Source organism: Aotus nancymaae, unplaced genomic scaffold (assembly GCF_030222135.1).
Source record: "Aotus nancymaae isolate 86718 unplaced genomic scaffold, 86718_ANA_hifiasm-v0.15.2.pri h1tg000011l, whole genome shotgun sequence".
Classification (NCBI taxonomy): domain Eukaryota; kingdom Metazoa; phylum Chordata; class Mammalia; order Primates; family Aotidae; genus Aotus; species Aotus nancymaae.
In genome coordinates, this window is record NW_026988422.1 from 7,777,670 (window position 1) to 7,921,848 (window position 144,179).

At 37.0% G+C, this 144,179-nt stretch overlaps 1 long non-coding RNA gene across 1 annotated transcript; it reads right to left on the reverse strand.

Moving 5' to 3' along the window:
• Positions 1–28,251: 28,251 nt before the first annotated feature.
• LOC135274157 (uncharacterized) lies at positions 28,252–117,420 on the reverse strand. The gene is made up of 4 exons (XR_010341937.1): positions 117,326–117,420; positions 112,606–112,705; positions 72,855–72,924; positions 28,252–28,582 (listed from the first exon to the last, which is right to left on the reverse strand). It is a non-coding gene; the product is annotated as an uncharacterized LOC135274157 (long non-coding RNA).
• Between the last annotated feature and the right edge of the window lie 26,759 nt (positions 117,421–144,179).

Below are 144,179 nucleotides of genomic sequence, written 5' to 3' on the forward strand. Positions count from 1 at the left end.
CCAGAGTCCTCAATAAAGCATTTCTCAAAGGGCCCCTTAAGAATCTGTGCAAGAAGGAACCGTCTATCAGGGAGCTCCAGGCGGGATGTAGCCTGTGAGGCGGGATTATTGAGCCTGAGTAATGCAAGCTGACAAGGCCTGATCAATGGGACTCTCTGGGGGTATGGTCTGACAAATGTAGGCTCCATGACAAGCATAGTTTTCTAAACAATGTGAGGCTTTATTTACTGGTTCATTGGTTATGAAAAAGACTTAGTCGAGAAGGAGAATTAGGATTTAATGAAGAAATTGTCCCCAGTAGTTGGAAGCAGTGTGAGTTGATGGTATTATCAATGATGGGCTCATTGGTATTCATTCTTTCCATCCTATGGCATCAGTAAGATCTCTGGCTAAAAAGTGTTACTAAGGAATTGCCTAGTGGCAAGTTTGGGTGAGAAAAGTCTTATCTCTGGACTCGGCGTCTTCATATTTGCCAAGATATGTCAAAGGTGAAAACCGACACCATCCAATGGCTTTGATGCTTTGGCTTCTAAAATACGCTCCATTGTAATAGTCTTGACTGTGAAGTTTTGTATCTTCAGTTTAGAGCACTCTTTCAGTCGTTTCATAATGTTCCATGTCTAATGAAAATAACTTCAAAAGAAAATTTGGATAGAAGTACTCTTTACTCGGTTTTTACGACTAGGAAACTACAACTTTGAAACTAGTTACACTGTTTTTCCTAAACCAGGTTAGGTTTAGTAACAGAAAGAGGAGGTTTTTAAAGTAAGATCTTTCAGAGATCACCAATTTTGTTGAGGAAGATTGAGAAGCACCGAGATGGCATGAATTTAATCTCAGTCTTCAGTTCCTCTGGTCTAAACAACTAACAATAACCCATGACAAGTATATGTAAGTAAACAGTTCTTTCAGAATATTGCCTTGTCCCGTATCATTTATATTTGGATGGCAACTTCTTAACTTTTAGGTCCCTGTTATTAAGCTTTTAGTAAGATTGAAGTTTTTCAAACCATAGGTTTTGTTATCATCTAATATGCTTTGCAAATTGTTGGTCATGTTTCTATAATGTTACAGCTCTCTATTAACCTTTGTGATTCATCCACGTCTGCTAGTGGCACTATTATATTGTGTTATTATTGTTGTTTTTTTATTGTTTTTATTGGTAGAATGAGAGAGGAAGAGTCATTTTCAAAATCTCTATCTCCTTGGAGAATGAGAAGGAAAGAGATACCCAATTATCAAGAGATCAGGAAGCCATGGTATTTTCTATGCAACACTGCTAAGTATAATCAATCACCTTTCTTACCCACCTCACCCTGAATTCCCTATAGTCAAAAGAAGTATGGGCACCACTTCAGTTAATATTTAAATTTAATACACTATCTTCAAGTCAATTCCACACTTGGAATAATGTATTTTTCTGATAGATGCATTGCTTTTGTCCAAAACAACTCCTTAATTCGCTTTAAAATCAGTAAGTACTTTGTCTCCGTTTTCAAATTCTTTTTTGAAAATAACTTTAAAAGAAAATTTGAAAGGAGACTCTTTCTAAAGGCCCTATTAGTATCTGGAAGAACTTCTTAAAATTTGAAGATGACTATAATCATAACATTTCTTTATTAAGTTCAAATTCCTCAGATTCATTCAATAATATCACTGAATTCACTTCTTATAATAGCTAAAAGGAGAGGGTTCTTAGTCTATAAATATAGAGAGGTAAGATGTAGAAAATGAGTGATTTTACAAAGAAAATTCAGATAGATTAGATTAAGTACACTGATTAATCTACGAATCCACACGAAGTTCTCTCAGGCCTGAATTTAAGCCTTTTGACTTCCAAACAAGTATTTCGCTAGGTAGTTTATCCTAAATTCTCCCTAATGACAATAAAATCCTTGAGTCTTGAAAAAAGCCCAAAATTAGAATTCAGTGTTTGCATTACCATTTGAGCCTTTCTCTTCACTTCTGTCTGATAGTGTAGAAGGTTTGGCAACTTCTCCGGGCTTGTCTAATGACTGCTTCTCTTGGCATTTAGCCCAGTTAGTCTCATTTTATTTACTTCTGCAGAATAGCCTAGATAAAGGAAGATTATTTGAGAACTTTACAATAAATAAATGAATTTGTAAGTGGCTAAAACCATTTCTAAATCAAAGCTTCCTTTATATGTCACTGATAAAAGAAATACATCAGGCCAATTTAAAAGAGGAAAAGTAATATCAATACAGAAATTTTATTCACATGTTTCTGTATGTGTGAGGGACCAGATAAGGAAATGATAACTCTAGATGAAATATTTCTGCAGTCATATCATTTGCTTTTCTTTCTGATAGTAGTTCTCACAAATTTAAATAGTTTTCTTTTTCTTTCTGATGGACTAAAGATATCTCAGGGGTTCATATGAAGGGCAAAATCAAAACCTGTATATCTCAAACTGCTCCAAAGGAAACCGCTGTGTGACTTTATGTTAACCTCCCTGAGTTTTATTATATGTTGCCATGATGTTCAAATAAAACCTTTCGAGCTGAAGACTTGAAGTACAGAAATATAATGTGAAGATGGAAATATAATCACCAAATTTATGACAGTATCTACCTTATCTGGAATTAAACACACACTCACACACACCCCACATATCCACTGATAATTGTTCTTTTCAGATTTTAAAACATTTCCCTTCTACCCAAATTATTTTTACTAACTGCACAAATGGTTTTATGAGTTGTAAATATGTAAAATGTTTGGAGACAGAAAATTTGTTTGAAAACGCGGAAAATTTTTAGATTTTGCCACGACTAAACTCTTTATAAAAAAATGTATTTACTCTCTCTCTGGACTTGCACGAAGAAGCAAAACTTAGTAAATGCAGGGGCACGTGAACTTTTTATATAAACATCAGATCCTAGAATGTAGTGGTTTCTTACTTATTTCTAAAATGTGTAGCTGAGAGACATCCTGATTAACCGAAATAATCTACACTTGAGACGTGTAGATTTTTTTGTTGACTTGTTAGTCCTGATGAAAAACTGATAGATAACTGAATATACACACATGCATACACATATAGATTAATTTCGTTATGTTATTTGTTTACTAATTTTTGGATCAAATGATTCCAAAAGGTCTCAGTCTTAATATTTTTGGCATCTGAGATTACTATTTGTATATTTATAATTATTTATTATTAATTATTTTACAGTCAGAGCTATTACAAGGTTGTGAAACTGCACAAACTATCATAAAAGTGTGCATGCTGTATACATAACTATGCCACATATTCCTTAGTATTTCAGTATAAAACACAAAATCAATTTTAATCATGCGATATCTATTTTGCTGGTGTGAACTTGTGCAAATAGGAAGCGGGGCAGTAAGTAATGACTGAAACCGCAGTAACGGCTAAGAGATTGTGACAGTGCAAAATAATGTGCACAGTGAAATATAATTTCTAGACCATTTCAGCAATTTCTACTTTAAAAATCATCGTTTCGGCAGGGAGGAATGATACGGTATTTTAGAAGCTTTTCTCTTCTTTCACTTTAATTTCTTCTAGGCACAGATTCTGCTCCTTTGACAGCGGCACAGTGCTCCTTATGTACCGCAAGTCATCAAGCGGAGGTTAGGAGAGTGGAAGCCTATTCCCTGAAGCAATTTGTTTCAGGAATGCTGCTAGAGCATAGTTCACAATTATCTTTAATATGAATGAGAAGCTGGAGCCTCTTGAATAGGCAGATGGAGTTCTGTTTTTTCCCCCAAGACCATAAACTTGTCTACCTCTTTTTTCAAAGTACATTCATCATCTTGGTTGCTATTTTGTTTAACCTTGTTCTGCCATTCTTTCCAATTACTCTGTTTAGTTTATCCATTCTGGGTTAGCTAATTGGCTTTGCTTAGCCCGCCTTTTCACACATTTCCATTCCATTCCAGATGTAATTCAAGTCCCATTAGCTCCTACTTCATTTAAATCAACATAGGACTCATGGGACTGGTAGGGCTGTTAGAGACAGGTGCAACCGGCCAGATGGCTGACTTGCCAGGAGGGTGGAGCAGACCAAGTGGGTCCCCTGCCAAATTCAGACTGTCAGGGTGAGACAACTAAAAGGGTTAGCTGAGGGCTGCACTTCGATTTAATTTTTATAGTTCTTCTGTTATTTGCTCCCCTTTAGCATCCAAATGCATATGATTTTCAGGCTTAAAGCCAACTTAAGAAACAATCAAGTTGCTTATAAAACATTAGATATCCACCATTCTAATGTGTGCTAGCCAAGACATTGTTTGGTTCTATTTTGAAAAAGGAAGTTGAGACCAGTTAGAGAAATTATTTGGGTGCTAACCTTCCTCTGCGAGCAGCTATTTCTATGCCGTATTTGCTATTCCTCTAAGACTCTCTAACTATTTTGAACTCAGAGGGCACCATTCTGAACCTTGGATTGGCTCTCTTTTATCAGCCAGTGCATTAGTCCATTTTCATGCTGTTGATAAAGATATACCCAAGAGTGGGTAATTTATACAGGGAAAAGCATTTAATGGACTTACAATTCCACGTGGCTGGAGAGGCCTCACAATCATGGCAGAAGGCAAGGAAGAGCAAGTCACATCTTACATGAATGGCCTGCTGTCACTCAGAGAGAGCCTGTGTAGGGGAAACTCCTCATTTTAAAACTATCAGATCTTGTGAGTCTTATTCACTACCACGAGAACAGCATGGGAAAGACTTGCCCCCATTATTCAGTTACCTCCCACTGGGTCCCTCCCACAACATGTGTGAATTCAAGATGAGATTTGGGTGAGGACACAGACAAACCGTATCAGCCAAGCATGCAAAATGGAGAATCATCTGGCTGTTGACCACTGCCAATTCATGACATCCAATCAAGTACACACTGGCCTAATTATTGTTCCAATTATTTTTTGCCAGAATATTATACAAGATGTCTTAGGAATCACCATCAAGTCTGGATTCTACCCACTTTGCTTTTGCAAAGATGACTGGAAATTCATTGCCTTGTTGTACATTGGCACATATGTTACTCTATATTGACTTCCTTTCACATGCCTCTAACAATATTATGTATTTAAGGGACATAATTAACTTGTAATTTCTAACTCACATTATTTGTTTTTACTTCAATTCCCATTTTTATTCAACTTGGAGCAATGAACAGTATTAAACCCCTTAATGTGGAGATCTTATTTTTCTACTTCATTTTTGAAACAGCAAATTTTTGGTTTGTATTGCACTTTCTGGCTTCATCTTCTTTTTCTTTTTCTTAGTGTATTCTCTACACCGTGTGTTGCTCAAGTATCTCTTCTACCCGCTGAAGTTATCTCTATTTGTTTTCCCACAATAAACTGGCCCTTTTGCATCCCACAGTGACTTTTTATGGTGACTCCCTATCTTTGGCTCAAGTCCCAGATACTATCCCAGTCACAAGTTTTCATTATATTAATATGTGATTTTAGGATTGGCAGATTTCATAGCTAGCATTGCAGTCTTCTCAGTTCTATGAGATCAGAGGCTATTATTTTTTATTTCATTTATTCCACATAAATCTTGTTAATCTCCCCACCTCTTTTTTTTTTTTTTTTACAAAGATTTTATTTTATTTCTCTACTTTCTTAGTTCCACTGCTAAGTATTCTGGTCTAAGTGTTCATTAACACGTATTTGAAATATTGCAATGGATTCTACCTAAAATAATTGATACAGATGACAACAGAAACAAAATATCATTTACTATTTACTATGTGGTAGATTTTTTTTTAGTTGATTTATGCGTTTTGCCATTTGGTTGCCACAATATTCTTATGAAACAACCCTTTTATAGATAAGAACATTGAGACACAGAGAGGTTATGCAGTGTGCCTAGTATTATAGAACTAATGTAAGATGTAACTTGAGCCCAGGGTTTCTGAGAAGAGCAACTATGTTATAATGCCCCTATTTTCCTTCTTTCTCTCCTCTAATTATGATAATGTGGTTTTAGACCAATACAGCACATTCCTGGGCTTAACAGCTTCCAAAAACAATTGTTAAATACTATTCACACAAGTGAATTTGCACCTGTCTTCTCACCTGGCTCCTGGGTTTTTCTTCCTACCCTGTTCATCCCTTCGTTGAAATTTTGATATCAGTTATACCTCCTCCACTCTGGGTCTTAAAGGAGAGAAACAGATCAGTATTTAAAGGGAACACAATTATGAGGGATATATTTTCCCCAAGTAAAGGATCTTTGTATGAAAGCTTATGACTAAAGAAGTTATATTTTTTATCTTGACTTCCTCAGTTATGGCATTAGCCTGCCCCATTGCCATGCTTCCAATTTATTTTTACTCTATATTAATCTTCCTATATCACCAATTTTTTATGCCGTTCTGTTTTGTTTTGTTTTCTAAAGGTGCCTCTTTCCCTGCTTCCTGAAGGGTAAAATTCAGTGCTGGCCTATCATTGAAAATCATTGGCAAACTCTATGTAACTTTACTTTTATGATTCTTGCTGTATGTACTTTTCACTTCAACCAGAGTATTGTCATTTCCCTGTTAATGTTCCTTTGTTCTTCCAGTCCCTGTGCCTGGTAAGATCTTACCTCTCTATTTCGAAATTCTACCCATTTTCCAAAAGCCAGATCATGGCGTTTATGCTCCTCAGCTCATAACCAAAAATTAGGTCTTTCATTTCTCTACTCTAATTGTACCCACACTTCTCTTACTGCATTTATCATATGCTGATTTGAATTTTTGTTTACTCTTTATATACTTTTCTGATGTTCCTGGTGGATGGTAAAATATTAATATAAGGGGTCAGCAACACATTTTTTTTTCCCCATAGTTTTGTATTTTCCCATAGTTAGCAGTGGACTCCTTATAGTATATGCTCAATTGAGATTTATTTTTAATACTGTAATAATAAAGGATGTCATTCTCACCTCAGCTTATAAGATGCTTTAATGAAAATTCCAAACCCACCATCAGCATGATGGTAAGCTATCAATTAAGCCATCAATTAAGAAAAGTCAGGGACAATATTGGCATTCTGTATAGTCTTTAACTTCACTCTTTAAAGTACCTGACGTTGTAGGTATCATGGCTTTTATTTTATAGTTGAGAAAACTGAGGTTCAAGGCATCTTGTTCAGAATCCGGATAGTAAACGTTGGAGTTACCTGTAAAATTGAACTGTGCCTGACAAGACCCCAAAACCAAATTCTTCCAGTCTTCTTTTATATATTCCTATATAACCCTTTTTAATAAAACTCACTGAAATGTCTCTTAGGCTGCTTCATTGTTTTGTGTTCCCACTACAGAGAGAAAAAATGGGGGCATGCTCATTAATACATATGTTGATTTTAAGACTATGTTCTTAAGTGATTTGCTTCCACTCCGAATTTCGCTCACTATGCATTATTTCCTATTCATGGTGGCCTGACTAATTTACCTTAAAATGTTCGCCTGTCATCACATTTTTCCCAGTCAGCTAGTTATAACATGTTTGAATACTTTTTTTGAGTATTAATTTTGTCATCTCTAAAATGGGAATAATGACATAATCTATCTCATAAAGTTGTAAGTATCAAATAGATGCTTACAAAGCAGGGCTCTGCTCACAGAGGAAGCATTTAGTACATTTTGGTTGTTTTTTATTTAAAACATATTTTAAACTAGAATAGCCATGTATAACCTCATTTTATAGAGAAAGAAAATGAGATACAGACAAGAGATTTGTCTCAAATCGACCAGCGGTTACAATCGGGTCTAAGAATATACTCTGACCCATTACTCCCAATACTGATACCTTTTGTACTATGCAAAATTGTTTGACTTACCTTGTATCCACTTCTTTCCCACTGTCTGTCATCATGTATCTTTTGTTTGCCCAAAGTCTGTTTTCTCACCATCCATTCTGAGCAATGTGCTCGTTAGTACAATTTAATTTTTGCTGTTTCAGTTTTGAAAAGTCCCCTTAAACTCTTGCTAGTTATTAATGTTATCCAACCAACAGGTCCTGCTCAAATAATACTCACTCATATGTTTTCCACAAAAGCCTCGGGTCACACCTACTTGTTCCTCCCTGACTTTGTCTTGTTTACTTTGTCTATAATATGCGTTTATCATACTATTACATTTATTATACCTTTCTTGTCCTATAAACATCTCATAGTGTGTGGTACTGATTTGTATTTTACAGAAGGAACTATTAACATCCATAACTGGTTAAAGCTGAAGGATCTGTAACTTCACTGCTTGCTGAGACTTTGTCACTATTATTATGGAAAGACTTGGTTTGGTTTGCTATCATGTGTTATTTTGGACTATTGTGGAACAGGCATATTTGTGCTTCTAAGCTTTAATAATGCTTTTTGCAACTGTTCAAAAGTCAGACTTGAAGTTCAGACTTGTCATCAACTCTACTGCTAAAACTCAGTTTATTATCTTTACTAATTTTCTACTTCTCTAGAGATTTGTGTAATGCCGAAACATGAAAATATTTGTTCTACAAAGCATATTTTCCAAAGCGCTTAAGATAGTGGACAGCGATCTTCTAGAATTTTCCTTTCCTGCTTCATCGTACTGCCCCAATTTCTCTCTCTTAATTTTATCTTTTCCTGACACAATAGGAGAGTTTTATAGACTCCTCTGGAGTTTGGGGCAACTTACAGCTAAAGTAGTGAAAAGAATACCCCAACTCTCTGATAACTTTAATCAATCTCTTTGACAATATTCAGGGAAGGTTTGTTGCTTAACTGTTTTATACTGTCCGTGGGTCAACTCAAGACTACGTTGTCCATAGACGTCTAAGGAGTGTGTAACAGGAAGTCAACATTGTTACTCCTGTGGGGATACGGTTTGACTCTGGGTCTCCACCCAAATCTCATCTTGAATTATAATAATCCCCAAGTGTCAAGGGTGGGACCAGAAGAAGATAATTGAATTACGGGGGCATTTTCCCCCATGCTGTTCTTGTGAGAGTGAGTGAGTTCTCATGAGAGTTGATGGTTTTATAATAGGCTTCTCCTTTAGCCTGGCATTCATTCTCTCTCCTGCTGCCCTGTGAAGAGATGTCTTCTGCCATAATTGTAAGTTTGCTGAGGCCTCCCCAGCCATGTGGAACTGTGAATCAATGAAATGTCTTTTCTTTATAAATTATACAGTCTTAGATATTTCTTCATAGGAACATGATAACGAGTAACATATAAAGTGAAATATATTCCATCTTCCATTTGTAGATTCATTGTTTTAATATGTAAACTCTTGTGAGAAAATGTTCATTTATTTTCATTTTCTGCCAATATTTTCTCTGGGAATAAGCAAGCAATTCTTAAAAGTTTTGGATAACAGCTTGAAATATCAGCATTGTCTTTGGGTGGTAGTATCATGATTAGTTTTTTAATATATCATATAGTGTTTTAAAATATTAATATGAAGTACTTCTATAATCAGAACAAAACTATTTTAATTTCTACTAAAATAGACTTTTCAAAGTTATCTATTTAAAGTAATATTTCAACTTATACATTTTAAATGTATCACAATTGGTTCTCTGTTTCAAATCTTTTAAAGGTATCTTCCATTGCAATGTTCAATATATTGATCCTTGACAAAGTTACTCATCTTTCTCACTTTTAGTCATAGCAGGATAAGAATTGGAACATTTAAATACAGATACTTTCATATATACATTTTTAAACTTTAAAAAAAAATTTTTGTAGGTACATAGTGGGTATATATTTATGGTTACAAAAGCTAATTTAATACAGGCATGTAATGTGTAATAATCACATGAGGGTTAATAAAGTATCAAATATTTATCACCTCAAGTATTTATCCTTTGTGTTAGAAACAGTCCAATTGTTCTCTTTCAGTTATTTTCAAATGTACAATTAAATTATTTTTGACTATAGTCACCCTGTTATACGAGCAAAGGTTAAGTCTTATTCAGTCTTTCTAACTCTACTTCTGTATCCATTAACTATCACCACTTTCCCACCATTGCACCCCTCCACTACCCTTTCCAGCCTCTGGTCACCATCCTTCTACTTTCTATCTCCATAAGCTCAATTGCTTTAATTTTCAGCTCTCACAAATAAGTGAGAACATGTGAAGTTTGTCTTTCTGTGCCTAGCTTATTTTACTTGATAGAATGACCTCCAGTTCCATCCATGTTGTTACAAACTACAGGATCTCATTCTTTTTTATGGCTGAATAGTACTTGACTGTTTATCTGTACTGTATTTTCTTTATCCATTTATCTGTTGATAGACACTTAGGTTGCTTCCAAATCATGGCTTTCGTGAATAATGTTGCAATCAACATGGGAGTGCCGATATCTCTTTGATATACTGACTTCTGTTCTTTTGGGTGTATGCCTAGGAGTTGGATTGCTGGATCACATACTTTTTGAGGAACCTCAAAGCTGTTCTTTTTTTTTTTTTTTTTTTTTGAGACGGAGTTTCGCTCTTGTTACCCAGGCTGAAGTGCAATGGCACGATCTCGGCTCACCGCAACCTCCGCCTCCTGGGTTCAGGCAATTCTCCTGCCTCAGCCTCCTGAGTAGCTGGGATTACAGGCATGCGCCACCATGCCCAGCTAATTTTTTGTATTAGTAGAGACAGGGAAAGATGTTCTTAATAGTGGCTGTACTGCTTTGTATATTTTCACCAACAGTGTATGAGGCTTCTCTTTTTCTCCACATCCTCACCAGCATTTGCTATTGCCAAGCTTTTGAATAAAAGTCATTTTAACTAGAGTGAGATGATATCTCTGTAGTTTTCATTTGCATTTCTCTAATAATCAATGATGTTGAGCACTTTTTCCTATACCTGTTTGCCATTCGTATGTCTCTTTTAAGAAATGTCTATTCAGATAGTTAACCCATTTTAGAATTAGATTAGTACATAATTTTTCTACAGAGTGGTTTGAGTTTTTATATATTCCGGTTATTAATTCTTTGTCAGATGAACAGTTTGCAAATGTTTTCTTCCATTCTGTGGGTTGGCTCTTTGTTCATTGTTTCCTTTTCTATGCAAGAAGCTTCTTAACTTGATGTGATCCCATTTGCCCATTTTTTGCTTTGGTTGTCTATGCTTATGGGGTATTAATCAAGAAATCTTTGCCAAGATCAGTGACCTGGAGAGTTTCCCCAATGTTTTCTTTTAGTATTTCATAGTTGAAGGTATTGTATTTAAGCCTCTAATCCATCTTGAGTTAACTTTTGTGTATGGTGAGAGGTAGCAGTCCAGTTTTATTCTTCTGCATATGAATATTCAGATATTCTAGCACCATTTATTGAAGAGACTACTCTTTTCCCAATGTATGTTCTTGGCACCATTGTCAAAAAGTTCACTGTAGATGTGTGGATTTATTTCTGGGCTGTGTATTCTGTTCTCTTGGTCTTTGTATCTGTTTTTATGCCAGTACCATACTATTTTCATTTCGATAGTTCTGGAGTATAATTTGAAATCAATTGACGTGATTGCTCCAGTATAATAGTTTTTTACATGTCTGTGAAGAAGGACATTGATTTTTTGATAGAGATTGCATTAAATTTGTAGATTGCTTTGGGTAGTATTGGCATTTTAACGACATTGAGACTTCCAATTCATAAACATGGACTATCTTCCTGCTTTTTACTTCTTCTTCAATTTCTTGTATCAGTGTTTTTTACAGCTTTAATTGTAGAGATCTTTTACTTCCTTGGTTATGATAATTCTTAGGTATTTTATTTTATTTGTAGCTATTGTAAATGGCATTTCTTGATTTCCTCCTCATACTGTTCATTATTGGGTACTGAATTTTGTAGGCTGATTTTATATCCTGCAGCTTTTCCTGATTTTTTTCTATCAGTTCTAATAGTTTTTGGTGGAATCTTTAGGCTTTTCCAAATATGAGATTATATTATGTCCAAATAAGGATATTTTGACTTCTTTCTTTCCAATTTGAATGCCCTTTATTTTCTTCTCTTGCCAGATTGCTCTAGCTTTAACTTACAGTGCTATGTTGAAAAACAGTGATGAAAGTGAGCAGGATAGTAGACTCTACTCTGGCCCAGGGCAGGCCAACAAATCCTGTATAAGAACCAAGGAATCCATAACTCCAAGAACTTCCTTGGTGTTTTACCCACACCCCTCCCTCACTCCCCTCCCTCCTGCATCTGAGCTGGTATTGAAAGTGCAAGACAAAGTCTTTACTCTTTCTTCTCAAGCTGAATGAGGAGTTTCTCACTCTAGCTCCCATAGCAGGGAATGTGCTGGGTCTCACCTGAAGCCAGCACGTCTCAGAGTCTCACCCAAGTCCCATGTCGTACTACCTGGCTGTCATTGCTCTTTATTCAAGGCTCAAGGGCACTTTTGTCAGCAGGTAGTAAATCCTGCCATGACTGGGTCCTTCCCTTCAAGGCAGCAGGCTTCTTTCTGTTCCAGAGAGTATCTAGAAATGTCATCCAGAGCTAGGTCTTGGAATGGGGCCTCATGTTTCTACCCTGTGCCCTATCCTACGGTGGCTGAGCTGGTGTCCAAGAGGCAAGACAGTTCTCTTTACACTTCCCTTTCCTCTCCTCTCCTCATAGGAAAGGAAGGGATCTCTTTGGAACTGCTAGCTGTGCTACTTGTGTTTGTGGGAAGGGGGTCACAAGCACCCCCTTAGCCACCCAGCTAGTGTCTCAGTAGGTCACATGCTCCCCAAGTCCACTGGCTCTGAGTCCAGCTCAGCAGGAGGATTTCCTTGGGAGTTGTAGTCCTTGTGGCCTAGACTGCCTTGCAGGTTTTATTGCCCCACAGCCATTTACCCTGCAGTGGAAAGGCTTGCCAGAACTCAAATGCCTACTGCTGTGGTGGGCACTTTCCTTCTGGATAGGGCTGGTCTTAATGCCCCTTCTGTGGGCAGACATCAGCTGAGTTCAGCCCAGTTTTGCTTTCTGTTGTGACAGGGCAGCATTGAGTTCAATGCAAAGTCACAATGGCTATTCTCTCCCCTTCTTAACCACACAGAATTTCTCCCTGTGCCACACGGCTGCTGCCAGGGAAGAGGGGAACAGTGGCATCAGCAATTCAAGACCATCTTTCCTATCTGCTTTTAATGATAGTAAGTTAAAACCAGGTACTATGAACGTTCACCGATTTTTGTGTAAATAGTTGTTAAATTTAGTGTTTCTGCAGGGGGCATGATCAGTGGAGCCTTCTATTTGGCCATTTTGCTCTGCCCTTCTCTTGACACATTTTTGATGGTCCTAAGACATCCCATTAATTGTTCCAGTGTCATCCATCACCTCCTGGGGAAAGCAGTTTAATACCCAGAAGGAAAAATATTCCATTGGGTTGCCATATAAATATTTCTAATTCATGGCAGAGAAACATATCTTAAAATTAAGACTTTCAGTTGTTTCAATCATGCACTGAAATTGAGTTTAGCATCATGGGAGGCTAGCAATAACTTAACTCTTCATGGAAGAGACTGAACCACATGTATGTATCTCATTAAACCCCAGCTAAATGTATAAATCTGTATACAATGCAATTTCCACTTAACTGAATTCTCACATAGTTGAATTCTCTGACAAGAGGAGAGATGTGCTGTAATGAAAGTCAGAGTGGAAGGGGGCAGTTTTCTAAATCACATGTGGCTAAATATCTTACTTTTGCAACTTTTTTAAAAAAGCATATGAGCATTGCTAAAGCTGCTCTTAGAGTCTTGGAAGGGGCCTGAGCAAGTGAGAGGCTATGAAATTTCAGCTTCATTAGATTTACTCTAATCCTGTCTCAGGGGTCACAACATTACACGAAGTAGGTGAATGGAGCTATGTTTTATTTCTCTGGAGCTGACATTTCCATAGTTACAACATCAATCTTACCAACTTAGGTAAGTCTTGTCATATCAAGTTTATCACTTAATATTACTTGGGCAACTATTCCATTAAGTTGGCATTTTCCTAGGAAAAGCACTCTGGAAGTATCTTGCCATCACAGGAATGAGAATTCTCTGATCCTGTCATCAGAGGAATATGGATTCAGAATCGTCTTATACTCACACTAGCCTCTTCTGAGGGTAACATCCCACTTGGTTCCCATCATCAGATGTTTGCACCCTTTGTTGCTGTCCTAGGTGTCCAAGGTTGCACTCCATCCACTATCCGAACCCGTGTTGGACCTGGTGGCTCACTCCAGTCATTTCCAAGGCTCCCTCAAATGCTATAGAAACATTTCAGATGTTCCACGTCACCCCAATGTGTGATGATGTCTGTGTGTCCACCCACCAAGCATATCTCTTGGCATTTGCAATTTTGTGAGATTTTTCTAATTCTAAATAATCATCCAATTATAGATCCAACTTTGCATTTATGATTTGGTATCCTTTTTTCGTTAGTCACCTCCCCAATTACATATGCTTTAAGCCCTTGAAACCTAACTGACTAGAAATATTATCATACCTTTTACAGATGCTTAAATGCAAGCTGCATGAGAGGAAATTTTTTTCTTTTCTTTTTATCACTGCTATACATCAAAAGCCTATAGAGGTTCTGAAATATACAAGGCATTCACCCAGTATGGATGAAAACAATGAAAGTCATTGTTTAAACTTTGTATTTCCAAACCAAAGAAACCTAATGTTTTATTTGTTCTTACTCAATAGACTTACTCCACCCAGTTTCCTGTATTAGATTTTCTCCACAAACTGCATGATGTTTACACAGAAAGAAATGTAAAATATTTTATGGAAAAACTGGTAATTTTAAAAGAAGTTCTTTTCCATTGTACTAAAGAATTCAGAGTAGAACACATGCAAACACATGACATCCATAAGAGAATAAGGTGAGGGGGGGGAAGCTAAAGAAAAAACAGGTGAGACATAAGAGAAAGATGAGAAAGGACAAGGGTTGAGTGGAAAAACTGCTTAACTCAATTTTCCTTTTCATCTTAAGAGAAACTCAAAGAGAATACAAAAATTTGGCTGTCACCTTTATCCAAATAGCCAACCTACGCGATTTCTATAGATAGATGTTTGAAAATCTTCAACCTCGTCTTTAGATACTATTTACTGAGTGACAAAAGCACTCTGAGGGATAAACAGTTAAAGTGACAGGCTAGCTCCTTTTATATAGAGGTGAAAAGAAGCACAAACCCCGTGCATCGGACTTGGAGTGCTAAGTGAAGCTGTAAAGTACAAGCAACGGAGCCAGAGATGTTACTGTTGTGTCTAAGCTCAACAGACTAGACTAAGTAAATAATGAAAATGTAAAATTGGGGGCCACTGCTATTAAAATTTCATGACTTAGGAGAGTTTTAAGCTTTAGAAAAGTAGCTCTCATTCATTCAACTCTAACCTCAGATCATGCCTTATTTTTTTTTTTCTAATAGTAATAATAGAAACTCATACAAATAAAACTAAAGATTTAAAATTTCAAAAAAGTGGTCTTTTAAAAAATACTAGAGTAATTGTTTAATCCGCTTCTGTCCCCAGCATCCTTGATTTCCCCTGTACCTTACCATAATACCTCTTTCTTAGTGCTCTACAAGTTTTGCACATATTGCTTATCTAAACTATCATCTTTTTTCATGCTTGTAGGGACATTCACAGAAAGAGGATGCTCTTTCTTCCCAAGTCCCTTTTTTTTCAAAACTCATATTTCTATGTATAAATGCGTGTATATCTATTTTGATGCATGTGTGTTTAATCTGTGCCTCCATGAAGATCAGGTTTTCTGTAAAATAATTTTTCTAAATGTATAATACCTTTCTAATGATTTATTTTATTCCTTTGGATAGTTTATTTAACCATTTATACAACAATTTCTTAAATGACTGCTTATACATTGATGCAAATCAACCTTAATTACACAGAAAAACCTAAACAGAGAAGCATTCTAATAAGGATATAGTGGGAATCGATGGGTTAGCTGGTTTACGTGTTAGTAAAATGCAGCTGAATAAAATGGAGATAACACCATCTAATGCTCCAAGGTCTCAAGTATAAATTATGTAATATCAATGAAAACAATGTATTTGAAGCTCCTTTAAAAAAAGGAGATATCATTATTGTTGATTAAGCTACATGTAAGTGCTAACCTTTACTGTATCTACTATATGCTCAAGACACAGTGTGCTAAATTCTTTATAGGCATTCTTGTATTTAATTCTCAGAACTCTAAAATATAGGCACTATTTTTGGCCCTGTTTTACTGATAAATAATTGAGGTATGGATAGTTTATAAATAATTTGTCCAAGAAATATACTGCAAGTAAATTTTATTTTCAGTAATTAAAACTCAATTGATTTAATTTTGGAGGATAATTTCTTAAGTCCTAAACAAGTGTTTCTGTACTTGGAATGAATTTAACTATTTTAGCAGTTATTTTATTCTCTTAGTGTATATCCAAAAATATAGCATATTTAACCCATGATTTTATAGATATAATTTTTAAGACTGAGATTATAACAGATATTTAATTTTTAAAAGTGAAGTAATACAAATATAAATGTCAAACAATAGTAAAGGTCATACTCAGATACAGTAATGTCAGGAAACTGGTATGTGATTGAATTGGGGGAAATTAGCCAATGACCTATTATGCATCTCTGGACAGCAGCATAGGCAAGTGGGTTCTATTCAGTACTGGTACTAGGGGAGATCCGTGAGTTGATTTTCAGTACCTTTAACAATTCAGGAATTCCCCATTAACTCTGTGTCCTGATGATACTCTTTAGCTATTAAGGTACCATTATCTGTGTGTCTGGTATTCATCTTCTCTCTCCAAATTTATTTGACCTGTGTTCATTCCTTAAATGTCATGCTTACTGGGAAATCATCTAACAGGTTTCTTCTATAAGGTAAATCTTTGTAACAGCAACATTTAGTACCTAAACTATAGGAGTGAATAATTACAGTTATTTTAAGCATTGTGTCACAGCCAGGATGTTATTTCCAGGCAGAAGGACTGGATTCTCTTGATGCTCCTTAAATTACACCAGTCCATTATGACGTCAAAGTGGTTGTGAAAGTGTCTCTCCTTTTATTACCAATAGGAGTAATGTTATTTTGAAGTACAGCTGACCCTTGAACAAGATGGGTTTGGACTGCATAGGCTCAATATATGATGATTTTGTTCAATAAATATATGGAAAATAATTTTGAAGATTTGTGACAATTTGAAGGAATTCTAGATGAATTAACCTAGAAATAGCAGAAAAACTAAGAAAAAAGTATGTCATAAATGCATAAAACATAAACAGATACTATTCTATTTTATAATTTACTATCATAAAATATGTACAAATATCTTGTAAAAAGTTAAAATTTCTCAAAACTTATGCACACAAACACAGACTGGACATGGTGCCATTCAAAGTTGGGAAAGATGTAAACAAACATGAAGATGCAGATTAGATCATAACTGCATAAAATTAACTGTACTCCACAGTGTACTACTGTAATAACGTTCTGGTCACCTCTTGTTATTGCAGTGAGTTCAAGTGTTTGAGTAGCCACTGAAAACACGTGACACTAATCATCACGTGACACTAATCATCTCCACCTGAGCACTTCGTCTCTCCCATAACTTGTGTATTGCAGTAAAATATGATCCTCCTCTGTTCTGTCCTATTTTTCATCGTGTTTATTGCAATACCATAAACCTCGATTAACACCATGGGACCGGTATGAAATGCCACTGGTGGTGCTGAAAGTGCTCCCAAGAAGCAGAGAAAAGTCATGATATTACAAGAAAAAGTTGAATTGCTTGGTATGTACTCTATATGGAGCTCTGCAGCTGTGGTTGCCCACCATTTTAAACTGACAATTTGTCTTGTATATAGATGGTGTAAAATTACACCATGGATAAATATGGTACAATATAGTAAATGTATTTTCTCTTATGATTTTCTTAACATTTTCTTTTGTCTAGCTTGCTTTGTTGTTACAATACAGTATATAATAGATATAATATACAAAATACGTGTTAACTGTTTATGTTATTGGTAAAACTTCAGGTCAATAGTAGGCTATTACTAGTTAAGTTTGGGGGCAGTTTAAAGTTATATGCAAATTTTTGAATGCACAGGGGGTCAGCGCTCCAATCTCTGCATTGTTTAAGGATCAACTGTATATGTTTGTTTGATCTCACAAGAGAGAAAATGTTTCCACTTAAATAGGGAATTAAGTTTCATGGCAACTTCATTTGATTATTTAATTTCAAGCCTCGTCTGCAACTGTGAATATGTGCTGAGAGTTTGTTGTGTACCAGCCACTATTTTAGGCACTGAGGATACAAAGAATAGAGGCATAGTCCCTACACTCAGATATTTTATATATAGAGAGAGAGTGTGTGTGTGTGTGTGTGTGTCTGTCTGCTAGAATGAGATGGAGTAGGAGTAGCAACCAGGGCTAGGGGAGACACAAATGAGTAAGTGTGCTGTAGCACAGTAAGTTCTAGGGTAGCATGCTTAGGCAGGGAGTGTTTAGAGGAGGAACATTATGTCACCCAGTAGGTGGTTCCTTCTTCCTCACTTCTCACATATGCAGGTATATTTTAACCAAGTGGCAATCACAGAGGGTGATCTATTAGAGGAAAACTTGTTTGGACATTTGTAAGACATCTTGCATAAGAATGAAGGGGAGTTTCTCTGAGAGTAGTGGCAAGGATGCCTAAGGAAGGGTTCCTGGAGGAAGCTTACTCTGGGCTGAGTCTTCAGGAAAAAGTGAGAGTCGGCCAAACAAAAATAAAAAGAACATTTAGGCCAGAAGAAATAGAATGAGCAAAGACATGGAAGAGAGCTTGCCACTCTTGGGGAAGAGCAAATAGGTCAGCGTGGTAAAGATTATCTGAAGCTGGAATTTAAATCCACACTTTTCCTCTATGCTATGTGATGCTGTATGCTCCTTATAGGCTACAAGCCACCCCTTGACAAGAAAGCTAATGATCATTAATAACTGACAAAATTAACTATCGCATTTAGTTAATGGCCCACTATTTAAAATCTCCAAATTCCTAAAAAGATACTAATTTAAAATGTAATTAATGTAGTATCAGGTAAAATCAGTGTGAATTTGTTTATTTGTTCATTTGATCGACAAATACTTACTAAAGACCTACTATGTGTTAGGAATTACACTGTTGCAGATGCACTGATGAGCAAGCTATGCCCTGTGAATCTGAACACATGACAATTTTATAACAAAAATGGTCTTCCTTGAGCCTGGAACACAGACAAAAAGCAAATATTGTTCCATATAATCCTGGCTTTATTTATCAGCGTGGGCTGCCTGGAGGTATCCTGCTCTGCTCAGCAGCTTATCCCTGTCTTTAAGGTGGGCATGTACTCTGGATAAGAGTATTTCAGAAAATCATCCAGTATCTTTATTTTGGCTTTTTGTTCATTAAAATACTTTCTGACAGTAATTTTGATTTGCCATCTATAAATAAGATGTATTGAAAAAATGAGCAAAAAACAGATGTAGCCTACTTGCTTATCCTAATCCTTATTTTTAGTTAATAATACATTATGTCTGATCAACCAGGCACTTGTGCATTAGTCTTACGACTATTCTCTGAGATGTGAGACGTCATCACTGCAGTAGGAACTGACAGAGGCACATTTGAGAATCAAACATTCAGTCCGAGGGAGCCAGGAAAAGAGGGAGTTAGTCTCTGTGGTTTATCTTCTCAGCGGCTGCCTTTCCCTTTATCTCATATTAATTGCTCTGGGCAGTTTATTATGGACATTCACACAAAGAAAATAGAATAGCATAATAAACTACCATGTACCCAGAGTCCATGACAAAAAAATATCTTGGTATGTACCTCTAAACAATATTTCTTAAAAAATATCAAAACATAACCTAAATGGCAGTGATTATTTAAAAATGTACAATAGCTCCTTAACATCATTGAATATTTACTTAATGCTAAAATTTCCAATTATCTCATATATTTTATTTTTTTTACTGCTTATTTGAATCAAGATCAAATAAGGTTACATTGCAATTGGTTAATATGATGTTTAAGTCTTATTTTGTAGGGATCCCCTTTCAATTTGCTTTCTCACTTGCAATTTAAACGTTGGGGGAGAAAAAAAAAACCTAGCTGCTGATTGTATCCCTGTAGTGTCATTTGACCTGTTCATCGGTCATCTTATTTACATAAAATTAGCATTTGGATATAAAGACTTCCTCAAAATCAAATTTCTCTTTTATTTTATTTACATTTGACAAGATTACTTCAGAGACAGAATACTTTTTCAAGAGACACATAAAGTCTAATCATCTCTCTTTTGTATCATGTTAGTAGCTATAGGTTCTTGATGCTAGACTCTAAATAACTTTTAGATAAATCAACTTATATTTTTAACCATCTTTCAAGGAAATCTTATATCCTCCATACCCTTATTAACTAAATATAGAAACAAATCATTTTATATAATTTTTTTTCCAAGAAAGAGATATAAATAGAAGGAAGAGAGGAATTGAAGGAGTGAGGAAGAAAGAGGAATAGGAAAAGAGAAGTGGGGGAGAGAGAAATATCACTGAAAAAAAGAAACATTCTTAGAAATCTTATAATTTACAGTAACATCTGGCAAGTTATTTCGGTGATTCAATAGAAATTCTAATGAATATAAGCCATTATCTTGATACAAATGCTAAAATACACAAGTATTTATATAATTTCAAGTCACATAAGACCTCAGAACTATGAAGATTATTTCTCTAGCTTGGAAGTTGTTCTATTTATATTTGCTGACCCTGAGATTGAATACAGTGAACCACGAAAATGTCTTGTTATTAAGGTCATGCAGGAAGTCAATAGTAGAAATGAGAACGTAGCTAACTTACATATTTTGACAATTAACAGAATTTGTTAAAATCTTTCTTAAACTAAGAAGAACAAATGGTGATACATTTAAGGAAGAGTTCAAGTTGGGTCAAATGGTTTTAAAAAAGGCTTCAAAAGATAGGCAGTATTTTGTATCAGCCTTGATGGATGACTCGAATGTTGAAAGGGAGATTAGAAGGCATTGAAAAATGGAAGGCAGTGGAGTGGAAATGGATAGTGGCCTAGTTTGGATAGAACGTGGTAGATAGACTAAAGCTGGATGAAAAGCTTGGGAAGGTGGATGAAGACCATATTTTCATTAGTAGTTGAATATACCAGCTTTGGAAAGAAATAGTCTACAGTACAAATTTTAGTTCAGCCTTTTAAGTGGTGGTGTGACTGTGTTAGTCTGAGTCCTCTGAGAAGCACATAAGAAGACGTAGTTGGAAGTGCAAGAGATTGATTGGGGAAAATGCCTATGAGAAAAAGTGGGAGGGAGCCAGAGAAGGTTGAGAAAGTTGTCAGACTGTAATGGAAGCCTAACCCCTGTGAAGGAGGATGAGACGGAGGGAAAAAAGGTCTTAGACTGCCGTGTAGCCCTAGTAAGTTTCAACAAACTTGACAGGGTACCCTTGAGCCAGTCATTCATCAGAGGAGTCTTATATTTCCCAGGATGATCCTGCATTAGTATCCCAGCTCTACTCTGTCACTGGCAAAGAGCAGCCATGGAAATTGTGACCTTGGTGCACACATGGTGATGGAATTTAGAGTCTAGTAGCTGGAGACATCATGCATTACACTCCTCACTGTGAAAGCTGCATTTTTTTGGCTGTGAGGGTGGCCTTGAGCAACTAACTTTGAGTTGCCATTCCATCATTTACCAATGGGAAATAAAATCCTTATATTTCATAGAATTGTTGACAATTAAATGAGTATATATCTATAAAGTGGGTAAAATATAGTATAGAAGTTGTGGTTTCTGACATGATATTGGTGACTTTGATGATAATGGTAAATACATGTAGGGTTAAGAATTTGTGTTTGTTGGGATTAGAGATCATGTAATGCATAAAGTTTTCTTTGCAGAAGAAGAAGTCACCATTTCCCATGGGATTTAGAGGTTAAGCAGTGGTAAGGAAGTAGAGGTTATTACTAGTCTTGTATAAAAGATATAAAATGAAGAAATCCCCTTAGAAAATTATCATATGAAGTAAGGAAACATAGCAGGAGATAATTTTAGCTGTAAGAAGGGAAGAAGAAAAAGATAAACACTATGGAAAATTATTCATTTATGGACATGACATCTGAGTATATGTGTAAGGCTGGAGGAATTTAAAGAACTTACTTGGTAAATCAAAGCCATAGAGAATATAGAACAATAAAGAGGATTAGAGCATAGGCAGAAGGACTGACCTTGGTCAAAATAGTATTTCTTGTCCAGAGTAGATAATGCCATAGATAAAGTAGATTAGTGGCTGCCAAGGGCTGGGAGAGGGAGGAACGGAGAGTGACTGCTACAAGGGTACACAGTGTTTTGTGAGGAGGAGAAAATGTTCTAAAACTGACTGTGGTGGTGGTTGCACAATTTTGTGAATATACGAAAAGACATGAAATAATGCACTTTAAATGAGTGAATTACAGTTGACCTTAAATGACCCTGGTTTGAACTGTGCAGGTCCACTTATACACTATTTTTTTTCAGTAAATAATACAATTCTTCCATTAAGAAGTGTATTTCTTTTTTTTTTGAAACGGCATTCCGCTTTTGCTGCCCAGACTGGATGGAGTGCAGTGGTGCAATCTCAGCTCACCACAACCTCTGCCTCCTGGGTTCAAGTGATTCTCCTGACTCAGCCTCCCAAGAAGCTGGGATTACAAGCATGCGCCACCACGACCAGCTAATTTTGTATTTTTAGTGGAGACTGGGTTTCTTCATGTTGGCTAGGCTGGTCTGGAACTCTCGACCTCATGTGATCTGCCAGCCTTGGCCTCCCAAAGTCCTGGGATTACAGGCCTGAACCACCGCGCCTGGCCAAAAAAGAATATTTCTTTCTGAGAAATAGTAAAATGAAAAGAGAGATAAAAGCTGTGGAGCCTTTTTGGAAATAAAAAAGATGGAAGATGAGTATTTTTATTTGTAAAGCCTTAAATTTCTCAGTAAACTAGGGAGCAATATGACCACTCCTCAACTAAGCAGTAAGATAGTTTCCTTAACTTGTTAAATTCTAGTCAGCCATTCTGTATTGATCATATCTCCTCTGCTGATGCTCTTTAAAATTTCTGAAAGATTTTTTACTAATTCTTGGTGGCATTCATAAAATTATTCCATTAAGGCACAATTTAGGATAATATTTTATTGAATTAATTTATTTAGATTGAGTCTGATACTTAGATATCATGATAATCACTTTGGAAACATCTGAATAAAATAACCCAATTAATTTAATAAATCATTTATTTACTCTTGCATTCCAGATGTAATGAAAAAATCAGTTTAAACCACAAATATGAATTTACCAACCTGCCTTGTCAAATGAAGATATAATAAAAAATGAAAATGTCACCCGTAAAACCTTTCTTTACAAAAATTAGTCTGGAAATGTGATCAAGTAATTCACATTCAAACTATAGATTAAGGCTCCATAGTGATGGCATTACTGTTATTTTATCTTTATAATAATCTTACTCTGAAATGAAATTCTGATTTTTAAACAATTTAGAAATAGCTAATTTTTATCCTACTTATGCATTTAATGTTATTATGCTTTAAATTATTTTCTTGAAGAGCTGTATTAAGAACAGCTGTCAATAAACTGGTACATTGATTATGGTCTCCTACTATATTCTCCCAGAAAAACTCAAGAGCAGCTGTGTGGTAGAGACATAATGGGACGAAGTTATTTATATAGACTTTAGTATAACTGTGACCTTTTCAAACCAGAATCATCCATGCCAGTCTTCATTAGAGTTGAACCTCAACCAAGATAAAGTTCAAGTAACAGAAGGAACACATCAGCTTGACCAGACTGCCTTCAATATATTTGTAGTCATAATTTGCAAAATGATATGACATATTTACCCCTACCTATTTGCCAAATTGGTGCCTTTTTTGTATTTTATTTCAAAAGCCACACGTGTGGCTGCAAAGTGTCTCTGCTTTCGGGTAATTGTATTACACACACTTAAGCCTGAATGACATGTGGAATGGAGCACAGCATTTTTGAAAAATAAAAGACTTGATGAGAGAAATGATACCTGGTAATTCCTGTGCAAGGAATCAGACAGAGAATCTAGAGGGAGAATTAGATGCACCGCCCGGGGAGGTCAATACTGGGGGCATCCTTTGATATTAGACTAATCTTGACACCACCATTGTCTTTGGCAGCTCTTACCAGCACTCCTGCAAATAAATCTCTGCCACTACTCTCAGAAAAACTCCCTACATTCTTACGCAAGATGTCTTAAAAATGTCCAAACAAGTATTCCTCTAATTAGAATGGGCATGAGATTGATAAGAAAGTTGGATTCTGCATCATCCCTCTGCTGTATCCTAAAGCTTTTCGGTAGAGCGAGAGAGCGGTTCATCTCGATTCTTTTTGTTTCCTTGCAGTGTTCTCAGAAACTCCTACAAGACAATGAAAATGAGTAAACACAAGCACCCTGTGGTTGACAGTGTCTTGTTGAAGATAACAGTTATTCTTTATATTAATTTCTAAAAGATATTAGGAGCATATTCCTTTAGAAGAGGACATTAAGAGCAGCCAGGCATATATTCTCCTCTTGTCTGCTACTGACACCTTGTTTCAAGCTCTCAATCTCTGCTCAGACCTTCCCTTTATGGAGCAAATAACCTAAAAGGCTCAGGAATATCAAAAATTCAGAAGCCAAAATGCACTCTTATATTTGGGATATCTATATTTCTTCTTCTTAAAATGAAAATATATCTGCAATAGTTCAGAATTTATCTTAAAAGAGATGCAGATGGCAGGCTTAAAGGGTAGTTGTTTGGAATACATCTGGACTGACAGCATTTTACACACACATATACACATGTGTGTTTTATATACACACACACCTCTCTCTCTCCCTCTCTCTCTCTTTCTCTCTCTCTCTATATATATATGTATATGTATATATGTTACCAAACATCTGAGTTTAGCTTACCTTATGTAATTAACTTTATTTGATATTTCAGATTTAGTAACAAGAAAGATTCAGAACAAGTTGCTGCAGTATTTCTGTACTCTATGGTGCTCTGGGGGAAGTGAATTTATAAAATTGCTGTTAAGTTATTTTCATTCTTGTTGGTATACTGAAAAAGAAAACAGACAGAAAAACCACCCTGAACTACATACCTTCCTACTTCCTGGTCCAAATAGTTTGTTGCTAAGAGACCGTAAGACTTCCTTGGGTTATTTTTAATTTCTTTTGTTTGTGGTTATGTTTTTGGCTTTCATATGTTTTTATTAAGTGCAATATTGTCTGCTTTAACTGGCTCTTCAAAGCACAAGCTCGACCGTAACAAAGTGAGTGTTGAGAAATACGGTTAACAAGATCAAGATATATACACAAATACGTGCTGCCATCAGCCTTTCTCACAACAGGAAAGTATTTAGGAAACAGAGGCGGCATGCTTTGTTCAAAGCAACTACAAATGCGTGGACACAAATGCCATCGTTTTGTTATTTTCATCTCTACCTTGCATTTCACATTCGTTGACTCTCCTATGATGCTTTCTCTTGTTCTAACTTTATCTAAATTCTCTTCTCTCCTGGCTGCATGCTTCTGTTTGTTCGTGTTTCCTCCCACTTCTGCTCCTCAATTTCATTCTTCCTCATTTTCTTTAGACTACCTTTTTTTTTAAAATTATCTTACTCTTCCTCCTCATCCTGTCCTTCCAGGTATTTCTTTGTATTTTGATTTTTCTGTAGGGGAGGAAATTAAGAGATGTGTATTCAGCAAGATAGAAAGGAGAGGACAGGTCACCAGAAGAGAGAGGACAAGGGGAAGAAAGTGGGAGCAGGCAGGAAAAGACACATATGAACCTTTTGAGTTACTGAGGTTCCAAATTATGAGACCTGAGCTAATTTGACTCTCTTGCCTGAAAGATGGAATGTCTTCATTGTCAGCTCAGCTCTCGTGTGTTGGAAGCTCCTGATGTATGCACATTTTACCCAGTTATTCAATTCTAGATACTACTATGAATGGATTTTGCACTTCAAATTATGGTCCCAATTCAATTGACTTTTAAGATAAGGAGATTATCCAATGAGCCTGATCTAATCATATGAGCTTTTAGATCTGAGTCAAGAGGTCAGCGACATAAAATGTCAGAGATTCAAATTCAGAAAGAGAGGCTGCTGCAGTCCCGGAAGTAAACAAACACAACTTGTAGCTCAATGTGACCTCTAGGAGCCAAGAATGGTCTCTGGTCAGCATCTGGTAAAAAAATGAGGACTGTCCCACAACTCCAAGATACTGAATTCTGCCAGTAGCATTAATGAGCTTGGAAGAAGACACAGCCCCAGAGCAGAATGACAGTGTGACTGACACTTGGCTACAGTCTTGATTGCAACCCTGTGAAACCATACCACGCTCAGATGGAAAAACTGTAAGACAATAAGTTAACATTGTTTTAAGCCACCAATTTTGTAGTAATTTATGGTGCATTAATAGAAACTGAATACATTTTTTCATATATGGATTGCAACAGAGCAAGAGCTTATTATATCTACGGTTGGTTTGTCAGGCCTTCATCTGCTAAAATTATTTTTAACAAAGAAATTTTTTATGGTCTTGGAAAGAAATTTAAAAGTCTCCAAAGACCTGTTTTATTGCTTATAATATATCTATAGGTATAGTTAATATAATTTTAAATCTCTTAAATTAGAAATTTAGAATACAGGAAAGTGTATTGAGAAAATTATTGGTACAACAGCACAAGTATTGAGTGATCTCAACTTCTGGATGCTCAACAAAGCCAATAGAATCACTTATGTTTTAAAATTACTATTTCTAAATCTCTTAATGGAGAGCTTCAAAATACCATGAAAAGGACAAAAGATGGAATTACCAGAATTTCTTCCTTCTTTCCCATTTTTCTCTTTAATGGGGAAAGCACATGTCCATGATTTGATGGCAGGCAATAGCATAATGAAACTTGGAGGAAGATTTCAGTTTTTGAACATTTTTTTCCATCATACAATTTGCTGTTAAAAATTGCCTCTCCATTTACGATACAGATGACACCTAACACCCATTTTCCTCTTTCTTCCTCCTAAGAGAGGCTCGTTAATCCAGAGATTCACAGTATATGTAGCCTCGATTGGAATTTTGGTTAATTTTAAGCCATTCAGCTAATGGCATCCCCTAGTCTGGAGGTGGACATGTGAATTAAGTTTTTCCAATCAGATTAAAGATAAGAAATATTTTATATGCATGAAGGAGAAATATCCCCTTTATTTTTCTGCAAATAGCAAATAAGAATAATGCTGCTGTGATGGTCACTGACGGCCATCCTGAAATCACTGGACAACCGGCTTAGGACGTAGCTAAGTTTGAGGAAAGCAGAGGAGAAAGATTCAAAGGACTTAAGTCCTTCATTGCATTGAGCCTCTCACTACGACACATCAGGAGTCCACTCTGCCTCTGGACTTCCAGTTATGTTGGATAATAAATTTCTTTATTAGTTAGGCCACTTTGAGTGGGGGTTTTTCTGTTATCTGAAGCTCAAATATCTTAACAGACAATTTGTGGGATCAACATTCACTGTCAGTGTGCTGTTCAAACTTCAGCTGAGCTTCATTCTCAAATGTAAAGCATTTCGAAGACCTGTAGAATTTCATCTCTAGTTTCCCAGGCAACTATTACATGTCACTCATTATGTTTTGAAGCACACAGGTAATATTCCATCTCATCACCTCAATGTTAAATTCGGAGAAAGACAAATGAAATGGATGCCAATAAATCTTCAAGCCTGCAGAGATAAAAGAAAAGAATGAAAATCCAGGAGGCAGCAATCTATTCTGCTATCTAATCTCCCTTTTTCCACTTTTTGTTTTCATTTTTTTAACGCTGCTGTGAGAGATCCAAAATTAGACATAAATTTTCTTGAAGGTTAAATCTTCTTTTTGCATTTTTTTTCCTGGATATACTTGACCCGCACATACAAGAAACACTGCTTCCTGCAGAGAAAAGATTCAACAATTCCAAGTCCATCATCTAAGATCCTTTGTTCTCTTTTCCCTACATCATAAGAATAAAATTCAGTCATGGACCTAAGTAGGTATAACAGACATTATATCATTTAAATGCTAATACTCTCCCTCTATAAACATCCATTCAATAGGACTAAAACATGAAAATAAAATTGACAAATTGCTTTTTGTCATTCTGGTAATGCTGTTCTTCATCATAGGCAATAAGTTGGTGATAACGTCAAGCCGGAGATGGTACCTTTGCTCGTAGTTACTTTGGATGGTAATGAAATGAGACTCATTTATGTCACAGATGGAAGCTTCTAATCAAAACATCAAAAGAAATGAAGATTTCTACACACCCAAGAACTACTCAGCTAGCCAATGAGTGAGTCACCATTAATTATGTCACAGATGGAAGCTCTAAGTCAAAACATTTGAAAGAAATGTAGATTTCTACATACCCAAGATCTACTCAGCTAGCCAGTGAGTGAGTCATCATCCCTCACTTAGCCTGTTCTTTGGCTCCATACTTGCTTCTTGGCTTCTGTTCCTTGCCTGCTACAGTTTTTGTTCACATAGTAGCCAGAATGATTCTATTGAAATAAAACAGAATATGTCATTTACTCCCAAATACCTCTAACAAATTTTCATCTCATTCAAAATATTATGATCATGAGGAACCCATATTATATGACCTCTGGCTAACCTGTTTGACTTTATACCTCACCATTCTTTCCTTCTCAGAGTTCACTCCAGCAGCCCTAACTCCTTGGTAGTGAAAATGCCAGCTATGCTTCCACTCACTGTCTCTGCACCTGCATAGCTTCTGCTTGTGAAGCTCTACCTGGAGACATTTACGTGGCTCACACTCTTCAATCAAGTCTTTGTTAGACTGGCCCTTATTTGAGGGTTGCTCCTGCCCAATATTTATAAAATGGCACCCGTGGCATCACTCTCCAACCCTTAACCATTTTCTTCTAGCTTTTTTCCCCACAGCGTTTGTCATCATTGGAAATATTGCGTAACCGTTTATTGTCTAACATTGCCCATTACAATGTGAGCTCCATGACATCAGGAACTTCCCTTTGCTTGTTGCTATATCCCAAAACCTAGAGCAGTGTCTGACACTTGGTAGGAATTAAATAACTCTTCAATCTTGATCATGCACAGAGAAGCACATATGTCTCAGATCATCTCAGCTAAGAGCAGACTAAGGTCTCCTCATATTAGAACCATTACTGACTTTCGTACTTTTCCAGGAATTAGTATTTAGCAAAACAAACAAACAATCAAAAAGCAAAACCAAAACTAATAAAAGAAAAATGTCACTGAACTTTCTCTAGCATTTCATTCAAATACCATAATAACTGGAGCAAAACAGTATTTTCCCTCCAAGGTGCTTCTATGTTAGAGTCAATTAAAATGTCACTTTTTAAGAAAGCTCAAGACCCTACTCTCTTCCTTCAAAATGTTATCTATGAATCACTTGCAATTTGTTATATTAACAAATAAATTAAAATTTATATTATGCCACTTCTGGGCACTGTGGACACAGCTTTCAGTTTTGATGTAATTGACGATGTGATCACCTGTATGTTTCTTTAAAAATTAATTATTATTTTTTTAGTTTTTAGAGGCAGAGTCTCATGCTATCTCCTAGGCTAGAGTACTATGGCATGATCATAGCTCACTGCAGCCTCAAACTCCAGGGCTCAAGTGATCTTTCTGTTGGAATTTTAGGCATGTGGCACCATGCCTGGCAAATTGAAAAAAACAGTTTTTTCAGAGGGAGGGTCTTGCTACATTGTCCAGGCTGGTCTTGAATTCCTGGCCTCAGGGATCTCCCTGCCTTAGCCTCCTGAGTAAAGAATGTTTCTTTAAGCTCATAGTACAAATATCTAGCATTTTAATAATGTCAATACTCTAGCTAAGTTTTGACCCTTGACTTCATCTATCTAATTAAGAAAATTTAATCTTCAAAATGAACTAGCTTCTGTTCAGTGGTCCAGAAAAATGAATTCACATGATATATTATCAAGTTACGTAATGTTGTTATGCTTTCAGAGGTTTGTTTCATTTGAATTTTTAGAGATTTCTTATAATAAGTGTTTTCAAGTGACATAGTCTCAAAGTCACCGAGTTTTGTCACTGTTGACATCTTCATTATAGTGTCTGTATAGGTGTGTGTGTATGTGTATATATGTACAGATAGAAAGATAGGTATAAATATAGATATATAGACACATTTATATACTCCCTATAGAGTCCTTGATGGGGCTCCCTAAATAGTATTAATAAAAATTGAAAAGATAAGACATGCAAGAGTCAGTGGCTCAGGAAAGAATATCCCCATACTGAGGATAGTGTGCTTAAACTGAATCAATCTGAGTCGAAATTTGGACTATTCGGAATGTCCTTTGACTTTTATCAATTCAGAGACTTTTATTTGTTTTCCAAAATGTAATTGCAACCTCCATTTTACCAGCTGTTATTCTTCTTATAGAACAGGCAATCTCAGAAATTCACAGAGCATAGATTCTTTTGATCGATAGAGCTCATCCCCAAAGGGAAAATTTGACCCTAGTCAATGGGGAAGATATGCCAATAAAGCAGCTGTCAACAGGAGTTGTGGTCTCAGGAGAGAAGCGTAGGCTTTATTTACCTCCAGGAAATACACACCTTGAAATAAATCTATACTACATTTTTAAAAATCATTGTCCAGGCTGGGGCTCATGCCCGTAATCCCAGCACTTTGAGAAGCCGAGGTGGGTGGATCACAAGGTCAAGAGGTCAAGACATCTTGGCCAACATTGTGAAACTCTGTTTCTACTAAAAATACAAAAATTAGCTGGACGTGATGGCAGGCGCCTGTAGTCCCAGGTACGCAGGAGGCTGAGGCAGGAGAATCACTTAAACACAGGAGGCGGAGGTTTCAGTGAGCTGAGATCACACCACTGCACTCCAGCCTAGTGACGGAGACTCTGTCTCAAAATAAAAAAAAATTATTGCCCAGGACATACAGCAAATGAATGAGAAGCTTTAGGTTAAGGCTTTAGCCATCTTTAGCCAATAGAATCTAATGTTCAGTAATAAAGAGGACTTTGAGTATGCATAACCTCATGCATTAAACCTGTATTTATTGACTAATGCCTACTCCATGCTAAGCACTCTTCTGGGGGCAGAGGAACCAAAGTCTTGTCACTCAAGGAGCTTATATTCAGTCATCTAACAAAACCCAAAGGTTTAACCAATAGCAGTACATCAGGCTTATCAGAGAAAAGAGAAATGTTTATGGGGTGCTTAAATCTCATAAGGAAACAACCATAATGTATCCAGTTTTGTACCATTTAAAAATTTCCTAAAGATTACCTAGGGGTGCTTATCAAAATGCAGACACTTTGGCCTTACTTGCCATTGAATCAGAATCTGTCTAATTAGAACCCAGATATGCGTTCTAGGGTTGAACAAATGGAAACAAGCAGACAAGGGAGTAAAAGGAATTCCCAAATTTCTCTCCTCTGCCCTTTCCGTTTCTTTGTTAGTCTGAATCCAAGCCCCTCTGGTGCCTCTCCTCCCTCTAGTTCACAGAGCTGAAAATGTGGTTCAGCTTGATGCAATAATGATAACTATAATCATACAAATTGCATATTCCACCCGGCAAGGTGCTGCCCAGAGAATTGATGGCCTTGAGCAAGGCAGTCATGTATCAAAGCTGCAGGACCTGCGGAGAATTCTGGAAATGCCAGTGTTCTGCTTCAGTTTATGTTCCCTGTAACCTTGTGGTCTCTCTCAGTCGCTGTACCAGATAGCAGGTAATCCATCAAAAGAGAAACATCATAAACTACCCTTCTGCCCTACAAAATACCTTTTTGTCTCTGTTTTTCACCTTCTAATTACAAAATCAGAGTTAGAGGGAGTTTGGGGCTCTCAGAATCTTGGCCCCTGTGTGTTGGTCTTTAGCCTGTCTCAACTGAGTTTTTCTTACCAGATAGATTTCCTCTTCTCTGAGCTATTCCAGAAAGCAATCATAAATTACAAAGAAACTGCATTGTAGGTCAAGATGCTTTTCTATTGGATTTGTCAAGAAGTCTGGTTCAACTTACAGTGTCTAACAAGATCCGTACTCTCGTGTCCCGATAAACCAGCACTTTTGCACAGTTTCTCTATGTGTGTGTGTGTGCCTGTGTTCTTTTTCCTATGCTTTTGAGAGAAAAATAGTAGCACAGTTTCTCTCTGTGTGTAAGTGTGTGCCTGTGTTCTTTTTCCTATGCTTTTGAGAGAAAAATAGTAACAACCATAAAAGAAGCACAGGAAAAGAGAAGGGGAGAAAGAAAATCTGTCATGGAGCTATAAAAATTTAATCAACATCTGTTGTTCTTAGTAGCTTAGAAGCCAGCACACATTTCATTATTTATGCAACTACTTCTGTCACCTCCCAGTGCCTCTTAAAGCAGGAGTACTTAGTGCCAAGGAGACAGAGTTTTGCACTCTTTCTGAAGGTGACAAAGAGATATTTATTGTAAGTTTATTAGGATGTAAAGCGCAGCTTACTGGATGTGTTCCTTTTTTTTTTTTAATGCATAACTGCATTGGCTGTAGAACTGTTACATGTTCTTTGCTCCTTTTAGTTGAATATCTGTTCACTTTTATTTGCCAAATCAGTCTCAAAGAGAATTAAATTATGTTGTGCGTGACATACAACAAACAAAAGGGACACTGAACGCTTCATACTAACACACCTTTGGTTTAGTACTTATGGACCAAAGATTGCTTTTATAGGTCATTTCTCAAAATGGATGAAGACCACATTTCACTGTCACTTACTCAAGGTCAGTGACACTATTTTATATGAAAGCACTAGGAAAAAATATTTTATATTTGTTATGGAAACAAATGTACTAATCAACCTGGTGAAAGGATACTATCTTATAGTAAATGTGTCAATTCTACGCTATATGTAACTTATATAAGGTATATGTAATATTAAAAGTGAGCACAGCTGTGCTTACCTGGCAATAGAAACTCATCATCAATGCTTTTGAAAGCCACCATGTGCCCATCCCAAGTAACAAATCCTTTGTTTCTCATTCAGAGGTAGCTGCTACTTTCAATTTTGTGTTTATCATCCCATTACCTTTTCTGGTAGTTTTACAATGCATGTGTGTATCCCTAAACAAGAAAGTGCTTAGTTTTGTGTTTATCAACTTTTTTACAAATGGAATCATGCAATTATTTTGCTATTTACTTTTTTCATTAATATAGTTTATGATATTCTTTTAATTGACATAGTAAACTCTTTTCAATGTTGAATACTATTATTGTATTATATGAGTATCACACTTTTTACTATTTAATGTTTAACCAATGGTCATCTGAAGTGCCTTCAGTTTTTTGTTTTGTTTTATTTTGTTTTTTGGTATTAAAGAAATTACTTATTTTTCCCTAAGATAGTGTTTCATAGCAAACAATCTAGATTTTAAATAACTGTTAAATTCATACAATGAAATTAATTATGCTGTGCAAAATTCATTGTTTCTTTCTCCTGAGGAGGTAGGCCACAGATGTCTCTTTCCTTTGGTTTATGATTGGGGAAATTGTCACGGGGTTTTGTGAGGCAGGCCTCATTTGTTTCCTGTCCTGGCACTCACCATTTCTTGCAGTCTCGATCTAGCTTCCTACTCTCTACCACTATAACCCCTACCGTTAGAATTTCAAAAACAATTATTTCATATAAGAAATGAAAATGTGATCTGGCCATTGTAAACAAAATAGTAAGGATATCGTTCTGTAATCTCTGTGTCCAGCTTATTATTTTATAGTGTATATATTAATTATATGTGCTTTTACTTGAAATATTTGTGAAATATTTGTGAAATTTGCTGGGGAATTTCTGTTTAGAAAACTGAGGTCAGTGTAAGTCCCCACCTCTGATTTATTTAGCTCCAGCCCCTCTCGTGGATGTCTGTTGCATCTGCATGTGGCTCATGTACTTTTTCCTTCTTGTCTACTGAGCTTTATGGACCATTTCAGGAGTTTTATTACAACAGCAAGGATGGAACATACTGCTTTATCAGTCGGCCTCTCAGTCAGACAAAGCTGTTATTTGTCCTGTCCCTGCACTACTGAACCTCACAAATGAGGCGATAATAGGATCCTCTCTATTTTCTTCCAACTACATTTTACAAGCGAACGGGAATGGGGAGAGGGAAAAGTCCTCACACTTGGTGATTTCAAGTTATAGTTCTTCTTACCCTAAATGTAATGGTTCGATTCCTAGTTACCAATCTTGTCTCATTAGTTATAATAAGTTTCTTTTAAACTTTTGTTCTTATGTTTATTTTATTATTTATATTAATTTTATTTGTTATATTATTATGATTGTTACCAATCGACTTAATAGCTGTGCATTCTCAGTAAAATTAGTTAACCTAATGCTGCCTCAGTTTAGTTACCTGTAAAATGGAACATAAAACACTGCTGTATTAGTTAGCTTTTGGTGTTTAACAAACCATCCACAAGCGTGACAGTGTAAAACAATCATCATTTACTATTTTTCAGCTTAGGTTGGACTTGACTAATCTCACATTGGCTTATTCAGACAAATATACTCATCTGGTACATTAGTTGAAAACTAGCAGGTATAGAATAGCTTTGGTTGGGTTGTTCAGTTCTGATGTACATGGTCTCTCAGACTAGCCTGGGTCTGTCCTCATGACAGTGGCAGAGCTCAAAAAGCATGAGATCTAGGCTCAGATTGGGCACAACGTTACTTTGCCAAAGCAATTCATAAGACTAGCCCAAAGTCAAAGCGAATGGAGACTACACAGTTACAGCATGGAGAGTACAGATAAAAGCCCCTTATTTGGAGCCATCAGTACAATAATTCTACAAAATACTATCAATCTGTAAGCATTGCTGTGAGAATTAATCCGCATAACCTTCCTTGTATAGCATCAGGTACATGATAAAAACTGGCAAGAAACCATCCTATTATCTGGAGCTGAAATAGTTTATCTTCTCATGTAAAAGATGTTTGCTAAGTAGAAGGGCAATGACTGCATTCCTCTGTTTTTGGTATTTAAGAAAAAAACTATCCCAAAGCAATTATCATTGCAAGAAATAAAGCCTCCATTCTCAACATCCTCTAAATCAGGAGTCAGTAAACATTTTCTATAAAGGGGCAGGTATAAATAGTCTAGGCTCTGAGGGCCTCATGTATCTGTCACAGCTATCCAACTCTGCTATTGTAGTGAGAAAGCAGCCATGGATAGTAACATCAACAAACTGGCACAACTGTGTTCTAATAAAACTTTATTTACAAAATCAGAAGGTAATTCATTTGACCCACAACTAATAGTTTGCTCTTCCCTGTGCTAAATGACCTAGCATATTAAAAACGGCAGAGCTTACAAAGAGCTTCGCTGATTAGTACAATTCATTCTTAAATTCATTAGAGTACTATTTCCTTAGTTTCTGAGTTTTCGGTTATTATTGAAATTAGAATTGTTATGAAGTAAATACCTCCAAATATCAATCAATATTTAAAGTCTCTCTGTTGTACTATATTATGCTGGTATTTATGGTTGAGATATTATAGAAACTTTTTGTGCTATAAAAAACCAGAATAGCAAAATGCTTTGATTGTTTGCATTCAAACAGTTCCCTAATAACATGGTTTATTTAGATGATTGATAAAGATATACAGCATATAGATTAATAGTATGGTATTATAAATCACATATTTTCATTTGTAAGGAGTGTTATTCAAATTTTGATGTGATTTATTATTTTGAAATTGACCACCATATTATTTTAATCTGTGAGTATAAAGAATGTGTGTTATTAAAGTCATAAAAGTTGGCTATAGCTATTCTTTGGCTTTCTAAAAAACAGCAGCAATTTTTTTGGATTCTCTAAATTAATTGATACTGATTTTAAAGCTATGATAACATGGGCCATCATAAGGCATCACATATGAATGGATTCATCTAATAAAAAGTCTGGCCTTTCACTTTTCTGAGAGCCATCTTAGGGAAAAAGACCTTGTTTCACTTAGTCACTGACTTCTTGTTTATGGTGAATATTGGGTATAGGTTGAGAGAGAAAACATCATTTAGAAAATGTTCAAAATCTTCAAATATATGGATAAAGCAAGAAACAATAATATCATTACAAGTATTTTTATAAATTTTCATGGCAATGACTACTATTTAAGAAAAGTAAGGGGAGGTGCAGTGGCTCAGGCCTGTAATCCCAGTACTTTGTGAGGTAGAGGTGGAGGATCACTTAAGGCTAGGAGTTTAAGACCAATGTAGGCAAATACTGAGACCCCCTTTCCACAAAATTTTTTTTAAAAACAGCTGGGCATGATAGCGCACGTGTGTAGTCTTAGTTACTCGGGAGGCTGAGCTGAGATGATTTTTAGACCTTGGGAGGTTGAGGCTGCAATGAGCTGTGATCATGCCACTGCTTTCCAGTGTGGGCCATGTAGTGAGAGTCTTTCAGAAGAAAGAAAGAGAGAGAGAGAGGAAGGAAGGAAAAGAAGGAAGGGAGGGAGGAAGGGAGGGAGGGGAAGGAGGAAAGAAAGAAAGAGTGAATGAAAGAAAGAGAAAGAGGAGGGAAGGAGTGAGAAAGAGAGAGGGAGGCAGGGAAAAAGAAAGAGAAAGAAAGAAAGGTCATTAGTTCACTTAGATATGCAATTTTAGAAGAGTTAAGTCATTAGTTCACTTACATTTGCAATCTCTAAATATCCCTTGCTTTGCAACTCAGTTTTCCCAATCATTTTGTCACAAATATGTGTATTTTTTGTTGTTTTCTTGGTGTTTATAATCTGTATGATCTCAGAACTATATTTATCCCTACTGCTCTTATTTGTTTATTTTAATTTTCACCATGCCAACTGTACAAATGATTTTAGGTAACTTATGCATTGACTGCTTTTAGAAACAAACCCTTATTTAATACAAGGGCACACAGGCCTTTGTGCTTGTAAAATTAAAATGAGGAGAAAAAAAGAGAGATAATCCTTCCAACAGCTTGGATAAAATGATGATTATATTTGAATATTCAATTTTGTGTTGAATATGATGGGAATCAAAGCAAAAATGAAACGTTATTTATTCATTTTTTACTGTAGATGAAAAGAAATGCCAAATTCTAGAGAATAGATACCTTTTTTAAAGAATTATATACTAACAGAAATTTGACAAATATTTCTCAGAAAATGAAAGCTTGTCCATCTTTTAACTCCTTCCTGCAAAATATTAAGAAAATAGTACGAAAACTTTATGGAGTGAACAGTGATCTTGACTAAGAAAGTCTAAATATATTTTCTGGTTATCTAAAATGATATCAGAATAGGACTTGGAAGTATAATAAAAATAAGTGAATGAATAGTAGTTCTTAAGCTTATACCTAGTAGCTTGATTCTGAATTCTTATTTACATACCATTGATAGGTACCTTGCTAAATATAGATAAATTCAATAAATTTATTATCACTGTATGATTATAGCAATCTTCCCCAAAATAGAAATTCAGAATTATCTGCTTAAAACACAGTGACTTAAAACTATTACATTTAAATACACCAAATACATTTTAAGTTTTATTCTTAAATGACAGGAGCTCTTGAAAATAAAGCCAGTATAGAAAGTTTTTCCCTGAAGTGTCTTCTGTGTCAAGGAGAAATATTTTCTCAATAATTTGAGAAAGATTTTTATTGTAAGTCAATCCTTCATATTTATTTTAGGAGTTCAATCCATGACGATATGCATTGTGTCTATCAGATTTTTTTTAGATATCTTGAATGATTCTAGATTAAAATAGTATTATTTTTATACAAACAATAAGCATTTCTGAAATTTAAGTGGGCAGCCAAAATTTTGCTGTATTATGAATGATCTGAAATTCTGCTTCTTCTTGTCCATGTCCTTTAAAAGAATCAGGCCTTTGGCTGTTTAATGGCATAGGAAGACCCAATAATCAATAAATTTTACAGGTCATGTTGTTTACAGTTTTTTTCTATGGAAAGACTAAAAAAATTCTTAAACTTAGTAGATCTCAGCTGAGCTTGAGGACATTTCAGGAAATGCATTTAAACAGGAGTTGAGGCCAGGTGCAGTGGCTCAAGCCTGTAATCTCAGCAATTTGGGAGGCTGAGGCAGGCAGATCACCTGAGGTTGGGAGTTCAAGACCAGCCTGACCAACATGGAGAAATGCCATCTCTACTAAAAATACAAAATTAGCCGAGCATGGTGGCACATGCCTGTAATTCCAGCTATTTGGGAGGCTGAAGCAGGAGAATTGCTTCAACCTGAGAGGCAGAGGTTGCAGTGAGCTGAGATTGTGCCATTGTACTCCAGCCTGGACAACAAGAGGGAGACTCCATCTCAAAAAAATAAATAAATAAATAAATAAAGGGAGTTGAACAGGACTTTCCCATTTTAGGCTTAGAGGAGCCATCAGATCATTACATGCCTTTCTCCATCTCAGCAGGGCAATGACGTTGTCCTGGAGTAGAGCAGGGTGTTCTGTTGGCCCCTCTTGTGCTCCAATTCATAGTATGAATTCCAGTGCCCAGTGTCATGTAGGTGAATATCATGTAGCTACTGCTAATTAACCTACTCCTATAAAGTTGCTTTTCTGGTTGCCTGGTTGATTTCCCCTATTTTGTGTTTTCTCCCTTGTCATCTTTTGAATATATTGTTGTGTTGAATCAGGCTTGTTCAACCAAATTAATGTGAAAGAATTATTCCTTCACTTTCACTAATTTTTCACTTTCTCTTATTATTAGCAGCTGGCATTTACTGAGTACTTAGTAAGGGTCAGTTTTAAGTGCCATACACACACACATATATATATATATATTTTGATGATTTCTTTCTTTCTTTCTCTTTCTTCCTTCCTTTCTTACTTTCTTCCTTCCTTTCTTTCTTCTTTCTTTCTTTCTCTTTCTTTCTCTTCTTTCTTCTTTCGTTCTTTTACTTTAGGTGTATACTATATCTGGCGTTTCTCCCCATGTTATCCCTCTCCTCCCTCCCCACCCCCCATTGCCTCTCCCCTACTCCCCCGACAACTGCCCCCAGAGTGTGATGCTCCTCTCCCTGAGTCCACATGTTCTCGTTGATCAACACCCACCTATGAGTGAGAACATGCGGTGTTTGGCTTTCTGTTCTTGTGTCAGTTTGCTGAGAATGATGGTTTCCAGATTCATCCAAGTCCCTACAAAGGACACGAACTCATCTTTTTTATGGCTATGTAGTATTCCATGGTGTATATGTACCACATTTTCTTTGTCCAGTCTATCATTGATGGCCATTTGGGTTGGTTCCAGGTCTTTGCTATTGTACACAGGGCTGCAATGAACATACGTGTGCATGTGTCTTTATAGTAGAACGATTTATAGTTCTTTGGGTATATACCCAGTAATGGGATTGCTGGGTCAAATTGAATTTCTATTTCTAGATCCTTGAGAAATCGCTACACTGTCTTCCACAATGGTTGAACTAATTTACATTCCCACCAACTGTGTAAGGGCGTTCATATTTCTCCACATCCTCTCCAGCATCTGTTATCTCCAGATTTTTTAATGATCACCATTCTAACTGGCAGTGCCATATATATATTAATGGATTGAATCTAAACAACAATCTTAGGAGGTGGGTACTTTTAGAATCATCTCCTTACAGATGAAGACAACTCAATCAGCCAGTTCAAGGTGATACAGCCAGAAGTGAGAGAGCCAGAATTGTATCACAAGCAGCCTAATTTCAGAACCTTCTCTGAAATCATTAATCTATTCTATCTCCCAAATATTGAAGAACAAACCAGGCCAAATACCTTGTTCTACCACTTAGCAGTTGTGCTATTTTAGTCAGGTCACAGAGACCTATTAAGCCTAAATTTCCTCATCTCTAAAAAGAGGTCTAATATCCTCACCAAAGCATTCTTTATAGGCATGAGATGGACACATACACATAGCAGCCATTTGTAAAATCTAAACATAATTATGCAAATATAAGGAAAACAAGATTCTAGAAATTATTGTAATGATTGATGAAGAAAACTCTGTCTTTTCACTTATAAAATGTGGGAAGGGTAAATGGAAGAAAAGATAAATATTTACTAAGTATCTTTTCCATAGATGAAATTATAGACTCAAAGGGAGCAAAGCAAAAGATGATTTAGTAAAATAACGAATCACTGATTTTACTCATAGTTTTTTGAAAGAATATAGTTGTGATTTGACCAATTATGACTGTATGTCAGTATGTAAAATAACTGATTCATATTGGAGTGAAATATAAAATGTAAAATTTAAATACATTGTCGTGGGAAAGATGGTGGCAGTGGCACTATTGGTTGCCTGGAGTCAGATGGCATTGTGCTTAGAGAGCTTTATGGAGCAGATGTGTCTTTAGCTGATGGATATGATTAGGCTAAGAAAGGAGAGGAGGTCATTTGGGTATAAGAAATGACAGGTGGGTTGACTCAGAAGCTCAAATGCATGAAGCACATTGACAAGCAAGTCATCCTGGCTGACATGGAATATGACATTAATGTGAGAAGATGAAACTAAATAAAGAGGATTCTCCAGAGTATTTTAAATCTTAGATTTTATGAAATAGAGTGTTAGGTTGTATTTATGTGTGTTAAAATTTTTTTAAGCATAACTTTTGAAGAAAGCAAATAGCAGAGAAATAATGAACACTACTGTGCAGGTTTGACTTTGATAAAGAAGAGATGAAACTATTCAGCTTCGTGTATAATTTAGTCATTGAAGTAGATTTCTCTGATTGGAAGACAAAAGTAACAGGTATAGACATTGGCTTTATTCAAATGAAAAGAGATGATAAGTTATATATTTTGAACTATTTTTCTTTTTAATCTGCATGAGAAAGTTCAAAAAATATAGGTGAGGGGATACATCTTTAATGTAGTGGTGAAATTTTCTCTTACAAAAGTTGTTAACTCTTGAGGATCTGAGCTGTCTCCAAACAAAACCATTCAAGATAATTTGTGGGAAAAGAACAAAGGTAAGCATTTGAACAATTATTACTAAAGAGGTTAATTACTACATTTCTAAAGAGTTTGATTTTTTCAAAACATTATTTACATCAATACTCACAGCAGTTTTCTAAGGTAAATATTATTATTCCCATTATAAAGAAGAGAAACCTGAGGCTTAACAAAAGCAAGTGATTTATCTGAAGGACAAGAGATTAATCTGGAACATGGATTTATCCCCAGTATTTTGACTTTAGATTTCCAGACTCTACAACTATCTTTTAGTACCAAAATTTGCTGAATTCATGAGATGAATAAATCGTTTGAGGCCCTTGTGTATGTCAGTTTCTGAAAGCAAAGTAAATCATTAAATAAGTAAACAGTTCTCTTTAAAAAGGAATGTCAAATTTAATTAAGCAGTTATTGACATTGATTTTAAATAAAAACATCATTCACTTGTACTTAGATGCTGCTATTAAAAAACTTCTTTTCTGCCTATTTATTTTTATGTTATTGAGTTTGTAAAATAATAATGTTAGTGATCAAAGGAAAACAATGAGTTTCCTCTCCTTCACCAATAACTTGTAAGTAAGGGAGATACATAACATAATGCTCTGGTAGCTCTTTAGAAAAATCAATGAACCTAATGAATGAGTAGTCTGGTTTAAACAGTTTCTGGCAGAGAGCCTTATAAATTTCCATAAAATTATATATAACATTAAGAAAAAGAGGTAAATTCACAAGACAAATATTATCGTACTTTGAATTCATGCTGTATGAAAATTATTTCTACTAAATATAAGTTAAGAGAAACTATAAATAGATTAAGGTGGAAAATGTTTTTTCCTCCGTGTTTTGCCCCATGAAACATAATGACATCCTGTAGCTGAGAAGATGTGGAATACACAATCAGCCTCTCATTTATGTATAACTTCTTGCTCAGAGAGCCAGGGGCTGCTCCAACCAGAAAACTGCACAATCAACTCCTGATGCCCAACTTCCAGGCAATAATATGACACAAATTAAAAGTTTGAAGTGTTGCACCCTGGGTGGCAGAGTCCCAATAAATATGGTGCTACAGACTGGGCTAGAAACGGGAAAGTTTTTAAAATAGTAAATGAAAATTATTGTAGTTTTTCATATACTCTCTAATATGGCATGTCAGTAGAATAGCTAGAAAGATAAGGGTGAAAAAATCTAATTAAAAGTATGAGGCTTGGCCAGGCATGGTGGCTCACACCTGTAATCCCAGCACTTTGGGAGGCAGAGGCAGGTGGATCACTTGAGGTCAGGAGTTCAAGATCAGCCTGGCCAACATGGTGAAACCCCATCTTTACTAAAAATAAAATTTAAAAAAAATTAGCTAGGCTTGGTGCTGCACACCTGTAATCCTAGCTACTCCGGAGGCTGAGGCAGGAGAATCCATTGAAATCCAGGGGGTGGAGGTTGCAGTGAGCCAAGATCGCACCATTATACTCCAACCTGGGCAACAAAGAGAGACTCTGACTCCAAAAAAATTAAATTAAAAAAAAAAAAAAGAATTTGAGGCTTGCTAGATGAAATAACTGAAAATTCAGTGAGGAAATATACTAACCTGTTCTCAAGCTGTCTATTTGAAAAGGACTTTTAACCATATTCAAATACCAAACTCCAATGTCTTCTTTGCAAACACAAATCTGAATATATTTCACCTTATTAGAGGAAAAATTAATATTAAAAATATACTAATAAACAACATATTATCTGGAGACAAAGGCATAATATACCCATAACATGGGATCTCTGAAGAAAAAGTGCACCATGAAAGACAGGGTATATTATGTCTTTGTCTCCAAAATAGATAAACAAACTTACCAATATAATTGATTTCCTGGAATAGCTCTTCTAATCCTAACTGTGAAAACTTGGACAAATAATGTATCATTCTGTGTCTCAGTTTTCTCATCTGTAAAATGGGGATAATAATTGCTCTCACACATTTGCTTTTAGGACTGAAGACCCTAATAAACATGGAGCAAATAGAACCACTATAAATCCTGAATACATTCTTCTGCTGCTCATTGTTCCTCTCCCTCACCCCTTTCTTTTCATAGACAACATATTAGAAAACTTCTTACGATACTAGAAACCCTAGCCACTCTAAGAAAAAGCAAGTATCTATGAGAAAAGGAGATGCTATGATGCAAAGATAGCAATAGCATTCAAAGAAAACTTAAGTGAAAGGAGAGCCAGATAAGATACGTAAAAGTCGAAGACACTTTAAGATTGTCTTGACAGAATTAAAATCATCAGGTAAGATAATAAAGAGAAAAAATAATGTGGGAACTGAATCAGTAAATAATTGAACATTAATTCAATTTATATGTAGTATGGAATAGGTACTATGAGCCTAGCATTGTACCAAACTCTAGGAATATATATATATATATATATATATATATATATATATATATATATATATATATATATTTTAAAGAATGATGACTAAGAACAGTTCTTGTTTTCAGGAAAATCAGTTTCTCTCTCTCTCTTCCTCTCTCCTCCACCCCACAATCTTTTTAATCTACTTGTCTAGATAGAGAAAAAGTGACCAGTTCAGGGATATGCTGAAGACCCAGGTTAGTTCCAATAGAGGAAATTACAGGGGCTGCGAGAAAACAGTGTCTTACTTTCTGACCTTGAGTTTGAGAAAGTCTGAGGCTGAATATACCAAGAACTATTCCCTAATCACAAGAAGAGAAGCTTTCTGAGAGGAAAACCAACACAGGAAAGATAGAAAAAGTCCGAAGAAACGAAACAGAAGCAAACGAGGTACCCTGGGTGGCATCGCTGAGTATTTATGCCTGAGCTACTGCAAGAATTTTCAGTTACGTGAAACCATCAATCCATTCTTTTTCTGCTTAAGCCACTTTGAATCGTTATGATTATTATTTAACCACTGGCAACAGAAAGGGTGATGGTGTTGCACCGTGGTTAGCCATGCATTTCCAAGACCATCAAGCTTTATCAAACATCATTAAAACAACAAATAAAATATCAGATGTAAATTATAAATATACTAGTTTTAAAAAGCCACATGAGGAAAAATGCACACTTTGTGGTCTATGAACATACAGTAAGACACTGAATTAATAATGTTATGATTATTTAAGGGGAATTCAGAATTGCTTCTTATTCCCTGTCTGCTGATCATTCATTTATTTAAAAGCAATCATAAATTTTATTTATACTTTTAGAAAGAAGACTTCAGATGGACCCAATTTACCAAGATTTATTTATCCCAAAGTATACCCATCCTGCTGAGTCTAACTGGCTTATTCTCCAGCAAGCTACATTTCTTCATTCTATCACAGGCCATATTCCCCAATGAGAAATACAGAATGTAATTATCTCTACCTCCAAGACGGTTTGAGCACTGCCAGATTGTGATATTCTGAAGACACCACAAGTACAGATTAGCAGAACCAGGCTGGGTACAATCGATTAGTTCAATTGGTTTTGAATAGGGTGAAATTTAAAGTTTAAGCAGAAATATTAAGTTGAGGATATCAATAAACAGAGGTAGCAAAAGTTCAAGAAAACTATTAGAAAGGTATTGGGAAAATCATCTTATCAAAACCTCCCTCCTAAACACATAATTTTTTATGTTAGCGATGCATTATTTTAAACCTTTTAAATTCTCTAATGAAATGCAAATTTTTGGAAGGACACATAGCAGTTCAGTTCCTAGCAAAGATTAGTAGGGTGCATCAGGTACTTTGCTAGACTGTGGAGATGCAGACTGGTGAGGAAGGGGGCCTGCAAAAGAGAAGATAGTTCTGTAAGACAGCTTAGTCCATATCAGACTAAGCCATGTTTAGATTACACTCACTAGGGCACTAGATTGAAGCTAGAAAGAATGGTACCAAAAAGTAAAGAGGGACTCCAGGAGAGAGAATAATGGTAACCCTTGGAGAATATGGTTTTGCTAAGAGCTTCTCTTCCGTAGTAAAGAAAAATAACTCTTCAAAGCATTATGCATTTCTTCCCTCTGATATATTGAGAGAAAATTTACAACATAAATTCCTCCTGATGCTATAATTCTGGCCTCATAAAAAGGTGTCTGCACCTCCTTAGCCTCTCATGTTGCTTAATTTTCTTTCATGTCTCCCGCCGATATTTATTAAGCACTGCTAAATATGCAAGTCAAAATATGCTGGCTTTATAAACAAAGAAAACAATTGTCACGCCAAGTAGCAAAATACGGTTGAAAAAATGTCTTTGTGTAAAGCTGGCATGAATAAAATGATTCCTCTAGAGAACCTACCTGAAAGGTGAAAGGAGTTTCATGCAACACCACCACTGTTAATTTCACACTGAAACCAGTTTCTCCATTCATTATTGTAGATCTAACCTAGGTTAAACTTCAAAAGAGTTACAGTATTTTCTCTATCAGTCTTATACTTTTTTTAAAGGTGAAACTATTTTGTCAGTGATAGTCATCAATTCCATTTTCTATCCTCTACAAGACTTCCTAATCCTGAGATTTTGATAGATGAGAAGACACTAATACCAGCTCCCTTGTAAGGACCAGACATCATGCTGGAGACTTTCATAGATTATTTCAGAATATGCTTTATGTTTTCCTATCTTTAAAAATGTTACTCTGATATTAACGCTAACAGAATATGACATGGTCTAAGAATTTGTCATTAGTTCTTTCTTTTCTTGTGGAATATGAAAAGAGCTACTATTCTTCTAGCTCACTAGTAAGTAATATATTTTTAAATCTCTTTCTCAGTGTATTGGTCTGCTGTAATTGCTTACAATGATATTTTTAAGCTTTATTATTTTAAATATTAAAAATCCATAATTAAAATTTTTAAAATATAGGTAAATGCTATAATTATAAACAGCTACAAAAAGGCTCTGTTAATTTTCATATATATCTACATTACAATGTCTATCTATTTATCTATCTATCTATCTATCATCATCTGTAGGCAAACAGGGAGACATCTACCCCATGCTCATAAATGTCTTTCTGGATCCGTAACCAATTTATGAAACATAATTCTATTTAGCTTTAGAAGGCCTGTTGTCCTCTTCAGGCCACAATTAGGTCATATTAGCTTCAGTTGCTTTATTTTTATTTTTATTTTTTGAGACAGAGTCTGCTTTGTGGCCCAGGCTAGAGTGCAGTGGCATGATCTCAGCTCACTGCAACCTCCACCTCCCGGGTTCAAGCGATTCTCCTGCTTCAGCGTCCTGAATAGTTGGGACTGCAGGCGTGCACCACCATGCCCAGGCTAGTTTTTGTATTTTTAGTAGAGACGATGTTTCACCATGTTAGCCAGTCAGGTCTTGAACTCCTGACCTCAGGCAATCTGCCTGCCTCAGACTCCCAAAGCATTGGGATTACAGGCACCGCTCCCTGCCCAGTTGCTTTTTAACTAGGTGACAAGTTATTCCAGTTGCTGAGAACATTGTTTTGATACCCTGTTTTCCAGATCGCCTCCGAATAAGAGTTTTCTCCTGTAAAGATTCCAGTATCATGTTCTAGTGAGTCTTTCTCAGAATGTGGTGAGAGCTGAGTGGTGGCAGTCACTACTGATTGTGAGCAAGATGAATTTAGCGTGTATAAGAATAGGCACCAAATTAAATAATTACCGTTTTCTTTTACCTGTCAATACTTTTTTGATATCTTAAGGTCACTTGTCACTAAATCAGTTAGGTCAGTACCTAAATGCATTTGATACTACTCCAATTAATATTAGAAAATAAGAGGAATTTCACAGCATTTGACATACAAGTACAATTTAACAATATTGGTACATTTTTACTGTACTTACTGTGTGCTTATGTTCTACATATGACGATAATGTTGGTTTTCTATTCACAGTGTCAGTATAAAGCTACCTTTTCAATAAATCTAATTTAAAATGTGTATATATTCATAAAATAGAATACTCAGCAATGAAAAACAATTGAACTGTTGATGCATGCAGCAACATTAGTGTGTACAATGTTGTGTTGTGTGAAGGAAGCCAGATACTCAAGAAAAACATTGTATGTTTCTGTTGAAAGAGAATGCAAGAAGAGGCTAAACTAAGTTACAAAAAAGAAACAAAAGCAATCAATGGCATTTGCCTATGAGACACTGGTTGACTGGAAAGGGGCGTAAGGGAATTTTTAGGGTGGCTGAAATGTTCTGTGTCCTGATTTAATGGTGTTTACACAGGTGTATAAATTTGTCAAAACTCGCATAACTGTACACTTACAATCCATGCATTTTTACATACATTTTAACTCAGCAAAGAGAGAGGGAGAAAGAAGGAAAGACAGAGGTAGAGCGAGAGAGAGTTTTGGGCAAAAGAGTGGATATACTAATTGTGTTACAGTGATTTGACTGAGACTAGGAACTGTCTTTCTCAGGATCTCTTTTCCCGCACAATTCAGGAGGCAGATGTGAAGGAGTAGTCATTGATTCCAATGCTAGCTGTGGTTACACGTGATGTCTGCCCAGTACAGAGGTGCCCAGATTGTCCTTGCTAGCTTTGATCCTCGCCCAGCTCCTCTTCCTGACTGCCAATGCTGTCGACCAATGGCAGCCCAGGTTACCCCCAGATATTTAGCTGTGCAGCCCAGTGGCTATTTCTGGCTATGTAGCTTGTAGCTATTTTTATAGACTCTTTACAAAATCCCCCTTGGCAGTCCTACTTCAGAGGTGACCATATTTGATTTCTCACATGTTCCTACTACCATATGGTCAGATAAAACACAGGGTACTCAGGTAAATTTAAATTGAAGATAAACAATAGAAAAATATAGAATAAGTATACTCATATATTGCATCTAAGATGTTTATACTAAAAAGATGTGCTGTTAATCTGAAATTCAAATATAACGGGGTGTTCTGTATTTTTAACTGCTAAATCCAGCAACCTTATCCTTTAAGCTCTGACCGGATACCTGCACCCGTGCATCTGATAGGGCAATGAGTGCCTGTCTCTTCCCCTCTCAGACCTTCACTTCCCCTGATTGTTGCACATTAATGTAAGGTCTGATTACTAAAAGTAACTAATGTAGTTTATGTCATAAAAATCCCTTATTTATGTAATTCTTATTGTGGCTCTGTTTTCCTGACTAAACTCTGACCGATATTGGAGGGGTATCAGTTTAAAGGGAAAGTTTAATTAAATGTACATTCATCAGAAAGTCACCTATGGTCAAATTTCAGCAAGTGGTTCAGCTGCTGTAACACTGCACATTTCTCTTCCTTTGCCATTGTGCTTCACAGGACAGAACCTTTTCATGGAGTTTAGCTCAGCACTGTGCATATATAGGTATAATTCAGATTTGTTTTTCCTCATCTTTAAGCAGACATAGCACATTCTAACATGCCTTAACTACACCCAGAGAAATCAACCTGCTGTTGTCATGAACATCTAGACCATGGTTTTAGAATCTAACAAGCCTGGAAACATATCTATTTTTTAACTATGTGATTTTGGATACATTAGATAATTTCTTGAAACTTTGCTTTACAAATCTGCCATGTGGTCTAGCTAATCTCTGCTCTACGTGGTTACTGTGGGGATTGTTTCGCACATGTAAAGTTCCTAACACAGTGGCTACTACACAGTAGATATTATTTTTCATTGGCCACTTTTCTTGGTGGAAGAATATCTGTTTCTATCTTCTAAAATATTTAACTTTAATAACCTGGAGGCTTGTGCAAGTCTTGCATAACCAATCTTCAGCCCTGTGGCTCTGAGAAATACATTCAAATTACTGAAGTCTTTCAGTCTGTCATGAACTTGCAATGCCCTTTCCTCTCTTAGAAAGCAGGGACATTCTGGCATTTACTTTAATACTTTAAACCTGAAGATATTAAGGTCTAATACCTTTGGGCTACATATATATATGAGACATTTGATTTTGATGACATGTTTACATTTTTAAGATCATAGAAACTGGTTGTTTCAGATGATTTTAGTTAGTGGCATTTTGTTTAACTCCCTAAAGGAATAGGAGAACCTTTATGAAAACCCCAATTTTTGTCTTTTAACTTTGGCAGAAGGAAGTAAACCAAGCCTGTAAATAATAAAAAGTCAGGGCTGATATATTGCCAAAATAAGGAGTAGATGAGTCACAAAAGCGAAAGTAAAGGTGGAACTAGCCAGATATTTGATGACATTAAAGAATTATTATTTTTAAATGAAATAATGCTATTATATTTCTGTTAAAGGAAAAGAATCCATGCCTTTTAGAAATTAAAAAGAAAACAGAAATGTTGAAAAGTATTCTTTGAGATAAAGAAATAAAAATATTAAAAATATATTATCCAGGGTAAGGTGCCACTGATATAATCAAATGGAGACGTTAAAATTCTTAGCTCCCCTTTGGGAGCTGAAGAGGAGCATCCTAGGTTGAATCAGAAATAGTCATTTATAAAACAGAAGTAATGACAGAAACAAACGAAACAGGGAGACACCATCTTGTGAAAACACAGGGAATGTTCCTGCTCTGTCCTTTTACTCCTTCTCTGAGTGCTCTCCCATCTCCCAGCCATGTCATGAGTCTTCATTCAGCCTCTCCTCCTAACTCTTGATTTCCCCCAATCACTGCTTAATATGGGTTAGCTGTGCCCCCACCAAAATCTCATCTTGAATTAGAGCTCCAATAATTCTCATGTGTGGTAGTCCTAACTCTTGATTTAGTTCCCCAAATCACTGCTTAATATGGGTTAGCTGTGTCCCCACCAAAATCTCATCTTGAATTAGAGCTCCAATAATTCTCATGTGTGGTGGGAGTGACCCAGTGGGAGGTAACTGAATCATGGGGGTGGGTCTTTCCTGTGCTGTTCTTTTGATAGTAAGTCTCGCGAGATCTGATGGTTTTATAAAGAGGGTTCCCCTACACAAGCTCTCTTGCCTGCCGACATGTAAGACGGGACTTTGCTCCTTCTTTGCCTTCCACCATCATTGTGAGGCCTTCTCAGCCATGTGGAACTGTGAGTTGATTAAACCTCTTTCCTTCGTAGATTACCCAGTCTCGGGTAAGTCTTTATTAGCAGCATGAAAACGTACTAATACACTGCTCACAGATCTTTCATTCCTACCACTTTCTGCAAAGTTTCAAGAACCTTTTCGTGTTTCTCAATTCCTGCATTTGTTCAGTTCTGCAGTGCATTTTTTCAGTGCATCTTGAGGAACATGCAGCTATATTCTATCCCTCTCTCTACCTCTTTTTTCTTTTGTAATTTCCCAGTCAGCTAATTGAAAGTCTGTCCACCCAGCTGTATCTATTCTAATCCAATAGTCTCTCAGACGCATTTGTTTCACTACCATTACCTGTTGCCTGAAATACGAGGTTGTTTCTTAAGTCAGCCATCCTGACTTCAGTGTTTGGAAGTGAGAGACAATATTTGCAGACCATAGAATTCCAACTTGAAGTCTTATTTACACAAGCAATTTTAAAACAGTAATCATAAATAAGAAATCTGTAAGAAATGATCTATTAGAAAAAATCTCAATAAGCCATTCCTTTTTGTAGCTTAAGAAATAAATTCCAATCGTGCCTCTTTTTACCTGCACTGTGAGAGAGTCTCAAATCACAGCAGCCATAAAAGTAAGAGAAAGATGCCACCACCAGAGCAGATCATGGTTCTGATGGTAAGGAAACAGAGACAATCTCTGATTTTTCAGTTCCCCATAAATGCAACTAGTTAGCAGAGACTTGGTCTTTGATTAACTCTGCCTCCAGAATAGTGACACTCTTGGCTTTACAAATAAAATTCAGTGAACGTTTAAAGAAATTAAAGAAAGATTCCAAGGCAAGAATTTGGGTTTTCGGAGTTTATTTAGGAGGTAATCTCAGGAAGCATAATGAGGAAGTTGGAAAATTGGGGAAAGGAGAGAGGAGAGCCAGAAATGTATGTTACCACTTTGAAAATTGAGTCTCAGTCCCACTGGGTGCCCTCTGAGAGTTTATATAGAGCACACCTCAAACTTAGAGGACCCACAGAGCCTGCTGCAGAATTTTATCTACCAGCCTCAATCCCTCATTGGTTGATAGTTGTTTATGAGATATTAATTCTCCAGCACTTTTGTCCTGTGCCACTCATGGGTCGGACTGCTCTCTTAGACATAAAGACACAGTGCTTAAGGGATTAGCAGTGGCATACATGGGAAGCTGCAGCTGATCTTCGGGGAGTGTTGAAGGGATGTGGGTGGGGCACCAACTTTGTCTGTTACAAACCAGAAGAAGGGTTAGTCACCAATGCTTCTCCTGAAGTCACGTTAACAGACCCGTAAATTGGTTCTAGAGCCAATTCTACATCTTAAACTTATAGAATCTCTGTAAAGGGACTCACAGTGGGACGAAACCTTTGGTCCGTATGCTATTAGGTTCTCATCACAAATAGGAAATCTAGCAGAGAGATTCCTAAGGCTTTACAGGCTTCCTCATGATGAATCAATTCAGAGCTGTGCTGTACCAAATAAAAACTTCCTAAGTGCAGATTGAGCTCTCTTAAAAGATAACTCAAAATAATCTGGACCTCTCTTCTCCCTCAGACCTAGTACCCCTTCTCAATACACTGCCTTCAACCCCTCCATACAGTAAAATAGCAATTTTTGTTTAGTGAGAAATAATTCTATGACTTGGGAAGTTGTTATAAAGTTATATATATATTATATAATTTATATTATATATGCTATGAAGTTATATATATTATTATCTTAAAAATCATATGGTCTAAATGTTTCAAAGATAATTATCATCTTATAAAACTAAAATATTGTTCTAATTTTCCTCCATTCATGACATAGGAAAAATTCCAATGGTCATCCAATAAAATCAGTTAACAAATTTGAAATTTAGTATGAAAAGCTTCATATATTACCAGGCACAGTGGCTCACGCTTGTAATCCCAGCACTATGGGAGGCCAAACTGGGCAGATTTTTGAACTTAGAAGTTTGAGACCAGCCTCAACAATGTGGTGAAACCCTGTCTCTACAAAAATTAGCTGGCTATGGTGGTATGTGTCTGTAGTCCCAGCTGCTTGGGGGGCTGAGGTGGGAGGATCATTTGAGCCCAGGAGGTAGAGGCTGCAGTGAGCCATTATCTTACCACTGTACTCCAGCTTGGGTGACAGAGCGAGACACTGTCTCAAAAAGAAAAAAACAAAAGCCTCACCAAGCAAGAAGAATTAAATACTATGAAAGACTCACTTTTAAGTTATTACTGAAGACTATAAATAGTTTTCAGTATTTCATAAACATCAAACATATATACTTTCCTCTGAAAATTGAAATATTAGTCCTTTGTTTATATAATTTATAAGTGATTTAGCTCATTTTCACCAATTACTCGTATAATATACATTTGCAATAATTACTATTGTCTGACTAGAACTGAGCATTTTCTTTCTGTTCACCAGTAGTTCAGCACTCTATAATTATATAGGCATTTTTCTTCTGTTAGTATTTTTTTTGCCTTATCCTTGCCAGCTTCATTATTTGGTATTCATTTCTATGGCAGCAATTATTACAGATATAGACTACCAGCTACAGCATAGTTCCTATCACCATTTGTTAGCCAAAGTAGTTCTTCTACAGCAGTAATTAATATAGAATGGTGGCTATTAAAACTTGACCAGAAGCCTCCTCCGTCACTAGACATCTTATGATCCAACCCTTACTGGGAAAATGGTATTGTTCTAATTTATTCCTGTATTCTGGAAATTTGGTGGATCCTGATTTTTACTATAAAATCCAAAGTGTGATAGGTGACCCCTCTTTAAACTCTAGCATTTAGGGTACAGAACCATAATTAAAGTTTAGACATTCAAATGTTTTTAAAATTTGAGTTAGTCATGTAAAGGTAAAGTTTGGAATTCATTTCCATGACACTGACCAGTGGTAGTGGTGAACTACTGACCCGGGTGGGAGTAAGTGTGCTGCTGGTGCCAGGAGTGGACTGTTCACTGGAATGTGGCCTTCGCTGGGTTTTCTGCTTCTCAAGTCCTGTCACTCCTGAGCTAAATTCTCAAGCCTTCCAGTTGCTTCTGTGACCTATCCAATATCCTTCCAACAATTTACTTTTTACTGCTTAAATCTATCCTAATAATTTTGATGCCTACAAACTAGTGCTCTGACACATGCATTTTATTATAATATTAATGATGGTGACTTCTTAAATGTGTGGAATTTGTCTCAGTTTTCAAAGTACTTTCACATGCATTATCATATTTAGGTCCATTATATCAGATGAAAATAATGAGCCTCAAAGAAGTTAAATGATTTAGCAAGGTCATGCTGCTAGGACGTAAAAGAGCTTGAATCTGGTCCCCTGGCACACTGACCAGTGTTTTTTGTTTGCTTGTGTTTTACACTGCACTGTGCTTTTTTGTCTAGAAATGCAAAGCCGGCGACTGATTTCATTCAAAATAAATTTTTCAATTACAAAATCTTGTCCAATTCCAATAGTAATTGGACAAACTAATGGATGATTAGCCGAATGTTTTAGATTTTTGCTGGCTTTTGCAAAATATATCTGACAAATGCACATTATCTTCCTTTTCTGCACTTTAAAGTTTTCAGCAAGAACCTCAACAATGAAATAAATGCTGATTCATGTAATGTTTAGGAATTTTAGAATAGGAGCAACTTAACTTTGCAGAGGCTAAAAGTATAAAGCAATCAGAGAGCATTTGAATGTCAGAAGTACTCTCAGGAATGCTTGGAAAGTGATTGGAAGCTTCTAGCACCACCAAGTAACATAAGAGTGTAGTATTACTCACAGCTTTCTGGGACAAATATTAAGAACTTAGTGCTTTATTCTGAAAAACATTTTTAAGAATAGTAAATTTATTTTAAATGCTGATTGTATTAGCCAGGGTTCTCCAGATATTTATTATTTATCTTTATTATAAGAGAAGATTTATTATGATAATTGGCTTGTATAATTATGGAGGCTGAGAAGATCCACAGTATACCATTTGCAAGCAGGAGAACCAGGAAAGCCCACGGTGTAATACAGTCCAAGTCCAAAGATCTGAGAACCAGGAAAGACAATGGTGTAACTCCCACTCCAAAGCCAAATGTCTGAGAACCAGGGGAAGGAGAGAGACAGTAGCCAACTGCTTGGGTAAGTCCTTAAAAGGCATCATCTAAAACCTAAGAACCAGCATCTCTGATGTCTGAGGACAGGAAAACACAATGTCCTAACTCAAGCAGACTTTCCTCCTCTTTTTTTATTCTATTAAAGTCCTAGACAGATTACATGATACCTTCTCGTGTCTGTGAGGGAAGATCTTTTTTACTCAATCTGCTAATTCAAATGCTAATCTTTTCTGGGAACAACATTTACAGACACTAGAAATAACGTTTTACCAGCTAAATGGGCTTACCCTAGTCACATTGGCACATACAGTTAAGTGGCATCACATGGCTGAAATATAATTACTTTTAGTGTAATTACTTGTACACGTGTCTATTCTTTCTAATATTCTCTACTTACACCCGAGATTGAATAAAAAATATAATTATTTCCTTACTCTCCTCATAATAACTATACTGCAAGCCAGCCATGATTGAATAGCATCCCCATCAGACCTCTGAAGGTTTTAACCTTAAAGGAAGATTATCAAATCTCAAAAAAAAAAAAAAAAAGAAACACAATCAGTATGGGCCAGAGTAGAGGAAGTTGCATTTCTGTTTTGCACTAGGTTTTGTTCTAGGTGACATGTCTTGGTGTATCAGTTAGACGTTAACTGGGATGTCTATTAAGGAGTCACTGTGTATGGTAAACACCTATTGGGGAAATAAAACAGAGTGAGGCACAGGGAGAAGCGAAACTGCACTGGAGTCTCAGTGAAGTCTTCAGCAGATCCTGAGGGGAATACAGAGGTTGGGAGAATCCAGTAGAACTGTTATAAATTTGAGTGAGAGAACCATGTCTTTTTTTTTTTTTTTTTTTTTTTTTTTTGAGATGAGTCTCGCTCTGTCGCCAGGCATCAGCCTGGAGTGCAGTGATGCAATCTCGGCTCACCACAACCTCAGCCTCCTGGGTTCAAGCAATTCTCCTGCCCCAGCCTCCCAAGTAGCTGGGACTGTAGGCACGCCCAGCTAATTTTTGTGTTTTTAGTAGAGACGGGTTTCACCATGTTGGCCAGGATGGTCTTGATCTCTTGACCTCGTGATCTGCCCACCTCGGCCTCCCAAAGTGCTGGGATTACAGGCGTGAGCCACCGCAAGTCTTTATACTCACACCTCTGTCAGTCATTGGATGTGGGCTGCCCCAGGCAGCAGGTGTAACTTTGGGTGAAGAAGATCTCTTTAACTGAGGTAGTACTTAAAGGGCATGACAGCTGAGGGCTGTCAGTTGCAGCATCCTGGCAGTTGGTATACTAAAATTTTCATTTCTGAAGAAGTTTCTGGATGATGCATTGCAGTGTCCACCACATAGTGTGTCAGCTGCTATTGAGAAGCAAAATAAGTCAACACCTGAGACTTGACCGTTGTATTAGGCCTGGTGGAAGTCACTGGTGTACGCTTTTTCTTAATGATGGATGCTTACAGCATTTGTGTTAAGTTTCAGGCCATAAAAAATGTGTATCTCTTGTTACTTAATAGTGAATAAACCATTTTCTGGATCTTCTCATTGGCTCAGTTGGATCGAAACTATTTTCTCACTGCAACCTAAGGAATGTCACCTACTGATTCTTTTGTCCTGGGTTGTATCTCATGTTTAGAATTAGAAGCAGAATTTATTTCTCCTAAAACATTTATATTGTGCAGATGAATTGTGGAAACTTGAATGAAAATAGGGGCGTTGTCAAAAGAGAGGAAAGCCTACACTGGGGGAAGAAACCACAGTGACCAGCAATAGATACTGCATTACTTAGTTTCTCTGTTAATTTGGAATAATTGATTTCACTAATTTATGCCACAAATCTTCATTTAGACCAGGTGGTGTAGCTCACTCCTATAATCCCAGCACTTTGGGAGGCCAAAGCAGGAAGATTGCTTAAGCCCAGGAGTTTGAGACCAGCCTGGGCAACACAGTGGGGCCCCACCTTTACAAAAAATAAAAATTAGCCAGGCGTGGTGAGACATGCCTATAATCTCAGCTGCCTGGGAGGCTGAGGTGGGAGGACCCCTTAAGCCTCCGGGGCTAAGACTACAGTGAGCCATAATTGCACCACTGTACTTCCAGCCTGGGTGACAGACTGAGAACCTGTCCCTATATATATATATATATATATATAGGTTAACTTTAAGCCAGGTACCAAGGATTCAGCTGCACACTAGACATAATGTGTTTATTCTCCTTGATGTAATATTTTCCAGAGGGAGGAAAAAAATAATAATAAGTCTTATGGATTGTGTTAACTGCACTGAAGCAAAGACAGCAACATGACTGACTTTAAGATAAGATGTTTCAGAAATGTGATCAGAGAGGATTTCATTAGAAAGTGACATTTTGGGCAATCCTGTATTACTTTTCTTTATTTCTTGATACAAAAAAGGAGTAAAAGGGGCTGGGCATGGTGGCTCACGCTACTCAGGAGGCTGAGGCAGGAGAATTGCCTGAACTCAGGAGGCGGAGGTTGCGGTGAGCCGAGATTGCGCCATTGCACTCCAGCCTGGGTAACAAGAGCGAAACTCCGTGTCAAAAAAAAAAAAAAAGGCGTAAAAGAGAAGTAAGGAGGAAGTGAGGGAGAAAAAGGATTGAAGAATAAAAGATTTACTAAAGACTACACACTAGATTATTCTTTTATGCTGCTGTTGTTACTTTGAAGGAAATTGGAATATGCTCTATTCAACTGCCATGAAAATCTAAACATCTTCTACCTGTCTCAGAGAAAATTGCTATATATAAAATTACTATATTTAAATGGCTATCAATGTTCTTGAAACTTTAATTAGCCTGAGTGCTACTCAGAGCCACACAGTCAGGAAGGAAGATGGTGGGGAGAAAAGAGAGGTTGGATTATGCAGCTGTGTCAGGGGCATACACTTCCACAAAAATGTTATGCAGAGCCCAGCATGAAATAGATTCTCAGCATATGCTTATTGAGTACATGTATGCATATTAATATGTAATTTTCTATATAAATAGCACCACTAACAAACATATTGACTACCTACTCAGTGTAATGCCTTCTCCTACGTTTTTGTAATTGAAAAGAAACTGTATGATTAACAGTGGTAACTAATCCTTAGAGAATAAATTTATACACTGAGATCACATAAGAATGCACAAGGAGCAGTGTGTGGAAACCTTAAATGAATAAACAATGCCATAAAATTGCTCTTTTGGTGCTAAAAACCAAATGTTATTAGTTTGGGGAAATGGAGATGATATTATCTAGTTTATTTGGTCTCATTATATGTTATGAAATCCGTCCCAATTTAGTTACAACCAAAAATTCATTGTAATAAACTTTATTTACTCCACTAACTCAGATGAAAATTATGTTTCAGGAAGTAGAAACAGTAGTAGTTTGAGTAGAGAATAAAAAAGCGTATTCTAAAAGTCAGTGAGCACATAGGTAGCTAGTAGGGGACTGTTTGGGAACTGATTTCCAAATGTGGTCCCCAAATGAGTCAAGGTTCTTTGTCATTTCCTTCTATGTGCCCCCTTCCACAGTGAATTGGAATTGGCCCTGTATAATCAAGAGAACACAGCAGAAGTGATACTGAGTGACATCTGAGATTAGGTCATGTCAAGCCTTGCAACTTTCACTTGAGTTTCTTAAAATGCTCCTTCTGGAAGAAGTCAGTGCTCTGAAAGAATTCCAGCTACTGTGAGACTCCTACACTCTTCAGGGAGGCCACTTATTCAAAGAGAGATGCTTGACCCTACTCAGCTATTGTAATCCAGGCATCACATGTAGGAAAAGAAGCTAGCTTGGATTTTTTTCAATTCTATTAGACCCCAGAGAGGGAACAGAAAAACCAAGCTGACCTCTAGAACTAAAGCTCTCAGAAGTGGCCCCAGTGAAGCCATGCCAATCATCTCCAGTCATTTCAGCCACGTCAGCTGAGCCCCAAACTTCATGGAAGAGGGATAAGCCATCCCACCATGCCCTGACATAATATCTGTATCAGAGGATGAACACATATATAAATTGTTGCTATTTATCATGCTGAAGGTTTGGAATGGTTTGTTACTCAGGAATATATACTAGAACCAAAATTTGGTACCAGAGATAGGATTTTTTGTTGTTACAGAAATGCAAAGAATGTGCCTTTGAATTTGGGAGCATGTGTTCAGTGGAGGAGTAAAGGATCCCAAGTAGACTGTGAGTGGAAAAAGAATGCAAAAAAGTGTTATTGCTGGCTGCAGAAAAGATAAACTGTGTAATATTGTGGTAGAAAACTTAGCAAAATTGCTGACTGCTGCAATGGAAATGTGGTGGTTTAGAATATTTCCACAAATTCTTTGATATTCTCCCTTTTAAGAGGTAGAATCGAATTTCCCTCCTTGAGTGTGGGCTGAATTTGGTGATGGCTGCTAATGCAAAAATGAAATAAAAATGTATGACTTCAAAGAGTAGATCATAAAAGAAACTGCAGCTTCTTACCTGCCCTCTCTTTAGAAGACTCTGTCAAAAGATGCCTATTATGCTGGAAGGACTCCCTGACTACCCTATGAAACCAACACCTCCTCCCAGCAGCCCTTGCAGAACTGAGGAATTCTGCCAATAGCGACATGACTCAGCCACCTAAATTGTTGATCCTCTAGCTTCAGGCGTGTTGACAGTTGGCCACAAACCCCACTGACATCTTGATTGCAGATAAATGAGCCAGAAGCATCCATCTAAGGCAATTCCAGATTCTTGATTCTCAGAAACTGTAATAATTTTTGTGTTGTTTTATCTTAAGATGCTAAATTTTGAGGTAATTTTTTACACAGCAGTGATACAGGGGGGCATAGAAAATAAAAATGAGCCTATCAACTGGAGAATCTGGTTTAGTAGACATTAAAGCAGAATGTTGCAAGAGCCAGCTGGTTCCTTTTAGTGGTGTATAATGAAGTATGGCTATAGAGAGATGAGATAAAGAAGGAACTGGTCACTTTTCAAGCTGAAATTTGAGGATACATAAAAGAGCCAGGGTTAGCTTCAGATTACAAAAGATTCTTAGTTTAAGTAACACCCTGAAAACAACGTCGAATACAGCATCTTGCCAGTAAAATGTGACCACAGAGCCATAATGGGATGACATTTTCAGAAAAAGAGTAAATATAATTTTCAAGTGGGTGGGATGTGGGTTGCTGTGGTCAGAGAGTGACGGTAGAAGAGTGCATTGTCCCAAAGATGAGAGCAGTATTATCTCTAAACCACACGTCCCTTCTGCAGGGCAACCTTCCTAATCCTACTTCAGAGACATTTATTTCTCCACCTTTTGGAATCTGGGTTGACAATGTGACTCCCATGACAAAATGAAAGCAGTGGAAGTAATGATGGCCTTGTTATGGGTGCGGTCCTTGGCTGGCTAGGCAGCTTCCGTTTTCTGTCTCTGAGAAGCCAGACACCAGAGACCTAGAGCGGGAACCACCGGAACACTATTTCCAGATTACTGACCAATAGGATCTATGACGTAGTAAGTGTTTGTTGTTCTAATCCACTCATTTCAAAGTAATTTGTTATGCACCAATAGATAACTAATGCAATCCTCTTCTATTTTAGTATTTTTTTCTTCTGTTGAGAAGCCTGTTCTCTAATTGTTTCTCCTTTTATCTTTGTTTTCTGCCTGATTTATGTTTATCTTTTTAAAATTCTTTATGCTTTTTAAAATTCTTAGCTTTATATTATGATGTGTTGGGTCAGTTTCATTGTATTTATCCTGCTTGAGGTTCACAGTTTTTCTAAACTTTCCAATAATTTAGAAATTGAAGCCATATCTTTTCAGATATTGTTTCTATACCATTTCTTCTCTTTCTGAGACTCCAATTACAAACATGGTAAAACTTCTCAGCATATCCCTCAGGGTTCTTATGCTATCTTATGCATTCTTCATTATTTTAATTCTCTGTACATTTTTAAAATTTTTAACGTTTCTGGGTTCATAGTAGGTGTACATATTTATGGAGTACAAGAGATATTTTGATAAAGGCATACAATGTGTACTAATCACATCAGGATAAATGGGGCATCCATCACCTTAAGCACTTATCCTTTGTGTGGTAAAAAAAAAAAAAAATCTAATTACACTCTTTTAGTTATTTTTAAATGAACAAATAAATTATTGGCTATACTCACCCTGTTGTGCTAGCAAATACTAGATACTGTTTACTCTTTTTAACGATTGTTTTTTACCCATTAATCACTACTTCCTCCCCAACACTCCACTACCCTTCCCAGCCTCTAGCAACCATTCTTCTACTCTCTATCTCTGTGAGTTTAACTTTTAACAACATAGTTAGAACTGGGGGTCATTATGTTACAACAAGCTATTTCTTGTACCCATTAAAAATACTCACCACCCCCAAGCCCCCACTACCCTTCCCAACATCTGGTAACCATCCTTCTGCACTCTGTATTCATGAGTTCAATTATTTTGTTTCTTAGACTCCACAAATAAGTGAGAATGTACAATGTTTGACTTTCTGTGCTTAGCTTATTTGACTTATAATGACCTCCAGACCCATCCATGTTGTTGTAAATGACAGGATCTCATTTTTTTTATGGCTGAATAATACTCCATTCTGTATATATACCACCATTTTCTAAATGCATTCATCTGCTGATGGACACTTAGGTTGCTTCCAAATCGTGGCTGTCGTGGATACTGCTGCAGAAATCATGGGAGTGCAGATATCTCTAGCATACTTGATTTCCAGTCTTTTGGGTAAATATCAAGCAGTGGGATTACTGGATCATAGGGTAGCTCTATTTTTAGTTTTTCAAGGAATGTCCGAATTGTTCTCCACAGTTGTGCTAATTTACATTCCCATCAACAGTATACGAGGGTTCCCTTTTTTCCTTGTCTTTGTCAGCATTTGTTATTGCCTGACTTTTGGATAAAAGCCATTTTAGCTGTATTAAGATGATATCTCATTCTAGTTTTTATTTGTATTTCTGGGATAATTAATGATGCTGAGCACCTTTTCATATACCTGTTTATCATGTTATGTCTTCTTTTGAAAAATGTCTATTCAGATCTTTCACCCATTTGTTAATTGGATTATTTTGTTTATTTCCTTTAGAGGTGTTTGTTCTCCTTACATACTCTGTAAGGAGTACTCCTTACATACCCATCTCAGATGGGTGGTTTGCAAATATTTTCTCCCACTCTATAGGTTGTCTCTTCACTTGGTTGACTGTTTATTTTGCTGTGCAGAAGCTTTTTAACTTGATGTGATTCCATTTGTTCATTTTTCTTTGGTTGCCTATATTTACTGGGTATTACTGAAAAGACCTTTGCCTAGTCCAGTGTCCTAAAGAGTTTCCCCAATGGTTTATTTTAGTAGTTTTATATTTGATGTATTAGATTTAAGTATTTAAAGCATTTTTAGTTGATTTTTGTATATGGTAAGAGATATGGGTCTAGTTTCATTCTTCTGCACATGGATATCTGATTTCCTCAGCACTATTTAATAAAGAGATTTTTCCCCCCAAAGTATGTTCTTGGCAACTTAGTTAGCAATGAGTTCACTGTAGATATATGAATTTTTTTTTTCTGGGTTCTGTATCCTGTTCTATTGGTCTATGTGTCTGTTTTTATGCCAGTACCATGCTGTTGTCATTACTATAGCTCTCTAGTATACTTTGAAGTCAGGTAATGTGATTCCTCCAGTTTTGTTCTTTTTGCTAAGGATAGCTTTGGCCATTCTGGGTATTTTGTGGATCCATGTAAATTGTAAACTTTTTTATTTCTACAAAAAATGTCATTGGTATTTTGATAGATATTGTATTAAATCTGTAGATTGCTTTGGATAATATGGACATTTTAACAAATATTCTTCTAACTCATAAACACGGAATATCTTTCCATTTTTGTGTTCTCATTAATTTATTGCATCAATGTTTTATAGTTTTCATTATATAGATCTTTCACTTCTTTGGTTAAGTTTACTCCTGCATATTTTATTTCTAGATATTGTAAATGGAATTACTTTTTTTATGGCTTTTTCATAATCTTGGCTATTGGCATATAGAAAAGCTACTGATTTTTGTATGTTCATTTCATATTCTGAAACTTTACTGAATTTGTTTATCATTTTTAGTTTTTTGGTGTAGTCTTTTAGGTATGTTCAAATATAAAATCATATCATCCACAAAAAATGATAATGTGACTTCTTTCTTTCTAATCTAGATGCCCTTTAATTTTTTCTCTTGTCTGATTGCTCTAGCTAGGACTTGTAGTTCTGTGTTGAATACTAGTGGTGAATGTGTGCAATTTTGTTGTGTTCCAGAGCATAGAGGAAAAACTTTCAGTTTTTCTTCATTCAGTATGTTACTAGCTGTGGGTCCATCATATATGGCTTTTATGGTATTAAGGTGTAGTCCTTCTATATCCAGTTTTTTTTTATGGTTTTTATTATAAAATGGTGTTGAATTTTATCAAATACTTTTTAGCATCAGTTGAAATGATATACGGTTTTTGTCCTTCATACTGTTGATATGATGTATAATATTGATTCATTTGCATATGTTGAACTATCCTTGCATCCCTAGGACAAATTTCTCTGAGTCATGATAAATGATCTTTTAAAGTGTTATTGAATTCAGTTTGGTATTTTGTTGAGGATTTTTGCAACAATGTTCATCATGAACCTGGGCTGGTTGTTTACTGTTTCAGATGTGTCCTTGTTTAATTTTGGTATCACAGTAATGTTGTTTTTATATAATGAGTTTGGAAGTATTCCCTTCTCTATTTTTCAAAATAGTTTGAGTAGGATTGGTATTAATTCTTTAAATGTTTGGTAAAATTCAGCAATGAAGTCCTCAGGTCCCAGTGTTTTTGCTGGGAGATTGTTTCTTATGGCTTTTAGATTTTTAATTTATTCCTGGTTAAATCTTGGTAGGTTTTGTATGTCTAGGAATTTATCCACTTATCTTTGTCAATTAATTGGCATTTTGTGCTTATAATAGCCACTAACAATTCTTTGAGTTTCTATGGTATTGGTTGTAGTGTCTCCTTTTCATATCTGATGTTGAGTCTTCTCTCTTTTTTTAGTTAGTTTGGCTAAAGATTTGTCAATTTGGTTTATCTTTTCAAAAAAACCAACTTTTATTTCATCTTTTGCATTATTTTCTTCATTTTAATTTGTTTTGATCGTTATTATTATTTTATTCTAATTTTGGGTTTACTTTGCTCTTGATTTTCTCTTTCTTTAAGATCCATTGTTACGTTCCTTATTTGAAGTTTTTCTTCTTGTTTGATATGGGCGCTTATAGCTAAAAACTTCCCTTTTAGTACTGCTTTCCCTGTATCCCACAGGTTTTTGGGATGTCATATTTCCATTATCATTTGTTTAAAAAAATTTTCAATTCCATTCTTAATTTCTTCATCAACTCTGGTCATTCAGGAGCATATTACTTAATTGCCGTGTGTTTTTATAGTTCCTGCAGTTCCTCTTTCCATTGATTTCAACTTTTATTCTGTTATGGTCAAAGAATATTCTTGATATGATTTAAATTTTAAAAAATGTTTTAAGCTTGCGTTGTAACCCAGCATGTGGTCTGTCCTTGAAAAAGATTCATGTGCTGAGGAGAATAATGTGTATTCTCTAGCCATTGGATGAAGTGTCATCTAAATATATATTAGGTCCAATTTGGTCTGTAGTGCCAATTAAGTTGATGTTCCTTCACTGATTTTCTGTCAGGATAATCTGTTCACTGCTGAAAATGGAGTGTTGAAATCTCCAGCAATTGGGGTCTCTCTCTCTTTTTAGCTCTAATAATATTTGCTTTATATATCTGGGTGTTCTAGTGTTGGGAGCATATATACTTATAATTGTTACATCTTTTGCTGAATTGGCCCCCTTTGTCATTATATAATGACCTTCTTTGTTCTTATGGTATTTTTTCTTGGAATCATTTAGTCTGAGATACGTATAGCTACTTCTGCTCTTTTTTGGCTTTATTGGAATGGAATGTCTTCTTACATCCCTTTATTTAATCCATTTACATTTAGTGTTATTATTGATAAGGACTTACTCCTGCCATTTTTAATTTGTTTTCTGATTGTTTTGTGATATCCTCTTCCTTATTTTCCTCCTTTTAGTGAAGGTGATTTTTTTCTGGTGCTAAGGTTTAATTTTGTACTTTTTATTTTTTGTGTATCTGTTGTATGTTTTTTGATTTGAGGATTTCCATGAGGCTTGCAAATACTATTTTCTAACCCATTATTTCAAGCTGGTAAATGCCTCAGATTTTGTTTGTCTGGAAAAATATTTATGTCTCCTTCATGTTTGAAGGATATTTTAACCAGATATGTTAGTCTTCAGTAAATGTTTTTTTTCCTTCAGCACTTTATTTTATTTTTTCTTTTTAAAATATATATTATTGTGTTTTAGGTTTTGGGATACATGTGAAGAACATGCAGGATTGTTGCATAGGTACATACATGGCACTGTGGTTTGCTGCCTTCCTCCCCATCACCTATATCTGGCATTTCTCCCCATGTTATCCCTCCCCAACTCCCCACTGTCCCTCCCCTAGCTCCCCCCCCACAGACCTCAGTGTGTGATGCTCCCCTCCCTGTGTCCATGTGTTCTCATTGTACAACACCCACCTATGAGTTAGAACATGCGGTGTTTGATTTTCTGTTCTTGTGTCAGTTTGCTGAGAATGGTGGTTTCCAGGTTCATCCATGCCCCTAAAAGGACACAAACTCATTGTTTTTGATGGCTGCATAACATTCCATGGTATATATGTGCCACATTTTCCCTGTCCAGTCTATCATCGATGGGCATTTGGGTTGATTGCAGGTCTTTGCTATTGTAAACTATTCGCAATGAACATTCATGTGCATGTGTCCTTATAGTAGAACAATTTATAATCCTTTGGATATATACCCAGTAATGGGATTGCTGGGTCAAATGGAATTTCTATTTCTAGGTCCTTGAGGAAGCACCGCACAGTCTTCCACAATGGTTGAACTAATTTACACTCCCACCAACAGTGTAAAAGTGTTCTTATTTCTCTACATCCTCTCCAGCATCTGTTGTCTCCAGATTTTTTAATGATCACCATTCTAACTGGCATGAGATGGTATCTCAATGTAGTTTTGATTTGCATTTCTCTAATGACCAGTGATGATGAGCATTTTTTCACGTTTGTTGGCTTCATATATGTCTTCTTTTGTAAAGTGTCTGTTCGTATCCTTCACCCACTTTTGAATGGGCTTGTTTGTTTTTTTCTTGTAAATCTGTTTTAGTTCTTTGTAGATTCTGGATATTAGTCCTTTGTCAGATGGGTAGATTGCAAAAATTTTTTCCCATTCTGTTGGTTGCCGATTCACTCTAATGATTGTTTCTTTTGCTGTGCAGAAGCTCTGGAGTTTAATTAGGTCCCATTTGTCTATTTAGGCTTTTGTTGCCAATGCTTTTGGTGTTTTGGTCATTAAGTCCTTGCCTACGCCTATGTCCTGAATGGTTTTGCCTAGACTTTCTTCTATGGTTTTTATGGTGTTAGGTCTTATGTTTAAGTCTTTAATCCATCTGGAGTTAATTTTAGTGTAAGGTGTCAGGAAGGGGTCCAATTTCTGCTTTCTGCACATGGCTAGCCAGTTTTCCCAACACCACTTATTTCTTCAGCACTTTAAATATGTCCTGCCACTCTTTCCTGGGCTGTAAACCTTCCATAGTGTTGAGGTATGTTTCTCCTATATCCAGTTTTTTGAGGGTTTTTTTTTTTTTTTTAATCATGAAAGGGTGTTGAAGTTTATCAAATGCTTTTCAGCATCAGTTGATATAATCATATATTTTTTCCTCCATACCATTGATAATGATGTATCACATCGATTGATTTCCAGCTGCTGCCAGATGTATTCGATCTCCATTGTGTGTTTTTTGTTTCTTTTATCTTGCTACATTTATAATTAATTCATTATTCTTGCTATTAGGAATTTGATTATTAAATGCCTTGAGATACTTTTTGAGTTAAATCTCCCTGGTGTTCTATAACCTTCTTTTAGCCAAATATTGACAGTTTCCTTTAAGTTTGGGAAGTTCTCTGTTATTATCCCTTTGAATAAACTTCTATCACTATCTCCCTACTTCTTCCTTGAGGCCCATAATTCTTAGATTTGCCCTTTTGAGCCTTTTAATATATCTTGCAGGCATGCCTCATTGCTATTTGTCCTTTTTTTTGTCTCCTCTATGTATTTTCAGATAACCTGTCTTCAAGCTCACTAATTCTTTCTTCTGTTTGATCAATTCTGCTCCAAGAGACTCTGATGCATTCCTTGGTATGTCAATTACATTTTTCAAATCCAGAATATCTGCTTGATTGTTTTTAATTATTTCAATCTCTTTGTTAAATCTACGTGATAGGATTCTGAAATTTTCTCTGCATTATTTTGAATGTTTTTGAGTTTTTTCAAAACAGCTATTTTGAATTCTGTGTCTGAAAGATCACATATATTTGTCTTTCTGGGATTGAATCCTGGTACCTTATTTAGTTTGCTTGATGAGGCCATGTTTTTCTAGATGGTCTTGATGCTTTTGAAAATATTTTAGTTTCTAGGCATTGAAGAGTTAGGTATTTATTGTAGTCTTTGTGATCTTGGCTTGTTTGTACCTGTCTCTTGGGAAGGCTTTGTAGGCATTTGAAGGGACTTTGGTGCTGTGATCTAAGTTTTCAACTATTGCAGACATATCTGACTTAGGGAACACCCAAGCCAAGTAATGTTGTGGCTCTCGAAGACTCGTTGAGGTACCACCTTGGTGGTCTTAGATAAGATCTGGAAGAATTCTCTGGATTACCAGGCAGAGACTCTTGTTCTCCTCCCTTACTTTCTCACAAACAGTTGCTTTCTGTGCTGCACTGCCCAGAGCTGGGGATGTGGTGGCACAAACAGCCCTTTGGCCTCCACCACTGCTGGGTCATGCCTGAAGCCAGCACAGGATTGCCTTTCACCCGAGGTTTGCATTAACCGCTACCTGGCTGCTGCCTGTGTTCACTCAAGGCCCTAGGGCTCTATATTCAGCATGTGGTGAAGCCAGCTTTTATCTTTGCACATACAGCCACATTTTCAGTTTTCCTTTCGGAGTGGCAAATTCCCTAGGCCTCCAGATGGGTCCTGAGATGTCATGTGGAGGCCAGGGACTAGAGTTAAAAACCTTAGAAACCTACCTGGTGCTCCATTCTTTAGAGGCTGAGCTAACATCCCAAACCATCAGATGAAGTCCTTCCCACTATTCTCTCCCCTTTCCACCACCACCACAGGCCCACAAGGAGTACTGCCAGACTACTGCTGATGTTCACTTAAGGCTCAAGGGCTCTTTAATCAGCTTGTGGTGAGGGCTGCCAAGCCTAGATCTCACCCTGCAGGCAAATGGGCTCCCCTCTGGCCCAGGGCAGGTCCAGAGATGCCATCCAAGAGCCAAGGCTTGTAACTGGGACCCCAAGATCCTGCTTGGTGTTCTACCTGACTGTGGCCAAGCTGATAACTAAGCTGCAAGGCAAAGTCCCCTTTACTCTTCTGTCTGCTTTTCTCAAGCAAAAAGGAATTTCTCACCATAGCCGTCAGAGCTAGGAATGTGGTGGGTCTCACCTTAAGCCAACACATCTCACCATCTCACCCAAGGCCCACAGTGTGTGCTCTCTGGACACGGCTTGTGATTGTTCAGACCCAAGGGGTATTTAGTCAGCAGGTGACGAATCCTGCCAGGACTTTGTCCTTCCCTTTAATGCAGTGGGTTTTCTTTTGTCCCAGGGTATGTCTAGAAATATTCTGGAGCTAGGGTCTCAAATGGAAGCCTCATGACTCTGCCTAGTGCCATATCCTACTGTCGCTGAATTCATATCCACGTTGTAACAAAATGCCCTCTTTACTCTTCCCTCTCCTCTCCTTAAGCAGAAAGAAGTCTCTTTTGGAGCTGCAAACTGCTCCTGGGGTTTGGGGAGGGATGGTACAAACACTTCCTTGGCTGCCCTGGCTGGTGTCTCACTAGGTCACATGCCTCTCAAACCACTACCTCTGAGACCAGCACAACACTAGGACTTGCCTAGCATTGCAGTCCTGGTGGCCTAGATGGCTTTTCAAGTTTATTTTTTGGCCCCAGATCATTTTTGCCAGTAGTAGCCAGGCTTGCCAGAACTCAAGTTCCAAACAGTGCGACAGATGACTCTCGTCCAGGTAGGGCTGCTCTAAATGCTCCCTCGGTGGGTGTTGGCTGAGTTCTGTTCAGGGTTGCGTTCCACTGTGACAGGGAAGAACTGAGTTCCAATGCAATGTCCCACAGTCACTGCATTATCATTTCCCCAAGTTCACAGACTCTACAGGCCATGTGGCCATTGCTGAGCATGGGGGAAGGATGATACTGGCAATTCAAGACTGCCTTTCCTACCTCACCAGTGCCTCCGTCAGTGATATGAAGTGAAAAGCAGATACTGTGATCACTCACCTGATATTTGGCTCCATGAAGGTGCCTTTTTGTGTAGATAATTGTTAAATTTGGTGTTCCTGCAGGGAGGACACTTGGAGGAGACTTCTAATCTTGCATCACTTCCCTCTTCTGTTACTCTTTTTTGAATCTAGTATTCTGACCTGTATTTAATTTTACTAATGATTTTTCAGATATCTGTAATGTATTGTAAAACATTCTTAATTTTGATGATTGTTTTTTTTCGGTGCCTAGAATTCCACACTTTGAAATAATGTTTATTTTCGAAAGTGTTCCGTTTTATATATTTCTTTGAAAATATTCAGGATAATTATATGAAAGTCATTGTGTAACTCCATTTTCTGAAAAACAGGATATTATTTTAAAGGCATTGTATAACTTAATTAGCTAAATGCTTTGTGTATCTGATTTTTATTATTAATATTTAACTTAATTAAAAATGGTAATTTGTTTTTTCCCATGTACTTGATCATTTTAGGCTTAGTAATATAAATTCAGTACAATGAAGCCTAGTATTATATCTTCCTGCAAAGGCAAGTGCTTGTGTGGTAACTAATAACCTTCCATCAACAGAATCTAATTATAGGAAGCAAGATAACTTTAAGTTGGAGTTAGTTACCCTGTGAAAGCCAGACCGTTTTCAAGTCACTCCCTCCCTGAGTATATTCCTGGTTGTAGAGTGTTTACTAGCACTGCTTCCCGGGCAGGCTCTGGACTCTAATTTTGTGACTACAAGCCTTGCACTATTTTCAAAAACTCTGCTTAGCATTTCAATCTCTTTCTTGCCTTTTGGCAATTTTCAAGTATCAGGCTCCTCTTTGTTTTTTTTCTGTTGTTGTTTCTTTCTTTTTTTAATCTTCAAGTCATTGTATTCATAATCTTTCAGTGTCTTCTTAGCTTTGTGATGCCTTCAAGCATATGTCTAAAACAAAATTTTTTTATCAGTTTTTCTATTAGTTCATGGTAGGAGGTTAATTCACGCATTCTAGTATATTATGTCAGAAATGGACATCTCACACAGATTTTTTGCCTTTGGAGAGGAGGAGAGTATTTACTTTGGAGGGGAGGAGCTGCTCGTGTTTTGGGGAAAGAAAAAACACAACAATTGTGTCTCTGTGTGTATGTGTGTGGTTTCAGCAAGGATTCTCTTTTGAAAAGGAGAGATGTTGTGCATACCTGTTGTCCCTATATTTATTTTTTATCTATTGTGACATATCACCATCTTTATTAAATTTTTGTTGAACTATATATCTTAACATTTTGTGAAATGATGATGTAGATGTAGCTTCTGTACCATATAAGGATGACAGCAGCCATTATGATACAGTAAGGGGTGACCTAATACAGTTTGTTTTTTGTTTCTGCACAAATCTCAGGTTAAATGTAATCACTAGTATTGGAAGTGGGACTTGGTGAAAGGTGTTTGTGCCATGGGGGAGGATCCCCCATGGTTTGGTGCTGTCATTGTAATAGTGAGTGATTTCTCACAAGATGTGGTGGATTTAAAGTGTGGCATCTCCCTGCTCTACTCTCTCTCTTGCTCTTTTTTCCACATGACATGCCTGCTTCTGCTTTGCCTTCTGCCACGAGTAAAACCTCCCCGAGGCCTCCCGAGAAGCCAAGCAGATACTTGCCTCATGCTTCCTGTACAGCTTGCAGAACCATGAACTAATTAAACGTCTATTCTTTATAAATTAGCCAGTCTCAGGTATTCCTTTATAGTAATACAAGAACGGCCGAACACACCTGCTTTGGGAAAATAAATTTATAGTGATTTTTCTGTCCAAATTTAGAACCACATTCATAAAAAGGTATTAAGACAAATGCTGTTAGACTGAGGGTAATAGACTTTATTAGATGTTAAAAAGCTGTCATCAGAGATAATATTATTCAGGATATACTCAGATATATACTTCTTAGCATTATTTTTGTTTGCTTTTCTCAGTGAGGATGTGGCCTTGCTGATAACTGAGTATGGTTCAAGCACCAGGATACCTTCAAATTAGTAAATATTTCCTTAAAAAGGAGTCCAAGGATTCTGCATGAATTCTTTTTGAATAATATATCAATAAAGATATTTTAGACTAAAATAGGAACTCTTTGCATACCAAAGATCTCTTTCCTGTCAAATACTATAGACAATTCTCAAACTTTTACCTGATTAAAGTCTCTGTGACATTGAGTCTGAAAGAGATTGTTTCACTTGGTTTTTATTAAACCTTATTCTCTTATTTTTCTCTTGTCTCTCTGCCTACTCCTTCCGGATTCCTCTTGCTAGTATGTACTCCTGTGCTGAAATGCCTCAAGGTTTGGATTTCAGTGCTCTCTGTTTCTCTATCTGTACTCTGTCCTTGAGTAATTTTATTCTGTCTCATGGTTTGAATTCCAAAAAATCTAATTCATAGCTATGCAAATATTCTCAAATCTAATTCAAATCTATCTAAACCTCTCCTTTTAACCACAGATTTATATATTTTGCTCACTGGTCATGAAAAAAAGATATCTTAAACACAAATGGCCAAAACTGAACTATGACTTTGTATATATTCTTAATTCTTATCAAAATTATTCCTCCCAAAGTATTCTATATCCCAGTGAATATTTCCATCACCTGTTTAGTTTCATATGCCTATGGATCACCCTCAATTTATTTCTGCTTTGAAGATGCTCCATTCAATTAATCTTTCCAATTACTTTGCTTGATTTCCTTGTATTTTGATTGAATCAAATAAACACTACATATTCTTACCTCCTCTACTGCCGCTACCATAATTCACATCTCCATCACTTATTTTTGTTGTGTACAATCTCATTAGTGTCCCTGCTTCTATACCTAACATCATAATTCAGTCTTCACATACTTTCTTTCTTTGTTGTTTCTTTGAAACAGGGTCTCACTCTGTTGCCCTGGCTAGATTGCTGTGGTGTGATCACAGCTCACTGCAACCTCTTCGAGGCTCCAGCAATCCTCCTACTTCAGTCTCCCAAGCAGCTGAGACTTTTTGTATCTCTTTGTAGAGATAGTGCTTTGCTATATTGACCAAGCTGGTCTTTAACTCCTGGGCTCCAGCAATCTGCCTGCCTTGGCCTCTCAAAATGTTGAGATTAATTGGCATGAACCACCATGCGCAGCCTTCACATTCTCTCTGAATAAACTATCTTGCAATAAATGTTTAAAAAAATCAATGATATCTCACACTGACTGTGTGCTTTCAATGGGCTCCACATTGGAAATAGAAAAATCTAGATTATTTTGTGTAACGAACAGAGCCTTATATAGTTTGTCTGCTGCATAACTGACATCATCTTCTATTATTTTTCTGTGTCACTATGTTACAGCTACTTTGACATTAATGTTGTGCCTTAAACAGCAAGATTTTTCTTGCCCTAGAGTCTTGGCATTTGCTGTTGCCTTGGCCTAGAACACTCTGCTTACAGATTTTTATGATTGATTTCTTATTGTTACTTAAGTATTATTTCAAATATTCAATATGCAGTTCAATAATAGAGTATTGACAGGGAAGGAGCAATAAAAAAAAATTCCGAAGGGCTGAACAGGTCCATAACTTGATCTACATAGTGAACATGCCAAAAAAAAATGATGGAGGGATGCCTCGATTCATAATTTTTATGCACTTTTCTGTTTATTAAACATTTTAAAGGCCAGGCACGGTGGCTCACACCTGAATCCCAGCACTCTGGGAGGCTGAGGTGAGCAGATCACCTGAGGTCAGGAGTTCAAGACCAGCCTGACCAACATGGCAAAATCCAGTCTCTAAAAATACAAAAATTAGCTGGGTGTGGTCACAGACGCCTGTCATCCCGGCTACTTGGGAGGCTGAGGCAGGAGAACCACTTGAACCCAGGAGGTGGGGACTGCAGTGAGCTGAGCCAGCTTAGGTGATAAAAGCAAAACTCTCCCTTAAAAAAAAAAAATTAAAGATTTTTATATTATACTCTTCAGAGTCCTCCCATGATTATTTATCTAAACAATATACCCAAGCAGATCCTATTACTCAGCTTTATTTCCTTTACAGAGGTTAACCCTTCTAGAAATAACTATGTATTTGAACATAGACCTGTTTATTATGTCTTCCCAAGCAAGAATGTAAGATATTTAGGACATGCATTTTGCTTATCTTTTTCACCATTATATTTCTAAGACCTTGAACAGTACCCGGGACAGAGAAGGAACAAAATAATGTTTGCTTGAATTAATTACGGCAGAAGTTTACCATATTTTATTCATTTTTTTCACTATACAGTATAGAGATAACTTACAGGGAAGGACATAGCCACCGTGGTTAGGCTCTTAAGAACTGTGTCACAATTCATGAATTCCTTATGTTTCCTGAAAAAGAAAAAAATGTTGCATGATGTATGTAAGGAGATTGACATAACATCTCTTTCTTAGAAATTTCTTCTGTTTGTTCTTGTTCCACCTATTGAAATTCTATTTATTTTCTTCTAATAATTTTCTTTTAGAAGCCTTTAACAAATCTCAGCTGCCTCGAATAGATATTTACTCTCAATCTTTTCAAAATTCTTGTAAACATTGTTTTTACATCTTGCCTGCATTATGTTTGAGTCCTGAATACTTCCATTTAACTAAAAACTTCTTGAGAGGAGAAAATGTCCATATTTATCTTTTATTTCTGTAGTTTTTCATAGTGGTACACGCATATTATGCCTTCAATGAATATTTTAATTGAATATATTCAAAATTCCAGGCAGGTTGTTAAGTGGTAAGACTAGTTATGATTAGGAGACCGCAAATAGATTAGTATGAAGAAGGTACCTAATTAGGTAAAGAGGTTATCAATGCAAAGTCTTCTTGACTTATTTTCCTGTCTATTGTCTCAACTCTTCTAATGAATTTCTCAGGTCAGAACTTACTAAAACCATAAGCTTGATTATGTTTATGACCTTACTGCTTAAAATGCTTCAAGGGATAAACTCTGCCTTCAGAATAAAATAGAGGTTTCTTTAAAAAGTTGTAAGATACATCATTTTATGGGATAAATAAAAATTGTAAAAAGGTTACTGCATTGAAGCAAATTCACCTATCCACTGTTTCACAATTACTCATTTGTATTTAACGTTGTTTATTTTATTTTTATATTTTTTTGAGACAAAGTCTTGATCTGTGGCCCAGGCTGGAGTGCCAGGGCACAATCTCGGCTCACTTCAGCCTCTGCCTCCCAGGTTCAAGAGATTCTCCTACCTCAGCCTCCCAAGTAGCTGAAATTACAGGCACCCACCATCACACCCTGCTAATTTTTGTATTTTTGAAGAGAAGGGATTTTACCATTTTGGCCAGGCTTGTCTTGAACTCCTGATCTCAGGTGATCCACTCGCCTTGGCCTCCCAAAGTGCTGGGATTGCAGGTGTGAGCTACTGCGCCCAGCCAGTTACTCACTTTTAAAATTTGTGTGGCAGGAGTAGCTAAAATCTACTAATTTAGCAGGAATCGCATATGCAGTATAATTTATTACACATAATCATAATGTTATACATTATACCTCTAAACTTATTCGTCTTTCATTCTGCTACCTTGTATCCTCACATCTATACCCCCCCCATGTCTTTTCCCCACTGCCTAGTCCCTGGTAATCACTGTCTTGGTCTTGATCTCTGTCTATTTAAATTTCTTTTTGTTGTTTTAGGTTCCATATATAAGTAAGATCATGGAATATTTTTCCTTCTTTGCCTGGCTTATCTCACTTGGCATCATGTTTTCCAGGTTCGTTCAGGTTGTGTCGAATGGCAATATCTCATTCTTTTTAGGGCTGAATAATATTCCATCATATATATGTACATTTTTCTTTATCTATTCATTCATTGACACTTAGATTTCCATATCTTGAAAATTGTGAATAATGCTGGCATGATCGTGGAATTTTTATGATGTGGTGATTTTATTTCCATTGGGTATATGCACAGAAGAGATATTGCTGGGTCATATAGTGGTTCTATTTTTAATTTATTTAGAAACCTCCATATTGTTTTCGTGATGACTGTACCAATCTACATTCCCACCAACAGCTTAAAAGAGTTCCCTTTTCTCCACACTCTCATCAACATCTGTTATCTTTTGACTTTTTTATAACTATTTTAATGTATCACGCAGTAGATTTGGTTTGCATTTTTCTGAGGATTAATAATGTTGAGTACCTTTTCATATACCTGTTTGCCATTTTATTATATATTTCTGCTATTGAGAAATGTCTGTTTAGGTTTTCTGCCCATTTTTTAGTAGAGTTATTTGGTTATCCACTCTTGAGCTGTAGGAGCTCTTTATAAATTTTGAATATTAATCCCTTAGATACGTGGTTTGCAAATATTTTTTCTTAATCAGGCTGTCATTTCATTTTGTAAATTACTTCCTTTTCTCTGCGAAAGATTTCATGTTTGTCGTAATTTTATGAATTTACTTTTGCTTTTCTAGCCTGAGCTTTGGCAGTGATATCCAAAAAATCAAAGCCAATGTCAAGGACTTTCCTCCTATGTTCGCTTTTAGCAGTTTTATAGTTTCTGGCCTTATATTTATGTCTTTTTTTCTCATTTTGAGTTTATTTTTGTATATGGTATAAGATAAAGGTCCATGTCCATTTTATTCTTTTGAATGTGGAAATCTAGTTTTCCTAGTACAACTTATTGGAGAGACTGTCTTTTCCCCATTGTGTGTTTCCGGCATCTTTTACAAAAAGCAGTTGACCATCAATGTGTGAATTAAGTTTTTGGCTCTTTATTCTGCTCCAGTCATCTATATGTCTGTTTTTATGCTAGCACCATACTTTTTGATTCCCATAACTTTGTAATATAATTTTAAATCAGAAAATGTGATGATGTCAATTTCATTTTTTAAATTTCAGAATTGTTTTGGCTATCTAGGGTCTTTTATGTTTCCATATAAATTTTAGGATTGATTTTTCTGTTTCTGTGAAACATGCTATTGAGATATGGGTAGGGATTGTGTGTATTAAATCTGTAAGTGAATTTGGGTAGTATGGATCTTTTAATATTAAATTCTGCATATTGATAGGCATGAAATATCTTTCCATTTATTTGTGTCTTCTTCAATTTCTTTCATCAATGTTTTATAGTTTGTTTTTTAATATGTCTTTCACTTCCTGGGTTACATTCACTCCTAGGTCTTTTTTATGCTATCATAAATGGAAATGTTTTCTTGATTTCTTTTTCAGTTAGGCTGTTGCGTACAAAGATGCTACAAATTTTTATATGTTGATTTTATATATAGCAACTTTACGGAATTCATTTGTTCTAACAGGGTTTTGTGGAATATTTGAGAATTTTACATATGCGGTCATGTCATTATTCAAAGAAAGATAATTTTATGTCTTCCTTTCAAATTTGGATGTCTTTTTTTTTCTTGTCTGATCATTCTTGCTAGTATTTCTAGTACTATACTGAATGAAAGTGGCAGGAGTGACATCCTTGCCTTGTACTGAATCATAATGGAAAAGCTTTTACTGTTCCCCCCTTGATTATAATGTTGGTTGTGTTGTTTTTAATAAATTACTTTAATTTTATTAAGAAACATTCCTTCTAAACTGCTGAGGGTTTTTATCAAGAAAGAATGTTGAAGTTTGTTGAATGCTTTTTCCACATCAATTGAGATGATAGTGTGTTTTTTTCTTTCATTCTGTTAATATGATATATCACAGTTATTGACTTGTGTTTGTTGCACTAGCCCTTGCATGCCAGAAATAATTTTACTTGGTCATGATCTATAGTGTTTTTGATGTGTTGATGGATTTGTTTGCTAATAATTTACTGAAGATTTTTGCATAAATGTTTATTTGTGAAATTAGTCTGTAGTTTTATTTCCTCTGATGTCTCTGGCGTAGGTATGAAGATGATGCTGGCCTACTAAAATGTGTTTGAAAGTGTTTCCTCTAGCTTTATTTTCAGAAGTGTCTAAGTAGTTTTGGTATTATATTATGTTTTGAATGGTAGAATTCAGCTGTGAAGGCATATGGTCCTTGGCTTTTCTTGATAGGGGGATTTTCTTACTACTACTTCAATCTATTTGTTATTGGTCTAGTCAGGCTTTCTATTTCTTCCTGACTCAATATTGGTAGGTTGTATTTTTCTAGGAATTTATTTATTTCTTATAGGTTATCCAATTTGTTGGCATATAATTATTCATAATAATCCCTTATGATCTTTTTTATTTCTGAAGTATCTATTGCAATTTCTTCACTTTTATTTTTGATTTTGAGTCTTCTCTTTTTCTCTTAATTACTAAGGGCTTGTCAATTTTGTTTATTATTTTCAAAGAGCTAAGGCTTGGCTTTATTTTTTCTGTGTTTTTTGTTGTTGTTGTTGTTCTTTATTTCTGCTCTAATTTTTCTGCTACCAATTTGGGTTTAGTTTGTGCTTTTTTTTAGTTCCTTCAGGCATAATGTTAGACTATTTCCTGGAGATCTTTATTCTTTTTTAATGTTGGCACTTAGGTCAATAAAATTTCTTCTTAGAATTGCTTTTGCTGTATCCCATAGGTTTCATTATGTTGTGTTTTCATTTGCATTTGTCTCATAATATTTCTTAAGTTTCTTTTTGATTTCTTCCTTGACCCATTTGTTGTTCAGGAGCATGTTGTTCAATTTTCACATATTTGTGAATCTTCCAAGATTCTTTGTATTATTGATTTCTAGCTTCATATCATTGTGGTATGAAATGATACTAGCTGTGATTTCAGTCTTGTTACATTTTTAAGACATGTTTTATGGCCTAACATATAATCTATCCTGGAGAATGTTCCATGTTTGCCAAAGAAAAATGTGTATTCTGCTGCTCTTAAATAAAACATTATATATATGTCTATTAGGTCCATTTTGTCAAAAGTGAAATTCAAGTTCAATATTTTCTTATTCATTTTCTTTCTGACTGACCTATTCATTGGCAAAAGTGAAATAGTGAAGTCCCCTACTATTACATTGCTACCTATTTCTCCCTTTATATCCATTAATATTTGCTTTATGCATTTAGGTACTTGAATACTGGGTGCATATATATTTACAATGGTTATGTTCTCTTGCTGAATTATCCCTTTATTATTAAATAATGACCTACTTTATCTTTTACAACAGTTGTTGACTTGAAATCTGTTTTATCAGTTATGAGCATAGCCACTCCTGATCTTTTATGGTTTTTATTTGCATGCAATATCATCTTTCCTTCTTTCACTTTCAACCGTATCTGTCCTTAAGGCTTAAGTGATCTCTTATGGGCAGTCAGTAGTTGGATTTTGTAATTCAAATGCATTCAGCCACTCTGTCTTTTTATTGAAAAATTTTATCCATTTACCTTCAAGATCCTTACTGACAGATAAGAACTAATTACTGTCATTTATTTATTTTCTGATTTTGTTATACCAGTTTCGCAACTTTCTTCCTCTCTTGTTGTCTGTCTTTGTGATTTGATTATTTCTGTGGTGCTAAGCTTTGATAACTTTTACTTTATTGTTTTTATGTCTGCTGTACTTTTTTGTTTTGTGATTACCAGAAGGTTTACATAAAACCTTTTGCAGTTATATACTATTTTAAGCTAATAACAACTTAACTTGTATTGAATACAAAAATATAGATCTTTACTCTCCCCACACAATATATGCTTTTGATGTCACAATTTCCATCTTTTATATTGTGTATTCCTCAATAATTTATGATTGCTTTAGTTATTTCTCTTTTGACTTTTAACCTTCATACCAAAGATGTCTATAATTTGGAAACCAACATTAAGATATTGGGATATTCTGGATTTGACTGTGTATTTACTCTATCAGTGAGTTTTATGTTTTTATGTGTGTTTGTGGTAGTAACTATTATCCTTTTATTTCTGCTTAAAAAATTCCCTTAAGCATTTTTTGTAAGACATGTGTAGTGGTAATGAATTCTCTCAGATTTTGCTTGTCTGGAGATTTTATTTCTCCTTCGTGTTTGAAGGACAGCTTGTTGCTGGGTATAGTATTTTTGAGTGACAGGTACTTTCCTTCAGCACTTTGAATATATCATGTTACTCTCTCCTGATCTGCAAGATTTCTGCTGAGAAATTCACTTTTAGTTTAATATAGATTCCCTTATATGAGACTTGATACTTTTTTCTTTCGGATTTTAAAGTTAACTTTTTCTTTGGCTTTTGAAGCTTCATTATAATGTGTCTCAGAGAAAACTTCTTTGTACTGAAACTCTATGGGAACTTTTGAGCTCTATGGTCTAGCTGTCCATTTCTCTCTAAAGACTTGGGAAGTGTTTTAGCAATTATTTTATAAAGCAAGCTTTCTGTTCCTTTCTCTGACTCTTCTCCTAAAATTTCAATACTGCAAATATTTGTTGACTTAAAGGTGGCCCATAAATCTTTTAGGCTGTCTTTATCCTTTTTCATGTTTTGTTGTTGTTGTTCTTGTTGGTGTCATTTCCTTTACTGAGTCACTTCAAAAGACTTAGAGAGTCTTTATTTTGCTTGAGCTAGTCTTCGATTGAAGCTCTCAAGTGTATTTTTTATTTCATTGATATAATTCCTTAGCTCTAAGACTTCTGTTTTGCTTTTTCAAAATATTTTTGTTAATTTCTCAATGATAAATTAATATTTAGATTTTATTAAATTCTGTTTATATTCTCTTATGTCTTTCCAAATTTCCTTAAAATCATTATTTTGAATTTCTTTTTAAGTGATTTAAAAATTTCCATTTCTTTGGGGTCAGTTACTGGAGAGTTATTATATTTCTTTGTTGTTTACAGATGTTCCCTTGCTTTTTGATGTTTGTGTTTTTGCATTGATGTCTATGCATCTGTTGGTGAAGCCACCTGTATCAAACTTTACAAAGTGCTTACTATAAATGGGTCTGAAGGTGACAGTTGGGCTGGATGTGATGGTTCTTGTTCTGTGTGAGCTCAGTAGTATAATTTTGTGCAGCTTTTTCAGTTGTGTTCAATGTTAGCTAGACTGCTGGTGTCCTTAGTAATTTATATTGTGGGAGTTTGTGGTGGTGCTGTTGGCTGCATAGGTTATTAGGGCAAGAGTTCCAGGGATCTTCCTATTTTTTATTTCTTCACAGCTTGGAGTCTTAGTTGAGGTGATCTCTCCTACTATTGGGGCTGACATGGCTCACAGGCATCCATAATGGCACTGGCAACTAGGGCTCAGAAAGAATTTGGAGATGGGTTCCTGGGCTCAGGAACTTCGTAAAACTTTTGTAGCACTTTAAACTTGAGGTGCAACTTTATTATTCAAGGCATGAGTGGATGCTGTTATCCAACTAAGTTAGGGTCTGTTGCTCTGAGGCAAATTCCAGCAGCTAGGACCAGGCATTTGGGGTTTAGCTGTGATTATGACCCTGGAGGGCAAGGTACACCAATTGCATGGCTCCAGGCAAGGAAGGTACTTTAGAAGCTTGAGCCCTGGGGAGCACAGCACAGTTGCAATTCAAGACCCAGAACTAATAGGGCACAGGTGCAGCTTGGGCTCTGAAGGATGAGGTACCAGCTCTGAAGGATGAGGGATGAACCCTAGAGAATGGTAGTAGTCCAGGCTTATGAGGACAGATGCAGCAGTGGCAAGTAACCAGAATTGGCAAGATGCCGCCGTGACTTGGTCCTTGAGGGACAAGGAGCAGCACAGTGATAACCACTCCTTGAAGAGACACATTTTCTCAGCAATTTTAACTGAGGGAAGCTAGTCCAGATCTGAGTAAGTAGGGTACTATGGAAATCTGACCTTAAAGGCAGGATGGCACAGTTTAACTAAGGCTCTGAATCCCCGGAATACAAGTTATTTTATGTTTGGTCCCAGCAAGAACAGGTATGCCAGTCAGTGAAGACTCTGAATCCCTGGGGATACAGTGCCATGTCAGCTGTGGTGCTGAAAGGTGTGCCTTCTCTAGTGTGTTAGAGGTTGGTAACCCCTAAGTGATAAGGTGCTGCATCATCTGTGGCATGGGGTGGCACAACTGCTCATATGTGCCAGAGGCCTGAGGTCCCCAGGAGTCATGGTGTTGTCTCAGCTGTGGCACAAAGGGTAATTAGTGTTTGACGGAGGCCTGATGTCCTCAGGGGATGGGGTGCTATGTCTGCTCTGGGGCCAGGGCATTACTGCTCCAGCAGTTTAAGTCTTCAGGTCTGGTACTTAGCTCAGCCCTAAGGGGAGAACATGTCACTTACTGGGATGGGGTGGGAGATGGAACAGCTCTGTGATAACTTGGCTATAGAGCATAGCAACATCTCTACTTGAGGTTGGCATGCTTGAGGTGGTCATGGTGCAGTGGTAACTAAACCTCAAGAATGATGGGTTGCAATGGCTACCATCCTCAGAGCAGGATGCACTCTAGCAGTGGCCCGGTTCCAAGATGGTGCAAAGTAATAGCAGCACAGGTCTTGGGGATCATAGTAGGGCACAACACTAGCTCCTTCTCTGGGGGGTAGTTCAGTGTGTGGACTTCAGGAGCTAGCTAACCTGGACCCAGTACCTGTAAGGACTAAAGCAATCTCCAATAGCAAAGACTACAGGTGACCATGGTGGTAATGCAGGTTGCTGGGGTCCTCTTTCATACCTTTTTGTCTATAGGAAAAGTCCCTTCTGGTTCCAACATGATCTCAACTAGGGGGATGGGTGGTATAAGCAATGTGTTTCCTTCCCTTCTCTATGTGGCCATCCTAGCCTTCTGTGCTCTACAGGATTTCTGTTGCTTCTTTGCTCTTCTCTAGTGTTCCTCTTTGGATATTTTGGTTGAAATATAGTTGCTTATTTATGATTTTGTGTTTTGTTGTTGGGGAAAGAATACTAGGAGCTTCTAGTCAACCATCTGGCTGCCATCACTGAAAATAGAAGTTTCTTAAAATGTCATAGAAGGATTGGCTTTCCGTAGCCTATACATCTTCTCACCACCACCTCATCATTAACATGTAGCCATAGAATATAGTATGTTTACTTTATGATGGTAGGATGTTACATATGCATAGAGCACTGTTATTTCCCTTTGTACACTTAAATTATTTCAAGATGTTATTCAAATGTTATCTCCTTAGGAAACCTCTCTGACTACCTTAATTCAATTGGGAGCTCTTAGGCTTTGCTAAATACTCTTGGGCACAAATCCTGTCATACTCCTGCCTATTACAATTGTTAGATTTTAAGAAATCTAAGTAAGACATGAGAGTGTGATCTTTCCCTCAGAAAAGAGACTCTGGCTTCTTTACCCTCTTATGCTCAATATCCAGCAGAATTCTTGGCAATTAATTTGACTCTAAAACCTTTCTGTTAAAAAAAATGGGTGGATGAGTAAGTGATTGAATGGCTGAAGGATGGATATATTGATGGGTGAATAATATACTAGTTTGAGGGGAGAGTTAGGACGTATTGTTTTAAAAGAAAAAATATGAGGATATTATTCTTGAAAACATATTGATAGTTTCTTACACTCATTTTGATGAATATGAAGTAGCATATCTGGGTGATGTAAATATACCGTGAGGGAGAGTCAACCTAACATGAATGATCTGAGACTAAATCATTAGCTTAGGAGCTCTGGGAGATGAATGTTTAATACACTCAATTGCTTAGTCACTCCTTTTTCATTGCCATTTATCACTGACATTCTTCTAACTGGTAGATATTATATATGCAAGGGAAAAGATAGAGATATTGTAGCATACTCAATCTGAAAAGCATGTCTTGACTTCATGTTACTGTCTCAGCAAAGGCATTGTCAGATATTGGGTATTCTGAGTCAAGGCTGCTCCCTGAAACTATGAAGTCTCTGCTTTTCTTGGGCAGGATGCCAGTTTGATGTGGACCATAATGGACATCTGTAGCACTGAAAGTTATTCAGGGCATTTTCCCTTGAGAGTCCTATCTGCTATGTGCTGGGCCTGCATGATATTATCCTAGGGCATTCCAGAGAACAGAAATATTACAGCTGGCCTATAGCCTAGAAGATGACTTCTTCATAATAATATTTCAAGGGGAACTTATTTTGCCAGAGATACAAAGACACATATGGCCAAGGGTTTTCTAAGTGACTTCTCCTTTTAGAGCTTTGGTACCTAGCAGTCTTTAGGCTGAAATTATCTTTATGAAACTGCTTGGGTGTATGTTTTAGGATATCAGAGGCAAAACATATGGTACAGAATATAATTAAATGCTAAATTAATAATGTCAAAAATGCACACAATCTAATATATCAGTCTAAGAGACCATCTTGAGGCCAGAATAACAGAGGGAAACATGGCAAGTGAACAAGTGTGGTAGGAAAGATAGACAAAAGGGAAGCATATTTCTGGAAAGATACAGTTCAGAATAATTTAATCACAGGGAATGAGGATTATACAATATTGACAACCATCAGAAACAGGTTTTCAGTGATCATAATAGCATAATTCTACTGATGATCTTCTCCTAAAGACTTCAGCACAGGGTGCCATTTAATGGTACATCACAGAATGTTCTGTCTTGGATGTCTGTTCCATGGGGAAGTCATTTTCAGTTCAAGATCCAGATAAAAAGAGAGTCTCACTGACAAAAGTGCTTGAATGTATTTTTGTTGTTCCCTCTCCCATTTGAGAAGAAACCTTGAATTTAAAAGGCTCAGGTCAGAGTGAATTTTATGATACTTCCCTAGATTTATAAAAGAAATTTAAGAATTAATACTTTGAAGAATTTGCAAATTTGATTAGAAGTTTATCAGTTGGTTTGTTACATGGGTAAACTGTGTGACACTGAGGCTTGGGATTCCAAAGATCCCATCACCCAGGCCAGAAGCATAGTACCCCACAGGTGATTGTTCAGCCTATGTCCCCTTCCTTTCATCCCCTGTTTAGTGATCCCCAACTCTATTGTTTTCCTCTTTACAATCACTTGTGATCAAAGTTTAGTTCCCACTTATAAGTGAGAACGTGCAGTATTTCATCAGACAAAGGTCTAATATTTAGACTCTACAAGGAATTTAAACAGGTCAACAAGCAAAAAAATTTTCAAAAGAAGACACAGAAGTGGCCAACAAACATATGAAAAAATGCTGAACATCACTACTCATCAGAGAAATGTAAGTCCAAACTATTATGGGATACCATCTCATACCAATCAGAATAGCTATTATTAAAAAAGTTAAAAAAAAAAAACAGATGTTGGCAAGGCTGCAGAGAAAAGGGAATGCTTATACACTGTTGGTGGGGAATGCAAGCTAGCTTAGCCTCTAGAAAACAGTTTAGAGATTTTTCAAAGAACTTATAATAGGACTACCATTCAACCCAGCAATCCCACTAGCGTATATACCCAAAGGAAAATAATGTGTTCTATTATAAAAACACATGCATGCCTATGTTCATTACAGCACTATTCACAACAACAGATGTGAAATCAACCTAAGTGTCCATCAACAGTGGACTGAATAAATAAAATGTGGTACATATACACCATGAAATACCATGCAGCCATAAAAAAGAAAGAGATCATGCCCTTTGCAGCAACATGGATGGAGCTGTAAGCCATTATACTAAGCAACCAAACACAAGAATGGAGAAGTAACTCTTAGAAAAAAAAGATCCAGGAGCAAGACAGAAGTAGACTTCTTAACACGGGACAAGAATAAAATAAAACATACAGAAATAAATCTAAACTGGGCCGCATCCCTTAGTTATACCAAGTCACCATCAGTGTTTTGGAGGAAAAGTTCTGGGAAAAGATGTGGAAACTCATAGTTTTGCATATGTACAGTGAGTTGATCATAATCCTGATTGTAAATGTGGATTTAAACATCAATATCAACAAACTCCTTTGCCAACTTCACCAAATAGTGTTGCATTGAAAAAAATAACTAAAAATGTCTTGATATTGTGTGTGTGTGTGTGTCTGTGTGTGTGTGTGTGTGTGAAGTTGAAAAGGGCTATACATATCTGATTGGAATTAAAATTTTGTTGTCCAACGTGAACAAAATGAGGCAAGAAGCATTGTGGTGAGGGATAAATAAGTGAAAATACATAGTATGTACAGTGCCTGGTTCATAATAGGAACAATTCTTTCTCCAGTGATTATTCCATAATTTTGTCTTGAGTCTTCTTTACGTTGATGTGATTTATGTAACATGGGAATAATAAAAATCCTTCATAACTTGATTTATAAAAATATAGTTACATATTGGTTTACTTGACAAAATTATTTCATATATATTAGCTCAAGATATAATGGTCATTTAGAACAGCACCTGTCATTCTGTCACTCAGAAAATGTCTACTGAACTTCTACTGTGTGAGAGGTGTCATGATACTTTGAGTAGAAAGAAATCACCTACCTGGTTTTACCTCTCAACAGATTTATAGTAAGGAAGATGATTATTACCTCTCATTTCACAGAAAAAAAATCTGATGCTCAGGGAGATCATATTACTCAATTTCACATCATCATCAAGTATAAAATTCCCCTGGAAATAAGTATAAGGATTTTTCTTTAATGAGAGAAAAAAGGGTATCCTTCCCCACTGAGGAAGGAAAGTGAAGAGAGTACAAGGAAGGAAATAGTGGTGCTTTGGGAGAAACATTAAGAAGGGCTGGAAACTGAGATTACGTCATCCTCATATGGCTCAGGTCTGAGTGTTTCTACTGCTGCTCTCCTTTTTCTCATTAAAAATGTAGAGTATACTCTTTCTAACTCTTGCCTATTCTGAAAAACTAAGTTTCAAGGAAAATAATTATATAAAAGGAAAAAAGAAATCAATCCTCAGGGGAGAAGCAATTGTCCTGGGACCTTTGGCAAAAATCTTCCTTTCTTTTCTTTTTTTAACCACTGGGATGGATTTTCTTCAAGTCCTGAAAGCCATTCTATGAAGAATGCTCCCAATAACGTTTTTAAAAAGACAATATTATTCAAATTCTAGCTGTGGATTCATTACTATACTTTTGATCTATAATGTTTGAGGCATCAATTATCCCTTTTGTAAGAAAAGAGTGAATGTATGACCCATGGCAGCAAAGACAATGGTTTCCCTTTCACAGCCATCTGCACAAATTTATTTCCCTTACTTATTTAATTGTATTCCTTAATCAGATGTTCAAACACGTGAATTCTCTCAAGGCCCTTGTTCTCTTTCTCACCCCTACCTGCCCTGCCCCAAGGGGCAATCAATCACTGTAGTATGTGTCTTTCCTTTGTAACAATATTAATGCTAAAAATCTCCGTGTGAGCACTTCTGATTATTGTGCTCTGCAGGCAGCCTTTCCTGTTTCTTTTCCTCTCCAAAACATCCTTTAAGCAACTTATGCTAATTAACTATAGCTGACAAGATAAAACTTCAAATTGTGTTTTATAAAGAATTTCATTATTGTCCAAAGCAAAAAAAAGGGAGGGGTTATTATAAAGCTTTTTTTCAGAATTTAATTTTTTCAAATAAACATTATGCTCATAATGTTAAATGATAAATCATTTCATAATTTGGGAACATGTTATACCACTGTGATTAATACAACACTGTTTATGTAGCTTTGAGTGTTTTTTTCTAAATTAATTAGATGAAAAAAATGAGCTCCAAAGTGGATTGTACACACACCAGGGTGTCTACAAATAATGCATTGGGATGTAGGAAAAAGAAAGTGTAGAGCTATTTTTTCTACTCTTTTATTTTAAAAAAATACATTTTAAATTTATTCTTCATATACAAACTGACACTCAATTCTTGGTTTATTTGTCGCAAATGATGTACATAAAATTCTGAGGCAAACATGGAAGTGATTAACTGTTAACCATGAATGTGGTTAATTTTATAAAAAGATTTTTAAGCAGTAAAATGTTGACAAAAATTTTTAACACAATCTAGTGTGATCATACAAAATACTGTGTAGCCCATGAACTTTCATAAGGTAACTAACAGGAAAAACCATAGAATGGTTCTTAAACTTAATGAGATAATTTTTTTTCCCAAATATAAGGATTTCCATTTTTCTGACCTTAATTACAGCAAGTGGCTATGGGTAGGATTCCATGAAAAAAATGCATGTAATTTGTCCTTTCAAGGTAAAGGACCTATTACTGCTTTGCAAAATTTTAAACCTAAGTTTTCAAAATTACAGAAAAATGTTCCACTACTAATGGTATTACATTATGTAAACAAATACCTCTTTGGTTATTTTAATAAACAAAATAAGATGATTTTTATAATAGCATTTATTTGGTTTTCATCACTTTTTTAAGATTAATATTTTTTGTATATTTCTACTAAACCTGAAAATAACTATTAAATGGACAGATAGCATAGGGAGCAATTAATTTGTACTGATAAAACTAGTCATTAAAATATGGCAAAAAATCTAAATGGAAGAATTATAAAGTAATGAAGAAACTAAAAAATTCATCAACTCTAAATCTCCCCCTCTTCATATATGTAAACAAAGGCACTGGAAGTTATTTCACTAGCCCAACTCTGCAATGCTTTTTAAGTGTAGGCTAATATGAACTCAAGTGTCTGGACATGTAAATATGTTTAAAAACACCACCCGTGAGGCTCTATAATCTGGTGGTTTTTTTATTCCTAGCCTTATCACTTAATATTTTCGACATTCTGAACTGGTTGCATTACCATGTGTACTCCATGGAACTCTCTTCCCACATCTTTGCACCTTTTTTTTTTTAATCTCATTTGCCCTTCTTCAGAATCCTTGCTGTTCTTACTAGTTTATTCTTGAGAGACTCAGCACAGACATCACTTCTTTGAGAACATAAAAGGATATATATGATAAAATAAAATTCTTTATACACAATACTTCATTCACAATATTGTCTAAACTCTCATTGTATAAACATCAAGGCCCAGATAAGTAATGCACCCCTGGTTACCCAGTGCCCCAGGATCATAATCTAGTGATTTTTTTTTTTTACTGTCCCTAAATAATTTCCAACTGTGATAATGTTGGTAACTAATAAAATATGACTGTTTTATATCTGATTACTTATTATAAATGCTTTACATAATTTGTACCTAAAATTAATCACAGAGAGAAAATAGATTAATTTCCCAATTAGCTCTTAAAGTACTAATAATCAGATCTACTTGCATGTCTTATTAAATGTTTTTTACAGCATCTTTAAAGTGATTTATAACTTTTCTATTACTATACAGGAGTAAAGATACTGAAAAGATTTCTTTAGTAATTCAGGGCAAACTTGAATACGTACAGGGGTGTTTTTCATAAGTCAACGTGTGCTTTATTTACCTGTCACAGAGTTAGTTTTCTTCTGTTGAGCAGATCTGAAACATTTTCACTGATTAGGGTTTTGCAACAGATGATTTCAAAATGCAAATGTATCTACAGCAAGATGTACCAAGGTAAGAAAACCTCTGGTTTGGGGTTCCAGGTAGACAGGTGTGTTCCCAACTCTACCTTCCTCTGTTTCCTCTTTAATCATTCGTCAGTTGGATTAGAGCCTCCAAAGGTTATAAATAGTATTTTGATTAAAACATGGCCTTTGCGAAAGTTCTAATTCGATGTTTCATTTTTTTAGGCAAATGTAGTTTAAAATGATCATTTGAAAAATAATAATTGAATAGCAGGCATAAGATTTTAGCCACACAGAATGGTTATGCTTACATGTGACCCCTTTTCTGGGGAATTGAACTCAGCTTATTTTAGAAACCTCCATGTGGTTCAATATCTAAAATTTAATCATGTCGAATTTTTTAAGGTAGTTCTTTAGCTCTTAGGTTAGACATTTAAATAGCTACTCAGTCAATTATGTATTTTTCTCAGTAGTCTTCTCTTTGTTTTTTTTTCTTTCCTCTGAAATGATCTAAATTTATGAATGGTGGAGAGTACTCATTATTTATGTCCCTGGCATCAATGGAAACTTCCTTTTTACCATTATTTTTTAATAGCACTGGCTTCCACCAAGACTAACTCAATCTACTTGGTCTTCATCATCGTACACTAGCATCCTCCGCTAATATCAGTGACATTCCCATGAATACCTCTGGTATCCAAGTCTATACCTTACTGTGCAGTACCATCTCTTTGTTCTGCTCACTAATTCTCCGGCAATACTTCACTCATTAACTGAACCTAGGGAACTTTCTTTAAACACTCATATAGCAATGGGATACAAGGGCTCTCTGAATCTGCCTTTGGGTCCATTCTTCTTGGCTCCACCCTTATCCATTGTTAACATAGGGTTTGGTCCAGAAATAGGATTACTGTAAGAGTCCAATTTCTCCATGCTACAAGCTGGAAAGAGAGCTTTCCACATGTCCCTGTCTCAGGCCTGCGTGAACCTACTCTCACATCTACATTTTGCAATTCTGTCCTAGATGCTTTCCTTTCATTATGACTTTTATTTTGCCATTTATTGTGGCAGGAAAATGAGCCCTTATCAAAATCATACATTTTATTTCTGATATGGTTCAGGTATAATCTCTCTGCTCTGACATCTCTAAACTTTTAATATTATAGAACCCCAAATTCCTTTGTCTACAAAAATTCTGATATTTTCCACAGAGAGTCTCCCCTATATCAATCAGCTGTATATTTAAACAACAATCTAGACATTCTCTTGCCTTGTCTTAATCTATGTCAACATTTTCCCACAAGTAATAAATACTACTGATTCACTGGCCAGATAGCCTCAGTATGATGGGAAAATTTTTATTTCTTAAAAAAACAAAAACTCAGTTATGTCAAAATATTAAGTTAAATCTTATATTAATTTGCAAATTTGAAATTCTTTTGGCAAGTAAAATGCATATTTTATGCATGAAGACAGAATCTACCCAAATATCCCAATTATTGCTAGAAATAATGATAATAACCCTAAATCCCAAACATGTTTTAGCACTTGCGTTCACATAAATAAGATAGAACATTTATAATGCTATCATAGTGAGATCTGGATAGACCATTTATAAACCAAATGAATTAGTAGGCAAAGTTCTTAACATTTCATGGATATATTCTGAACTGCAATATATTTTTATACAGGTAACAAAAAGCTTGACGATATATGTGAGAATTCTACTCTTAAGACTTTTAGGAAATACAGATCAAATCCTATGAACAACAAATTCTATTGTATCCAAACACTGTAACATGAAACTTTCAAAAGTGTACCTACTTCAAGGGATATTAAATACGACTGAATTCTAGTGCAGTAGAAGAATCCAATAAGTCCTCCAGCATGATGATTGGATTTGAAATAAAACAGATCACTTTAACAGTGTAGTTTCATTTCATGCTCCTGTATTTTGTCCAGATATTAAATTTAAACATGGAATCAGCATGACCGGTGCTTTATGTAGGTTGATTTTAATTTTTAAAGAGTATACAATGTCATTAAATGGATGTTTCATTTGTAGTACACCACAAAAATGGATTAGTTATTCCACACATCTTTCAACAGCAACAAAATATAATCTGATCTGATTATATTTTCCCATGGATTGACAACCTTGTTATAGATATCAAAATTTTCTTCACAGACTCTTTGGTGTATCTAATAGAGCATGTGACCATCAGTTTTGGTATCTGTCTTGGTGAAAATCAACAGAAACTGTGAACGAGCTAGCTTTCTTATCATTATTAAGGGACCCATTAATTAACCTGCAGCTGCTGTCAATGCTGGCATTCATATTTTTTAAAGAATGTTTTTTGAAATGTGACTGTAACCAGGTGACAAGAGCAGAGCTGTGGGGGTGTTCCAAAGACACTCACTGTTCTCTGATTGGATGTGTTTTCCCAGATCCTTGGGCCTCATTCACCCAAGAATGGGGAGAGGGCCCTGGTGGCACAGTGAGCTCGTTCAAGTAAATATCGGACCCAGAGAGCTTTGCAGAAAAGTGATTTATTAGGCAGAGAGAGAGAAAGAGAAATAGAGAGCAAGAGGGCACTCCCATGCTGTTGTGGGACAGGATCCAGAAATGGAGTCTGCACAGGTAAAGAGAGGGAGAGAGAGAAGGCTCCCATGCTGCCCTGGGAGGCGATCCCAAAGAGGGAAATCCATATAAGTAAGAGAGTAGGGGGAATTTAACCTCGGAGTTAATCCTGCCCCATTTAAGTTCCTGTCCCGTGAGAGCAGCTTTTCCAAACTTCCTTTGGAGTGATTGATCTTTGACTCTGATATAGGATTGGTTGCCTGTCCTGCAATCAAAGCCTCCTCCTTTGGAGCTTGTGGTGGGCTTTCTAAACAAAGGAAGCTTACCTGGGCTGTTTACCTAGCCTGCACGTGGGAAAGTTAGACAAAGAATTCTAGGTTTCCAGATGGGGAGGTGCGTATAGGTATGGTGCTGTTAAGTTCTTGCCTTTGAAACCATGCCCCTTATGGACCTGGGAAGAGAAGTTAACACAGTCCCTCGGTGTCTCCCCTCTGAACAGGAAAGTCCAACTGCTGTTGGGACATGGGTGTTGATTGCCCTTTAACTACTTCCTGCTGAATTGGGGGGTAGAAGGGGCCCTGCAGTTGAGGTTTCCTCCAGAGGGGAGTCTTCTAGGGGTGCAGGTTGACCCACAGGTCCACAATAGAGCTCATGAGCACAGGACATCCGGGGTTTTATTTGCAGGATCACTTGAGGTCTTACGGTGTTAATTCTAGAAGAAACAAACGTGACAAAAAGGTTAAAGATGAGAAGCCCAGTGGCCAACACTAGTAGAATGGTTATAAACAGGCCTAGGCGAGGATAGAGCCAGGACCACCAGTTGTTAAACAAGCTTCACGATACTGTTTCTTGAAGGTCTTTAGCCCTGTGTTTGACTGATCCCCGAGTTTTTTTAATTTTAAGACAATACCTGTTTGATTTGTAAAGTAGTAGCATTTATTCCTAGAAAGAGACAGGTTCCTTCTCTCTCAGCTGTTAGCAGATTTAGGGCCCTTCTACTTTGAAGAGCTATGGCAGCTAAAGAGTTAAGCTGTTTCTGCAGCGTGAGCTGCCTCTGCAGAGAGAATTAACAACCTTTTAAATGTTACTATTTAATTCTGAGATAGCTTATGCTAAAACTGAGTAGAGATAGTAACTTTTCTAAGGCCCGTACCAACTTTTCCTATTATTCTGGCTCCCACCCCGCTGCCCCGCCACTATGAAAGGAATAATTGGAGTTTGAGAGTCCAGATACAGATAGCAAAGTTAAGAGTGATAGTCCTGTTAATGCCAAGATGTAAATTAGACTGCTGATGAGCAGTTAGTTTCCTGGGGATCTTGTTGGAAGAGCAAAGGTAGATCCTCTAACACCTGCAGGTGTACAAAGGGCCATCTCCTGGAACTTCAGGCTGTGGGGTGGAGGGACTCTGGTTTTCTCAGGAGGGTCCAAGGCTTCAGTTGGGTGTGATGAATCCATGAGTCAATTCCCACCACCTTAACTGTCATTGGAGGTAGACAGAATAACTGAAAATTGTCCTTCCCAAGATGGACCTAGAGAGGGAGAGCCTGAGGGGAGAGATTTAATAAGCACCAAGTCTTCAGAGCAGAACAACTTTCACCCTTTTTCCCTGGGGTGTTCTTCAGGTAAGATTCTAAGAGCCTGTTGGTATTTAGTCAAGGAGATTATATCTTTTATTAGATCTGCTGTTTCCTTGTCTAATACAAGATCATTAGTAAAAAGAGTCATCTGTAAAGCATCTCATAGGGGCTGAGTCCTATTTTCCGAGGAGAGTTTCGAGCCCTTAAGAGTGCTATAGGTAATAGAGAAAGCCACGGGAGGTGGGTTTCCTGTGCCAGTTTCTTTAGGTGTCTTGTAAGAGTTTCGTTCATCTTTTCCACCTTCCCTGAGGACTGAGGCCTCCAAGCACAGTGGAGATGATACTGTATTCCTAATGCCTTGGAAATTCCTTGGGTCACTGCAGCTTTGAAGGCAGAGCCGTTTTTGCTTTGAAGACAGTGAGGGAGTCCGAATCTAGGGATTATTTTGTTAATCAGGACTCTTACTACCTCTTGGGCTTTTTCTGTTCCACATAGGAAAGCCTCAACCCAGTTTGTGTAGGTGTCTACACGTACTGGCAGATATTGATATCCCCGAGGCTTAAGCATGTGGGTAAAGTCCATTTGCCAGTCGTCATCTGTGTAATGAGCGGCTCACTCTTCCCCAGAAGGAGCTTTGCTATGTGCTAAAGGATTATATTTCTGGCATATTTCGCATCCTTTAACTATTTGTTGGACAGCCTTGAAGAGACTTTTCACTGTAAACGTAGATTTGGCCATTTGATGCGTATTCTCTGTACCCACATGGCAGGGTTTTAAGTACTTTCTCTTCTGGTTGGCAGCAGGTAGGAGGACTTTCCCTCCTCAGCAGCTAGCTGTCCTGAAGGAAGAGGCTTGCGTCCCTGGGAGACTGCCCACTCTACCTTTTCTGATGAGTATTGAGGTCTGGTTCCCTGGAGAGGGTTTTCCCGTATTAAAGGTTCTTCTATATGTTTCTGTCTAGCTGCCTTTTTTGCTTCTAGGTCAGCTCGGCAATTGCCCTCTGCTTCCTTCTCATCTCCTTTTTGGTGACCCCGGCAGTGTAAGACCGCTACCTCTTTGGGTTCTTGAACAGCTTGTAAAAAGTCTAAAATTTCCTTATGATATTTAATGGGACTTCCTGCCAAGGTTAGGAGCTCTCTTTCCTTCCATATGGCAGCATGGGCGTGCAGAACCAGGTCAGCGTATTTGAGATCTGTGTATACATTTATCCTTTCCTTTTCCTAATTTTAGACCTTGAGTGAGTAGTTCCAGGAGGAAGGGAATTACTTTCAAGCACTGTTTGATCACTGACTACTGCATATCCTGCTTTTCAAACTCCATTTTCCATAAAGGAACTTCCATCAGTGTGTAGGTTAAGGTCAGGATTGGCTGGAGGAGTTTCTAAGATCCTCTCGAGCCACGTAGTTCTGAGCTGTAACCTGTTGATAGTTACGTTCTGTGTCTGCTCCTTCTTTGGGAAGAAAAATAGCTGGGTTGAGGGCTGCACATGTGCGCAGCTGAAGTACAGGCCCTTCAAGCATTAAGGGCTGATATTTGAGTAGGCAACTGTCAGCCAGCCATAAGCCTCCTTTAGAGGCCAGAATTCCAGCTACATCATGTGAAGTCCATACAGTTAGATCTTTCCCTTGCATGATTTTAACAGCTTCTGAGACCGGTATAGCCACTGCAGCTACGACTCACAAGCAGTGTGGCCAGCCTTTTGCTACTGCATCGATTTTCTTACTTAGGTACACCACCGGTTGTGGCGTGGTCCCCCAAGCCTGGGTGAGAACCCCCAGTGCCATTCCTGACTTTTCTGTAACATATATGGAGAAGTCGTTCTCTGTAGGAAGGCTTAGAGCTAGAGCCTGCAGTGGTGCCTGCTTTAGGGTGTGAAGGGCTGCCTCAGCTATAGGGTCCCATTGTGTTAGGTGGATACTAGCTTTCTGGGTTTGCTTAATCAGAGTATAAAAAGGTTTTGCTATTTCACCTTATCAGGGAATCTACAATCAGCCCAATCAGCAGAAACAAGCTATTCCTAAGAATCCTTGCAACTGTTTTAAGGTCTTTGGATGGGGGGAAGGCCAATTTGGGTTGGAGACATTCTTTCTTTCTTTCTTTTTTTTTTTTTGAGACGGAGTTTCACTCTTGTTACCCAGGCTGGAGCGCAATAGCACGATCTTGGCTCACTGCAACCTCCACCTCCTGGGTTCAAGTAATTCTCCTGCCTCAGCTTCCTGAGTTGTTGAGACTACAGGCACGCACCACCATGCCCAGCTAATTTTTGTATTTTTATCAGAGACGGGGTTTCACCATGTTGACCAGGATGGTCTCGATCTCTTGACCTCGTGATCCACCCGCCTTGGCCTCCCAAAGTTCTGGGATTATAGGTGTGAGCCACCGCGCCTAGCCTGGAGACATTCTTTATCAAGGGCCCAAGTGCCCTTAGACAAGACATGCCTTAGGTATTTTACCTTTTGCCTAAAAAGTTAGGCTTTTTGTTTGGAAACTTTATATCCACAGGTGGCAAGAAACTTTAGGAGGTCTTGAATGGCCTGCTGACACTGGGTTTCTGAGTTTGCAGTTAAAAGTAAATCATTCATGTATTAAACAGTAGCTGGATGTGAAAAATTACTAAGGTCCTGAGCTACAGCCTGGCGAAACAGGTGGGGGCTATTTCAAAAGCCCTGTGGAAACACCATCCAAGTGAGCTGAGAATTCTGGTTTAAAGGGTCTTCAAAGGCAAACAGAAACTGGGAGTCAGGATGTAATGGTACACAGAAAAATGCATCCTTAAGGTCCAGGACTGTAAACCATTTTGCCTCTCCTGGTATTTGAGAGAGCAAGGTGTAAAGGTTAGGTATAGCTGGGTATAAAGGAATCACAGCTTCATTAATAAGCCTGAGATCCTGAGCCAGCCTCCATTGTCCATTAGGTTTTTGTCTTTCTAAACTTGGAGTATTACAAGAGCTGTTACAGGACTTCACTAGACCCTGAGCTTTTACATTCTTTACAATATCCTTTAGCCCCTTTTTGGCTTCCAGTCTTAGGGGGTACTGTCTTTGATAAGGAAAATAGGTGGGATCCTTTAGCCTTATTTGAATTGGGCATGCATTCTTTGTCTGTCCATTGGCCAAACCTCGGGATTAATCGTTCCTTGAAATAATGGGCAGCAGAGAGGGATTTCTTTCCTGATGATGTTCATATAGACAATGGCTCCTGCTGTGGCTAACAGGTCCCTTCCTAGTAATGGAGTGGGACTTCCTGGCATGATGAGAAAGGCATGGGAGAAAAGCGCGTTTCCCCAGTTACAGCTTAGGGGCTGAGAGAAATATCAGGAGACTGCTTGTCCTAGGACTCCTCAGACAGTTACAGACTTGGAGGACAACTGTCCAGGACAGAAGATTAATACTGAGAAGGCTATAGCAGTGTCCAGGAGGAGATTGACTTCCTGGCCCTCTATAGTCAGCTTTACCTGGGGCTCTGTGAGGGTGATGGCTTGTGCTGAAACATGCCTCAGGCAATCCTCAGTCCTGCTGTTGGGTCATCTGGTTAGCCACCTCAGGCCCTGGGAACCTTCATCCCCTGGGACAGTGTGCTTTCCAGTGATCCCCTTGGCACAGTGGGCAAGGATGAGGTAGTGGTCCATTTCTCTGGGGACAATTTCTTATAAAGTGTCCCATTAGGCCACAGTGGTAACAACCTCTGCCAGACTGGTGGCTAACCCAAGCCTTTCCCACTTTTGAGCCCCTCGGGTCTGCTTGACTGAAGGCCATGACTATGGTTGCAGTTCTTCTCTGGTCTCTCCTGTTCCTTTCAGCCTGTTCCTCCTGGTCTCTATTATAAAACACTGAGGTTGCTAGGTTTAGTAATGATTCCAGACTCTGTCCTGGCCCCAGGGCCAGCTTCTGGAGCTTCCTCCGAATGTCAGCTGCTGATTGCATAGTAAACTTGTCCTTTAGTATTAACTGACCCTCGATTAATAAGTCTGGTGACAGGGAAGTATACTTAAGGCCTCCTGCAATTGCTCAAGGAAGGCTGTTGGGTTTTCTTTCTTTCCCTGAGTTATGGTGGAAAACATTGCATAGTTTATGGGCTTCGTCCTAGTTTGCCTTAATCCCTGAAGCATGCAGGTCAAGAGGTGCCTATGACTCCAGTCCCCTATTCTGAGTCAGGATCCCAGTGAGGCTTCCTGCTAGGGATTGCTTGTCTACCTGTAGGGAATCTATCCTTCTCCTCTGGCGTCATTTGGTCACAGCTTCATTAATTATATATTTGACTAAGGTACCAGGTGTCCCCAAACTCTTGAGCCGCTACTAGAGCAGCCTCTCTCATTACTGGTTGGGGTTTGACTAAGCAATAACATGATATCTTTCCAGTCTAATTAAAAGGACTGACCCAGGCCCTGCAGAACATCTACATACTTGTCCAGGTCATCTAAAATTTTCCTAAATCTGCCTTGATTTGCCTTAAGTCAGAAAGTGAAAAGGGAGTGTGCACTTTGGTTGGGCCAAATTCCCCTCCTACTGGCTACAGGGGGCAGAGTCTGGGCATCCTAGTAGCCTGAGATGCCTTGGCCATTTCAGCCTCCCCTGGCTCCTTTTGGGTGATTGGAGCTGAGGAGGCCTGGCCAGAAATGATGGTGGGAGTAGCCACAAGCAGTTTTCAATGTGGGGGTAGTCCCGAGGAGGGGTTAGTAGGGTATGGGGTACAGGCCTTATATAGCTGAGGATTATTCCTTAGAGAAAAGAAAATTTGCACATAGAGGACCTCAAATCATTTACCTTCACTCTTACAAAAGAGGTCTAATTGTAGAATGGTGTTATATCTATACTTCCCTTAGGAGGTCAAGTTTTTCCACTCAGCAGTGGGTATCATGGCCACACTGTTTGGCAGAGAAAAATGAGCCACTTCTTTAAAGATTATGTGTCAAGTTGGTCCTAGCTCTCCAGGATGTACTTTAGGGAAACATTGCCTTGGAAAGAGTAGCACCCATCTGAAACTGAATACAGGAATGCCCACATCCCTGGTTATTCCCTGCAAATGCTAAGCCTAGGGTGTCCCCCAGTTATAGCATCTCATAATTTCCTTATGTCCAAGATGCATGATCATCTTTTGGGGCCTTCCATGTGCTGGGTTTAATCACACTTACCAGCACCATGGCACATGCTCACTGTCTACATATCCTCATTGACCACCATATAAGACATGGGGACTGGTGGAATAGGTGATTTGTACAAGCGCATCCCTGAACCAGGTGACTGAGGCTTGGGTGATGGGTGTTAATATTCCCTAGCAAGAGTTCAATTAACATAGGCCTGATTATAAAACTGCCTTAGGAGGGTAAACTTCTAGGGGGGACTTTTGATCACAACAATCCAAAGAAGGCTGGAGGGCCATGTGGCTGAGGCCAAAACAATGCCCTCAGGACCCAGACCTCCTCCCCCACCCCACTTTCTATTATCGGAAAATTCCCTAGGGTTATGGGGCCTGTAAATAATTATTTGAGCCTAGGACATAGTTTTGACTATGGTCTTCTAGATGGAGAAGTTCTGCAGTACAGAAAGCCGATTTTAGGCAAGACAAATCGTACATCATTAGATTCTGGCACCATTCAGTTGGACTGGAAAATTTGCAGGTGACAGAAAACACAATATCCTATAGCCTCCAGTTCCTGGACTCCCCAGATGGTTCCCTATTTAAAGCTCAATCAAGCCTGACCCTACCAGGGATTTGAACTGGTAACTTTGTGGCTGCTAGACCTATGCCCTAATCACTGCAGTAGCAGACTGCTCCTGTGCTGGGAACTGCCAGAGAGAGAAGTTTGCCTTATGGAAATTTGGACCCAGGAAAGTAAAAAAAAAAACTGCTCACTGCTGTGAGTCTGAAAGCCAGGTGTGTCCCACAGAGGCAGAGCTGTTCACACCCTCTGCTGTGTGCATGGCCTGGGGAAAACACGCCTTCCCCAGGTGCCCTGGTCCACTATGACGGCTGTGGGGACCACGTGCATGCATTAGGCCCCTGCTCAGCTGGGCTCCCTTAAGCATCATCTGAAAAACAAAATGCTGTACCTTTAAATACAGCTGGGCTACTTAGAGGTGGGGCAGAGCCTGGATTTGTGACTGCACACACCTGGCCCAGCCACAGTGACTGGTGACTTCTGTGTGCAGGCTGGCTGACTGCTTTCTGCAGAGGCATTCTGGGACTGCGTGGGGTGGCTCCCATGGGCTCAGTTCATGGCTAGGACATGCACAGCTGGTGAGGAAGTGGGCCAGGCACTCTGGATCAGCGGGCTGCCCAAGGGAAGCGCTCTTGTGCCATTGCAAGCCTAGCTGTCCCTCCTGCGGTGCCACAGGCAACTTGGCCCAGAGAGACAATAGAGAGATTTGGAGAAAAGCTGGGCACAGTACCTCCTGTGGTCCCACACAGGCCCAGTGGCCTCTGTGTCCAGCGCTTTCTCCTTAACTGATACAACAGAAGCGATAGGATAGATTTTTTAGCAAGTAGGAGGGGTCCAATTCACTTACTGCTCCAAAGTAACACAGTCTCTTACAATGTTTCTCCTGGCTGGCTCACCACATTATTACCACAGTTTTACTTTAAATACTTAGCAGAATCAAGGTAAGCTCTGTAACTCATCTCCCTTCCTAAAGTAAATACAAATGTAAAAATAACTTTGGGATATAATCTTTCTGCTTAAATTTGTTTCTTTTTAATCTCACAGCAGTGACTCCCTTCCTTACAAATTCTATTGCATCTATTTACTCATTCTAAAAATGTCTTTTTGTTCTTGTGAACTGTTTTATACTCATTATGAGAGAGAAGCCCAATCATTTATAAGAACATTCCACGAATTATTTTCAGTATTTTGGAAATGTGTCTTTTGTCCTTTTCCATCTGTAACACATATGCCATCCCGTGTTCATGCATGAAATGTTTTCTAAAGTATGACTTTATTAGAGTGTATGCTAAGCCTTAAAATGGGCAGATTTTAATAAGTTTAACATTTTGAGAATTTATTTCAATTAAACAAAGAAAAATCAAATTATAATCTTGTGTTTCTGTAGTAAATTAATTACATTAATTACTGGAGGAAACGTAAAGATGAGCAATACTCAGTTTTTGCCCTCAGAGAGCTTAGACTCCTCCCAATGGGAAGGATAAACAGTTCAAAGAAACCAAACTCTCTTTTTTCAAGTCAAATAAGTAATTTGACAGATCTATTAAGAAAGACATTTAGTAGAGCTAAGGGGAATCAAGAAACTTTTTACAAATGGGCTATCCTTTGGTATGGACTTTGAAAATAAGAACAGATTTAGATCATCAGCTGGTTACCTAAATCTGTTCTTATTTTCTTCCTGGGCACACATTTAGATTACATTTCCAACCTCCCTTGTAATTAGATTTCTTCATATAACTAAGTTCTCTTAGTTGGATGGCAACAAAGGTAGGAAGTGTTACTTTCAGGACTAGACTATTAGAATATCTTCTTAATGTGTTTTCCCCTACTTCCTAATTGGAAGAAAGAGTGACTTGAAAACTAGAAAATGGTAGATCCTTCAAACTCCTGAATGCCTGTGTGAAAGACAGCCAGTCAATGGATTGCCTGTTGAGTCCTTTTACATAAGCAAGCAATCAATTTGTGTTTGAATATGATACATTTGGACATCTATATGTAACAGCAGCTAGCTTACTATAATTAATATAGATTGGTAACATTCTAGTAAATGTCATTAGACATGAAGTTAAATGGCATTGTTCTGGTAGAGGAAATAATAGCCCTAAAAGAATAAAACTAGAAAAACATGACTCTTATTCATGATGGCTTAGCAGTCCTATTTGGCTGAAGTGTAAGTTATAAATAGGAAAAAAGTAAAAAGATTCAAAATGAGGGATTAGGTGGATTGAAAAGAATACTTGGCTATATCAAAGTATGTATGTTTTTTCCCATTTTTCTGCTTCAACTATAAATGTATCTTTCCATTTGCCCCTTTGTCCCTGGAATACCTATAACCAAATGCAGATGTCTCAGTTCTAGCTTTGACTAGTTTTCACTGTTTTCCTTTGTATTACTGTATCCTCTCCTTTTTCTAGTCAATTTTTTTATAATGCTGAGTGCAACAAACCATGATCTAGAGAAATACTTGTACATAAAGTTTTCATGAATTTCTGAAAGGTTCCTGGGGTAGAACAGAAAAGTGATTATAGATCTAGAATCAGAATCAGTTTTTGTGTTCTTTTTATTTTCTCATTCTCGCTTAGAGGTAAGTTTGAGCTGTAAGCATTTTTTTTTCTGCTACTCAGTGGGATTTTTTAAAATGTTTTTTCACTTATATGGAGGATCACATACATTTGAGGAGTATTTGCATGGAATGTTTATAAGTGATGGCAAATATAAATTATTCCTATCTGTTTTTCTTCAGTAGATTATAAATTTCAACAACAAAAACACTACTTAAAACTATTAGCTCACTTATGCGAATTACAATCTTATAAAGTAGATACCATTGTTTGCCCCTATTTTACTGATAAACTGACACTTTGAGGGAAAAGTGACTTGCTCTAGGTTTCTGATCTGATAAATGGGAGAGTAATGATTTGAATTCAAACAGACTACAGAGCCCCAGCTGAGCCCATAAACACAGCCCTGTGATAGAAACCAGCTACATACATAGGAATTGTCTCAGTTTATTGTGCTGCTACAAAAAATATATACTAGGTAATGCATAAACAACAGATTTTTTTTTTGTATGTGATTTCTATTTTTTTCCTTGATACATTTTTTTAAATTGTACTTTAGGTTCTGGAGTACATGTACAGATCATGCAGGATTGCTGCATAGGTACATACAAGGCAAGGTGGTTTGCTGCTTCCATCCCCCCATCACCTATATCTGACACTTCTCCCCATGTTATCCCTCCCCATCCCCTGCTGTCCCTCCCTTAGTCCCCTCATCAGAGCCCAGTGTGTGATGCTTCCCTCCCTGGGTCCATGTGTTCTCATTGTTCAACACCCACCTATGAGCGACAACATGTGGTATTTGGTTTTCTGTTCTTGTGTCAGTTTGCTGAGAATGATGGTTTCCAGATTCATCCATGTCCCTAAAAAGGACATGAACTCATCATTTTGTATGGCTGCATAGTATTCCATGGTGTATATGTGCCACATTTTTCCTGTCTAGTCTGTCATTGATAGGCATTTGGGTTGGTTCCAGGTCTTTGCTGTTGTAAACAGTGCTGCAATAAACATATGTGTGCATATGTCTTTATAATATAATGATTTATAATCCTTTGGGATATACCCAGTAATGGGATTGCTAGGTCAAGTGGAATTTCTATTTCTAGATCCTTGAGGAATCGCCATGCTGTCTTCCACAATGGTTGAACTAAACACTCCCACCAACAGTGTAAAACTGTTCCTTTTTCTCCATATCCTCTCCAGCTTCTGTTGTCTCCTTGATTTTTCAATCATAGCCATTCTAACTGGTGTGAAATGGTATCTCAGTGTGGTTTTGATTTGCATTTCTTTGATCACCAGTGATGATGAACATTTTTTCATGTTTGTTGGTCACATAAATGTATTCTTTTGAGAAGTGTCTGTCAGCTCATATCTTTCCTCCACTTTTGAATGGTTTTTTTTCCTGCTAAATCTGCTTTGGTTCTTTGTAGATTCTGGATATTAGGCCTTTGTCAGATTGGTAGATTGCAAAATTTTTTCCCATTCTGTTTGTTGCCAGTTCACTCTAACGATATATATATATATATATATTTTTTGCCATTGCTTTTGGTGTTTCAGTCATGAAGTCCTTGCCTATGCCTATGTCCTGAATGATTTTGCCTAGGATTTCTTCTAGGATTTTTTATGGTGTTAGGTTTTATGTTTAAATCTTTAATCTATCTAGAGTTAATTTTAATGTAGGTTGTAAGGAAGGGGTCCAGTTTCAGCTCTCTGCAGATGGCTAGCCAGTTTTCCCAACACCATTTATTAAACAGAGAATCCTTACCACATTGCTTATTTTTGTCAGGTTTGTTGAAGATCAGATGGTTGTAGATATGTGGCATTTCTTCTGAGGGCTCTGTTTTGTTCCATTGGTCTATATCTTTGTTTTGGTATGAGAGAGTACCATGCCGTTTTGATTACAGTAGCCTTGTAGTATAGTTTGAAGTCAAGTAGCATGATGCCTCCAGCTTTGTTCTTTTTGCATAGGATTGCCATGGTTATGCAGGCTTTTTGGTTCCATACAAAGTTTAAAGTGTTTTTTCCCAGTTCTGTGAAGAAGGTCAATGGTAGCTTGATGGGGATAGTGTTGAATCTATAAATTACTTGGGGCAGTGTTTCACGATATTGATTCTTCCATCTGTTTGTGTCCTCTCTTATTTCCTTGAGCAGTGGTTTGTAGTTCTACTTAAAGAGGTCCTTTGCATCCTTTGTTAATTGCATTCCTAGGTATTTTATTCTCTTTGTAGCAATTGTGAACGGGAGTTTGCTCATGATTTGACTCTCTGTCTGTTATTGGTGTATAGGAATCCTAGTGATTTCTGAACACTGATTTTGTATCTGGAGCTTTGCTGAAGTTGCTTATCAGCTTAAGGAGATTTTGGGCTGAGATGATGGGGTCTTCTAAATATACAATCATGTCATCTGCAAATAGAGACAATGTGACTCCCTCTTTTTCTTGCCTGATTGCTCTGGCTAGAACTTCCAATACTATATTGAATAGGAATGGTGAAAGAGGGGATCCTTGTCTAGTGCCAGATTTCAAAAGGAATGCTTCCAGTTTTTGCTCATTCGGTATGATATTGGCTGCAGGTTTGTCATAAATAACTTCTATTATTTTGAGATACGTTCCATCAATACACAATTTATTGGGAGTTTTTAGCTGTTGAATTTTGTCAAAGGCCTTCTCTGCATCTGTTGATATGATCATGTGGTTTGTCTTTGGTTCTGTTTATGTGATGAATTACATTTATAGATTTGTGTATGTTGAACCAGCCTTGCATCCCAGGATGAAGCCCACTTGATTGTGATGGATACTTTTTGGTGTGCTGTTGCATTTGGTTTGCCAGTATTTTACTGAAGATTTTGCATCTATGTTCATCATGGATATTGGCCTGAAGTTTTCTTTTTGAGTTGAGTCTCTGCCAGGTTTTGGTATCAGGATGATGTTGGTCTCATAAAATGAGTTAGGGAGGATTCCCTCTTTTTCTGTTGTTTAGAATAGTTTCAGGAGGAATGGTACCCTCTCCTCTTTGTACATCTAGTAGAATCTGGCTGTAAATCCATCTGGACCTGGAATTTTTTTTTTTTTTTTTTTGGTAGGCTATTAATTGCTGCCTCAAATTCAGATCTTGTTATTGGTCTATTCAAGAATTCAACTTCTTCCTGGTTTAGTCTTTGGAGGGTGTTGAATGTCCAGGAATTTATCCATATCTTGATTTGCTGGTTGATGGTGGTTTCTATTCTGGTGACTTCGATAGTGATATTCCCTTTACCATTTTTTATTGCATCTATTTGATTCTTCTCCCTTTTCTTTTTTATTAATCTGGATAGCTGCCTATTTTGTTGATCTTTTCAAAAAACCAGCTCCTGGATTTATTGATTTTTTGAAGGGTTTTTTTGTCTATCTATCTATCTATCTCCTTCAATTCTGCTCTGATCTTAGTTATTTCTTGTCTTCTGCTAGCTTTTCAGTTTTTTTATCTTGCTCCTCTAGCTCTTTCAATTTTGATGATAGGGTGTCAATTTTAGATCTTTCCTCATTTCTCATGTGGACATTTATTGCTATAAATTTCCCTCTAGGCACTGCTTTAAAGGTGTCCCAGAGATTCTGGTACATTGTGTTTTTGTTCTTATTGTTTTCAAACAACATCTTTATTTCTACCTTCATTTCATTGCTTATCCAGCCAACATTCAGGAGCCACTTGTTCAGTTTCTAGTGAGTTTCTTAATCCTAAGTTCTAATTTGATTGCACTGTTGTATGAGAGGCTGTTGATTATGATCTCCGGTCTCTTGCACTTGCTGAGGAGAGATTTACTGCCAATTATGTGGCCAATTTTAGAGTAAGTGCAATGTGGTGCTGCGAAGAATGTATATTCTGCATATTTGTGGTAGAGAGTTCTGTAGCTGTCTGAGTTCACATCCTGGGTATCCTTGTTGATTTTCTGTCTGTCTCATTGATCTGTTTAATATTGTCAGTGGAGTGTTAAAATCTCCCACTACTATTGTGCGGGAGTCAAAGTCTCTTTGTAAGTCATTAAGAACTTGCTTTATGTATCTGGGTGCATATATATTTAGGATAGTTAGTTGGCTATTCCTGTTGGATTGATCCTTTTACCATTATGTAATGCCCTTCTTTGTCTCTTTTGATCTTTGTTGGTTTGAAGTCCATTTTATCAGAGACTCAGATTACAACCCCTGCTTTTTTTGCTCTCTATTTGCTTGGTAAATCTTCCCTGTATTTTGAGCCTATGTGTGTCTTTGCACATGAAATGGGTCTTCTGAATACAGCACACTGAGGGTCTTGACTTTATCTAGTTTACCAGTCTGTGTTTTTTGATTGGGGCATTTAGGCCATTTACATTTAAGGTTAATATTGTTATATATGAATTTGATCCTGCCATTTTATTACTGATTGGTTGTTTTGCCCTTTGGTTGGCATAATTTCTTCATTGCATTATTGGTCTTTACCATTTGGTATATTTTTATAGTGGCTGCTACTGGTTGTTCTTTTCCATGTTTAGTGCTTCCTTCAGAAGCTGTTGTAAGGCAGGTCTCATGGTGATAAAGTCTCTCAGTAGTTGCTTGTCTGTAAAGGGTTTTATTTCTCCTTTACTTATGAAGCTTAGTTTGGCTGGATATGAGATTCTGGATTGAAAGTTCTTTTCTTTAAGGATGTTGAATATTGGTCCCCACTCTCTTCTGGCTTGTAGGGTTTCTGCCAAGAGATCTGCTGTGAGTGAGTCTGATGGGCTTCCCTTTGTGGGTAACCCGACCTTTCTCTCTGGCTGCCCTTAGCATTTTTTCCTTCATTTCAACCCTGGTGAATCTGACGATTATGTGCCTTGGGGTTGCTCTTCTTGAGGAATATTTTTGTGTTGGTCTCTGTATTTTCTGCATTTGAATGTTGGCCTGCCTTGCTAGCTTGTGGGTGTTCTCCTGGATAATATCCTGGAGTGTGTTTTCCAGCTTGGATTCATTCTCTTCGTCATATTCAGGAACACCTATCAAACATAGATTAGGTCTTTTCACATAATCCCATATTTCTTGGAGGCTTTATTCTCAAGTCAAGAGTGCTTTAGCCTACTGGACTTTGTGATGGAGAGACCCACCTAGCCTATTGCCTGTCTCTCTGCTTTTAGCACCCCCTCCTTCCAGGGGGCTGGTAGCTCCATCCAACAGCCTCTCCTGGCCAACCAGTGAATGTGCCTAGATCTGTGCCAGTAAGCCGTGACACTGGCTGGGGCTGCTATTCAACTCTGTGTAGGTAACTCGGGCACTTATCTCCTGGTCTGTGGGTTGCAGAGGCTTTGGGTGAGCACAGTATCTGGGCCCATGGGCCAGAAGGAGGCTCCCCCAATCCTCCGGTCAGATGTACTTCCCGGGTGGTATAGTGCCCCACCCTGCCTTGGTCATCGTCTTTGGGCTACGCCCACTGTCCAACCAGTCCCATTGAAATGAACCTGGTACCTCATTTGGAGATGTGGAGATCGCTCACTGGAATCTGCTTCTATTTGGCCATCTTGGCAGAATCCTCCAGAAAGGTATTTCTTACAGGCCTGGAAGCTGCAAAGTTCAAGATCAAGGTGACACTATTTTGATGTCTGGTGAGATCCTTGTTCTATCTTCACACTGTGGAAAAAGAGATGGGCAAAAAGGGGACTATTTCCCTCTAGCCCTTTTATAAGACAGGAATCCATTCATGAGGACAGAGCCCTCATGACCTAATCACCTCTCAAAGAATACTCCTTTTGATACTGAAGCATCAGGAATTAAGTTTCAACATGAATTTTGGAGGGAACATAAACAACCATAGCAGCAAGCATTTTTCTTCCTTTGACCACACAGGAAGACTGCATTTTCCAGTCCTCTTGAAAGTTTTAGCACTAGTGACTATCCTAAGATGCCATGCATTTTTTTGTTTTTTATTCCATGCTCCTTAACTGGCTGAATGAATGAAGAGGATGCAGTGGCAACACAAGGTGCAAAGAACCATAATCCCTGAAGTATATGGAACGCCATTTGCCAAACACCTGATTAGTCTGAAGAGGGTAAGAAATTAACACAATAAAGGTTTAACACCGATCATTCTGAGTTAGTTATTACAACAGCTAACATTAATTGCTTAGATAATGTGCACTGTTTAGCTTTCTGGTTTTTCTTGTCCTGGATCATTTTTTCTAGTTATTTCCTCATTCATATTTTCAGTTGGCATTTTTTTGTTCCCAAAAATATCCTCTAGTAAAAAAATCTTTTGGTTCTACATCATGTGTGCTTTGATCAATTTTTCATTAACTACTATCTAATTTTAATTACCCACATAAAGTTTCCATATTCCAAACATCTCTCTGTGAACCACTGATTCAAATCTACTTCCAATATTTGATTCTTTAAATTCTAGACATGTGATTCCAATTTGATCTTAAAAATCCTACAATTTCTAGAAATTACAAACTCTCTATATTTCTACCTTTTCTTCTACTTATCTTCCTTTTAGCAGCTTTTAATGATGATACATTACATGAAAATAGTTGTGAAACTAGAACTTCTTGTCATAACGACTTTTTACAAACTAGAACCTCAGAGAGCAAATGAATCTCACATGAATTATTTCATGAACACACAGAAAGGCAAGTGATTGTCCATTGAGCTCTTCATTTGCAGGAGTAATTAAAAAACGCACACACACACAAATTTCTTAAAAATGGCAGGTGCTCTAGGCCACATGCCCCTAATTTCCACTTGCCCTAACTTTCCCTATAAGAACATAGTAATTAATTCATGCAAAGCTGAATTAGTCTTCTTAATGTACACATACATTATAAAAGTAAGTATTAAGGATTTGAAAATGCAATACTACTAGTCTTCTAATTTCAATTACACAAAGTACAAGGCAATTTAACCTTTCAGAGATAATCCCATCTACTTTGAATAATAGCAAATCTGGAGTTACAAAACACATAAGCTAAGAATCAGAGATATAAGCTATAATGCAAATAAAATAATTATAATAGAGGAATGCACAGTGTGCGAGAGCCCCGAAGGCGGCACATTGGAGAATAATCTAGCAGGTTGCATAGCAATTTTCCATGCAGAATGAGAGGAAGAGAGAAAAAAGGCTGATGATGATCAAAGCTTACATCCCATGTGAAGTGTCTGTCAGAAAATTAGGCTACAAATTACATAGAGGGATAAATTTGTGAAGCCTTGTGGTGGTAGGTGCTACCAGTTCCCTATGCAGATCTCTTTCCCCTTACTGGTATCTTCATCCCCCAGCAATTGTTAGTGTTGGCCTCCAACAACTGATTGCTACACTCTTCTCAGAAGAATTGTCCTTTGGTCTAAAAGACTCACCTTTTCCACAGATGCTTTGGAGGTTACTCCTAGGGGCTGGCCCATTGTCAGTGACTAATGGGGGGGTAGAAAGGAATGCATGGTCCCTTGTTCTTGTGAAAATGATCCTGTATAGATATTTGTGTTCTAGTGGTCTGTGTTATTCAGGATTTGATTAGACCACTGATCATTTTTAGTTATATAGAATAAGTAATTTTGCATTAGACCTATGCAATTGTGAGAGATCGTGAAGTAATCTAAGAATAGAGTTGCCTCTGCATCTGGTGGTAGACTGAAGTTGTTAAAAGTCATCAGAGTGGCCATTAGTAAGAAAAGTTAGACATAACTAACAAAAGAACTCATGAAGGCAGACTGGAACCAAGAAACACCAACTGCAACCTGTTTCTGTCTCCCTCTGACTCCAATCAGGATAATGTAACTGATCTGTCGATGAAGCTGGAGACCAACACCAGGAAGGTCTCTGCACATTCATCTGATAAAGAACTTAGGGAACTGAAGGAAGAAGTCAAATGGGAGCATGGAACCAGCTGCCATCTCCAGTAGGCCTGTGAGCCACCAGTTCAGCAATAATAGGAGCTATCTCCAACCACATCTTGTGCCCTTTCACTGGCCTGCAGGGTAGAATGGCTGTTGCTTTCCCCTGCCTTCTAAATTTTATGCAGATACCACTTACAGCCAACCATAAACCCAAAGACATAAAGGAGCGAGGATTCTGGAAAATGTAGTTTCCACTTAACTATGTTGATACAGTACACAACGACGACAAGCTCCCCATAGTATCAGCTGAGCACATAACTTTACTTAGACTTGACACAGACTTCAACTCAGCACACATCCTACTGTGATTCTTCTTCTGCCTATTTTGCTTCCCAGATATCCACAAGTTATGTGAAAGCACCATATCAGCAAATCCCTTACACAAGAATTCTGTCTTGGTCTCTGCTTCTAAATAACCCCACCTAAAGTGTGTCCCATCATGATAATGAATTGTGACTATATTTCATAGGCAATAGAGAGATACTCATAGCTATTTTGGTTCACTGGTGATAAACTAATTAGATAGGTGACACAGGATAATCAATGAACCACGATGCCAAAGGTTTTAAAATGCACCAATAAAATACTGCTAATTAAACTATAAAGCAATCCTTTCTGACTACTAAAAGTTATATTTGCTAAAAGAGCTATTTGTTTTTTAAATTAAGTAAACATAGATTTTTTTATTAATTGATATCACTTTTATCAGTATCACTTTCATGCATACATTTAAAAAGGATTTTTCAAAAAAAAATTATTTTTAGAGACAAGATGTCACTCTGTTGCTCAGGCTGGAATGCAGTGACATAAATATAGCTCACTGCAGCATCAAACTCCTAGGCTCAAATGATCCTCCTGCCCTAGACCCCACAGTAGCTGGGGCAGGTGAGCCATCCTGCCTGGCTAAATTTTTAAAATGTTTTTGTAGAGACGGGGGTTCTCATTCTCTTGCCTCTCTCTGGCTTCAAGCAATTCTGCCTCAGCCTCCCAAGCACTGGGAGTATAGGTATGATCACAACACTGGCCAAACAAAAAGTATTATAACAACAAAAAAAATGCATTTAGGTATTTTCAAAGCTTCTTCCTACTAAGTATCTAAATATTGAGTTATTTCTCACTTTGGAATGGTCAATGTCTGCAATTTTACACACCTCTTCCTCTTTGCCATCAAGAATATTGATAATACATTTCTTAAAGAATTAATTAAAAAAAGCAAAGTTATTAGTGCTCAAGAGCTAAGTTTGTAGTCATGTAAAGCTAGTTTATTTTTGACTTCCTTTTTAGAATGCTGTTTCACAATTTTTCCTAAGATTTTTTGTGTCACCAACACCCAGGCAAGTTATAATACTGAGACACTTGACTTTCAGATAGACACTAATATATAAACTCATTTTGACTGCCACCTGGCCGATGATTGTAAAAAGTATTCTGATTTCAAAGAACCTAAAATGTGAAAAAAATGTTTGCTCAATACACCATGGTACCTGAAGATGAGTTGAAGGTGGACAGATAATAATTAGGATAACTGGCTAAGTGGCATTTTTGTTAATCCCAGCAAAAGCATCTCAATCACCAATACTAGAATATAAATAGTGGAGATGAGAAGCGATTTGAGTTACATTTAGGAGACAAACTAGTCTGGATATTAAATAAAAATATTTCTCTGTGAAGATGCTGTTCCCACATTTATATTAAATGACCCAGAAATGGTTTTGCATCAAATACAAATGGATATGTATATAAAGCCTGATAATCATAATCATAAAATTTGAAGAACTTTTAATAATTTTAGAGTTCTTGGTGAATTTGTATATTCATACATATTTCAGTGACTGCTGCCAATATTAGGGTATCATTTTGACTGCAAAAAGAGTAACTCCCACTCAACTGATTTCCATCTATTAATTACACAGTGATATTGAATCTTAGTTTCTGGCCATGCTCCTATCCACAAATAGCTTAGAGAGTTTAGCTCTAAAACAATACACTCATGAGATATGATAATACTTTGCAATTCAGTACAAAATTGTTCTTCTATTCAGTTACTGGTTTTGATTTATTCTCTTCCACTTCGTGCTTAAATTGACAAATTGTACCAAAAATATCCCCATTATTTTTTCTTGCTATGCCTTTCAGCGGGCTAAAGAAAACATCTTATTTGCATTAGTAGTATCTCCAGACCTATGTATGTGTCTAATATTAACAATGAAGCACATCCCTGGCATTAGTTATTTTAACATTTTTTACCATAATTAAATTGTAACTTCAGAATTTCAGATGTTAATTGTTGTGGAATATACCTCAAGCAGATCATTTGACTAAGGCTTAATTTTATTAGCAGTATCCATTCCTAAAACATTATTTTTAAAGTTACTTATAACTTACTTTATATCCTGCTTCATGACACATTTTAATGTAAAATATTCTTTGGAGAAATTGCATGATCAAAATTTTAAGCACAAAATTTATTGCTGGTTAATATATTGAAATAGGATGAAAACTTAGATCTCTGCTTATCCTCTTACATCACATATGCGCACAACCTCTAGGTGAGGCCAGCAGATATTCACAATATCAAATGAAATATAAAATCTCATCTTTGGAATTTTTCAGTTTTTGCAGATTCGCTTGGTTTCAAAAATAAACTATGCATAGCATCTGAAAACAATTTTTACCTATGTGCACATGTGGCTGTAATGCATACACTTGTGTAAATGTTTTAAACTCTCATAGAAACTTGAAGCGTACCTAAAAAAGCAAAGAGTGTCATAAAATTTTGTATTTTCATCTTTCAGCTTTAGCAATTATCAACATTTAGTCATTTATATTTTAATACAATGACAGTTTATACTACAACTATTAACCACAACTACCATTTGAAGATAGTATCATGTGCCAGTGTTTCACTTTTTATGAAACACTGTCCATAATGTCATAAAACTATGAAGGTTTTAGCTTTATGGAGTAGAATTGAGCTGGCTAATTTAAGTAGAAAATAACATTATTTAATAGAAATAAATCATCTAGAAAATGATCATAAAATTCTTGAATATAAGATATTCAGGAGTACTACTGAAAATCATCATAAAGCTTTCTTAAGTGCCACAGGAAATTAGGTGTAGCTTTTACCTCTGCTAAAACACTCACCAAATACAACTGACAGACATTTAATTTATAACCACTAGTTCCAGTGATGTAATTAACAACATCTAATACATGTCTATGCATAACTGCAACAGAGATAGAAAAACAGGTAGCTGGCTTCCATAGTGAGGGCCTTTCTAAGAATCACAGAGTAGGAGATTTCCTAAATACAGAAAAGGGGTAGAGATGCTGGAAATTCAAAATCAAACAATAATTACTTCAGGCATCAGGCACTGGGTTAATTTGAATAAAAATGCATGTAAAATGTCTAGCCTAGTGTTTAGCCTATAAGTGTCTCTCTCATTGTCCTCCCTTCAGAGATAAAGCAATTGCAGTAATTAACTTGCCCAAGGTTATACAATCATTAAATAATGGAACTTAGATACCAACAAAGGTCTAGCTGATCCAAAGTCTGTGTGTTAAACACTGCAGTATTTTTAAATTGAGAGTATTTACAAAAGCCATTTATTTTAATCAAATTATAATGTTATAAGAAGACAGTGAATGTAAGGCCGGTTGCCTTGCCAGGAGCACAGACGCAGACCCCCCCCCCCACCTTCTTTTCAAAAGCTCAGACAAGCCCGGACGAGCTCAGGCAAGCTCAGACATGCTCAGGCTTTTTCCCTTCTCCCATGCTCACACAGCCTGACCTTCCCTTAAAAGAGCTCAGTATGCAAACAAGGTGTGGTAACCCTAGCGTCTTAACAACCAATAGCAGCCGAGTCTTAACAACCAATAACAGCCGAGTCTTAACAACCAATAGCAGCCAAGTCTTAACAACCAATAGCAGCTGAGTAATTCCAACCAACAACAAGCCAAGTCCTAGGTAAAGGCTTGTAACTTACCCAATAGCAGTCCTGCTCTCCGACAACCAATCGAGCTGTTTCACTCCCTATAAAACTCCCTGTCTGAGAGGAGTCCATGCGATTTCTCCGGCCCCTCCTGTCGGACCGCAGAACCTCATCCGGGAGCCTGAATAAATTCCTTCACATCAGATCTTCTTGTGCTGGCCTCAGTTTCTTCACTTTAAACTCGGCGAGAACAGACCTTACAGTGAAGGTCAACAACTTGCCCAAAGTCTTATCACCAGTAACTTCAGACAACCTTTACTGCAGATCAAACTATCTGATAGGATTATGATATATGATGGTGCTTTTATAATAGTGCATACTGTCTATTGATTGTCATGATTGTGGTAAAACTGGAATCCCTAAATTCAGAGTCTTATCTTGACTATTAAATTAAATATCTAAAGTACTCGGGATATCAGAACTGTAAGAAACACAGATGTAATGTCTAAACAAACAATCAAAACTCAGAACTCTATACAAAGAGATAGAAATGTTAATGGAACTTACCCAGAGATTGAGAGTAGGCAAAACAGCCATCACTTCCCAAGGAAAAATACTTTGATTTGTTGCTGCATTTGTTGTTTGAAATCAATCTGAGACATTCAAGCTGAAAAGAACAACAATTCAATAATGAGTCAATACAACTAAATGAAGTTATATTTAACTTAAAATTATGTCAAAGGCCTTTCACATTCCAGTGCTCCCATACTGTAGATATATATTGACAAAATGAATGTATGAAAACATAGGAGTCTGGAGACTTCCATAAAAATTGAGATATAAATAGCAAATTATTTGGAAATTTTTTTAGCCATAATAAATATCTATTTCCAAAAATATATATAAAGGATGTTCTTATTCAAGGTTCTTGAAGGACCATGAAATGAAAAAAGCTAAGAAGATTTTTAATATATTTTTCTATTTACGTATGAAATTGTTAATGTCATTGTTATATATTTACATTTTTGCACCTATGCAATTACTTTCCTAGGAGGAAAGTATTCCTAGAAATGGAAATGGACGTATAGAGGAATGTATTTAGGCCTTTTGGAAAATTGTTCCATCATGCATAAAACTACAATATAATAGTTGTATATGAAAATGTCAATTCTTCCATACATTACTTCATTGGTGTTTTCAAAAATAATTTTAAAATACTTTTAAAATAAATACTTATTTCATTTCTATTCAGGTAACACATTTATATCCATCTAATGGCATTTATTTTACTATTTTGAATTGCCTGTTCATATTGTTTCCCATTGCTGTATTGGAGTACTTGTTTTTCTTAAATTGTTGTGTAAGATCATTTTGTGCACCAAGAAATATATTATTTTGCCAGCCATATATTGCAACATTTTCTCCTTCTTTCATGTTATGTGTTTATTTATGTACTTTCTTATTTGTTTTGGTGCAAAGATGTTTTAAACACATGATCAATTCTAACATTTTCTCATAAGAAATTCTGTTATTGATACCACAGTTAGAAAAGTTTTCCCTGACTTGTTTGTTTTATAAATATTCACTCATAATTTCTTCATACATTATTTTGTGTGTTCTTTTCTCCGCAGACTACTTTAATTTTTCTGAAATTCATTTTTGAGTTGTATATTCATTTTGTATATTGTATATATTACATTTTCCCAAATGTTTGGTCATTTGTATGTCCATCCTGATTTGAAATTACTATATATTCATAGATACTTGGCTTTTTATTTCTTACTGTGTTTTAATTATCTTTTTGTTTTCACATATTGAGATATTATTCCATTATAACTTTATACAATTAAAGTAAATAAGTTTTATTTAATTTTTTATATTTTCTATATTTGTTGGTATTATAAATAGGAATTTTATTTATACTGAAGATTTGGGGTTTTTTTTAAATTTACCACTGTTTACATATGCATAATAAAATTGTCATAATGAAATTGTCGTTTTCTTTTAAAAAGTTTGTAATAAATTTCTTGTTCAGGTGGAAAATTTTATTACATAAAACGTATCAATTATAAATTGACTTACTTTTCTTTCATTGGTTCACATTTTCAAAATTAGGTAAGATCAAGACAGTAAAAATGGTTACACTTGTCTTGTTTTTGTTTCAAATGTAATGCCTCTATTCTAGTGTATTGTAATGAAATGGTTTGAAGATTTTAATATTTCTACAATGATAAAACATGTTTACATTTCAGTTTTATAAAAAGTTCTAATATTTAGAAATGGGATTTTAAATGTTATCAAATATTCTATCTACTTAAGCTTTTCACTTATGATAATTTATATTAAAATATTTCCTAATAGTAAACAATTCTTTCATTTCTTAAATGTACTGCACTAGTAACATTTTTAAAATATACTTTTGCATTTAGTTTGCTAGCATTTATTTTTAAAGTAAGCATCTGTATTAATTAATAGTTTAGCCTTTTTCAGGCTTTTTTTTATTGATGATAGCTTACAATATGCATCTTTAGCTTATTATAGTAAAATTTCAAATAATATTATAGTCCTTTATATACAGTGTCAGAAACTTCCAGCAGCTATAATTTTTCTTCTGTTATATCTTGTAAGATATAAACCACACAATATGTTCTTAATAGGCAAGTATCTTTTAATATAAATAAAAATAAGAAAATTATATTTCAGATTGAAAATTATTTTTACTATTTCTGGTTTATTTTATTACTTTGGATAGATAAAGGTTTCCATCTGATACTACATTCCTCCTGCTTGAATGAATTTCTTGTAATAAAGTTTTATTTCAAAGAAATTGTTTTATCTTTTATTTCTCTGAAAATGTCTGTTCTTTTTACATTCAAATTTGAGAGATATTTTTATTTGGGATAGAATTCTTAGTTGACAGCTTTATTGTTCATTCAGTATCCTGAAGTTGTTCCATTGTCTCTCTTTTGCATTGTTTCAGATGGAAAGTCTGTTGTAATACTTTTCTTTGTTTTTCCAAATACACTGTTATTTTTATCATTAAGATAAAAATGCCTTTAAGATTGCTTATTGGGCATTGCTTTTCTACCAGTTTGACTATTTTACATTTAAATATGCTTTTGTTTTGGTTTTTCTGTATTCTGGTTGGTGTCCTTTGAGCTTTTTGTGGTTTGTTGCTGTTTCATTGATTTTGAAAAATGCTTGGTCTTTATCACTTCAAATATTTCTTCTGCCCCATCATCTCTCTCTTCTTCTATTTTTGGAATTTTAATTCCATATATGCAACTATCAAACAGTTCTAGTATTATTAAACTCTTTTTTCTTCTTTTGTTGTACTTTGAACAATTTATATTGGCATATCTCTAAGTGTACTGATTATGTCACCAGTTCTGTTTAGTCTACTATTAAAGAACATTTTACCCTTGATATTGTGCTATTTTTTCTAGTATTTCTAGTTTCTAGATGTAATGGAATTTCTCAATTTTATGGTTTTTAATTTATCATCCAAAATTCTGTTTATCCATGTTGTCTAACATTTCCACTAATTCTCTTAACTTTAATTGTAGTTACTCAGGTGATGATAGTATACCCACAATTATTTTCTCAATTCTGTATTCACTTACATTTGTCCACTTGCTTATTCCTGTGTCACTACCACATTCTTTTAATTTCTATAGGTTTAAATACATCTAAACATTGACCAGTATACAAGCACTTTTGATAAAGCTTATGTTGGGTCTATAGATTAATTTTTAAAACTTGACATTTTTAGTTAATTCAGTTTTACAATCTGTAAACACAATACATTCCTCCATTTGTTTATATAGTCTGTGATATGTTTTTTTTGTAGTGTTTTGTGTAGACATCTTAACTATCTTTTGTTAAATTACTAGATATTTAATTTTTAATACTATAGTAAGTAGTATATTTTCTATTTATTCTAATATATAAAAATCAAAATGAATTTTCTATATTGACTTTGTAACCAGCAATCTTAATGGAATCACTTATTAATTCTATTAATTTTCTTATGGATTATTTTGTGACTCTAATAAAATACAAATTGTGTCCTTTTTTAATTCTGTGCAAAAGATTTTCTACTAAGATTAATAAAGAATTTACCAGAGAAGCTATCTGAGCATGGACATTCAGCTTTTCATACTGAAAATAAATTTAATAATGTATTTAATTTATTCAATATGTCTGGGAGTATTTATATTTTCTGTCTATTCTTGTTTTAGTATTGAAAAGTTGTATTTTTTCCTAAAATTTTGCTCTTTTTGACACAGCTAATTTACTGTCAAAGATATTTTATGTACTATCTTTTTTTGCCATGTTCATAAAACCTGTAGTAATATTTCTTTTCCACTCATCATATTGGTAAATTGTGTTTTCTTTTTTTCCTGACCACTATTTCTAAGGAGTTACTGTTTTTATTCATCTTTTTACTAAATCAAGTTTTATCTTTGATTTATCTATTGTATTAGAGAAAGATGATAGGGAAAGAGAAAGATAAATGTAAAATTCATTTCGGTTATAGTCTTTATTATTTTCCTCATTCTAACTTTTGAATTTGATTGGATAGTCACTTTTTTGCTATTGCGAAAAGTGCTGCAATGAACTAACACACATGTAGGTCTTTATGGTAGAATAACTAGACTCCTTTGAATATATACCTAATAATAGAATTGCCATTCAACCCAGCAATCCCAAGTTTTTTGAGAAATCACTAAACTGCTTTCCAAAATTGCTGAATAACTTACATTTCCACTCATAGTGTATAAGTGTCCCCTTTCTACATGTATCCAACAAGAATATGAAAAAAATCCTCAGCATCACTAATCATTAGAGAAATGCAAATAAAAACTACAACTACATGTGATACTATCTCACACTAGTTAGAATGGCTATCATTATTAGTTTTTGAGGAAGAGTCTCACTCTGTTGCCCAGGCTGGGGTGCAGTCATGGCCCACTTAAGCCTTGACTTCCTGGGCTTGAGGGATTCTCCCACCTCAACCTCCCGTGTAACTGGAACCACAGATGTGCTCCACCACATCTGGCGATTTTTTTCTTATTTTTCTTAGGGATAGGGTTTTGCCATCTCTTCAAGCTGTGGTTGTACCCAGGCTTGTCTCGAACTCCTGGGCTCAAGCAGTCCTCTGGCCTTGGCCTCCCAAAGTGTTGTGATTACAGGCATGAGCCACCATACCCAGCTAGAATGGCTATTATTAAAAAATAAAAAATAACAGATAGCAGTGAGTTTGCAGGGAAAAGGGAACACTTACACACTGCTGGTGGGAATAGTTCAGTCATTGTGGAAAGCAGTTTGCCAGTTTCTCAAAGAACTTGCTTCAATTTTAGCAGAATTCATGTTGCTCTGATAGGGGCTTTGTTCAAATTTATGTCTTATATCCTTCTTAGTGCCTCAAACCTGATCCTGTTCAAACATGAAATAATGAGTTAGTACATTTATTTTGGTGCCAAAAAAATTGAAATCTATGCATAATTTTTTCATAATACACGTCTATGAACTTTTTGAAAATATTTCACATCTTTACCTCTCATCTTAATGTCTACTTTTTCCAATATTTACATAGTTATATTCACTCTTTGGTTTAGTCAATCTTATTACTTTCTTTGGTTTGCTCAGCCCTTTAACTTTATCTACATCTTAAAGTGTATTTCTTTTAAGCGGTATATTATTGCTTTTACTTTTTGATTCAATTAGACAATCTTTGACATTTAGTATTTTATTTACTTTTAATGTAGTTACTGATATATTTGGTTTATGTATACCTCTATTTTTTATTTGACCTATCATATTTAATGTTTCCTTTTTTCTCTTATCATTTAGATTAACCATTTACTATAATTTTTATTATATATTTCAATGTTATTTTCTATTAAAGTTGATAATTATGCATTCTTTTCCTAGATATCATAAATATTACATATTTCACCGATTTATTACAATTAATACATATCATTGCATCCCCCATAGTAATAGTATTTGTTTTTAAAAATTGTGTAATTGGGCATCTTTGGAAAATTTGGAGAACTAAACTTTTGTTTAGTTTTATGTTTTTTAATGGCATAACAATATCAATAAATTTATAGATCAGATTAAATAGTAGATTTCTTCTTTTCACTAAGAAAATACCTACCTATTAAATTCTGGAAGTAAGGAATGCTATTTTTTATGGTTAGTAAAAATAGTGAATGGTGAAGACCATATTTGGAATAACAAATTAACTAACACTTAAAAAATAATGGAAACATTATATGTGGAAGATGTTGATTGATGGAAAAAATAAAGAACATTTTCTATTCTGCAAACAAAAAGGCTGTGAAATGTGTGCTCAGCTCACCAGTACTTACTAATTTTAATTATCAGTTTCTAAGTCACTACTGTGCTAGGGTTAAAACAATGGCTTTTAAGAAGATGTGGGTAGATGTTGGATGTGAAGTTCATACTCTTACCTATAATTTATTGAGAGAAAAGAGAAACAGCATCCCCCTAAAAGGAATTAAAAACTTTTGCTTCAATCAGATTTAATTCTAAATCAGTTTCAGTTCTTCCAAATCTGACCTCTTTTTTACAATTGATTAAGAATAAAATCTACTATGATGTAACCTATGAGAGCTTCCTAACACAGGTGTCAGTATTTTGGAAGACAGTACAACTTGTTTGAAAGCTAAAAAAAAATTTCTCAATATTTTCTGCATTTATTTACTGGATGAATTTATTTGTGACATGTCCAATGTTCAGTTTAGCTTTGGACTCTGTTTTAGCTATCAAACACTAAGCCACAGTGTTACGTTTAATGATACAGCATACTGTATTTGAGGCTGTAACGAGCTATCCAGTTATACATTATTCCATAGATTCTTTTTATTGACCACGGCCACATGAAAATTTGATTTCCATATTTGCTTCACAAATCAATTGCAAAGTTATGAAACAGTATGTTTAATGATTAGTGCACTCTAAGAACACTAACATAAAAATATTTTCTTTGCTCTGTACCCCAACCCCAATTTCAAAAGCCTTAAGCTTAGAAATACTTATTCTTCTGTATTAACCCCGTACTGACTCCGCCCTCAAGCCCTTTGAAATGTTTCGTCTCCATTTTGTCACGTTAGCTCTTCCTGATTTTTGCAATATCCTCTTGGTCAATTTTCCACTGTTTTCTTCATACTCCAATCCCAATATAAATAAACATGTGCTGAATTGTCTCTCTCAAAACATCATTAAAAAATAGTTCTGGCCAGGAATGGTGGTTAATTATGGGAAGCCAAGGCGAGAGGATCACTTGAGGCCAGGATTTCAAGACTTCATTGAGCCATGATCCCGCCACTGAACTCCAGCCTGGGTGACAGAGCAAGACCTCATTTCTAAAAAATGTTTTTAAAACATTTAGTCAGGCATGGTGGCATGTGCCTGTAGTCCCAGCTACTTAGGAGGCCTAGGGAGGAGCACTGTCAAGCCCAGCAGTTCAAGATTACAGTGAGCCATGATCGTGCCACTGCAATCCGGCCTAGGTGAAAGATCAAGACCTCAACCCTCAAAAAAAGTAAAATTATATTTTCTTCCTTCCTTTCTTTGCTCTTTCCTTCCTTCACTTCTTCTTTCCTCATTCTGTCCTAAAGTCAATAGATGGGGCCAATAGAGGTGGGAGTTCATATAATAGATGGATATAGCATTGCTGTCTTTGCAAGGTATGGAGTTCATAAGGAGGACATCTACACACCAAGGGAGGTAAGACCTGAGTGTGAAGATGGGAAGCTGTTGAAATTATAAACATGTTCTCAGAAATTAGAGTTATAAACACAATAATGGGAATAATTTAAGTAATCTCCATGGTGTTGGCTTAGAACTTAAGTTTTTGGGTGTAAATTCATGGCCATATTTTATGTATATGTGTGTGTGTATATATATATATATATACAACATTATATATAATGTTAGCTCTGTCCCCTGAGAGGCCCTCAAATAGAGATGTCTTATAGCACTGAGATCATCTGTCATATTAGTTTCTAAATATTACTCTCCACTAATAAAAACTAAGGTTCTCTGGAGAGGTGGTTGATTCTAGGGGTGGGGCATAAAGTACAAAATGGACCTGTAAGAAAGAAAATGCTCAGAGAATGGCTGCAACATGCTGTTCTGATTATCTATTGCAAAAAATAATGGTTTGAAACAATTATTCTCTCTCATGATGTTATAAGCTCATTGGGCTCAGCTGGGTGGTTGTTGCATGGGATTCCTCCAGTGATTGCAAACAATTGGCAGCCATTGCTGAAATCATCTGAAGTTCTTATGAGACGAGATGCACAGGCTAGCTCAATTAATAACTAGTAATTTATCCTGGCTGTTGTGTAAGAGTTCAGCTTGGGCTCTTTGTCTACATGTGTCTTTTCCATGTAGCTTTAGATTCTTATCAAATAGTTCCTAGATTTTGTGGGGAAGCATTGTCAGAGCAAGTATTATGAGAGATTAAGGTAGACGCTACAAGACTTTTTATGACTTAGCTTGGAAGTAACATGATGTCACTTCTGTTGCATTCTATTGGTTACCAAGAGCAAACCCAAATTCAATAAAAAAGGGAACCATACAAGTGTGTACTTGTATACATACTAACAGGCCGGGTCCATAGGCAGACCATCTTTGAATTCTAGCTTTCTTCCCTCTAGCTTTAATGGTTTATATGCCTCCCACAGGTAAAATACTCTAACATAACCCAGTGACCCCTCCCCAATTCTAATTTGGGATGGTATCAGGCTTAAACTTGTTATTCAGGTGCAGATAAAGGTCCTGGGATATGGTTCCTCAGGTGTGTTTCCTAAAGTGTGTAACAAACACTAGTTTAGTAAAGTATACAATGACTTTAATTGATTGACCTTATATTACAACACAAGAATAAATTACTACCTGATACCAGAATTTAATTAGGGTATTCAATAAAAATGAAATAATTATATAGCAAAAGAAAACTGGAAGTGGCCAGGTATGGTGGTTCATACCTGTAATACCAGCACTTTGGGAGGCCAAGACGAGCAGATCACAAGGTCAGGAGTTCGAGACCAGCCTGGCCAACATAGTGAAACACCGTCTCTACTAAAACATAAAAATCAGCACAGTGTGGTGGCATGCGCCTGTAGTCCCGGCTACTCAGGAGGTTGAGGTGGGAGAATCACCTGAACCTGGGAGGTGAAGGCTGCAATGAGCTAAGACCACACCACTGCCCTCCAGCATGGGTGTCAGAGTGGGACCTCATTTCAAAAAAAAAAAAAAATCTGAAAGCCTGTCATGAAAGAATTTGGAAGATAAATCAGTGATTCACCACTATTCCTGTAAATGGCCATATATTAACTATTTTAGGCTACACATAAAATATTCTTTATTTTTTTTCATAACCTCCCAAAAAATGTAAATTCATTCTTAGCTGGTGGGTTACATGACAATAGGCCATGAGCCAGATTTGACCTTTGGGCCATACTTTGCCCACCTCTGTGCTACATCAATAGTAAGTACTAGAATCATGGATGAAATATATCAACTTTGGTCCTTCTTTATAGTAAGTATGATTAAAATAGCAAAAATAAAGTGTGAGCAAATATTTTAATATTTCCTAGTTATATGTGAGATCTATATCACAAATATATAGATGTTGAAAATATATCTGGTTATTATAAAATCCTTAAGTCAAATACAGCAATAATAAAATTAGTCTACCACAGTTCCTCAGAAAAGTGCCACTTAAGTTTTTTTAGAGAATAGAACAGGCGAATGTGAGGGTAATACATTCTAATATCAAGCCCAACCATAACATTTCCTGTCATGCATTTCTCCACTGTATATAATTTGCTTTCATACTACTCCCTGCTTAGTTACTAAATATTTCACTTGAACTGCCGGGGGCTGTTCATCTACTGGGCAGTCTGCTGAGGAAGCAGATGCAAATTGTGCTTGGTCATCATACTCCTGGACTTTCTAATGGACAAACTATAAAAGTTATTCATGTGGAGACCAGCGCTTTCCTATTTGTTATTGAACCTGGAGTTAACTGGCAATAGACTGAGTACTCCCTGAGTTTTAAGAACTGAAACGATGGAAAGAAAAGTTTTATTCAAGTTGTCTGTAGCGATGAAAATCAATTCTAAATGGCAATTACTCACAGAAGGTTTTTTAGAAAGTGCTACTTCATGTCAGAGTAAAATTACTTTTTCTAGGGGGAAGGGACAGATGACCAATAGTGAGCACAAAAGATCTTGTTATAATCAAATTGAAAATTTATGTGTGTCTTCTGAGGGGACGTTGCATTGTGGTTTAAGAACACAGACATTGGAATCTTGAATAGCTGGGTTCAAAACCTGTCTCTACAGCTTTACTACATGAGATAAATTGGGGAAATTGTGTAACTTCTTGTGTCTGACATTTTTTCTTGGTGAAACAGAAAAAACAATAGTATCTTCATGTAGGGTTCTTTAAAGGATTACATTTGTAATATAAGAAAACACCTTTGAAGAGTGCCTGCAACACAACTGCTCAGTAAATACTAGTCACTGCTATTATTATTAGTTTGCAGTTTCTTAAAAGAGAAAAGATTGTTTACATTCATATATGAGTGGTGTAGTGTTGAAATGTAAGAATAATAACAAAAATAGCAAGAATAAATAACAGTTTAAAATGGCAAACAAACTGAATATATATTTCTCCAAAGAAGACATGCAAATTACCAATAGGTATGTGAAAACATGTTCAACACCATTAATTATTAAGGCAAAATAAAACCACAATGAAATATCACCTAACACCTATTAGAATGGTTTTCAAAAAAAAATAATAAGTTTTGGCAAGGATGTGGAAAATAGGCAATCCTTGCCTACTGTGGTGGTAATGTAAATTAGTACAGCTGTTATGGAAAACAGTATGCAAGTTTCTCAAGAAATTAAAAATAAAACTACCATATGATCCAGCAATCCCACTTCTGGGTATATATGCAAAGGAAATGAAATCAGTATGTCAAATGAGTATCTGCATGCCCATATTCATTGTAGCATTATTCATAACAGCTAAGACAGAATCAACCTAAATGTCCATCAACGGATAAATGAAGAAAGAAAGTATAGTACAGGTTGGTCTGAAGGTAGTGATTCTTCTCAACTGATTCATAGTTTTAGATCAAAGTACTTGTTCTATTCTTTCTCCCCTTCTCAGTACTGCACTTGTCTAAATAAATAACAAAAAGAAAAGAAACGATATATATACACAATGGAATACTATTCAGCCTTTAAAAAGAAGGAGTACAGGGTGGCCAAGATGGTTTACTAGAAGCATCTAGCATGCACTGTTCTCATGGTGAGGAACAGAAGGGCAAAGTAAATACAGCACCTTCAACTGAGACAGGCAGGTACATGCATTGGGACTAATACTCGACCCATGGAGAATGGAGAAAAGCACTCAGGAGTGACATGGAGCCATGGCAACCTCCCTGGTCCAGGGAAATGTATGTGCGGCCCTGGGAACCCATGTTTCTCCTATAGATCTTTGCAACCCTCAGGTCAGGAGATCCCTTCATTAACTCACTCCACCAGGTCCTTCAGTCTGACACATAGAGCTATGTGGATTTCAGAGGGCAGTCATTCAGGCACATGTGAAGACCCAGGAGCCACATATATCCAGGCTTTCACAGCTTCCTGGCAAAAGCAGCTGCAACTCTGGCAAAGTGGGAGGTTAGAACCCCCATACACACCCCAGGAAAAGGGCTGAGTCCAGAGAGTGGAGCAGAGGCAGTCTGCAGGCCCTGCTTCCACCACACCTCACAGGATAAAACGTGCTGGCTTAAAATTCCAGTCAGCTACCTGCAGCAGCCTTACCTCTCTCTCAGGAGAAGCTCCCAGTGGGAGGGGAAGGCCGCCATCTTTGCTGTTGTTGGGTCTACTTAGCTGATTTTTCCTTCAGGTTTTGGAGAGTCCAAGGCAATTGGCGGCTGCAGTGAACCCCCAGCACGGCACAGCTGCTATGTGAAAATGGGGCTAGAATGCTTTATAAAGCGGGTTCCTGATACCATTCCGTCTCACTGGGTGGGACCTCCCAACCAGTGTCTCTGGCTACCCCAATGGGTGTTTTCTGGCCAAAAGAGATTTCAAAACTCCCTGGGACGTTGCTCCCAAGGAGGGGGCAAACTGACATCTTTGCTGTTTGGGCAACTTAGCCATTCTGCTTTGGAGAGTTCAAGGCCACTAGAGGCTGGAGCGGACCCCTAGCGCAGCAGAGCTGCTCTGTGAAAATGTGGCCAGACTGCTTTTTCATGTGGGTCCCCAATTCCATTCCTCCTCACTTGGCAGGACCTCTCAACCAGGGTCTCCAGTCACCTCCTCCAGGTGATTTCAGGCTGGCAAAAGGTCCATACCAACTGTGAGGAACCTCAGGGAGCCACAGAACTGAGCAAGATGAAGCTCCCAGAGGGAGGTGCAGTCATCATCTTTGCTGTTTTATTGCCTTCACTGTTGATACCTCCAGGTACCAGAAAATCCAAAGTGACCAGGGATGAAATAGACCCCCAGCGTGCTGCAGCAGCCCTTAGAAAAAGTGGCCAGATTGTTACGTGGATGCCCATTCCCATAGCTCCTCACCAAGCAGGTCTTTCAGGCCTGGGCCTTCAGCCAGACCCTGCTGGGGATATAGTGCTAGTAACTGGTCTGCAATTCCCTGGACAGAGCCCCCAGGGGCAACTGAAAATCTGTCTGCCGCTGCCTCTGCAGTGGCATTTCCCTTGCTACCCTCAGACTAATGAAGGAACAAAGGCCCTAAATGTCTTTTCCACACTTCCAACAAGCTGCAGTTGACCCAAGGAGAGGAGGCCAGTATGTCATCCATGGATCCTACTCTCCCCTCTGCTCATCGCCATACAAGGAAGCCCTGGCTTGGGCCCACAGCACAGACGCTCCATCCTGGGCTGATTGCACTGAGTGATTGCTGACCTGAGTGCAGTCTGGGGTGCAGCCCCCAGGAAACAAGCAAAAGACCTCTGGCCCCAACCACTACTCAGGTGTCTTCCTTTGCTGCCTCCAAGTTGGGGGAGGAATGTAAACCCCGAGATTGCCCCAGAGCTGCAGTGGAAAGGCCAGTAGTCTGTCTTGATCTACAGCCAGCACTCAAGAGGGAGAGGAGCCTACACTTTCAGAGCATTGAGAAGGAACATGGCTGCAACTGTGAGGAATCTTAGGGGAGCCACACAACTGAGCAAGAGTTTAACAAATGACCAGTACACCTAAGTGTCACCTACTGAATCACACCCCAAAGCTTCACTACCAAACATACCTCACTAACATACCCCATCGTGAAACCAAAGACAAGAAGTCACCTTTAAATAATGACCCTGCCTTGGGGTGATTCACAAAGCCTTGGCCCTGTGAAAACATCCAGAAAAGAAGTCTATTGACCATACTCAATCTACACTACAGTTAAAGAAACACCCACATACAGAGATGAGAAATAACAAACGCAAGAACTTTGGTAACTCAAATGGCTACAGTATTGCATATGCTCCAAATGATCACATGAGTTTTCCAGTAAACGATCTTAACCAGGCTAAGATGGCTGAAATGACAGAAACAGAATTCAGAATGTGGATAGGAATGAAGATCGTCAAGATTCAGCATGGCAAAACCTAATCCAAGGAAACTAAAAATGATAATAAAATGAGAAAGAAGCTGAAGAATAAAATGGATGGTGTAAAAAGAAAGCGAACAGATCTGACAGAGCTGAAAAACACACGTGTTTCACAATGCAATCACAAGATTAACAGCAGAATAGACCAAGTTGAGAAATAAATTAACTGGTTCTCTGAAGTAAGACAGTCAGACAAAAATAAAGAGTGAAGATGAATGAACAAAACCTCTGAGAAGTATGGGATTATGTAAAATGGCCAAATCTATGAATCACTGACATCCCTAAAAGGGAAGGGGAGAAAGTAAAGAACTTGTAAAGCATATTTCAGGATATCCGTGAAAACTTCCCCAAGCCTGCTAGAGAGGCCAACAGTCAAATTCAGGAAATACATAGAACCCTAGCAAGATTCTACAGAAGACCATTGCCAACACACGTAATCATCGGCTTTTCCAAGGTCAAAAAAAAAAAAAAAAAATGTTAAAGGTAGCTACAGAGAAAGGGCAGATCACCTACAAAAAGAAACCCTTCAAGCTAACAGTGGATTCACTTCCTTGCACATTACTACCCTGCATATCAGTTTCTTCTTTGAAACTCAACGAAGAGGCTGGGTGAAATACTAATATTTGAAAGCATCTTATAAATAGCTATCATCCACTAAGTAACATGTGGCCTTGTGAATTCTAATGTCACTAGCATGGGGTCTGACTTCTCCCAAAACATCTCAATACCTGACATTGGCAAGGTCACCCTCTGTGGTACTGTACCTGTGGTCTCAATCTTTGCTTCTCTGTGGCATCCACAGCTGGATCTCTACAGTAACAGTTTTTATGCTGTACAAGAACTGACAAACTACAGTGGCTTATCCTTTGGTAAAACATGTCTTCTGAGATAAAAGAAGAGCAATTTAATTCTCTCCAAATTAAACTATTTTTCTGTAATTATAGTCGATAAAATTAGAAAGACTGAAAGGAATAGAAAAGGGAATTTTTAGTAATTTTTTTTTTTATTTTAATGCTGTTCTGGGTAACATTTAAAATTGTATTTCTCAGATTGGGAAACACTACCATGCAGGAAGCTTAATGGAAACGCTAACACTTTAATTAGACTTTTGTATGAGAATAGAATTCAGAAATTTATTGAGTTTTAGTTCAGTAATGTAGAAAAGGGAATAGTGCTAGCAAACGTACCAAATCAGGCATGTTGACTAGTTGGGTTTGTTTTGTGGTAAATTACTAAAGACCCGTGCCAGCCATTTTGTACAAGGCCTGGAATTCCAGGCTAAGCAAGACAAACTAGATGCAATAGTCATCCTGAAAGGATTTTGAAGAGTGATATGCAGAGCTAATGAGGCTCAATCCAGCATAGACTCAAGCAGGAAGACCTGGATGCAGGGAAGCCAATGCCTTGGTAGTTACTACATCAGTGTAAGAGAATCTACATATCGCTACTGTAAGTGGCAAAGGTGAAAGAGAAACTGAGGAAGAGAAGACAATGAGATGTACAAAGTTTCAAGACTGGTTGGCAAGGAACCTTCTGGTACCATGACAGAAAAGGAAAATTCAAACGGAAAATAAGGCATAAGGGGAAACACGATGTTTAGTTTTAAAAACCACAAATTTGAGGCCGGGCGCAGTGGCTCACGCCTGTAATCCCAGCACTTTGGGAGGCCGAGGCGGGCAGATCACGAGGTCAAGAGATCGAGACCATCCTGGTCAACAAGGTGAAACCCCGTCTCTACTAAAAATACAAAAATTAGCTGGGCATGGTAGTGTGCTCCTGTAATCCCAGCTACTCGGGAGGCTGAGGCAGGAGAATTGCCTGAACCCAGGAGGCGGAGGTTGTGGTGAGCCGAGATCGCGCCATTGCACTCCAGCCTGGGTAACAACAGCGAAACTCCGCCTCAAAAAACAAAAAACAAAAAAAAACCCCACAAATTTGAAAGGAAAACATGGGATTCAAGTGCAGGATACATAGTGATGGAAGCATTTTGACATACACCTGTTAAATCATGAATGGAAATATTAGTCTGGAAAATGCTCCAAAAGATACACAGTATAGAAGAAGAAGAAAAGAGGAGGTACACAGTGTATTGGGTGGGAACAGTGACCAATGCAGATAGTGAAGGCTGTGTGAGTCCACAGCCGTGGGAGGAAGGTGAGGTCCAAATCTGGTATAGTGTTTGGGGCCAAAGAGGAAAAGTTAAGTTCAAAAAGAAGACTGGATTCTCTAGTGCTCAGTGCTACATAGAGGTCAAGGGGATTCAGAAAATTTAAACCATACATTTGCCAAATAGGTGGTTATTTGTGTCCTTTGAAGGCACAGTGATAAAGGCAAAGATTAAAATTGGTAAATAAGAGAAAATGGAGGAAACGAGTACAATGTATCAACTATGCTTCATTAGATTTTGTATCAAAGTTTTCGCTTCCACACTAAAATTAAATTCTTTAGAAGCAAGTATCAAAAATAATGATATGTTTTCCCATCAATTTGGCATGATGACTTGGAAATGAGAAGTACTCAACAAACCGCTGATTTATTGATTTATCGATCCATTCAACTGAAATTCATTAAATTCCTACTGTATGCCTCCTACTCTTTTATGTGCTGGAGCTGTAACAGTTTGGTAGGAGACCGTTCTGTCTCTTACCCAAGGGTCTCTCAGAGTAGTAGTGGATACAGTTATAACCAATTATCGCACACGTGAGAGCCCCCGGCAAAAGAAAAAAACACGATTTAGTCTGGAAAGGTAAGTCAATGCTTTCTCAACAAAATATTCTAAAAGATCCTTATTAAAATGATCAAAAAAGTCAACGGTACTTGAAGAATCTTTTTTAAAAGATTGAGTCTTCAAAGAAAACACTTTCCTGCAAGAATCCCAGACTTGCCTCAGAACCCCATTTCCTCTTTGACTGTCCTCAAAAGCAACTGTTTTATGACATCATCAAGAACAAAGACTGAGTACACAAGTCGTCTAATTCTCTGTATCAATCACAACCGGAAATCACACATAGGTTGTGCACTTTTTCTTTAAAATAATGTGTGCACACTCCCCTCTCCCCCAACAAATGTTGAACAGCAATGCTAAAGTTCATGTGGCAGGTAAAGCTAGTCTCTAAAACTCAGACTACAGTTCACAGTAAGTTGCTGAAAGGACTTTATGTAGTTCGTGATTCTGTCATAGAAGAACTAATTTAAAAACAGGAAAGTGGGTTTGTACTGGAAATTGACAAAATTGCACGCAGAGATAAAAATTCAAGTACTCTTCTCTTTATGATGGTTTTGAATGCAGTTGCAAAGACTCATAAATTCCTGCTGGTACTGCAACCACACACAGAGAGACATCATCTCCCTATCCCCTTGAATGCTGAAATTTGGATAACATTCTTAGGAAATTCTTCGCCATTCTTATATTTTTCTCTAGCATTAAAATACTCATGCCCTGGCTTAGCCTAGCACAATTAAGGAAGTTAAAAGAGGGAGAAATGAACTCTCACCCAAAATACTGCACTTAAAATATTACTGTGGTATTATACCTACTCTTTAGAAAGCACAAGCTTCAGGCCTTTTGTAAACACTATGAACAATTCCTCTCAATACTATACAATTTAAAAACTATGAATAATTCCTGTTCATTCTATAAGATAACTATAAAACATCCCTTTACTCACTTTAGACATCTGCTAATGAGTCTTTGAAGATTTATAAAGTCAATTAGTCAAGCCCAAACTAATTGACGTGGGAGTCAGGCCCTTGCAATCAAACTCTGTGCTATCATTGTAATTTCACAACCAAGTGCTCCTGTCCTGTGTCTCTTACACACATTTTGTTGTTTCTTGCTTTTAGGGTTAATTTACACTTGCTTTTCCACCTAGTCAATTCCCACCTAATTTCTCTGTATGAGCCCTGAAATTTCTTCGTAAAACATTATCAGTCTATTCTAGTGCAAATTGCATCTCTCTCCTCTGAACTCCTAAAGCACAATTAGGTGGTTCTAATAACAACTAATCGTGAAGTCCTTTGCAGTCATATAACAGTGGCTAACTTGCATTGAGTGGGGATTTCTTACGTTCTACCTTCCTTCTTAGGCTATAGCCTCCGGTTCTTCCGCTCAACATCATCTACGCTCCTTTCTATTTTTCTTGTCCAAAAAAGTTCTATTCAATTTTTAAGCCAGGTTTTCTTTTAAAGTTTGTTTTCTACAAAGCATGCCTAAAAACACTTTCTTTTATCTCACATTATTTATTATGGTATTATTTTAAACCACTGTTTAAGTTCAAATCTGGTTATAATTGCTAAAATTATACACTTATTTATAAATTGTATAAATAAGTTGCATAATAAATTTACATATACACATGCATACACACACATAACATATGAACTAACTAACTTCTTGGAACTAGTTAAATAATAACCTAAAAGCAAATACCAGGGCAGGGCCAAGATGGCTAACTAGAAGAAGCAGCGTTCGGAGGCTCCCATAAAAAAAAACACACTTCACATAAGTGTGTGAAGATTTCACCAGAAACCAAGGTATCCAGGTTCTCTCATCAGAACTGACTAGGAGGCTGGCATAACCCTCAAAAAGAAGGAAGAACAATGTAGTGCAGGAGACTGCCTGAGAGCCACATGGGGCAGGGAGCCCCTTTCTTCCCTCAGCCAAGGGAGGCGGTGAGTGAGCATGCTACCCAGCCATGACGTCATGCTTTTCTCATGGAACTGTGCAACCCACAGATCGCAAGATCCTGCTTGTGAAACCACACCACTGGGACCTAGTATCCCAATCCCAGAATGAACAGGTTCTCGACAGACTATCAGCTGAAAGCGGCTTAAGGCTACGAACTCCTGTGGAGTGGGGAGACCAGCACGGCAACTATGGCTGCCTGTTGTCTAAGCCAGTTGAGATCTTTGTGGGAGGGGCAGGAACAGCACCTGGGCTCGCAACTGTCTTAACACTAAGCTCTTTGGGTCGGGGAAGGGTGGCATACATCTTTTTTTTTTTTTTTGAGACGGAGTTTCGCTCTCGTTACCCAGGCTGGAGTGCAATGGCGCGATCTCGGCTCACCGCAACCTCCGCCTCCCGGGTTCAGGCAATTCTCCTGCCTCAGCCTCCCGAGTAGCTGGGATTACAAGCACGCGCCACCATGCCCAGCTAATTTTTGTATTTTTAGTAGAAACGGGGTTTCACCATGTTGACCAGGATGGTCTCGATCTCTTGACCTCGTGATCCACCCGCCTCGGCCTCCCAAGGCATACATCTTTATAGCTTCAGGCTGCACTTTTTCTCTGCTGGAGTCAGGGAGGCTGGACAGCTGGATCCCAAAACATGTCTCCCACAGCCCAACACACCAGCTGTGGCAGTCTGCGGCCAGGGTGCCTCTTCAGGCCTGACCCTGACTCCTCCTTCTTTGTTGGGTGGGGCATCCCTGCAGGAACTCTAATAACTCCACCCAGAGGCTCAGGGACAGAACCCAGTCTCCCTAGGCCTTAGCCTCTAAAGGAAGGGGTGGCCACAGTCTCTGCAGACCAGCAGACTTAGCTTTTCCTCCTGGTGGTTCGGAGAAATACCGGTAGCCCAGATGAGTGGGTTACCCTCCAGCAAACCACACCCCCTCCACCAACAGACAAAGTGCTTCGTTAAATGCTCCCTGTGCCACCCAACTAAGTGAGACCCTTCAGTGGCTGTCAGACATCCTATACAAGAGCAATCCTACTGGCATCAGTTTGGTGCCCTTAAGGTCAGAGGTCCTAGGAGAAGGAGCAGGTACCCATCTTTGTTGTTCTGCAGCCTCCTTGAGTGAAACCTCCAGGTGCAGGAGCAAATCAGATGAGTAGGGTCTGAAGTGAACCCCCAGAAAACTTCAGCAGCCCTACAGAAGAAGGACATGACCATTGAAAAACAAAAAAGCAACAATAGCATCATCATCCACAACAAAAAGCCCTTACAAAACCCCATCCAAGGATCAGCAACCTCAAAGCCTAAGAATCAATGAAAAAATGCTGAAAACCCAAAAGGCCAGAGTGCCTCTTCTCTCAGTGATTGCAACATCTCTCCATCAAGGGCACAGAAAGGGACAGAGGATCAGATGGATGAATTGACAGAAGTAGGCTTCAGAAGATGGGTATTAAAAAACTGTGAGCTAAAGAAGCATGTTCAACCCAATGCAAAGAAGCTAAGAACCTTGATAAAATGTTAGAGAAATTGCTAACTAGAATAATCAGTTTAGAGAGGAACATAAACAACCTGATTGAGCTGAAAAACACAGCACGAGAACTTCATGAAGCATACACAAGTATCAATAGCCAAATTGACCAAGTGAAAGAAAGGATATCAGAGTTTGAAGACTGCCTTGATGAAATAAGGCGTGCAGACAAGACTAGAGAAAAAAGAATGAAAGCAATGAACAAAGCCTCTAAGAAATATGGAACTTCATAAAAAGACTTAACTTACGATTGATTGAAGTACCAAGAGGAGATACGGAGAATGGAAATAAGCCGAAAAACACACCTCAGGATATTATCCAGGAGAACTTCCCCAACCCAGCAAGACAGTCCAACATGCAAATTCGGGAAATACAGAGAACACCACTAAGATATTTCATGAGATGATCAACACCAAGACACATAATCATCTGATTCTCCAAGGCTGAAATGAAAATAAAAATGTAAAAGGCAGTCAGAGAGAAAGGCCACGTCACCTACAAATGGAAGGCCATCAGACTGAAAGTGAACCTCTCAGCAGAAACTTTATAAGCCAGAAGAGATTGGAGGCCAATATTCAACATTCTTAAAGAATTTTCAACCCAGAATTTCATATACAGCCAAACTAAGCCTCACAAGTGAAGGAGAAATAAAATTCTTTCCAGACAAACAACTGCTGAGGAATTTTGATACCACCAGGCCTGCCCTGCAAGAGCTCCTGTAAGAAGCACTAAATATGGAAAGGAAATCTGGTACCAGCCATTGCAAAAACATACCAAAATATAAAGGCCAATGCGACTATAAAGAAACTGCATCAACTAGGGTACAAAATAACCAAATAGTATTATGATGACAGGATCAAATTCACATATAACAATACCATTCTTAAATGTAAGTGGGTTAACTGCCCAAATTAAAAGACACAGACTGGCAAATTTGATGAAGAGTCAAGACCCATCAGTGGGTTGTATTCAGGGACCCATATCACATCCAAAGACACACATGGCTGAAAGGGATAGAGAAAAATTTACCAAGCAAATGGAAAGCAAAAAAAGCAGGAGTTGCAATCCTACTAACAAAAGAGAATTTAAACCAACAATGATAAAAAAAATACATAATAATGGTAAAGGGAACAATTCAACAAGAAAGCTAACTGTTCTAAACATATATACACCCAATACAGGAGCACCGAGATTCATAAAACAAGTTCTTAAAGATCAACTTAGATACTTAGGCTCCCACACAATAATAGTGGGAGACTTTAACACCACACTGTCAGTATTAGGTCAATGAGATAGAAAATTAACAAGGATTTTCAGGACTTGAGCTCAGCTCTGGATCAAGTAGACCTAGTAGATGTTTACAGAACTATCTACCTCAAATCAATACAATATACATTCTTCTCAGTGCCACATGACACTCTAAAATCTACCACGTAATTGGAAGTGAAACACTCCTCAGCAAATTCAAAAGAACTGAAATCATAACAAACAGTCTCTGCAACCACAGTGCATTTAAATTACAACTCAGGATTAAGAAACTCATATAGAACCACAAAATTACATAGAAATTGAATAACCTACTCCTGAATGACTCCTGGGTAAATAATGAAATTAAGGCAGAAATCAAGAAGTTCTTGGAAACCAATGAGAACAAGGAAACAATGTACCAGAATTCCTGTGGTACAGCTAAAGCAGTGCTAAGAGGGAAATTTATGGCACGAAATGCCTACATCAGAAACCTAGAAAGATCTCAAATAGACACAGTAACATCAAAATTTAGAGAGCTGGAGAGGCAAGAGCAAACTGTTTCATAAGCTAGCAGAAGACAAGAAATAACTAAGATAAGAAAAGAACTGAAGGAGATAGAGACATGAAAAACCTTCCAAAATCGGTGAATCCAGGAGGTGGTTTTTTGAAAAAATTAACAAAATAGATAGACCACTAACTAGACTAATAAAGAAGAAAAGAGGGAAGAATCAAATAGACACAATAAAAAATAATAAAGGTTATATCACCACTAACCCCACAGAAATACAAACTACCATCAGAGAATACTATAAACACCTCTGTACAAATAAACTAGAAAATCTAGAAGAAATGGATAAATTCCTGACACATACACTCTCTCAAGATTAAAGGAAAAAGTTGAATTCCTGAATAGATCAATAACAAATTCTGAAATTAAGGCAGTAATTAATAGCCTAGCAATTAAGAAAAGCCAAGGACCGGATGGATTAACAGCTGAATTCTACTAGAAATACAAAGAGGAGCTGGTATGTATCATTCCTTCTGAAACTATTCCAAACAATTGAAAGGAGGGACTCCTTCTTAACTCATTTTATGAACCCAGCATCTTCCTGATACCAAAACTGGTTAAGACACAACAAGAAAAGAAAAATTCTGGCCAATATCCCTGATGAACATTGATGCAAAAATCCTCAAAAAAATACTGGCAAACCAAATCTAGGAGCATATCAAAAGCTTATCCACCATGATCAAGTCATCCTCATCCTTGGGATGCAAGACTGGTTCAACATATGCAAATCAATAAAAAACACATGATTATCTCAATAGATGCAGAAAAGACCTTTCATAAAATTCAACATCCCTTCATGTTAAAAACTCTCAACAAACTAGGTATTGATGTAACATTTCTCAAAATGATAAGAAATATTTATGACAAACTCACAGCCTATATCATACTGAATGGGCAAACGCTAGAAGCATTCTCTTTGAAAACCAGCACAAGACAAGGATGTCCTCTCTCACCACTTCTATTCAACATAGTATTGAAAATTCTGGCCAGGGCAATCAGGCAAAAGAAAGAAATAAAAAATATTCAAATAGAAAGAGAGGAAATAAAATTATCTCTGTTTGCAGATGACATGATTTCTTTTTTTTTCTAAGACAGAGTTTCACTCTGTCACCCAGGCTGGAGTGCAGTGGCATGATCTCAGCTCACCTCAACCTCTGCCTCCCAGGTTCAAGTGATTCTCCTGCCTCAGCCGCCTGAGTAGCTGGAATTAGAGGCACATGCCACCATGCCCAGCTAATTTTTGCATTTTTAGTAGAGAGGGTATTTCACCATGTTGGTCAGGCTGGTCTCAAACTCCTGACCTTGTGATCTGCAAGGAGATTTTTAAAATAGGGAGCATTACAATTCAAATACAAGATTTGTATTTGAATTCTCAAAATTTAGGATGGTCTTTATGTATGGGCAATAGGTTTTTTGTCTCCTATTAAAGGAGACAAAAAAAGGCGGCCTATTAAAGTGCTGGGATTATAGGCGGAGACACTGTGTCCACACAATAACATACTTTTATATTTGGAAAACCCCATTATCTCAGCTCAAAATCTCCTGAAACTGATAAGCAACTTCATCGAAGTCTCAGGATACAAAATCACTGTGCAAAAATCATAAGCATTCTTTTGCACCAATAATAGACAATCAGAGAGCCAAATCATGAATCAACTCCCATTCAGGATCACTGCAAAGAGAATAAAATATGTAGGAATTCAGCTAATAAGGGATGTGAAAGACCTCTTCAAGGAGAACTACAAACCACTTCTCAAGGAAATAAGAGAGGACAAGCAAAGGGAAAAACATACCATCCTCATGGATAGAAAGAATCAAAATTGTGAAAATGGCCATACTGCCCAAAGTAATTTATAGATTCAATGGTATTCTCATCAAACTACCACTGACATTCTTCACAGAATTAGGAAAAACTACTTTAAATTTTATATGGTATCAAAGAAGACTCCATATAGCCAAGAAAACTCTAAGCAAAAAGAACAAAGATGGAAGCATCATGCTACCTGACTTCAAACTATACTACAAGGCTACAATAACCAAAACAGCATAATACTGGTACCATAACAGACATATAGACCAATGGAACAAAACAGAGACCTCAAAAATAACACCACACATCTACAACCATCTGATCTTTGACAAACCTGACAAAAACAAGCAATGAGGAAAGGATCTCCTATTCAGTAAATGGTGCTAGGAAAACTGGTTATCCATATGCAGAAAACTGAAACTGGACCCCTTCCTTACACCTTATACAAAAATTAACTGAAGATGGATTAAAGACTTAAATGTAAAACCAAAAACCATAAAAACAGTAATACAATTCAGGACATAGCCATGGGAAAAGACTTCATCACAAAAAATGCCAAAAGCAATTGCAACAAAAACCAAAATTGACAAATGGGATCTAATTAAACTAGAGCTTCTTCACAGCAAAAGAAACTATCATCAGAGTGAACAGGCAACCTACAGAATGGGGGAAAATTTTGTAATCTACCCATCTGACAAAGGTCTAACATCCAGAATTTATAAGGAATTTAAACATATTTATAAGAAAAACCAAACAACCCCATCAAAAATTGGGCAAAGGATAGGAACCAACACTTCTCAAAAGCAGACATTTATGTGGCCAACAAATATATGAACAAAAGCTCAACATCACTGATCATCAGAGAAATGCAAATCAAGACCACAATGAGATACCATCTCACACCAGTCAGAATGGCAATTATTTAAAAGTCAGGAAACAGATGCTGGTGAGGTTGTGGAGAAATAGAAATGCTTTTACACCATTGGTGGGAATGTCATTCAACCATTGTGGAAGACAGTATGGTGATTCCTCAAGGACCTAGAACCAGAAAAAGCATTTGACACAGCAATCCTATTACTGGGTATGTGCTCAAAAAAAAATACAGATCATTTTGTTGTAAAGACATATGCACATGTATATTTATTCCAGCACTATTTACAGTAGCAAAGACATGGAACCAACCCAAATGCCCATCAGTGATAGACTGGATGAAAAGAATGTGGTATATATACACCATGGAATACTATGCAGCCATAAAACAGAATGAGATCATGTCCTTTGCAGGGACATGGATGAAGCTGGAAGTCATCATCCTCAGCAAACTAACACAAGAACAGAAAACCAAACATTGCATATTCTCACTCATAAGTGGGAGTTGAACATAGAGAACATGGACACAGCAGGAAACAACACACAGCAGGGTTTGTTGGGAGTTGGGGGGGTGAGGGGAGAAAACTTAGAGCATGGGTCAATAGGTACAGCAAACCACCATGGCACATGTATACCTATGTAACCTGCACATTCTGTACATGTAGCCCAGTTGTTTTAAGAAGAAATTTTAAAAAACCTATCACCCTTACATAAAGACCATCCTAAATTTTGACAAATATTGTATTTCAATTGTAATGCTCCCTATTTTTAAAATCATTATCATCCATGAGATGAAGGAAAGAAATATTCCTTAGGTACTCTATGTCTCAACAAACCATGGATCTCCTAAACAAAATCCTCCACTCAGAAATGAAACTTGGAAACCTTCTAACCACAGGATGATACTATTCCCCTCAAACCAGTGCTAAGATTAATCTGTCTCTCCATTCTATTTAATAACTGAGCCTTGTTTAGGGTTTTTATTAGAGGTAGGTAGTGTGCTTTTAGAACAATGTGCTACAGAGATAACACACCTAGATTTATACAAGGGGATAAATCTTGACAAAACAGTATACAGCAGTTTAATTAACCTGCTTCGGGGTAACCTAAAGTGACTGCAGGAATGCTATCACTTTAGCTAAGGGTTTAAGGTTTGAGGCTAACTTTATTATCTGAGGATAAATGCATCAGTATTAAATGGTCCTTTGGTAACTACATTTAATACAAACCTAGTCAACAAATCTTCTGAGTAATAATTGAAAATGGAAAAACCATTTAGTAATAGTAAATATAATATTCTGAAAACCCAAATCAATATACTTTCAGCCTTTGTTATTTGACTTAATATATTAAAGATAAGACTAAGAAATGAGGAGTACAAGTTTATAATAAATTAAAAGTCACTAAGTGTCAGATTAAGAAAGGTAAGTTTGATTAGGTATAGATAGACCTTTTATATTATTTGTCTAGAGAAATTTTTGCTTTCCCCCATGATTAGAAATAGCTATTTTTAAAAAGTCAATGCTGAAGAGGAATAGGGAATTCTGCAAAATGAATTATGAATTCTTTTGTATGTGTATTTTATCATTCCAGGCTGCAGGAGCTGTCAACTTTCAGTGTTCCAACACGCCCATTCTGTCAAGTAAGTTCATACAAAATCATGAATGAACACTGATCTCCCTAACCAGCTTCATCATATTGTGTGTCCCTTGAGGTTTACCAGAATCAAAACTACTCCTTTTGTCAACACCCTTCTATCCCACTCCACCCCCATTCCTCAACTGTATTTACTTTTAAGATACTAGGTTTTCATTTAAATACTTCTTTGTAATAACAAAGTTTGATGATTACCATACATTCAAATATTTCTCTTTCCCATCACTTCATCTGTTTCTCCTAACAACACTCTAAGTTCATTCTCATCTCACCTTTAAATACACATGTAGACTAAGTAATGCATATAGCAAAGTAAAGGAGTGAAAAAAAATATTCTACGCAAATGAAAAACCAAGGTGAGCAGAAGTAGCTCTATTTATATCAGATGAAATAGACTTTAAATTAAAAACAGTAAGAGGAGAAAAAGAGGGTCAATTCAGCAAGAGAATATAACAATTGTAAATATATTTGCACCCAATACTAAAGCACTCAAATTCATAAAACAAATATTGCCAGACCTAAACAGAGAGATAAAAAGCATTACAATAATAGCTGGGGACTTAAACACCCTACTCACATCACTAAACATATCACCTAAATAGAAAACTGACAAAGAAACATTGGACCACAGGCTTTACCAGCATAAACTTGGGTCATTTTTTTTTAATCCATTCAGCCAATATATATCTTTTAAGTGAATCATTTAATCACTTATGTTCAAGCTTAATATTAATATGTGAGGTTTTGTTCCTTTTCTTATTGTTAATTATTTTCTAGTTGTTTCATAGATTCTTTTTTTTTTTCCTTTGTCATTGTTGTTTGATGGAATTCTGTAGTGTTGCCAGTTTATTCCTCTCTATTCTTTTTCTGTGGAATTGCTTTACCAATGAGCTTGATGCTTTGTGCATTTTCATAATGGTGAACATTGTTCATTCACTTGCAAGATTAGGACTCCTTTAAGCATTTCTTATAGGGGTTGTCCAGTGGTGATTAATTTCCCCAGCATTTCTTGTCTGGAAAATATTTAATTACTTCTTAATTTATGAAGATCAATCTTTCTGGGTATACAGTTTTTGATTGGCAGGGATTTTTCTTTCAGAACGTTGAATATGTCATCTCTTTATTTTCAGGTAAGGTTTCTGCTGAAATGTCCAACTTAATCATATGCTGTTTCTTTTATAAGTGACTAGACATTTTTCTCTTGCTGTGTTTGAATTTGATCTTTCACTTTGACTTTAGACACTCTGATTATAATGTGCTATGGCAAAGACCTTTTTGCATTGTATTTGGGGACTGCCAGGCCCCTGGGTCTGGATATCTAAATCTCTTGCTAGCATTGGGAAGTTTTTACCTACTGTTTTGGTCATCCCAATGAACATAGATTAAAAAGTCCTCCTCAATAAAATGGTAGCAAACTGAGTCAACCAGCATATTGGAATTTATATGAGGAATGCAAATAAATAAACGTGAGACATCACAAAAATAAAATGAGTAAAAATAATATCATCTCAATAGATACAAAAAAAGCTTTTAATAAAATTCAGACCACTTCATGATAAGAACGCTCAACAAATTAGGCATAGAAAGAACATGCCTCAATATAATAATAAAGGTTATATAAAACAAACCCACAGTTAACATCATACCGAATAGGGAAAAGTTGAAAGCCTTTCCTATGAGAACTGGAACAAGAGTGTCCACTTTCATCATCCCTATTCAACACAGTACTGAAAGTTCTAGCCAGAGAAATCAGGTAAGAGAGGAATACAAGGCACTGAAATTAAAAAGGAGGAAGTCAAATTTTCCCTCTTTACTAATCATGTAATTTTATATTTAGAAAAACCTAAAGACTCCATCAAAAATCTCTTGTTTGATAAATTCAGTAAAGTTGCAAGATATGAAATTAATGTCCATAAATCAGTAGCATCACTATGTACTAATAATGGTCTAGCTGAGAAAGAAAGCAAGAAAGCAATTCCATTTATAATAGCTACAAAAAACAAAATGTCAAGAATGAGTTTAATGAATGAAGTAAAAATCTCTGCAAGAAAAGCTACAAAACACTGATGAAAGTTCTGGCAGATGACACAAACAAATTATAACACATGTTCATGAATTAGAATTAATTATCATTAAAAACTACCCAAAGCAATATACAGAGTCAATGCAATTTCTATCAAAGTACAAACATCATTTTTCACAGAAATAGAAAAATAAATCCTAAAATTCATGTGGAACTAAAAAAGAGCCTGATATGGTTTGGCTGTGTCCCTACCAAACTCTCATCTTGAATTATAGCTCCCATAATTCCCACATATTGTGGAAGAACTTAGTGGGAGTTCATTGCATCATGGGGGCAGTTTCCTCCATACTGTTCTCTTGATAGTGATAAGTCTCATGAGATGTGATGTTTTTATAAGGGGTTTCTGCTTTCACTTGGTTCTCATTCTCTCTTGGTTGCTGCCATGTAAGACATGCTTTTCACCTTCCACCATGATTGTGAGCCCTCTCTAGCCATGTGGAACTGAGGGTCCATTAAACCTCATTTTCTTTATAAATTATCCAGTCTTGGGTATGCCTTTATCAGCAGCATGAGGACAGACTATACAGTACATTGGTACCAAGGGTGGAGTGCTACTGTAAAGATACTCGAAAACTTGGAGGCAACTTTGGAAGTGGGTAACAGGCAGAGGCTGGAATACTTTGGGGTCTCCGAAGAAGATAGAAATATGTGGGAAAGTATGGTGCTTCTTAGAGACTTCCTGAATGGCTTTAACTAAAATGCCAATAATAATACGGACAATGAAATCTAGGCTGAGGTGGTCTCAGATAGAGATGAGGAACTCCTTGGAAACTGGAGTAAAGGTGACCCTTGCAATACTTCAGCAAAGAGACTTGTGGCATTTTGTCTCTGCCTTAGAGATTTGTGAAACTTTGAAATTGAATGAGTTGATTTAGGGATTGATTTCTCAGCAGCAAAGCATTCAAAAGTCGACTTAGGTGCTGTTAAAAGCATTCAGTTTTAAAAGGGAAACAGGGCATAAACATTTGGAAAATTTTCAGTCTGATGATGCAATAGAAAATAAAATCCAATTTTTGGAGGAGAAATTCAAGACAGCTGCAGAAAGTTGCAAAAAATAACAAGGAGCCAAATATTAATCACCAAGACAATAGGAAAAATGTTTACAGGGCATATCAGAGACTTTTGCAGCAGCCCCTCCCATCACAGGCCCTGAGGCCTGGGTGGGAAAAACGGTTTCATGGACTAGGCCAAGGGTCCCCCTACTGTGTGCAACCTAAGGACTTGGTGCCTTGCTTCTCAGCCACTCTAGCCATGGGGAAAAGGGTCAAGGGAGTGTAAGAGAGATGTTTATTACTTATGTGTTACTCTAGTAAAATTGTGAATGATAACCACATACACGTATTACTCCCTAGCTAGTGTAATTTAGTAACAATATTTTTTTATAATAGAGTTTTAATTTTGCTTCAGATTCCATAATCTATTGAGTGGTGATGGGCTACTTCACATAGTATTGTATTTTATATTGGATATTCACATTTTTCAAAGTTTATGGACTATGGAAATCTGATGGAACTAATCATTTAACTTCTCTAACTAGGTAGCTCATTCATACATTTAACAGTCTCAAGTATGATATGATTAGAAACAGCTGCTGAGCCATAAAGTCAAATAGATGCCTGAGTCTTTCAACATATACATTCAAATATACTTTCAAACACTTTTAAATATGATTGCCTCCAATAATACTCCTGATGAAACCTGAAAATGTTCAAATCTAGAAGAAATGCAAGGTGAAATAGTTTAGAAAACTAAATCACCACTTGGTTTATTGTTGATCTTGTTGACTGCACAGGAAATGTTGCATGGAATTCATGCTATGAAGCACTGAAAAAAAATGTCGCCAGAATTGAGGGAAAAGGTGGGCATTCAGGTCAGTCATCTAAATTGTAATGGCTGTTTGGGAAACGTTTTCATGCTACCCAGCAGAAAATCCAGGTCCAATCTGAAGTAAAACTCTTGGAAAAACATTGTAATAATGAGTGAGGCAAATTCACATACATAGCAGAGGAAGCACTTGAAGCACAGATCTGCTGAAATTGCTTCACTTTGTATTTATCCACCAAAGCACAAGCACTAAAGGGAATCAGTGTTTTCAATATACCATGTAAATGTTTTAAGGAACAATAAGTGAGAAAATCTGACTGATCAATTTCATTCTTCTTTCCACTTTTAAAGAAAATAAACCCTTTAAATTATATTGAGAAAAACAGATGCTTGTGATTAAAACCACTTTGCAAAAATTATAACAGTGAGAAAATTATAGCAGCGAAAGAAATTTGACCTAATCAACTTAATCTCAACTTTAACTGCCAGACAGTCCTTGGTCATTCCTGGGCATGGTCCAAACTAACTTTGGGAGAAATTTAGCGTATTGTTTAAATAATAATAACCCTTCTCAGAAAACTAAACTGCCTCTGTAAAATTAATAAAAGCACACCATGGTAGGAGGTTCAGAGGTACCTGAATTCATAAACAATTACCAACTATGATTCTAGAGATCACAAGATTTGCCACTTCCCCAATTACTCCTCCAAATAACATCACCATGGTAGAACCTACGATTGGCATTATGAGATGTCTTTTCAGACTTTTATATTTATAATAACCATATGGTCCCACTCAGACTAGTGACTCTTGTGGCCCCCACCCAGATTGAGATTCAGCCCAGGAGGACTATTTTCCATACCCCTATTATTGCATCCCTAACCAACCCATTCCCTAGCTCACTGCCAGCCAAACTATCCTTGAAGAACCCTGGCTTCCAAATTGTAGGGGAGGTTGATTTGAGTAATAACAGAACTCTGGTATCCTGTTTAGTGAGCTTCACATCTTGATACATGTATTAAAATAACATCTAGGGAGTTAAGCAAGATGGCCAAATAGAAAAAGCTCCAGTCTACAGCTTCCAGTGAGACAAACACAAAAGGCAGGTGATTTCTGCATTTTCAACTGAGGTACCTTGTTCATCTCATTGGGACTGGTTAGGCAGTGGGTGCAGCCCATGGAGGGTGAGCAGAAGCAGGGTGGGGCATTGCCTTACCCGGGAAGTGCAAGCGGCCGAGGATCTCCCTTCCCTAGCCAAGGGAAGCTGTAAGGAACTGTGCTGTCTGGCCCAGATACTATGCTTTCCCTGTGGTTTTTGCAACCCGCAGACCAGGAGATTCCCTCATATGCCTACATCTTCAGGGCCCTGGGTTTCAAGCACAAAACTGGGTGGCAGTTTGGGCAGACACGGAGATAGCTGCAGGAATTTATTTTGTACCCCAGTGTCCCCTGGAACCCCAGTGAGAAAGAACCATTCACTCCCTTGGAAAGGGGGCAGAAGCCAGAAAGCCAAGTGGTCTCTCGGCAGGTCCCATTCCCACAAAGCCTAGCAAGCTAAGAACCACACGCTTGAAATTTTTGCTGCCAGCACAGCAGTCGAAGTCAACTTGAAATGATTGAGATTAGTGAGGGGAAGGACTTCTGCCATTACTGGGGCTTGAGTGGCTTTGCCCTCACAGTCTTGAGGAATCTGGGAAGTTCAGACTTGGTGGCTCACTGCATGGTGGTAAAGCAGTTGTGGCCAGACTGCCTCTCTAGATTCCTCCTAACTGGGCAGGGCATCTCTGAAAGAAGGGCAGCAGCCCCACTGAGGGGCTTATAGATAAAACTCCCATCTTCCTAAAACAGAGAACCTGGGGGAAGGGGTTGCTGTGGGCACAGTTTCAGCAAACTTAAACATTTCTGCCTACCAGCTCTGAAGAGAACAGTGGATCTCCCAGCACAGCACTCCAGCTCTGCTAAGGAACAGACTGCCTCCTCAAGTGGGTCTCTGACCCCCATGCCTCCTGACTGGGACACACATCCCAGCAAGGGTCGACAGATAACTCCTACAGGAAAGCTCCAGCTGGCATCAGACGGGTAATCCTCTGGGATGAAGATTTCAGGGGTAGGTGCAGGCAGCAATCTTTGCTGTTCTACAGCCTCCGCTGGTGATACCTAGGCAAACAGATCCTGGAGTAGAACTCCAGAGAACTGTAG